Source organism: Salvelinus namaycush, chromosome 16 (genome assembly GCF_016432855.1).
Source record: "Salvelinus namaycush isolate Seneca chromosome 16, SaNama_1.0, whole genome shotgun sequence".
NCBI classification, from domain to species: Eukaryota; Metazoa; Chordata; class Actinopteri; order Salmoniformes; family Salmonidae; genus Salvelinus; species Salvelinus namaycush.
Genome location: NC_052322.1, coordinates 2,215,855 through 2,360,033, shown reverse-complemented (window position 1 = coordinate 2,360,033; position 144,179 = coordinate 2,215,855). Strand labels below are relative to the sequence as shown.

The following is a 144,179-nucleotide window of genomic DNA, read 5'->3' as shown; positions in this document are numbered from 1 at the left end:
TTCTGTTTCTGTTCATTTGACCTATTGATCCGTTCGTGTGTCAAGCTGTCAGTTCCACGTGTAGGATTTCCATGATGGTTGTTTTGCTGTGATGAATTAAGAGTCTAGGAGTATCACATGCTAATCTGTCCAACGTGTACTGATCCCACGGTCTACCATTGTCGAGGTTCCTTTTAATGACTAGCTATTGCTGTCGTCACAACAAAAATAATGCACTATTTTCCGTAACAGGTTGAACAGATACTGCAGGTAACAGTATAGCAGTTTGCCATATTATTGTTCCATTTGACATCATGCTACAGGTCATTTCACCAAGCTTCCCAATTCGAAGCCTATGCAGCTGAGGCATTGTATGGAGCTATAGCAGTGCTCGATTACAAAGCCTGCATGCATTTCAGCTTGGCGGTCATTTTTCGGACTAATTTCTCTGACAATAATTTGTGGCTTTGTTCAGGCTGGTTGGCTGTGTCGGGGGGTACAGGGAGGGACACATTTGTTCCAGCCCTAACCCAGAGTACTCTCAGTATGCATATACACTCAAAAAAACTGCTAATTAAAAGCAACCCAATTTGGGTTATTTGCTAACCCAGCGCTCTGTAAATATTGGACAAAACACACCCTCTGTCATTTTGACCCAGCCAGTTGGGTTGCGTGAATCATTTGGATAATTTAACCCTTAGTTAGGTCATTTTTACTCTCATGCTGGGTTGACCTAGCAGCTGGGACATTTTGAATGTAATCCTTTGGTTATTTTCAGGAGGTGTGGTGTATTAGGGCCGTGGCTTTCAGATAGATCTTATTGGCCACCTGTGAGGGTAAATGTTATTCATGTTCATCACGTTAAGTCTACAGGATTTTTTCTGCAAAGAAAAGTCTTGGACGGGCCGAGCCCAAACAGTAACAATACAGAAAAGTTTTTCCATCCTGCAAATTTTATATATCAAATGTTATTTGTCACATGTGTCGAATACAACTGTTGTAGACGTTACCGTGAAATTCTTACTTAAAAGTTATTAACCAACAATGCAGTTCAAGAAATAGAGTTAAGGAAATATTACTAAATAAACTAGAGTAGAATTTTTTATAAAAGTAACAGAATAAAATAACAATAACAAGGGTATTTACAGGGGGCAAATAGTTTGGATGGCCATTTGATTAATTGTTCAGCAGTCTTATGGCTTGGGGGTAGAAGCTGTTAAGGAGCCTTTTGGACCTAGACTTGGCGCTCCAGTACCGCTTGCCGTGCGGTTGCAGAGAGAACAGTCTGTTGGAAAAGCATTCCAGGTGAAACTGGTTGAGAGAATGCCAACAGTGTGCAAAGCTGTCATCAAGGCAAAGGGTGGCTACTTCATATCTAAAATATGAAATATATTTTGATTTGTTTAACACTTTTTTGGTTACTACATGATTCCATATGTGTTATTTCATTGTTTTGGTGTCGTTACTATTACTCTACAATATAGAAATAGTAAAAATAAAGAAAAACCCTTGATTGAGTAGATGTCCAAACTTTTGACTTGCACTGTATATATGTAATTTGCTGGATGGTAAAACTTTTTGGTGTAAAAGTAACCTTTTACTACAATGGGCTAAATCAGGATCACACAGTGTTTCTTGGTAGTCTTAAAACAAATCTACTTTGAAACAAAAGTATACAACTCACCCACATGGTTATGGGCTTAAAACAAGAAGAAACCTGTACCATGTCAGACATAGAGTTGAAATGTATTCATTTTTTTGTTTGCATCCCAATATTACACATTATATACATCACAGAAGATGGAAATATAACAAAACCGTTTGACATAGCAACAGTATTTTCAACAGGTTTTTTAAATAATGTTTATGAATTATGAAATTATGAAAGATATTTCACATTCCACCCATGAGGCCACCAGAGGATGATTTGGTCATTTGACTGCAGGAAATGTCTACATGACTAAAACCAGATAGAAAGCATGTTGAAAGATAATGGACCTATATCTTTTTAAAATTAGATAACCTTTTGAGAACTAAATCACAAAAGCTAGACAGTCAGGGAGAATCAAAAATGATGCATTCAGGAGTAACTCCATTGATTTTCTTATCATGTTTGAGCATAATATCACAGCATAAGCCATGGCAAAATGCGTAGAATTGCAGAAAATCAGCTTTAAAGAATAACTTTACATATTTTTCATCGAACACCAGATGTTTTAGGCTTAGTTATAGTGAAACACATCAATTCTGGTCTTCATTTTGACCGTTTGTTTCAAAAGGGATATTTTGGTCTTTTAGTGGTAAATCTAGCTGTTTTTACTCCTAGTGGTTCACTCTACCATTGAAATCATTATATAGAGTCCTCTACGTCATCTCAAGGGAAGGGTTCAGTATGAAATATGCTGCTTTCAAAATGTGCTGTGCTGTCACCTCAAGACTTATTATAAAAGCCTTATTTGACAATGGTCTTGCTAAGTGGAATGGTGCCAATATATTTTGCATGATGCTTCCTTGACTAGACTACTGATATTACACAAATATCAAAAGGCAGTAATTGTGCTTTCAAGAGAACTGGGAACTCTTAAAAAAATGACTTCATGTGATCTCCAAGTCGAAAAGTCGGAGCTCTACAAAGATGCCAAAGTTTCCGACTTGGAATTCAAAGTTGCGTGACCGTTAAAAATATTTTTTCCCAGTCAGAGCTAGTTTTTTTCCCCGAGTTCCCAGTTGTCTTGAACGCACTGAAGTTGGAAATCTGAGATTTCCGATTTCCCAGTTGTTTTGAAGGCGGCATCAGGCACATTTCTGCATATGCCCAAATTCTACTTTTTGCTTACCGTTTTCACAAAGAAGAAAAAAACATGAAGGCTATGAAGATTATACAATTATATTTGTAGATACATCCATCGTAACAAGAAATATATGACACTGGTGATCATGTCAAATCGTTGTATTTTCTCCCTACCCGCTATGACTGATTGGTGGTGCAGTCCGCTATAATAGTTGGCTCATAGTTCGATGGTTGTGAATTCTAATCACACATGGTGGAGATGTCTTTTTCCCCAAATCCTTTATTTACAACATTCATCCCATTCCCACACACTTTTAATTCTGAAAAGTGAAAGCATACCTGGGAGAGGGGTCGGCCTGGGGATAGTTGGAGGTTTTTATTAAGTAACCAAAACCAATCTATTGGAAAAAGAGCTGTTACCTGCGGGCCTGTGTACCGACATCCATGTTTTACAGCTAGTTTCCTGCATTTCTACACATTTTGCCATAGAGTGGAGAGATGTTTGCAGTTTTAAATATGGTATCTGAGTGAGACTGACTAACCAAATTAAATGGGGATCCCCCCAGGCTGGTAATTCGACCATGATAACAAGTCTTATACAGCTGGTCAGTAAACAAATTTTGCAATCAAAAAATTGGATGCTGACATGGGCTAAGTGACTGATAAAACAAGAAAAATGCACGAGAAAGGCTGATGCACAACAACATTTCGAAATTGCACCTTGTGGGGGCTAAAAATAACTATCTGAAGAAAAAAAAAGTCTGTAACATTAGGTATAACATGACCAAAATGAGAGGGTTGTACACCAGCTTGACGCTAAATTTTACACAAATTTTACAACATACACCATCTGTTTACATTTTGACCATATGATTGAGTTCAGGTACAAGACAAATGTGCAGTTTTTGTTTTGCTATTAATTTAAATAGATTACATTCTCATCTGCATATATTTTTCTTGAATATTTATGAAACGTGTTGAAATTTGACCAAATAGGCAGGGTAAACTGTTTCCAAAAGCATCCCTTTATTTGCTTTTACAGAACCTTCAGAAAGTATTCACACCCCTTGACTTTTTCCACATTTTGTTGTATTACAGCCTGAATTTAAAATGGATGAATTTAGAAATGTAAAATGAAAAGCTGAAATGTCTTGAGTCAATAAGTATTCAACCCCTTAGTCATGGCAAACCTAAATAAATTCAAGAGTAAACGTGCTTAACAAGTCACACTAAGTTGCATGGACTCACTCTGTGTGCAATAATAGTGTTTAACATGACTTTTCAATGACTACCTCATCTCTGTATCCCACACATACAATTATTTGTAAGGTCCCTCAGTCGAGCAGTGAATTTCAAACACAGATTCAACTACAAAGACCAGGGAAGTTTTACAATACCTCGCAAAGAAAGGCACTGTCATGCCCTGACCATAGAAAGCCTGTTATTCTCTATGTTGGTTAGGTCGGGGTGTGACTAGGGTGGGTCATCTAGGTGTCTATGTTGGCCTGTTATGGTTCCCAATCAGAGGCAGCTGTTTATCGTTGTCTCTGATTGGGGATCATATCTAGGCAGCCATTTCCCATTTGTGCTTTGTGGGATCTTGTGTTTGTGTAGCTGCCTGTGAGCAGCCCAGAACGTCACGTTTCGTTTGTGCTTGTTAGTGTTGTTTGGTGAGTTTCGATTAATTAAAATATGTGGAACACAATGCTCGCTGCGCCTTGGTCCAATCATTTCGACGAGCGTGACAGGCACCTACTGGTAGACGGGTAAAAAATAAGCAGACATTGAATATCCATTTGAGCATGGTAAAGTTATTAATTACACTTTGGATGGTGTATCAATACACCCAGTCACTACAAAGATACAGGCGTTGTTCCTAACTCAGTTGCCGGAGAGGAAGGAAACCACTTAGGGATTTTACCAATGGTGACAGAGATTAATGACTGTGATAGGAGAAAACTGAAGATGGATCAACAACATTGTAGTTACTCCACAATACTAACCTAATTGACAGAGTGAAAAGAAGGAAGCCTGTACAGAATAAAACATGTTCCAAAACATGCGTCCGGTTTGCAATAAGCCACTAAAGTAATACTGCAAAAAAACGTGTGGCAAAGCAATGAACTTTTAGTCATGAATACAAACTGTTAGGTTTGAGGCAAAACCAATACAACACATTACTGAGTACCATTCTCCATATTTTCAAGCATAATGCCCGGCGTCATCATGTTATGTATGCTTGTAATCATTAAGGACTGGGGGAGTTTTTCAGGATAAAAAGAAATGGAATAGAGATAAGCACAGGCAAAATCTTAAATAAAAACCTGGCTCAGTCTGCTTTCCAACAGACACTGCGAGATGAATTCACGTTTTAGCAGGACAATAACCTACAGCACTTTTTTTACCAACAAGACAGTGAATGTTCGTGAGTGGCCGAGTTACAGTTTTGACTTAAATCTACTTGAAAATCTATGGCAAGACCTGAAAATGGTTGTCTAGCAATGATCAGCAACCAATTTGACAGAGCTTGAAGAATTTTGAATATAATAATGGGCAAATGTTGAACCATCCAGGTGTGCAAAGCGCTTAGAGACTTACCCAGAAAGACTCACAGCTGGAATCATTGCCAAAGGTGTTTCTACAAAGTATTGACTCAGGGGTGTGAATGCTTATGTAAATTAGATATTTATGCATATAATTTTCAAACAATTAGCAAAAATGATTAACTCAATTTCATATTCAGGCTGTAACACAACAAAATAAGTCAAGGCGGTATGAATACTTTCTGAAATTACTGTACATACACTACACGGCCAAAAGTATGTGGAAACCTGCTCGTCGAAAATCTAATTCAAAGATCATGGACATTAACAGACTTTAACAGTCTTCACTCTGCTGGAAAGGCTTTTCACTAGATGTCGGAACATTACTGAGCATTAGTGAGGTTGGGGACTGATGATGGGCGATTAGACCTGGCTCGCAGTCACCATTCCAATTCATCCCAAAGGTGTTCGATGGAGTTGATGTCAGGGCTCTGTGCAGGCCAGTCAAGGTCTTCCACACCGATCTCAACAAACCGTTTCTGTATGGACTTCGCTTTGTGCACGGGGGCATTGTCATACTGAAACAGGAAAGGGCCTTCCCCAAACTGTTGCCACAAAGTTGGAAGCAGAGTATCATCTAGACTGTCATTGTATACTGTAGCGTTAAGATTTCCCTTCACTAGAACTAAGGGACCTACAGTAGCCCGAACCATGAACAACAGCCCAGCCCATTATTCCTCCTCCACCAAACTTTAGTTGGCACTGTGCATTCGGGCAGGTAGCATTCTCCTGGCATTCGCCAAACCCAGATTTGTCCGTCGAACTGCCAGATGGTGAAGCGTGATTCATCACTCCAGAGAACGCACTTCCACTGCTCCAGAGTCCATTGGTGGTGAGCTTCACACCACTCCAGCCGACGCTTGGCATTGCGCATGGTGATCTTAGGCTACTCGGCCATGGAAACCAATCTCATGAAGCTCCCGACGAACAGTTATTGTGCTGATGTTGCTTCCAGAGGCTGTTTGGAACTCAGTAGTGAGTGTTGCAACGGAGGACAGGCAATTTTTACGCGTTGCCCCCTTCAGCACTCGCCGGTTCTGTTCTGTAAGCTTGTGTGGCCTACCACTTCGCTGCTGAGCCATTGTTCCTCCTAGACATTTCCACTTCACAATAACAGCACTTAAAACTGACCAGGGCAGCTCTAGCAGGGCATAAATGTGACCAACTGACTTGTTGGAAAGGTGGCATCTTATGACGGTACCACGTTGAAAGTCACTGAGCTCTGCAGTGAGGCAAATTTTACTCCCAATGTTTGTCTACGGAGAATGTATGGCTGTGTGCTTGATTTTACACACCTGTCAGCAACAGGTGTGGCTGAAATAGCCGAAGCCACTTATTTTAAGTGGTGTCCACATACTTAAGTATTTACACTACCAGTCAAAAGTTTGGACACACCTACTCATTCCAGGGTTTTTCTTTCGTTTTGCACGCTCTTGGCATTCTCTCAATGCAATGCTGCTGGAGGAATGCTTTTCCAACAGTCTTGAAGGATTCCCACATATGCTGAGCACTTGTTGGCTGCTTTTCCTTCACTCTGTGGACCAACTCATCCCAAACAATCTCAATTGGTTTGAGGTCAGGTGATTGTGGAGGCTATGTCATCTGATGCAGCACCATCACTCTCCTTCTTGGTCAAATAGCCCTTACACAGCCTGGAAGTGTGTTTTGGGTCATTGTTCTGTTGATAAACAAATAATAGTCCCACTAAACGCAAACCAGATGGGATGGCGTATCGCTGCAGAATGCTGTAGTAGACATGTTGGTTAAGTGTGCCTTGAATTCTAAATATATCACTGACATTGTCAACAGCAAAGCACCTTCACACCTCTTCCTCCATGCTTCACGGTGGGAACCACACATGCTGAGATCATCCATTCACCTACTCTGCGTCTCACAGACACGGCGGTAGGAACCGAAAATCTCAAATTTGGACTCATCAGACCAAAGGACAGATTTCCACTGGTCTAATGTCCATTGCTCCTTTTCTTGGCCTAAGCAAGTGTCTTCTTCTTATTGATGTCCTTTAGTAGTGGTTACTTTGCAGCAATTCGACCATGAAGGCCTGATTCATGCAGTCTCCTCTAAACAGTTGATGTTGAGATGTGTCTGTCACTACTCTGGATGGTTCTGACCTAGAACATGTGAACAACTACAAATACCTAGGTGTCTGGTTAGACTGTAAACTCTCCTTCCAGACTTACATTAAGCATCTCCAATCCAAAATGAAATCTAGAATCAGCTTCCTATTTTGCAACAAAGCCTCCTTCACTCATGCTGCCAAACATACCCTCATAAAACTGACTATCTTACCGATCCTTGACTTCGGCAATATCATTTACAAAATAGCCCCCAAAACTCTACTCAACAAATTGTTTGCAGTCTATCACAGTGCCATCCGTTTTGTCACCAAAGCCCCATATACTACCCACCACTGCGACCTGTTTGCTCTCGTTGGCAGGCCCTCACTACATATCCGTCACCAAACCCACTGGCTCCAGGTCATCTATAAGTCTTTGCTAGGTAAAGCCCCGCCTTATCTCAGCTCACTGGTCACCATAGCAACATCCACCTGTAGCATGCGCTCCAGCAGGTATATTGCACTGGTCATCCCCAAAGCCAACTCCTCCTTTGGCCGCCTATCCTTCCAGTTCTCTGCTGCCAATGACTGGAACGAATTGCAAAAATCTCTGAAGCTGGAGTCTTATATCTCCCTCTCTAACTTTAATCAAATCAAAATCAAATGTATTTATATAGCCCTTCTTACATCAGCTGATATCTCAAAGTGCTGTACAGAAACCCAGCCTAAAACCCCAAACAGCAAGCAATGCAGGTGTAGAAGCACGGTGGCTAGGAAAAACTCTCTAGAAAGGCAAAAACCTAGGAAGAAACCTAGAGAGGAACCAGGCTATGAGGGGTGGCCAGTCCTCTTCTGGCTGTGCCGGGTGGAGATTATAACAGAGCATGGCCAAGATGTTCATAAATGACCAGCATGGTCAAATAATCACAGTAGTTGTCGAGGGTGCAGCAAGTCAGCACCTCAGGAGTAAATGTCAGTTGGCTTTTCATAGCCGATCATTAAGAGTATCTCTACCGCTCCTGCGGTCTCTAGAGAGTTGAAAACAGCAGGTCTGGGACAGGTAGCACGTCCGGTGAACAGGTCAGGGTTCCATAGCCGCAGGCAGAACAGTTGAAACTGGAGCAGCAGCACGGCCAGGTGGACTGGGGACAGCAAGGAGTCATCATGCCAGGTAGTCCTGAGGCATGGTCCTAGGGCTCAGGTCCTCCGAGAGAGAGAAAGAAAGAGAGAAAGAGAGAATTAGAGAGAGCATACTTAAATTCACACAGGACACCGGATAAGACAGGAGAAGTACTCCAGATATAACAGACTGACCCTAGCCCCCCAACACATAAACTACTGCAGCATAAATACTGGAGGCTGAGACAGGAGGGGTCAGGAGACACTGACAAAGCATCAGCTGACTAAGCATCAGCTGTCAGAGCAGCTTACCGATCACTGTACCTGTACACAGCCAATCTGTAAATAGCACACCCAACTACCTCATCCCCATATTATTACTTACCCTCTTGGTCTTTTGCACCCCAGTATCTCTACTTGCATCATCATCTGCACATCTATCACTCCAGTATTAATGCTAAATTGTAACTATTTTGCCTCTATGGCCTATTTATTGCCTTCCTCCCTACTCTTCTACATTTGCACACACTGTACATAGATTTTTCTATTTTTCTTTTCTATTGTAATATTGACTATACGTTTGTTTGTGTAACTCTGTGTTGTTGTTTTTGTCGCACTGCTTTGCTTTTTCTTGGCCAGGTCGCAGTTGTAAATGAGAACTTGTTCTCAACTGGCCTACCTGGTTAAATAAAGGTGAGAAAAATACGATTTTTTTTTTTAACTCTGTGAAGCATTTATTTGGGCTGCAATCTGAAGTTCTGTTAACTCTAATGCACTTATCCTCTGCAGCAGAGGTAACTCTGGGTCTTCCTTTCCTGTGACGGTCCTCATGAGAACCAGTTTCCTCATAGTGCTTGATGTTTTTTGTGACTGCACTTGAAGAAACTTTCAAAGTTCTGGTCTTAATCTAATGATGGACTTTCGTTTCTCTTTGCTTATCTGAGCTGTTTTTGCCATAATATGGACTTGGTGTTTTACCAAATAGAGCTATCTTCTGTATATGACCCCTACCTTGTCACAACACAACTGATTTGCTCAAACGCATTAAGAAGGAAAAAAATTCCACAAATGAACTTTAACAAGGCACACCTGTTAAATGAATTGCATTCCAGGTGACTACCTCATGAAGCTGGTTGAGAGAATGCCAAGAGTGTGCAAAGCTGTCAAGGCAAAGGGTGACTACTTTGAAGAATCTCAAATATAAAATATATTTTGATATGTTTAACACTTTTTTTTGTTACTAAATGCTTCCATATGTGTTATTTCATAATTTTGATGTCTTCACTATTATTCTACAATGTAGAAAATAGTAAAAAAATAAAGAAAAAGCCTTGAATGAGTAGGTGTGTCCAAACTTTGGACTGGTTCTGTATAGTGTATGTGAATTTGCTCAGTGTTTGAGTTCAGAGTGTCAGAGGCTGAGATGTTGAGACAAGTTTGCTCTGAGCCTGTGGTCAGGAATTGTATGCTTTCTTGAACGTGCCCCATCAAATGTGTTTTGCTGACTGATTAGGCCTATGCAACAAGCTATTAGTCCCTGTCATGTTTTAGATAATATGAGTGTGTTTGAATGTTTCTCTTTTTGTTATAGTTTAACGATCTAAGAATAAAATATATGTATATATATATTCAGACATCATTATTTTATTCCCTATCTTATGAAAATGATCCCATTGCATTTTTACATTGTGAAAATAACCAAAAAGCACATCTCCGACAATGGATTAAAGTTTAGGCTCAATAAAGGTTGGGTGAATCTTGGCACTGGATAAAAGGGCAAAACGTATCCTTGAGACGTAGCCCCTTATTAAAGCAGGCTCTGCAGCAGTTACCGGTTAGCAACAGTGAACCTTTACCTGTACTTGAACCTTGACCTTTACCTTGTAGAGTGAAACGTCACCTTGTAGTCTGCATAGGTCTACTGACTCAAACTGTTATATGTAGGTCAATATCTAATGATAGAATTAGTACACGCATGTAAACATCACTGTCACGTTGCGCTCCTTTAGTTCCTTTTTTTCTTCACACTTGCTGCGAAAGATGCCAGAGGGATGTTCTGGGCTATTTTATTGTTCCTGATACCATCATGTGGACCCCATAATTAATAGAATAACAAAAATATAAGTACATCTATAGAAAACTGTAAGTGGTTGTGCGCCATTCAAAAACTAGGCCTTACATATGCGATTAAGTTTCACCTTGTTGTGAAAGAAAGGCTTTGCTAGTACTTAAAGTTGCTTTCACTTTAACTGGCGCCACGGTGAGAATTACAGACACTGACATTAAAATAGCTGTCAAACTGCTGCGATTAGGAAACTGTTTTGCCTCGGGGGCAGTTCATTCACCAGGATCAGATATTTATATCGTTCATTCGATTGAGTTAGAATTGGCCGTTCTGATGGGAATTTGATTCTTTATAATACACCAAGTAAGGCCCATAGGGTAGACCTATCTGGATAAGATTTCCATTAGTGAATATTAGTTATAACGTTTATTATTGAGGGTTAATTATGACCTCGTATTGATTTATAATAGTGTAAAATACTGGATGGTTGAAAACACATGTGCCTATCTAGATTATTGTGTTAGTTAAATTAAGATCATGAATGCACCTGCCATGTTTTCCATGTCTATGTGCTTTTTAAATAGCCCATGGCTGAGGTTTATCATTTGACCGTCAAAAAGTGTTTCATTCAATGAAGTCTATACATTGAATATGCCAATATTTGGTCAATTTCCATTGTAGGCATGTTGTCAACGTAACAAACAAATAGCTTATCTATCTGCATCTACTCAAATGAGAGTGAAATAGAAATAGCCTTAGGCCTAATACTACTCGTGTTTGGTATCTGATCCTTTGGATTTAGCGGGGCTAGAAGCCTATTGGCACCAAGTGACCGCTCAAACCCCAAACCACTGCTTGTCTATTATGAATGCTTCTAAAATGTTGTGCTGTTTTGGTAACATCATCTAAATCAATCATACAAAGGATGGCCAATTTCGCAAACTTTTAGACCACCTAATTGATTTGCTTAGATTTTTATTTCAAACAACGTTTTAATAAAAATATACGATTAATCAATGTTATTTCCACTTTGAGTCAATGGAACGAAACTTTTACTGCAAAAATAGTTATAAATAACATTAGGCTGTATTTAAATGATTGAGTAATGTCATTCTGGACTTTCTGTTTCAAAATAAGTGATTTATTATGTTACGTAAATCGAGCGGCGCACTGTGCGCAAATGATTGTTTATCAAATCGTTTGAGTGACATTACATTAGTGGCTGAAGGAGTGCATTCACGAAACATATGTTAATGAACTTAACGAGTCTTTCGTGCAGGCTCGAGTGACAGCGTAGGTATTCGAGACCAATCAGAGCGCACGCTGATGGAAGGCAGTGGGGTTTTGAGGCACACCGCGTCTACATGAGTGTCTGGAGGATATTGTGAGGTTTACGAATGATGTAAAGAAGGATTTACTTTTATGTAGTTCTTTTTTTCTGCCTTTCACAGATCCCTGGATGTACATTTTCTTCGTTTGGAATACCTTTTTTTTATACAGGCAATGTTATTGACTTGATGGTGGATCCAGTTCAACTTTTCCTCGTTCTCCGACATTGCTCAATGCATCCCTTTTTAGACCGACGGTTTTATGGACTTCTGTATTAGCTAATGATGTCTATAGGTTTCATGCCTGATAGTTTGAATTCTTCAGGTCCCTCGAAATCGACCTTTTTCGAGTTTGGGCACGGGCACCCTGCGCACCAGCAGCATTCCCAAGGACACTCTCACATCTACCCCGTTAATGGCTTACAATCTGCCGGACACTCTCAACACGGTAGTCCCTTCTCCCCCAGCGCGTCCTCCTATGGCCGCTCCCTGGGCTACGCCTACCCCAGAGCGGTGAACACTCATCACCCGAGTGCCTACATGCCCTACCAGCACAACAATCACAGTTTGGCGCACTCCAGATTAGATGAGACAGGTACGTGTAATATCAATATCTGTTTGTTCCTCACAGCTCTTGGCCTATCATACCACCATACCATTTTTAAATCAATCAAATGCGTCGTCTACAATGAAAGTGTGCAATGTGCAAATTGAGCGGTAAAAGGAGTGCGGATTGTATTAAAATGTAGACATATTGCAATTGCAGGCTACATATTATCAGATGTAGGCAATATTATCAGACAGTTCTTTGTAGGCTATGGTAGGCCTATACCTCAGATGTACATGCATTATAGTTGTCAGTCTGTACATATTTGTTGTTTACAAAAATGACAAAAATTGTCCTAATCACATTTGGGTTTAAAGGCAATACATTCAACAGCAATTTACAGTCAGTGCTACGGTAATCAAAATGTTTTCCTACTTTAAATGCATGTCAGGCATTTTGGGGTTATCTTTACTACTCATGTTCCGTAATGAACACAAATGGTGTCATTAATTTTATTAACCATCATTTTCTGTGGGTTAGCCCGATTATGCATGAGTACCTCAAACAGTCGTTTACTCCCATTATTAGTCAAGATTAACAAAGCAATTCCAGAAAATAAGAACCATTTCATCCATGCACAGCACTATAGTTGTGTCTATTTATTGTTCAACTGTGGCATTTTCGTAGGAGATAGCCTGACATGTGGGCATGCAGTCTGAATTCCAGGCCGTGAATTTCAAGTAGCCTCGGCATAGGCCTATGTTGATACGAACTCTTACATAGATACTAGGCCTTCTCGTGAATTTGTTTGGTAGATTATAGACAATGGGTTTTGCTTACATTTGAAATGGACTATATCAGACTATACTATATAAACAACAAAATTCAGAGTCCCTGGGATATAAATATCTGTCTTCCTCACTTGAGTCCTCATTATATGTTTGAAACAGCCTAGGATCTAATTTTATGATAATACGAGTTGCCTATCCAAGTTCAAGTATACGATAACAACTCTCATGTAGACCTAAATCGTATCTTCTGCCCTGATGTAAAGTGGAAAGTTGTAAATCAAAGTGAATGTAGGCTACACCAGATTAGGCTACTGTTCAGCGCAGTTTGACTGAAATGATCTCTTCTATCCACAGACCATGAGAAGTCTACAGTGATTGAGAACGGGGAAATTCGTTTGAATGGTAAAGGAAAGAAAATACGCAAACCACGGACCATCTACTCCAGTCTTCAGCTACAGGCGCTCCAACATAGGTTTCAGCAGACCCAGTACCTGGCTTTACCCGAACGCGCGGATTTGGCGGCTAAATTAGGGCTGACCCAAACACAGGTGGGCTAAATTAAACTTGACATAATAGCCATCAACAGTAGGAAATGTGATTTTAAAACTATCTTATATCAGTAGACTAATTACCAAATTATAATAAATTATTTGTGCAGTGTTGTATTTCTAGGTCATCCTTATGTTCAGGCCTAAGAAACCAAATAGTTTATAACAATTAAAGTGGAGTGCAGACAAGTTAGATAGGTACAAAACACCTCATTAATCGTTTTAAATACACATTGTATTTATTTCACTTTTTCCCTATTAATTTTAATCTTGGAATATCAAATTAGGTCAAATTTGCTTCAAATAAAATTAAAGATCCAAAGGCCTCACATACCTTAATTCTACTGCAAGACTGGACTATTTGAATTTGTGCACAGATCAAATTACTAGCCTTCGTGATAGAAGTGACAGATAATTAAATATTATGCAATGCTGTCTACTAGCATTATGACACATTTTTTCAAAAAATGTTGACATGAAACCCTTGAATCTGTCTCACACGGGTTAAGATTTGAAAATGTCACACCAATACTGCCACAAGTTCATGTTTGTGTTTGATTGAAGAAAAACACAACACAACCTTCCCCTTTAGTTGTATGGAGAGGGTTTACATAGATCACAGATCTGTGGGTAACATTGTGGCTTTCTGCACTGCTCAAGACCAAATGAAAAGGCTAATTGAGAGCTTAGTTAAGTCAATTTCTTAATGCACCTTTATTCTTAATCTTAAATTACCATTGCGGCTGAAACCTTCTCACAGAGAGCTCTCTGTGACTTAAAGCAAACATAGCTCAATTGCGATATTGCAAGTACAAGTAGGCTTAACAGAGTAACAGGAAGACAGAAATACATGCTGCCACTCTAAACTTTAGGCCTGTGTGTTGTCTTTATAAACATCGGTGTCTAATTACCAACAATCTTTTGGTCGAAGTCATGTTAAAGCACAGTTATACATGACCGCAGAAATGGGCATTGAGCAGTACAATGTCGGCTGTCGGCACACACACGCAGAGTTTACAGATTGTAACTGGGGGAAAAAAATAGGACAAGCTGTCATGTTGATGATCTATTTTCAAAGTCATTGTTGGCATTATTCATTTATGTCAGGTAAAATTCCGAAATCTAAGGGTGAAATAGAGATCGTGGCAACCATTTCCTTTGGACCTGTAAAGATAATGAAAGGCGAATAAACAGGTGGCGAGCATAACGTTTGGGTCTCACATCTCACCATGCACATCTGTCTTTTATGGGATACATTTTCAAGCCTTTAAAACATTGTTTTGCTCCATATATTTTAGTTATATTGTACAGGCAACACTTCTATTCAATGTCTAAAATCAATAACGTGAATATGTTTTTAAATGACAGGCAATCCTAGGTTGATTGAGTTAAATTGTCATTCAAAACACTCCCTGGCCAAATCTCTGACCCACACCATCCTGTCTGGGTCTGATTTGATTTGGCTTTGTGTCTTGTTGCTATATATCAGAATGGTTTGACTTTGTCCACCTCGGGCTCTGTGGCTTTTATTGAATATTTTATACAGTCGTAAAATCGATCAGAATAGCATCTTGTTCTCCCTCCTTGTTTCCAGTGTTATATTCAAGCTCGCTGGGGCTATTTTATTTGACTATATTTTTAGCATGGGATTGTTGTCAGACTCATCTATCGTTGGCCTCATAAAATGTTGAACAATAGGGGAGCTAGCATTTAATGAACTAGTGAAGTGTCGCTCATCCATTTTGCTGAATTGCAATAAGCCTAATGGTTCTGGATCCATGCACTACCTGGCAACGTTGAAGAAATGTGTTAAAATTATAAGAAGTTTAAGAACGAATGCCATTTTCTGGGCTATTTTCCTTTTTAAACGTATAAAATCGTTCCAATTTTCAATGTAATTTCGAAATGATCAAATGTGAATATGACAAGCCATTACGAGTTTGCAAGCCATGACGAACGTAAATCATTTCTATTGTGTGGAAGATAATTGTTTAATGATTGTTGTGGTGGTGGTGGTGGAGAGAGGGACGTCATAGCATAAGCTGAAATGTGCGGCTTTCCCCTCATATTTTCACTTTCTAAACATCTATTTTATCTTTTTAGATTAAAATATGGTTTCAAAACAAGCGCTCGAAATATAAGAAGATAATGAAGCATGGCAGCGGGCCAGAGGGGGAACATCTCCACAGTACGTCATCTATTTCTCCGTGTTCACCCGGGATGCCTCAACTTTGGGACGTGTCAATGGCAAACAAAGGGACCCCTATGCACCCCAACAATTACATGAACAATTTTGGTCACTGGTACCCAAACCATCTCCAGGATCCTATGTCCAGACCTCAAATGATGTGAGCGGACCAACTCAACACACTGCACGGTGCTGTAAAACTCACCCGGCCATTTCTAACTTTTCAAGGGCCTTAAGGCTATATCTGCATACCCCACACTCGAACACGTCTCATCTAGCCTATCAAGTTTGATTTACGTGTTAAATGTCAATTGTCTTTTTTTCTTTCATTGCAATGTAGCCTATGTTTTTGGATGACGATTTTTATGTATGGTTAGCCTATTTCTTGTGTCCCCTTTACGCACTGTTCTTAATTTTTGGAACGGCTTTGGTGAGAATTGTGCTGTCAGGTGGCAACATGCTTATGGTTTGATTCCAGCAAGGTACATGCACCTGAATATGTGTGTCAATTGGTTATGACCGTATTATTAATGTGATTAACAGTAGTGTCCCAGGCAGTCCACGTTTGGAAAGCCTCGTCACAGCAAATATGAATCTATTGTGCAAATACATGTCAGAATTGTTTGATATACACTGATGGATCTCAGCGTCTATTATTGTGAAGGTGTCAATAGTTATTGATCATTTTAAAGTGCTTTGTTTGATATACAGTGTATTCAGAAAGTATTCACATCCTTTTACCTTTTTCCACATTTTGTTGTGTTACAGCCTGGATTTACAATGGATTAAATTGGGATTGTGTGTCACTGGCCTACACACAATGTCTCATCGTGTCAAAAGTGGATTTTTGTTTGTAGAAAAATGTTGAAGGTGAATTAAACATTTAAAGCTGAAATGTCTTGAGTCAATAACTATTCAACTAATTTGTTATGGCAAGCCTAAATAAGTCCAGGAATAAAATGTGCTTAACAAGTTGCATAGTAAGTTGCAGGGACTCATTCCGTGTTGAAATAATAGTGGTGAACATGATTTTTGAAAAACTACCCCATCTCTGTACAACACACATACAAATATCTGTAAGGTCCCTTTAATCGAGTAGTGAATTTCAAGCACAGATTCAACATCAAAGGCCAAAGAAATTATTCAATGCCTCGCAAAGATTGAATAACTTTGCCTATTGGTAGATGGGTAAAACATAAATAATCAGACGCTAAATATCCCATTGAGCATGTTGACGTTATTAATTAGACTTTGGATGGTGTATCAATACACCCAGTCACTACAAAGATACAGGCGTCCTTCCTAACTCAGTTGCCGGAGAGGAAGGAAACCGCTCAGGGATTTCACCATGAGGCCAATGGTGACTTTAAAACCTCTTAAAGATCCAACCCTTTTTTTCAAATTTCCCCTAAAATGACATCCAAATCTAACTGCCTGTAGCTCAGGACCTGAAGCAAGGATTTGCATATTTGAAGTTTGTGTAAATGTGAAATGAATGTAGGAGAATATAACACATTAGATCTGGTAAAAAATAATACAAAGAAAAAAACAATGTTTTATTCCCGCCCAGGTGCAATTTAGACTTTGGCCACTAGACAGCAGAAGTGTATGTTCAAAGCTTTAGATTGATCCAATGAACCATGCATATCTATTCAACATGTCGTATCAAGACTGGCCAAATGTGCCTAATTGGTTTATTCATACATTTTCCAGTTCATAGTTGTGCACTCTCCTCAAGCAATAGCATGGTATTCTTTCACTGTAATAGCTACTGTAAATTGGACAGTGCAGTTAGATTAACAAGAATTTAAGCTTTCTGCCCATATCAGATATGTCTATGTCCTGGGAATTGTTTTTGTTTCTTACAACCTCATGCTAATCACATTAGCCTACATTAGCTCAACTGTTCCGAGGGGGGACACCGATCCTGTAGAGGTTTAAATCAGTTACAAAGTTTAATGGCTGTGATAGGAGAAAACTGAAGATGGATCAATAACATTGTAGTTACTCCACAATACTAACCTAAATGACTCAGTGAAAAGAAGGATGCTTGTACAGAATAAAAATGTTCCAAAACACTGCATCCTGTTTGCAATGAGGCACTAAAGTAAAACTGCAACAAAGAAATTAACTTTATGTCCTGAGTACCTCTCTTCATATTTTCAAGCATGGTGGTGGTTGCATCATGTTATGGGTATGCTTGTCATCAGCAAGGACTAGGATGTTTTTTTTATATATATAAAATGAAATGGAATAGAGCTAAGCATAGGCACACTGGGAGACAAATTGACCTTTCAGAGGGTCAATAAACTAAAAGACAAGGCCAAATATACACTGGAGATGTTTATCAAAACAACATTGAATGTTCCTGAGTGGCCTAGTTACGGTTTTGACTTAAATCATCTTGAAAATCTATGGAAAGACTTGAAAATGGCTGTCTAGCAATGATCAACAGCCAACTTACTGACTCAGTGGGTGTGAATACTTAGGCCTATGTGAATTAGATATTTCTGTGTTTCATTTTCAATACACATTTCTAAAAACCTGTTTTCACTTTGTCATTACGGGATATTGTGTGTAGATGGGTGGGAATGTTTTATTTGATCCACTTAGAATTCTGGCTGTAACACAGCAAAATGTGGAATAAATTAAGGGGTATGTATACTTTCTGCATGGTGAAAATATGATAATTACAAACCTGTATGAAAATGCAATTTAATCAAATGCATGAGTAGACCTATAATCACTTATTGAAATTAAAATAAATCAACCGCAAGCCAATGTGGGGTAATACTGTCATTAATAGTTAATCCTAATATTTTCAAAAGATCCCTTTTGCCGTGACATTGTATTCGCAATGCCGTGACCCGGATTCGAACCGGGGTTGCTGCGGCCACAACGCAGAGTACTAACCACTATACGATCACGGCGAGCTACCAGGGCTGCGGGTATTCTGCGGGGGATTCTGGCCAATTAACTGGAGCCTGCAATGACGTTTATAGGCATGCAAATATCTTCAGCTGTTCGAGTCCAATTTTGAAATGATTCTGTCTTGATATTCTATTGTCTTCATAGTAGCACATCTATCTTAACGCTATAGTATAGTCTACCATCCTATATGCTATATATAGGCCTACCATTGAAGCATTCTTCTAGAGCGATTGAAATGTATTTTAAAGACCTTTGACAGTGAGTGATAGTTCGATTTCCAAACAATTCATATTCAGGTGAGGTCTATGATTACGCGCGTGGGTAGACCTATGATAGGTCTGAGCTTCTTCCAGAATAGTTAAGCCTACAATATTGGAACCCATCATTGTTCAGAATATTGCATTATGTTAGATATTTATTTGATTGACATTATGAATATGACAAGATCCCGGGCTATTGGTATTAAATCTGACTTGCAAAAAAACGTATATCAACAGTTGGAATCTACACTCTTTGAAAAAAAGAATCAAAAAGGATTCTATTGCTTGCTTCATATATTATGGCACCCCTAAAGGTTCTATATAGAACCCTTTGTAGGGTTATTTGATCAGAACCCCCAGGGGTTCTTCTTCACTGAACCAAAATTGGTTCTATATAGAACCCTTGAGATCCATGTAGGGTTCTATATGGGACCAATTTAGGTCATGTATAGAACCTTAAGGGGTGCCATAAATGAAGCAAGCATATAACCTTTTTGGTTCTATCCAGAACCTTTTTTTTCTAAGGGTGTATAAGAAAAAACAATCAGAGATCATGGTGGAAAAAGTACTCAATTGTCATACTCGAGTAAAAGTAAAGATACCTTGACATAAAATGACTCAAGTCAAAGTGAAAGTCACCCAGTAAAATACTACTTGAGTAAAAGTAAACAAGTATTTGGTTTTAAATATACTTAAGTATCAAAAGTAAATGGAATTGCTAAATGTACTTAAGTATCAAGTAAAAGTATAAATCATTTAATGTTCCTTAAGCAAACCAGACGGCACAATTTTCTTGTTTTTTTTATTGACGGATAGCCAGGGGCACACTCGAACACTCAGACATAATTTACAAACGAAGCATTTGTGTTTAGTGAGTCCGCAAGATCAGAGGCAGGAGATGACCAGGGGTCTTCTCTTGACAAGAGGGTGAATTAGACCATTTTCATGTCAAAATGTAACGAGTATACTTTTGGGTGTCAAGGGTCAAGGGAAAATGTATGGAGTAAAAAGTACATCATTTTCTTTAGGAATGTAGTGAAGTAAAAGTAAAAGTTGTCAAAAATATAAATTGTAAAGTACAGATACCCAAAAAAACAACGTACGTTGTACTTTAAAGTATTTTTACTTAAGTACATGACACCACTGTCAAATATTCGTTTTGAAACATCATACATTCATATTTGTGTTGCTTATTGGTGTACAGAGTATGCTTGTTTTGCTTGCACGGAATTTCAAATGCGAGCTATCCCCTCTCGATAGGCCTACAACTATGGAGGTCAAAGCCTTAGCTCGGCCTACTCTCAGAACATCTGGACGAGCGAGAAATCGTCGGTGCTTCGTTGAATGGGTCCACCTATTAAGGTCATTTCGACAGTGTTTGTTGAATAAAGCTTTTATTCGCGCGGGATAAACCTAGTCAAAGTCTACAAAATATCCCTCCTCATTAAGTGGTAGAAAGAACGAATGTCCATGAGAAGATACATAGTTATACTGGGGGGGACATGGAACATTTGCCACCATTTGCACGAGACAGGTGTTCGACTATACCAGCAGGGCAGTGCTAACATGTCACATTATATGTTTTTTTAATCGATTATGAATAGCCATTACATAGTTACCGATAAATAAAGTTTTTCCAATAAGGAGTGGACATTTTCGTGTAGCAGCCTTTGAGAAAACAGACAATTAAAGCATGCTCATTCAATTGCAGTGGACGAGGAATATTTTACTGCATATTTTTGTTTTCAACGTGGAATTATAAGAGCACACTTTCTGTTTTGCATGTTGCAAGGTATGTATAAGGAAGTAGGTTTTCCTAAATCTTTCCCACACTTTTTTGCGTTGTTTTCCTTTTTCATGACATGAGTAGAAGGGAGCGAGCGGTTATTGCCAAAATTCTTTCGGTATTTCCCCCCCTCTCCCTCTCTTTAAGTAAATCCAGGAATAAAACTGCCTGTTGTCATAATAAAATGATAAATGTGTGCATTATTCGATCACGAAGCAGTTTCTGATTAATAGTACTTCCAACTGATTTGCACATTCTTGCGTTTAAACTGTTTAAACATCCTGAAAAAGCTATTTGTATTACTTTAGACAGTATCCATTGGAGCGAGCTGATGTTAATTCAGTATGGTGCAAGTTGCGCTGTAGTGAGCTTGCTTAATGACATCGAATGCATGCGTTTTAGAAGAAAAAAAAACTGTATTTTTTTTATTTTTCACACAGCCTCTTGCTTTCAGTGTCTTGGCAAAAAAGTATCAGTTATGTAAAATCCATTATGGACATATGCATTTTCGCCATAAGGAATTCGTTTTGGACTTTACTTGTAGCCTAACTATCATATAAATATAATTTTACTTGAATTAACAATTACATTCAGAGTTGTTTTTGTTATAAATCATTTTAAGAATATCATATGCTGGTTGTATTTGAGCGTTTTTGTTTTCTCTGCACAACATTTAGAAGTTGTTCCTTTTCAGGTTTAAAAATGCTAACTCCCGTTCGTATAAGCTAGTAGCCTAGCTAGCATACAGAAATCGGTGGTAGTAGTCAAAGTCGTTTTTAACTGCAATGCAGTTGATTAATGGCGATGACATGAACGTGTAGGCTTTTGGGTTTGACATCCATACAAATATTAGGCTCATTTTGCTGGGCGGCAATGAAGAGATTTGGGATCATTCCCGGATGGCATCTTACACCCACGCGTTTCCATGGCATTTCCATCGTTTGGGTCGAGTTCCATTGACCTCTTTACCACATCTATGGTAACATAAACACATATTAAAACATTACACGAATCTCTCTCTGCCTTGCTGTTGATCCCCCATAAACCCATACCACCACTGCCTCAGCGATTGTCATAGACATACTGTGCAGACTTATCTTTAACAGGGGTCTCCCGAGGCCATAAACTAGAAAGAGGGGAAAAGAGCCTTATGATTAATAAGGCTGCAGCAAGATAAAGACATACCACCTGCAGCAAGATAAAGATAAATATTGTTTTTAATATTTACATGTCCTCACCCCTGCTTTATTTCTTTATACACTGAACAAACATATAAACAGTAAAGTGTTGGTCCCATGTTTCAAAGCTGAAATATAAAATCCCATACATTTTCCATGCACACTTAGAGCTTATTTCTCTCAGATTTTGTGCACAAATTTGTTTACATCCCTGTTAGTGAGCCTTTCTCCTTTGCCAAGATAATTAATCCACCTGACAGGTGTGACATATCAAGAAACTGATTAAACAGCATGATCATTACACAGGTTCACCTTGTGCTGGGACAATAAAAGGCCACTCTAAAATGAGCAGTTTTGTCACACAACACAATACCACAGATGTCTCAAGTTTTGAGGGTGTGTGCAATTGGCATGCTGACTGCAGGAATGTCCACCAGAGCTGTTGCCAGAGAATTGAATGCTAATTTATCTACCATGAGCTGCCTCAAATGTCATTTTAGAGAATTTGGCAGTACGTCCAATCGGCCTCACAACCACAGACCACGCGTAACCACGCCAACCCAAAGTGAGCAATCGGTGGAGAAGGGCCTTGGTCAGGGAGGTTACCAAGAACCCGATGGTCACACTGACAGAGTTCCGGAGGTCCTCTGTGGAGATAGGAGAACCTTCCAGAAGGACAACCATCTCTGCAGCACTCCACCAATCAGGCCTTTATGGTAGAGTGGCCAGACGGAAGCCACTCCTCAGTAAAAGGCACATGACAGCCCGCTTGGAGTTAGCCAAAAGGCACCTAAAGGACTCTGAAACTATGAGAAATAAGATTCTGTGGTCTGATGAAACTAAGACTAACTCTTTTGCCTGAATGCCAAGCATCACGTCTGGAGGAAACCTGGCACCATCCCTACGGTGAAGCATAGTGGTGGCAGCATCATGCTGTGGGGATGTTGTTCATCAGCAGGGACTGGGAGACTAGTAAGGATCGAGGGAAAGATGAACGGAGCAAAGTACAGAGATCCTTGATGAAAACCTGTTTCTGAGCGCTCAGAACCTCAGACTGGGGTGAAGGTTCACCTTTCAACATGACAACGACCCTAAGCACATAGCCAAGACAATGCAGGCGTGGCTTCGGGACAAGTCTCTGAATGTCCTTGAGTGGCCCAGCCAGAGCCCAGACTTGAACCTGATCGAACATCTCTGGAGAGACCTGAAAATAGCTGTTTAGCAACACTCCCCATCCAACCTGACAGAGCTTGAGAGGATTTGCAGAGAAGAATGGGAGAAACTCCCCAAATACAGGTGTGCCAAGCTTGTAACATCATACCAAGAAGACTTGAGGCTGTAATCGCTGCCAAATGTGCTTTAACAAAGTACTGAGTAAAGGGTCCGAATAGTTATGTAAATCTGATATTTCTGGCTTTAAAAAAAAATACATTTGCAAAAATGTAAAAAAAACAGTTTTTCCTTTGTCATTATGGGGTATTGTGTGTAGATTGATGAGGGGGGGAAAACTATTTCATCCATTTTAGAATAAGGCTGTAATGTAACAAAATATGGAAAAAGTCAAGGGTTCTGAATACTTTCCGAATGCACTGTAGTTGCTGAATGAAGTGACAAGGCATCTTATATGCAATTTCACATCTCAAGATTAGAATAATGGGTAATCAAGTTAGACAGACAGAGTCTGGCCTTTTAAACAGGGCAATCAGGAAGATTCAAGGGAAACTCAAAAGACCGTTCCTGTGAGAGACAGAGTAGGCTGCAGAAGGGGAAGGGAGAGTGCAAGATGGGTTATGATATGGATACAATCAATTCTAATGGATAATGCTATGGAGGCTTGCTTTGTTTATGAGCGTCAGAGGTGTCTGATGGATTTTAATCGCAGGATAGCAATGAGAGGGAAATGGGGATGTTATTGCAGTAAATCCCAGTTCCTTCGGTGGTGGGCGAATAGCAAAGCTGCTCTATGGGGATTATTGTTATTAGCTTGAGTGATCTGACATCTAGTATAATTGTGTGCAATGTCCCGTTTGGATAGAATTCCACAGTTTCATTTGAGGGAATGATTGACTCCTAGGCACAATGCTAGGGATTAGAACTAAAACACACACACCGAGATAGAGAGAGAAACAGAGGCAGACTTCAACCGGCTTTGCACACAGCAAAAAGTAAAAAATATGATGACACTCCCATCAATGTGTATGCTGGCAGCCTACCAAGTAAATTCCACGATCACGCATTATTAAATCCACCAGCAGTCAGAATCCGACTGGCTTGAGTACCACCAACCTCCATAGCCCTGAGGTCAACTGGGGTTCACGAGTCCACAGCTGTCAAGAATGCCTTTCTCATTTAAGTTAATTTACATTTGTAGCAAAATGGCTCTGGTGAGTGATTCCAATGCAAGGGGGAGGCATGAGGCTTTGAATACGCGTGGGACAGCTGCAAACAGTCTTTCCATGGCTACATTTGCCATCCTGATTACATGTCAACCCCCAGTTCAACCCATACCCCAGAACCCCCGAGACCTCTGTGACACCATGCTGTTGACTGTTACTGTGCTAGGGAAGGAGAACAGTGCAGGATCCTTGGCACAATCTCTATTTAGGGCTGTTCTGAAGTGTTGTCATGCTGTATCACATTCAAGTTCAACAGTTCACGACCAGCCAGGGCACTTACACTTGCTAAAGTCTGGAGATTATAAAGAGACCTTTGTAACCTCTACAGCCCACACACACCAGCCCAGAGCCCTATAGCCACCAGGTGCATTTGTCTTCAGCAGAAATAGATCCCCTGGTGACATATAAGCAGCTAGCCATGACCACGGGCCACCCACGGTGAGGGAGGCACAGAGGGAAGGTCATATGTGTATATCTGAGCTGTCAAAGATTGCAGAGATATGTATAGGTTGTGTCATGTCATTTTGGATAATGAGACTTACAGTAAAAATCTAAAGTAAATTCATGTTACTGTAATTACAAGCAAATATAGACAGTGATGCTATAGGCCTTTAATGGATGTTAGCCTATATCAATATGACTTAAGTGCTGTATGTGGCATAACTGGTTTGGAAAGTGAACAGTCTTAAGGTCAAGTGTATGTTGCATGGTGAACACAGTTGACTTTCTTTGAATAGTAATCTGTTGTGGGGGTTTAATTCCAAAATGCAATAGTTAAATACAGACACTGCTCAAAAAAATAAAGGGAACACTTAAACAACACAATGTAACTCCAAGTCAATCACACTTCTGTGAAATCAAACTGTCCACTTAGGAAGCAACACTGATTGACAATAAATTTCACATGCTGTTGTGCAAATGGAATAGACAAAAGGTGGAAATTATAGGCAATTAGCAAGACACCCCCAATAAAGGAGTGGTTCTGCAGGTGGTGACCACAGACCACTTCTCAGTTCCTATGCTTCCTGGCTGATGTTTTGGTCACTTTTGAATGCTGGCGGTGCTTTCACTCTAGTGGTAGCATGAGACAGAGTCTACAACCCACACAAGTGGCTCAGGTAGTGCAGCTCATCCAGGATGGCACATCAATGCTAGCTGTGGCAAGAAGGTTTGCTGTGTCTGTCAGCGTAGTGTCCAGAGCATGGAGGCGCTACCAGGAGACAGGCCAGTACATCAGGAGACGTGGAGGAGGCCATAGGAGGGCAACAACCCAGCAGCAGGACCGCTACCTCCGCCTTTGTGCAAGGAGGAGCACTGCCAGAGCCCTGCAAAATGACCTCCAGCAGGCCACCATCGAAGAGGAGCAAATATGATGAGAACTACATTGATTTGTGGAGTCGCTAGTGCGCGATGAGACAAGGATATCCCTGCCGGCCAAACTCTCCCTAACCCGGACGACGCTGGGCCAATTGTGCGTCGCCCCATGGACCTCCCGGTCACGGCCGGCTGTGACAGAGCCTGGGCTCGAACCCAGAGTCTCTGATGGAACAGCTAGCACTGCGATGCAGTGCCTTAGACCACTGCGCCACCCAGGAGGCCTATGGCTGGGACAATTCTGGGGGAAAGGCCAAAAAAACTATACAGACAATGACTTCATCAAACAACACTGTTTCACGACGCGTCAGTGACATGGCAGGAGATGTTTTGAAACAATTACTTCTTCGCATGCAGGCCAGTGAATTCTATGCGTTACAGCTGGATGAGTCAACAGATGTGGCGGGCCTGGCACAGCTCCTGGTATATATCCATTATGTTTATGGGGGTCAATTAAGGAAGACATCCTCTTCTGCAAACCACTGGAAACCAGGACAACAGGAGAGGAAATTTTTAAAGTACTGGACAGCTTTGTGACATCAAATGGACTTTGGTGGTCAAGATGTGTTGGTATCTGTACTGATGCCGCAAAAGCCATGACGGGGAGACAAAGTGGAGTGGTAACGCGTACAAGCAGTTGCTCCCGACGCCACTTGGGTACACTGCAGCATCCACCGAGAGGCTCTTGCTGCCAAGGCAATGCCTGACAGCTTGAAAGACATTTTTGACACTACAGTGAATATGGTTACCTTTATTAAAGCAAGGCCCCTGAACTCTCGTCTATTTTCTGGACTATGCAATGATATGTGTAGCGACCATGCAACGCTTTTACAACATACAGAAGTGCGCTGGTTATCAATGGGCAAAAATTGAGAGACAAGCTTAAAGTTTTCTTTACTGACCATCATTTTCACTTGTCTGACAGCTTGCATGATGACGAGTTTCTCACACGACTGGCCTATCTGGGTGATGCTTTTTCTCACCTGAATGATCTGAATCTAGGATCACAGGGACTCTCCGCAATTACATTCAATGTGCGGGACAAAATTGAAGCTCTTCTTGGTCTGCATTAACAAGGACAACACACAGGTCTGTCCATCATTGTATGATTTTTTTGTGTGCAAATGAACTCAAGCTTACGGACAATGTCAAATGTTATATAGCTAGCGAATCACCTGAGTGTGTTGGGTGCGCAATTACACAGGTACTTTCCCGAAATGGATGACACAAACAACTGGATCCCTTTCATGCCCTGCCTCCAGTCCACTTACCGATATCTGAACAAGAGAGACTCATTGAAATTGCAACAAGCGGTTCTGTGAATATTGATTTTAATAAATCTTCTTCGGGATAGAGTCCTTTTTTCTCATTTTCCGCATGACTGACATGCCCAAAGTAAACTGCCTGTTGCTCAGGGCCTGAAGCCAGGATATGCATATAATTGGTACCATTGGAAAGAAAACACTTAGTAGTTTGTAGAAATGTTAAAATAATGTAGGAGACTATAACACAATAGATATGGTAGGAGAAAATTCAAAGAAAAACCAACCAGATATTTTTGTTTTTTGAGAGCCCATGCTGTTACAATGGAAAGTATAGGGGCATTCTGAAATCTAGCTCTCAGGGTGCAGTCCTATGGCTTCCACTGGGTGTCAGCACTCTATGTTCAAGGTTTCAGGCTTGTTTTTTATGGACTCCTCTTTAAATCTGCGTATTCCTCCAAAGCTCAGCTGTCCTGAGTATGCACAACTCTGCCAGGACCTAGGATCAAGACAGACAATTAAGTGTTTTAGTACTATATCTCTTGACACAATGATGAAAATAATCATGGCCTCTAAACCTTCAAGCTGCATACTGGACCCTATTCCAACTAAACTACTGAAAGAGCTGCTTCCTGTGCTTGGCCCTCCTATGTTGAACATAATAAACGGCTCTCTATCCACTGGATGTGTACCAAACTCACTAAAAGTCGCAATAATAAAGCCTCTAGAAAAAGCCAAACCTTGACCCAGAAATTATACAAAACTATCGGCCTATATCGAATCTTCCATTCCTCTCAATAAAAATAAAAAAAGCTGTTGCACATCAACTCACTGCCTTCCTGAAGACAAACAACGTATACAAAATGCTTCAGTCTGGTTTTAGACCCCATCATAGCACTGAGACTGCACTTGTGAAGGTAGTAAATGACCTTTTAATGGCGTCAGACCGAGGCTCTGCATCTGTCCTCGTGCTCCTAGACCTTAGTGCTGCCTTTGATACCATCGATCACCACATTCTTTTGGAGAGATTGGAAACCCAAATTGGTCTACACGGACAAGTTCTGGCCTGGTTTAGATCTTATCTGTTGGAAAGATATCAGCTTGTCTCTGTGAATGGTTTGTCCTCTGACAAATCAACTGTACATTTCGGTGTTCCTCAAGGTTCCGTTTTAGGACCACTACTGTTTTCACTATATATTTTACCTCTTGGGGATGTCATTCGAAAACATAATGTTAACTTTCACTGCTATGCGGATGACACACAGCTGTACATTTCAATGAAACATGGTGAAGCCTCAAAATTGCCCTCGCTAGAAGCCTGTGTTTCAGACATAAGGAAGTGGATGGCTGCAAACTTTCTACTTTTAAACTCGGACAAAACAGAGATGCTTGTTCTAGGTCCCAAGAAACAAAGAGATCTTCTGTTGAATCTGACAATTAATCTTGATGGTTGTAAAGTCGTCTCAAATAAAATTGAAGGACCTCGGCGTTACTCTGGACCCTGAACTCTCTTTTGACGAACATATCAAGACTGTTTCAAGACAGCTTTTTTCCATCTACGTAACATTGCAAAAATCAGAAACTTTCTGTCCAAAAATGATGCAGAAAAATGTATCCATGCTTTTGTTACTTCTAGGTTAGACTACTGCAATGCTCTACTTTCCGGCTACCCGGGTAAAGCACTAAATAAACTTCAGTTAGTGTTAAATACAGCTGCTAGAATACTGACTAGAACAATTTTTTAAAATCATATCACTCAAGTGCTAGCCTCCCTACACTGGCTTCCTGTTAAGGCTAGGGCTGATTTCAAGGTTTTACTGCTAACCTACAAAGCATTACATGGGCTTGCTCCTACCTATCTTTCCGATTTGGTCCTGCCGTACATACCTACACGTACGCTACGGTCACAAGACGCAGGCCTCCTAATTGTCCCTAGAATTTCTAAGCAAACAGCTGGAGGCAGGGCTTTCTCCTATAGAGCTCCATTTTTATGGAATGGTCTGCCTACCTATGTGAGAGACGCAGACTCGGTCTCAACTTTTAAGACTTTACTGAAGACTCATCTATTCAGTGGGTCATATGATTGAGTGTAGTCTGGCCCAGGAGTGTGAAGGTGAACGGAAAGGCTCTGGAGCAACGAACCGCCCTTGCTGTCTCTGCCTGGCCGGTTCCCCTCACTCCACTGGGATTCTCTGCCTCTAACCCTATTACAGGGGCTGAGTCACTGGCTTACTGGTGCTCTTTCATGCCATCCCTAGGAGGGGTGCGACACTTGAGTGGGTTGAGTCACTGACGTGATCTTCCTGTCTGGGTTGGCGCCCCCCCCTTGGGTTGTGCCGTGGCGGAGATCTTTGTGGGCTATACTCGGCCTTGTCTCAGGATGGTAAGTTGGTGGTTGAAGATATCCCTCTAGTGGTGTGGGGGCTGTGCTTTGGCAAAGTGGGTGGGATATATCCTTCCTGTTTGGCCCTGTCCGGGGGTATCATCGGTGTCTCCTGACCCCTCCTGTTTAAGCCTCCAGGATTTATGTTGCAGTAGTTTATGTGTTGGGGGGTTAGGGTCAGTCTGTTATATCTGGAGTACTTCTCCTGTCTTATCCGGTGTCCTGTGTGAATTTAAGTATGCTCTCTCTAAATCTCTCTTTCTCTCTTTCTTTCTCTCTCTCGGAGGAGCTGAGCCCTAGGACCTTGCCTCAGGACTACCTGGCATGATGACTCCTTGCTGTCCCCAGTCCACCTGGCCATGCTGCTGCTCCAGTTTCAACTGTTCTGCCTGCGGCTATGGAACCCTGACCTGTTCACCGGACGTGCTACCTGTCCCAGACCTGCTGTTTTCAACTCTCTAGAGACAGCAGGAGCGGTAGAGATACTCTTAATGATGGGCTATGAAAACCCAACTGACATTTACTCCTGAGGTGCTGACTTGCTGCACCCTCGACAACTACTGTGATTATTATTATTTGACCATGCTGGTCATTTATGAACATTTGAACATCTTGGCCATGTTCTGTTATAATCTCCACCCGGCACAGCCAGAAGAGGACTGGCCACCCCTCATAGCCTGATTCCTCTCTAGGTTTCTTCCTAGGTTTTTGCCTTTCTAGGGAGTTATTCCTTGCCACCGTGCTTCTACACCTGCATTGCTTGCTGTTTGGGGTTTTAGGCTGGGTTTCTGTACAGCACTTTGAGATATCAGCTGATATAAGAAGGGCTATATAAATAAATTTGATTTGATTTGTTTCTTCCAAAACGAATAAGAATAATGAGTTTTAGTACTGGGGCACACCCTTGGAAATTTGTGTATGTGCGCGCGATGAAGACAAGACGCACCTGCAAATATCGGTTTCCTATTGAACATACTTCTTTCCGAATTAAATATTATAGTTTGATTACATTTGAGAGTATCTGAGGAGTCAATAAAAACATATTTTGAGTTGTTTTAACAAATTTTAGCGGTAGATTTTTGGATTCCTTTCTCTGCATGTTGAACGAGTTGATTACTCAAATCGATGGCGCCAACTAAACTGACTTTTTGGGATATAAAGAAGGACAAATCAGAGGAAGATTATCAAAAAGTAAGTGAATATTCAATTGCTATTTGTGAATTTATGAAACCTGTGCTGGTGGAAAAATATTTTTGATGTGTGGGCCGTCCTCAAACAATCGCAAGGCATGCTTTCGCTGTAATGGATACTGTAAATCGGACAGTGCAGTTAGATTAACAAGAATTTAAGCTTTCAACCGATATAAGACACTTGTATGTACCTAAATGTTTAATATTCATAATTTTTATGATTATTTATTTGAATTGCGCGCCCTCCAGTTTCACCGGAAGTTGTCCCGCTAGTGGGACGCCTAGCCTTAAAGAGATTTCATAAGCCACTGCCAGATTTCTGGATTGGGCTCAGAGTATCCTGCTTGGAAAATCGTGCTGTTAAGACACTGATGCCCTTTGCAACCACGTACCTATGTGAAAATGGATTCTCGGCCCTCACTAGCATGAAAACTAAATACAGGCACAGAATGTGTGTGGGAAAATATTTAAGACTGAGATTCTCTCCAATACAACCCAACATTGCAGAGTTATGTGCATCCTTTCAAGCATACCATTCTCATTAACCTGTGGTGAGTTATTCACAATTTTCGATTAACAAATAAGGTTTTATATGTAAGATGGTTATATAAAGAGCAAAATTATTGATTATTATTATTTGTGCCCTCGTCCTATAAGAGCTCTTTGTCACTTCCCAAGAGCCGGATTGTGACAAACGCACATCACCAGATTAGTGACCAGAAAGCCCTTGTTTAATTTTCTCGGGTTTTGGCTGGCAAAACAGAGTAGCCTTCCTATGTTAATATTATCCATATAAAGTAGACTAACCATTTAGCAGTCTGCTACAGATGCATCTTTGCCACAGCAATACCCGGGGCCTAATTTACAACCGCTGCATAAACTTAAAATCAGACCTGTCCTCTTAACTGTGCACGTGTGAACGAGCATTATAACTCCTCCTGAAAAACACTCATACTTGTACCTTTTATGGTGACAATAACGCCCTTATTTGCTGATGTATAGTTTGGAAGTATTGGAATTAGGCCAAGACAGTAGGCTATCTAAAGGAAATAGCAATGTCGAATTTGATGACATGTCTTTGGAGGTGTTGGCAGAATGTTTTCTTTTGCAGTGACATCTGACCGTTTCTGAAAGACTAAAACAATTGCAAATTGTTGTGGACCTGTACACAGATCGTTTGAATGTAATAATGTTTTGCATTCTCTTTTTCCCTAATTTAAATATGCTAATTCTGATTTTTTTTTTTTATCTACAGTAGGCCTACTTACTTACAGTGGTAGCCTACACTCTTCAACTCAAACTGTTTTTTGTTTTTTTAAACGCGCACCCTTTCGAATGCGTAGAGCAAAAACTTGAAATGATAATAACCTAACTAACAGTCCCAGTTAAATGAGAGATGCGCATGGTAATTTGGTGTATGGCTACTATGGGAATATAAACTCATGGCCAGAAAAGGAGAGGAATTTATTCCGCAATGGTTATGATACAATACCGTTCAAAGGTTTGGGGTGACTTATAAATGTCCTTGTTTTTCGTGAAAACATGCATGAAATTAGTTGCAAAATTATTAGGAAATATAGTCAAGATGTTGACAAGGTTATAAATAGTAATTGTGTACTTCAAACTTTGCTTTCGTCAAAGAATCCTCCACTTGCAGCAATTACAGCCTTGCAGACGTTTGGCATTCTAGTTGTCATTTTGATGAGGTCATCTGAAGAGATTTCACCTCATGCTTCCTGAAGCACCTCCCACAAATTGGATTGGCTTGATGAGCACTTCTTACGTACCATACGGTCAAGCTGCTCCCACAACAGCTCAATAGGGTTGAGATCCGGTGACTATGCTGGCCACTCCATTATAGACAGAATACCAGCTGACTGCTTCTTCCTTAAATAGTTCTTGCATAGTTTGGAGCTGTGCTCTGGCTCATTGTCCTGTTGTAGGAGGAAATTGGCTCCAATTATGCGCTGTCCACAGGATATGGCATGGCATTGCAAAATGGAGTGATAGCCTTCCTTCTTCAAGATACTTTTTACCCTGTACAAATCTCCCACTTTACTACCACCAAAGCACCCCCAGACCATCACATTGCCTCCACCATGCTTGACAGATGGCATCAAGCACTCCAGCATCTTTTAGTTTTTTCTGCGTCTCATGAATGTTCTTCGTTGTGATCCAAACACCTCAAACTTAGATTTGTCTGTCCATAACACCTTTTTCCAATCTTCCTCTGTCCAGTGTCTGTGTTCTTTTGCCCATCTTAAATATTTATTTTTATTGGCCAGTCTGAGATATGGCTTTTTCTTTGCAACTCCGCCTAGAAGGTCAGCATCCCGGAGTCGCCTCTTCACTGTTGACGTTGAGACTGGTGTTTTGCAGGTATTATTTAATGAAGCTGCCAGTTGAGGACTTGTGAGGTGTCTGTTTCTCAAACTAGACACTAATTTACTTGTCCTCTTGTTCAGTTGTGCACCAGGGCCTCCCACTCTTTGTATTCTTGTTAGAACCAGTTTGCGCTGTTCTGTGAAGGAAGTAGTTCGAGATCTTCCGTTTCTTGGCAATTTCTCGCTTGGAATAGCCGTCATTTCTCAGAAAAAGAATAGACTGACTAGTTTCAGAAGAAAGTTATTTGTTTCTGGCCATTTTGAGCCTGTAATCGAACCCACAAATGCTGATGCTCCAGATACTCAACTAGTCTAAAGAAGGCCAGTTTTATTGCTTCTTTAATCAGGACAACAGTTTTTCAGCTATGCTAACATAGTTGCAAAAGTTTTTTCTAAGGATCACTTAGCTTTTTAAAATGATAGACTTGGATTAGCTAACACAACGTGCCATTGGAACACAGGAGTGTGTAAGGACCAACGCCGTGGATGAGAAACAGGTACTTGGAGTCAACATTTAATAAGGAACAGACATGAAACAACACAGGCACAGTGTCAGCACATGGGCAAAACAACAGCATACGACAATCAATGCAGCAGCGGGGAACAGAGATGGGGAACTGAAAAATATAGGGGAGGTAATAAACAGGGGATTGAGACCAGGTGAGTCCAATAATATGCTGATGCGCGTGACGGGGAAAGGCAGGTGTGCGTAATGATGGGGAGCCTGGCGCCTTCGAGCGCCAGGGAGGGGGAGCGGGAGCAGGCGTGACAGAGTGATGGTTGCTGAATAATGGGCCTCTGTACGCCTATGTAGATATTCCATTAAAAATCATCCGTTTCCAATAGTCATTTACAATATTATCAATGTCTACACGGTATTTCTGATCAATTTGATGTTATTTTAATGGACAACAAAAGGTGCTTTTCTTTCAAAAACAAGAACATTTCTAAGTGACCCCAAACTTTTTGAACGGTAGTGTATATTATGTTCATAGATTAAATATTGCCTACGCTAGAAATCACATTACAGTACTCAGACGTAGCCTACATACGTCAATGGAAAAGGTGAACCGTCTGTTCTACCGTAGGATCGGATCGCATAGAGCAAAATAGACTACTTGAAAGACCTTACCTATTTACTACTGTGTAGTGGGTCCAATTAAATGAGAGATGGGACGAATGGTAGTCTATCCAAACCTGTTGTAGGCCTATAGGCTATTTTGTGAGTAGCCTATGAAACCATCACAGTCAGAAAAGGTGAGGAATTTATTCTGCAATGATCATGGACATGAAATAAATAGTAGGAAATATATTCCTATTTCAAATGATTTTAGAATTCAAAAGAATGTACTAATGGCAAATGATTGCACCTTGTTATTACATTTAGCTAGACCTACCTGTTTTTGTGTTGTTGTTATGAATAAGAGTGTCATCATATATTCCTAATTTGCAAAAGGCTACTAGGACACTTTTTATGCCTTGCAATGCAAGACTTTAACCACTAGAAACTGTGAGTACGCATGGTCTAGAAACTGTGAGTACGCATGGTCTAGAAACTGTGAGTACGCATGGTCTAGAAACTGTGAGTACGCATGGTCTAGAAACTGTGAGTACGCATGGTCTAGAAACTGTGAGTACGCATGGTCTAGAAACTGTGAGTACGCATGGTCTAGAAACTGTGAGTACGCATGGTCTAGAAACTGTGAGTACGCATGGTCTAGAAACTGTGAGTACGCATGGTCTAGAAACTGTGAGTATGCATGGTCTAGAAACTGTGAGTATGCATGGTCTAGAAACTGTGAGTACGCATGGTCTAGAAACTGTGAGTACGCATGGTCTAGAAACTGTGAGTACGCATGGTCTAGAAACTGTGAGTACGCATGGTCTAGAAACTGTGAGTACGCATGGTCTAGAAACTGTGAGTACGCATGGTCTAGAAACTGTGAGTACGCATGGTCTAGAAACTGTGAGTACGCATGGTCTAGAAACTGTGAGTATGCATGGTCTAGAAACTGTGAGTATGCATGGTCTAGAAACTGTGAGTATGCATGGTCTAGAAACTGTGAGTATGCATGGTCTAGAAACTGTGAGTATGCATGGTCTAAGCAGTATAAGCACTTCCCCACTTTAAGTTCAGTTTTTATAAATGCCAACTTTTGCGTGAAAATTGGTTCACGCATGTTTTGGGGCATATTTTGTTAATTTGCAAAGTTTAGAAATGAGGACCCTGGTGATTTCATTGATAATTTACATATTTTGGGTGGGTTATATAGGCCTACGTCAGTGGTGGTACTGGCTATATGTCTACAACATGGCTGTAACATCGCACCACCTTCAATACTTATGGGATGAAGATGTAACATACTCTGGCGAATTAATTGCGATATTTGTGAGGAAGAAAAAGGCTACAGACAGAGCGTATGCTTTCCATCCGGTCCTGCAACCTCCGCTGCACAGGCCCACAGGTAGGCCATAGGATCCTGCTTGCTCTGAACTCCAAGGTGACAATGTGACATCATATCCCTAGTTGATATTGACTGCTAACATTAATGACTTTCAGCTCAAAATCCAGGTGTAAAACGCAGTTTATTTTTCTGTATCTTGCGTTTTGTAGATGCTTGATCGTTTATTGCTGTCAGGATAGGCTGCGTTCGCGCAGCGATTCTGCTCGGGTGTTCGCCCTCTGCGCGCGTGCATGTGCGTGCATAGGGGCCGCAAGCTCAAAAAGTGTGAAAACCACTGAGCTAATAACCAGATTGCTGATTTGATGTACAGTTATAGGATCAGATGCAGCGCAAACATCAAATTGTAGGGAGACAGGATTACCATAATAATAAATATGCAGCTTCAATTCTGGTGATCAAGAATATGAACCGTTTACTTTGCAAGCTCACCAGCAATTGGGCAAAACCCTAACCCTAACACAGGCCTACCGGTCTTTTGGTATGTTAAAATTGCTTGAAATTACTCATTTAATTATGAAGCTTGAATTTTGAATTTGTTATTAAAATGAATTATTACATAATCAAAATGTGTTGTAGACAAAATAATGAAAAAGGCTGTGTCTGGTAGCCTCTATAAATAGACAAAGATTTGTATTTGAAGAAGTCATTGCCTGTAGCCTATATATTTGTTTTACTTGACTTGAGACTTGACTTGAAAAAACTTGTGACTCGACTCGACTTGCTCTTAGAATGCACGACTTGGACTTGACTCAAGACTAGACCGGTTGTAAATTGGACTTGGACCCTATGACTTGCTCTATTCTTTCTTGTAATCTGGCAACATAATACTAATAAAATCAATAGACTCAAGCATGTCTGTTTGCCTTTCGCATCCTATGGCCTCTTTGCACGCAGCCCTAAAAAACAAACCTGGACCGATTATGACTGTATCAACCTTCAGGGAGGCAGGCAAGCTGTCACACAGACCGATGTAACCCTTTCCTGGTGTTGGCCATTTGGTGCAACACTCAGCATTGAAGAAAACAGTTATTCAAATGAAACATTTACGAGATAGTATCAACACATCTAAAATACACGTAGAATTAAGCTGCCACATTTGTTCTATTTGTCTCCTGTCGACTGGACAAGCCAAATACAGAGGAAACAATGCATATATGTGATGAATTAAAAGTGAGTAAAAACGTTGAAAAAAATGGACAAGTGAAAAACAATATTCAATTGATATCTTTATTTGTTTTGACAGAAAGACAATAGAAACATACTAATTGCAACAATAATATAAAAAGGTTTGCAGCACCACAGTGCAGTACTTCCATTCGAAACAAATATGATCTTAGTGGTTCTGATTTCTATTAACACCTATGTACAGCCTTCGACATTTTGTAGGCTACAAATCGATATAAATTATGACCTGAGTTTCTGACGTGCGCACTGCAAACCCATAACCATGATATGGCTCAACTGCACCGTTTTTTTCATGATTGAGTTTTGGATCTTGTTAAAATATGATTTTGCATAGTCATTTACAAAAAGAAAAATAGAAATACAATGGAAGTGATAAATAATTTAAAACCACGCCAGACTTCCTTTAAATAGGCTACAAGTGATTCGACATCTCTTATGTGCTTGTGAATTTGAGACTGAGTTTTGAAATATTCCCATGGTAGGTAGCCTACAGTAAAAATGGTTTACCCAACGTTTCAGGGAAATACCTACTGCGCTCAACATTATCCAAAATAACCAAGGTTTCACCTTTGTCAGGTCTACGTCCAAAACTTTTAGAGCTCTATAAAGTTCCGTTGATTTGAAAGCGCCTCGTGATAAAACTCTATAGTCTTTGTTAATAAGCAGCCCCAACGCTTTGCTGTGGTACTACAGGGTGGTGCACTGCGCCCGGGTGCTGTAGATGCGACCCCTGTTGGTACCAGTGGTTGCTATAATCCTCCAGGTAGGGGGGCGACGAGCTGAGGGGTGGCTGCGGGATTTGGGGCCTGCTGGGCGGGGTAGTGAGAGAGTTATTGTCCCAGACCGTCGGGGATGGCGGGGAGTTGCACGCCATGGAGTCGCTGGCGTTTGGGCTGTGGTCGAGGGGAACCTCTCCGTTCTTGTAGAGCTTCTTGAATTTGGACCTCCGGTTTTGGAACCAAATCTTGACCTGTTAGGGAAAAGATGAACGTTGTTAGTCTAAATGTCATGTCAAAAGAGGAAAATATAATTTTCAACAAAACATCTGCATTTTAAATAGTCAATTAATCATGGTGGCTTACATCAGTAGGCCTCGGTCTAAATATAAAGCTAGGCCTATAGGCCTACATTATAAGGACATCTAGCCAAGAGCACACATTAAAAAAAAATGTGTACACAAATGTGGCCAATATTCAAATGCAATATAATAACCAATTATTTTTGACAATACAAACATTTGTCAATGGAAAATAGCCTATAGGCTTCCGATGATTAATTTGGCGAGGTATGCCAGATATGAGACATTTCACTATTTGAGGACAACCTACAGAAGTCAAAGCAAGTTGTTATGAGTTAAGGGTGACTGCACTTACAATATGTGTAATCGTCATGATAGTTACCTGTGTCTGCGTCAGTCCCATTTGAGCAGCAAGTTCGGCTCTCTCGGGGAGGGCGAGGTACTGCGCTTTCTGAAAACGTCTCTGCAACGCTGCTAGTTGGTAGCTGGAGTAAATTGTTCTCGGCTTGCGGATTTTCTTTGGTTTTCCATTCACCATACGAACTTCAGGCTCGGGTTCTTCTTTCACTGTAAAGAAAGAAGCAACAATTGTTTCATTAGTTCTCAGTATCAGTTATGAAAAACATTTAAACAATGCCAAAACAATGTAATAATAATAATGATAATAAGTCATCATCATGATAAACTTCATGTTATTTTGTGTTAATTAATATATCATTACTATAATCTTTATTACATTGTTATAGGCTAGTTGAAGTTGCAATAGCAATGTTTTCATGAGTGGTGCAACGCTCAAATAAATGGAAAAAAGTCTTGATCGTGCTCAACCTGCAATAATATCCTCAATAATCGGTCAGTGTTTTGTATAATAACCCTACATATCTGCCCAGTGATTCGCAGACAGTTGCTATCAGTGCAATTACTAACCATAATCGTTTTACGACTACCTGTTAATAGCGGTCTATTCTTCATCAAAAGCCATCAATTAGCAGCATGGTTCCAACTTCCGTATTGTAGTTTTACTAGTAACTTGTAATAAATCCCACCTTTACAAAATACTAATTTAACAATTTAAATGAATGTCTGAAACCCAAATATGACTTTTCACCCGTACAATGTTTTTGCTATCTCTGCTATCTCATTCTATTTCTGTCAGCTGTAATAGTCAACCAGTATAGATTACACCAATGCAAATGCTTCTCAATTGAGCGGGCCTATATAACATAAAACTACCCAAGACACTACCCTAATGTTTTTCCAGAGTATGCATGCATTCTTCTCTCTCTCTTTTACGCATACAACGAAACAGGCAAAATATAACACAGGAATAATTAAAATACGTTGAAGTATTTACCTGAGCTTTGAGGTGAAGCCTGCAGATGATCTCTGTTGTAATGTCCATATTGTCTGTAGGAATTTGTGTAAGGGTATTCAGACTTGGTGGGATAAACTCCTGCACCACCCATTCCATTCAGGTTAAATTGGTGATGGTAGGCATTCATTTGTTGCCCGTAGGTTTGACTCTGGTAATATTCGTGATGGCTGTGAGCCGTCTGTCCGCTGTAGTAGCCCATGTCCGTGACTGAGGACTCCGGGAGAGTCGGAGAGTCCTTGGAGCTCGGGTGGCAACTCATAGATCCGGGGAGATCGGTCAAAATGCTCGCTACCTTCTTCTCATAAGTCTGTCCGCTCATCATGGGTCGCAGCCCTCCAAAGAAAATAAAGTCCACGATAATTCGTAAACACAGGACGTTTGTGCAATAGTGTTCAAAGAAATCGCAGTGAATAGATGTAGTCAGTCGTGCCCTGAACGCTAGTCCTTGGAGAGCAAGTCCTTCTCAAACTCTCCTAGCTGTAGTAACTCGATTGTGGCACCAATCTACACCAGTGAAACGGAATTATAGAGTGCTGGGATGGATGCTGCGTTCTCATTGGCTCCAGTCAATCCTTTTTTATCTCTCCCTCTTGCCCTCAAGGCGAAATGGTGGCGCTCAATAAATCCTACCCTTGGACTAAATTGCCAAAACACACATGTCTTTTGGCGCTTCAGGTTTGTCTTTTCAACCTGGACCCAGGGGTAGATGTAACATAGCAAATGTAAATCCACAACACTCCAATTAGTATGATTTGTTACCTTTCATATGTTAGCTATGTGGCTAATGTTAGCTAGGCTAGGGGTTGGGGTTAGGAGTTAGGTTAAAGAGTGAAGGTTAGTGTTAGGTGAAGGATATGCTAACATGCTAAATAGTTGAAAAGTCGCTCAAAAGTAGTAAGTAGTTGCATGCTAAGATGTTAATTAGCTCAAATTCAAAAATTGTCCCTGATGAGATTTGAACACGCAACCTTTTGGATGTCAGATCTTTGAGTTACATGCCCACCCATACTTTTGTTTTTGCCTTAAGTAACCTATTGTCATATGTAACCTTACCAAACGTAACATATCATACTAATTTGAATGTCCTGGATTTACGTTGACTATTTTATGTCTAGTCTATGAGACCAGGCTGGTCTTTTAAAGACAATTTAGAGTTATTTAGCTGTTGACAGCATCACTCAAAAGCATATAACTACAAACAAACGTTGCATGGATTCTCTGTGCTTTGTTTGAAAATGGAGCTGAGTACTGACACTCTTACGGCCTACTACTTATCCCACTGTAGCCAGAACGTCTGTCTCATTCCTTGTCCTTATTCTTGAGAAGAGTTAAGGCTACTTATTCAAAGCCGCCAAACTGTGCCCTTAGCCTATTCATTCTAATTCATCAACATTCAGAAGTGTCCTAGGACAGTGAGCTTGGGGTGAAAGAGATCGAAATGATAAGAAAACCATTCCACTGAATGCCTTTGGGGTGAATTATTTTTTTTTGTGTGTGTGTGTGTGTGTGTGTGTGTGTGTGTGTGTGTGTGTGTGTGTGTGTGTGTGTGTTTGTGTGTGTGTGTGTGTGTGTTTTCCTAAATCTATTTAAAACAAACAAACAAAAACTGTCAGGCCTACTGTAATTGTCATGCTTAATGAAAGGAGTGCTCATTGATTCGGTCTCAAAGTAGGTGTATGAAGTACAACACTACATCCAGGTTCTGTAGAGTTTCTTTTTTGGTGATATTGTCATCATCCATGGTCATTATGTGAAGGCTATAGGCTACCCCAAGGTGTTAGTAATTTTGAAAAGCAATTATATTTTATGCCATTTTTTTTTATATAACAAAAAACACAGAGTGCATGTTCACTTCTGCTCTTGCAAGTCATATAAGAGTGAAAGGTATAGAAAAGGTCTTATTTTTTGTTTGTTAATTATTATATATATATATATATTTTTTACATAAAGTTACACTGCTCCGTAGTGTTTGGTTTTATGATTGTGGTAAAAGTTGAGGTGCTGACATAAAAACACTTATTTTACCAGACTATAGTGACACCATTCACCTCGATGCATTAATACTCCTTTCGGTGTTACTCACATAAGATATGTAAAAAAAATATATATATGTTACTCAGGCAGTCCAGTCCAAGCCGAACATTTTCCTCGAATGAATTCCTCCAAGTACAGTATTATATTGCATTTTCAGTACAACACATTGAACCACACCAGTTAAAGAATGAGGTTATACTACCCCCTTGTGGTGTATTCGTGGAAGGTTCAGCAGTAGTTGTAAACTGTAGTAACTGGGGGAGTAATTCATTCGTTTATAAAGCGACATCTGGGAAACTCGTCACCAGAGAAGTATACATTGTGTAACTTGACTTTGACTTCGTTAATTCTTGCTCACCATTTACAGAAAAATGTATATGAAATAAAAAAAATGGCATAAAAAAAAATAACTAAAAAAAACACAATACATGGTATGAATAGAATACAGGACACTTAGACACATATACCAGGACATTCTTCTCATGATGGAAAAAGGAATTGTTAAAAATGTATTGTTAAAAGAGATCCCATTATAAACATTCAAATGATAGAGTTATTGTACCGTCTGACAGCAGTAGAGCGACGTTTCTCAGGCGGTTCGTATGGCCAGGATTACACAACAGTTTGTGGCTGTTTCTCAGGCGGTACATACGGCCAGGATTACACAACAGTTTGTGGCTGTTTCTCAGGCGGTACGTACGGCCAGGATTACACAACAGTTTGTGGCTGTTTCTCAGGCGGTACGTACGGCCAGGATTACACAACAGTTTGTGGCTGTTTCTCAGGCGGTTCGTACGGTTAGGATTACACAACAGTTTGTGGCTGTTTCTCAGGCGGTACATACGGCCAGGATTACACAACAGTTTGTGGCTGTTTCTCAGGCGGTTCGTACGGTTAGGATTACACAACAGTTTGTGGCTGTTTCTCAGGCGGTACGTACGGCCAGGATTACACAACAGTTTGTGGCTGTTTCTCAGGCGGTACGTACGGCCAGGATTACACAACAGTTTGTGGCTGTTTCTCAGGCGGTACGTACGGCCAGGATTACACAACAGTTTGTGGCTGTTTCTCAGGCGGTACGTACGGCCAGGATTACACAACAGTTTGTGGCTGTTTCTCAGGCGGTACGTACGGCCAGGATTACACAACAGTTTGTGGCTGTTTCTCAGGCGGTACGTACGGCCAGGATTACACAACAGTTTGTGGCTGTTTCTCAGGCGGTACGTACGGCCAGGATTACACAACAGTTTGTGGCTGTTTCTCAGGCGGTACGTACGGCCAGGATTACACAACAGTTTGTGGCTGTTTCTCAGGCGGTACGTACGGCCAGGATTACACAACAGTTTGTGGCTGTTTCTCAGGCGGTACGTACGGCCAGGATTACACAACAGTTTGTGGCTGTTTCTCAGGAGCCTAGTGGTGCAATCACCTTTTTTGTAGGGAGCAGGTTGTGCAGTGGGTGTTCAAGAGTGTGTCTGTCCTTCACCAGATGCATTACAGCCTGCTCTCACCTTGACTTTCGGATGTGTGACTGCAATTTTGCAATAGAATGACACCACATACTTTATTGGGGTGAAGGAAATGAATATATTTGTCCATTATGAGAAGTAGGCCTAAAGATAATTACTTCTTAAGTCCTCTTCGTCCCACAGCTTGTGCCCCATGAGAGACCCATCTCTTCCAGCTCAGCCACCTGTCTGTCGCCATGTTGCTTTTGGCCTGCCTTGCTTGCGCTTTCCAATTGGTGTCAATCTGGGCCCAGTTTTTCAAACTTTTCTGACTGGATTTCTGCAATCAGATTGCATTAAGGCCTAGATTCAATCAGTGTTGCAGACGATGAACACTAGAGCGCGATTTAAGTTGAAAGGTTATGTTCCTGCGTTCGCAGAAACTGCATTCACGGTAATTGCCGCACATGTCGGCTCAATCGTAAATTACCTTCACATTCAAATCAAGCTATAAAACGTGGATCTTCCGCGATACGGATTGAATCTAGCCCTAAATGTTACAACTGGGTATTTATTAACTGAAACATTTGATTCTGATCCTCTGGATAGGGATCGGATTTGGTAATCCAATCTGACCTGTACAGCTTTTTTAATCGCTTTGGTACTTTTTTCACAAGTATAGTGCTGAATTTTCTGAACTCTTAGCACGAAACTCAAAACTGGTAACACTTGCAACACATATATAGTCTTACATTCAATACCTTTCATTGTGAATTCATTTTGTTTGCAAACATCTTTCACCACACAACCACTGATCCAAAATATAAGTTTACTGTGAAATATAATAAGTACTTTGGTTTAAACACAACAAAATTACATCTTCTCAATTTAGTTATTTTAACAAAAAGTTAATCCAATAGCAAAACAAAACTGTTTTCACATTAGGCATTACATGTGCATAACCCATTAAAGAGCTAAAGAGTAGAGCATTGTAGTAGTCTAATCTTGAAGTGACAAAAGCATGGATTAGGTTTTTAGCAATGTTACGAAGACAGAAAGAAGCTGCTCTTGAAATATTTTTCATATGTTAGTCAAAAGAGAGATCAGGGTCCAGAGGAACGCCGAGGTCCTTCAGTTTTAATTGAGACGACTGTACAACCGTCGAGATTATTTGTCAGATCAAATAGCAGATATCTTTGTTTTTTGGGACCTAGAACGAGCCTCTCTGTTTTGTCCGAATTTAAAAGTAAACAATTTGCCGACATCCACCTCCTTATGTCTGAAACTCAGACATCCAGGGTAAGTGATTTTGAGGCTTCATCATGTTTCATTGAAGTTGCAATCGAAAGGTTGCAAGATCGAATCCCCAAGCTGACAAGGTAAAAATCTGCCGTTCTGCCCCTTAACAAGGCAGTTGATCCACTGTTCCTAGGCCGTCATTGAAAATAAGAATTTGTTCTTAACTGACTTGCCTAGTTAAATAAAGGTACTTTTTTTTTTAAATGCACAGCTGTGAAAAGTTGACATTGTGTTTCCGAATGACATCCCCAAGAGGAATAATATATAGTGAAAACAATAGTGGTTCTAAAACAGAACCTTGAGGAACACTGAAATGTACCATTTATTTTTCAGAGGACAAACCATCCAGGGTCCAGTAGGCAGCTGGAAGGTTTAGAGGCCATTCTTCTTTTAGTGAATGTCTCGAGAGATACAGGATTAAAAAACTAGACTGTATCCATTGATCCGAGGTCCTGGCAGTTCTGTGCAGACTCAGGACAACTGAGTTTTGGAGAAATATGCATATTCAAAAGAGGAGTCCATAATTTGCTTTCTAATGATCATGATCTTTTCGTCGAAGAAGTTCATGAATTCATCTCTGCTGAAGTGAATGCCATCCTCACGTGGGGAATGGTACCTTTTTGTGCATTCATTTTGTTTGTAGACATCTTTCACCACACAACCACACTGTTTTCACATTAGGCAGTACACTTGCACTACCCATTAGAATTGACTGAACATCAAATTCCCATCCCATGTGTGATCAAATGTGACATCATTGAATTTAAAAAACAACAACATTTATTTAATCTTTATTTAACTAGGCAAGTCAGTTAAGAACAAATTCTTATTTACCATGACGGCCTACACACAAAATGTGCTTAGAGTTTGAAGACATATTTCACAATGTAATCAAATGAAAGAAACATGTTTAGCAGGCATTAGTTCGCATCAAGCCTGTCTTGAGCATTTGGCCATAGGTTCTCGTCAAAATCGCAGCAAATATCCTCATTGTTCATACAGCTGGGGAAAAACCTTTCGGCATGGCAAATCCAACCTGACAGTTCTGAATTGAAATCATTGCATGCCTTGTCCTTGGCCTGAAGGAGGGTGGTACGCTCATGGGGATGGCAATTATACACATTTCATCTGTATTGTAATCGTGTATTGTATTTTACAGTATTGCAGTGTACTTATGTATTGTAGAGTTAATCTACGTGGCTCAGTTAATAAGCGCATGGCACTAGCAACACCAGAGTTCTGGGTTTGATTCCCACTGGGGTCACACAATAAAATGTATGGGCTGTTGTCACTTTGGATAAAAGTATCTGCTACATAAATGGCATATATAACAGCATTGTAGTACTGTATTGGCTTATGCAATTTTAGTATAAGCAAAAAGACCCCAGAAACTTCATTTTGTATACATGTTTACTGTATAGGGGATGCATTTCTTTCTTAATGGACTTTCTGGATTATTTGCATATTGTATCGATATTATACTTGTGCACTGTAGTAGCAGTAGAACAATGCATTTCACTGCACCTGCTGCAACATCTGCTAGAGTTGTGAAAATGTACCACATGCTTGTGAAAATGGCACCAAAGTAATAAAAAAAACTGCAAACAGGATTAAATGTTGTTTTTCAATATTTCAGAACTCAATGGAACTGATTACCATAGTTTTGATGCCGCAAGTCAGGATAATCTTGATCCCACTGGAAGGGTGGATTCAGGGGGTTATACTGTATCACTAACCCGAGAAATGTCAATGTAACTAAGATGGGGAGGTTTAAAAAACATTGTGTTATATTGACTGCAGTGTAGGTATGGGGTCAGTTATTATATTGAGAAGTGTCAAATAAAAGTATGTAATAACTTATAAGTGATATTCAGTCTATTTTTTATCTTAGTTTTAATTCATGTAGTTTACTCATCTTTGTTAATCTCTGACAGTGTAGACGTAGTAACATGACCTGTCCAGTAGATGGCAAGCTGTAGGCCTATTCAAAGCTCTGAAAATCCAGACTGTGATCTTGATATTGTAATATCTGGATCAGAATGATCCTATCTGATCCTTTATCGAAAACCTGTCGCATAATAATCAGAATGTATCGCACACCCAAGCCTAGTCAGAATCTACAGCACACCAAATAAAGTGAAGGTACCGGAGGCAAAATGCAAAACTGGAGAAACAGGAAAAAGTATCTGTACACTTCCAGTCACATGCAATGAGATTACAGAACAACACTGTAGTGATATAGACCATCCAACAGGTGGCGTACACGTCACATTATTTTGCTTTACATACCCCTCTCGCATGCACATGCACACACTCACACAATGACGTCAAGGGCCTCAGCTACCCGAGCCATGGCGTGTTCACCTGCTATCATCTAGAAGGCGGCGACAGTACAGGTGCATCAAATCTGGGACCGAGAGACTGAAAAACAGCTTCTATTTCCAGGCCATCCGACTGTTAAATAGTCACCACTAGCTGGCCTCGCCCAGTACCCTGCCCTGAACCTTAGTCACTGTTACCAGCCGACTACCACCTGGTACTCAGACTGTTGCCCTATGTACATAGTCATTGAACACTGGTCACTATCACTACTGGTCACTACCGGTGCATCAATCTAATTAACATGATTAAAAATCTGTCAGTTTAAGCTAGAGATATGTTTTTTTGCATAGTCTCAATCCATCTGCACTCAATCCAGGACAGACACTTCAAAACCATATTCCTCATTATTTATTTTTTGCAATTTATGAATGTGATATTTAATCTGTTTCTATGGACTATAGCAGTAAAGGCCAAATTCTATTATTTTATATAATATATATATGTATATATAAATAATTTAATACAGGGGTCCTAAAATTCAAAATCAAATAGCTTAATGACATGACCATCTTAAAACAATTCCATATTTTAGCTTAGTAACCCCCCCCCCCCCCCCCCCCCCACTACTGTTTCACTTACTATACATACAAAAGTTTGTGGACACCCCTTCAAATGAGTGGATTCGGCAATGTCAGCCACACTCGTTGCTGACAGATGTATAAAATCGAGCACACAGCCATGCAATCTCCATAGACAAACATTGGCAGTAGAACGGCCTTACTGAAGAGGTCAGTGACTTTCAATGTGCTGCTAAGTATTCAAAATGTAACGAGTACTTTTTGGGGCCAGGAAAAATGTATGGAGCAAAAAGTACATTATTTTCTTTAGGAATGTACTGGAGTAAAAGTACAAGTTGTCAAAAAATATTCATAGTAAAGTAAAGTACAGACACCCCCCCCCCCCCCCCCCAAAAAAATACTTAAGTAGTACTTTAAAGTATTTTTACTTAAGTACTTTACACCACCACTGGTGCATAATTTAGAACAACTCCGAGGCCCAGCACCTGCTCTTCCAAATGTGCATGTTTGGCTCTTATGCTGTCTGTAAAACAAGGAAAAACTAAGGTAATACATGAATGTGCTCAAAAGACATCATGGGAAACAACATGGGAAACAACATTGACAACAGGATTGTATACATGCATGGGTAGTAAAATGAATTAGACCGTAACTTGAGCTAACAGTAATGCATCATTTTTAGTCAGTGCAGATTAAGGTTAAATCTTGTACATTCTTCTGCTCATGCATTTGACTTCTGCCTCTCAGACGTGTCATTTTGCAAACAGCACAACAAAAAATGATTAAAATGTGGAGCTCACCACCATGCTAGAAATGAACCAACCCCGACAATAAAAGGATCTTTTATCTTTTGTCAACGTACTGTATACCAATTACACAATTCTAGCAATAGATGGGTGTATTATTCCACACAATAACAGCCATACCGTTGTTTTCCAACCAGCAGTTAAGTTGTGGTATTGCTTCAACAGAAGGTCATACATTAGATGGCGTGTGACGGTAAGTAGCCATGTGCGAACCACGTTGCACGAGCCATAATGGCCCGTAAAGCAGGAGCATAGTATTTACCTCAGCATTCACTAACTTTTGCCATCTTCTCTGATACTATAGGTCCACACTCTCAATAACCCCAAAGAGTGTTCTGCCATTTTGTCAAGCTGCCCTCAGTTCTGAAACAAAATCATTGGGAAAAGTTAATATTATCAAAAGGTGTTGCAAACATTATTCATGAACAGAGTACCTCATGCCACACCATAGAAATACAATTAATAGAACGGAATAGAAGTCTCCATTCAAGTCAATGATGGCATAATGGGTGGACTGTACAGTCCGTTTGTAACTCCAATCACCACTTGTAGCTGTATAGTCCGTTTGTTTGTGTTGTTGGTCTTGGCTAGCTAAATGTTACGGTTGGTAGCTAGCTAGCTAGCACTCACTACCAGCATCGTCATGAAAACGGGCATGAGGGAAGCCCTACAATATTATGTTTTTCTAAGTAATGACAATACTAGGGAGCGGGCAATGTTGAAAAGTAATCTTCAGACATGTTGTACTTTTCTTAAATGTAGTTTTGTAATTGACTAAAACAAGAAAACAAGAAAATTATGTTTGAAAAAAGGTTAAGTTTTTGCTGTGAGCAAATGGGGTAACCTAGGTAACCACAGGTTGTTTCCCCCACAGGCGGGCAGGGCCGTGTGACGTTATATCCAATACCGACTGGGTCTACTCCAAGTGTACTGATAGGAGCAGAGCAGAAAGTAAAAGCTAGGTAGAAAATATACAGGTTAAGACAACGTCGTCACAAATCTGGGACCAGCGCCGTTGCTAACTAGCATAGCTGGCCCCATTGTTGCAAAGAGTTATGGGATATTAGAATCCCGTTGTCTTAACCTTTGTCATCTTCAACCTAGGGTGAGTTCGTAAATTCACTCTAGCTATCTACTACGATTTCAGAGCACTGTCGTCTGTGTGCCAGAGCGCAGAATCAGCGCTCACTGAAAGAGCATGAAGTTCACTAACCCTCTTAGTGGAGGTAATAGCCAACAGGAATGCCACCTTCATAGATAGGTGCTTCAAAGACGCTAACCCCAGGGGCTCGATGCATACGTCTAACTCCCTTCATGAACTTGGAGAGCAATGGGTGGCCACCCATGGGTCCCTCGGGCCATCATCATGGCATGCCAAAATTGTGGCCAAGTACACTATCAAAGTAGATGCCGTACAGCCCGCAATAAGCAGTGATTGTAAAAAGTGTAAAACCATTTGTACATCTCACGACTCGTGGGCAACATTATGACCCTCACACCAAGTACAGAATATGCCCCACCGCATTTGATATGACAAGTTGGTGGAGGAAGCCCTGGTGTTCTGCAACGTGTTCACCAAATTGTCCTGAAGTCCTAGCCCATTTACGCCTCTCAGGGGCCAAGCCCAAAGCTGGATGCCACAGCGTCCCCCGAGCCTGAGAGAGCAGGTCGTGTCTCAGCAGCAAGCTGCCATGGGGTCCCAAAGAGGAGGGACAACAGGAGGCTGAACCATGGTCATCTCGGCCAGTATGGGGCTATCAGGAGCAGCCTGATAGCCCCTGATAGTCCGTGGAGGTGATAGTCCGTGGAGGTGCCATGATCTCAGTCCCCCCGGTGATTGATATACATGTTGTCTGATCTGACCAGGACATGCCTTCCCCTTCAAGTAGGGCAGGAACTGTTGGAGTGCCAGGCGAACCGCCCTGAGCTCAAGCACTTAAAAAAAAAAACAACGGCGACCTGGCCAAGATAAAGCAAAGCAGTGCGACACAAAAAACAACACAGAGTTACACATGGAAAAAACAAGCGTACAGTCAATAACACAATAGGAAAAAATAAGAAAGTCTATATACAGTGTGTGCAAATGGCGTGAGGAGGTAAGGCAATAAATAGGCCATAGTAGCGAAGCAATTACAATTTTGCAAATTAACACTGGAGTGATAGATGAGCAGATGATGATGTGCAAGTAGAAATAATGGTGTGCAAAAAAGCAGAAAAGTAAATTAAAACATTATGGGGATGAGGTAGGTAGATTGGGTGGCCTATTTACAGATGGGCTATGTACAGCTGCAGCAATCGGTTAGCTGCTCAGATAGCTGATGTTTAAAGTTAGTGAGGGAAATATAAGTCTCCAGCTTCAGCGATTTTTTTCAATTCATTCCAGTCATTGGCAGCAGAGAACTGGAAGGAAAGGCGGCCAAAGGGGGTGTTGGCTTTGGGGATGACCAGTGAGATATACCTGTTGGAGTGCGTGCTACGGGTGGGTGTTGTTATCGTGACCAGTGAGCTGAGATAAGGCGGAGCTTTACCTAGCATAGACTTATAGATGACCTGGAGCCAGAGGGTCTGGCGACGAATATGTAGCGAGGGCCAGCCGACTAGAGCATACATGTCGCAGTGGTGGGTGGTATAAGGGCTTTGGTGACAAAACGGATGGCACTGTGATAGACTGCATCCAGTTTGTGAGTAGAGTGTTGGAAGCTATTTTGACATTGCCGAAGTCGAGGATTGGTAGGATAGTCAGTTTTACGAGGGTATGTTTGGCGGCGTGAGTGAAGGAGGCTTTGTTGTGAAATAGGAAGCCGAATCTAGATTTCATTTTGGATTGGAGATGATTAATATGAGTCTGGAAGGAGAGTTTAGAGTCTAGCTAGACACCTAGGTAATTGTAGTTGTCCACATACTCTAAGTCAGAACCGTCCAGAGTAGTGATACTAGTCGGGTGGGCGGGTGCGGGCAGTGAACTGTTGAAGAGCAGGCATTTGGTTTTACTAGCATTTAAGAGCAGTTGGAGGCCACGGAATGAGTGTTGTATGGCATTGAAGCTCTTTTTGGAGGTTAGTTAACACAGTGTCCAAAGAAGGGCCTGATGTATACAGAAGGGTGTCATCTGCGTAGAGGTGGATCAGGGAATCACCCGCAGCAAGAGCGACATCGTTGAAATATACAGAGAAAAGAGTCGGCCCGAGAATTTAACCCTGTGGCACCCCCATAGAGACTGCCAGAGGTCCGGACAACAGGCCCTCCGATTTGACACACTGAACTCTGTCCGTGAAGTTGTTGGTGAACCAGGCGAGGCAGTCATTTGAGTAACCAAGGCTGTTGAGTCTGCCGATAAGAATACGGTGATTGACGGAGTCAAAAGCCTTGGCCAGAACAATGAAGACGGCTGCACAGTACTGTCTTTTATCGATGGCGGTTATGATATCGTTTAGTACCTTGAGCGTGGCTGAGGTGCACCCGTGACCAGCTCGGAAACCGGATTGCACAGCGGAGAAGGTACGGTGGGATTCGAAATGGTCAGTGATCTGTTTATTAACTTGGCTTTCTAAGACTTTAGAAAGGCAGGGCAGGATGGATATAGGTCTATAACAGTTTGGGTCTAGAGTGTCATCCCCTTTGAAGAGGGGGATGACCGCGGCAGCTTTCCAATCTTTAGGGATCTCGGACGATACGAAAGCGAGTTGAACCGACTGGTAATAGGGGTTGCAACAATGGCTGCGGATCATTTTAGAATGAGAGGGTCGAGATTGTCTAGTCCAGCTCATTTGTACGGGTACGGGTCCAGGTTTTGCAGCTCTTTCAGAACATCTGCTATCTGGATTTGGGTGAAGGAGAAGCTAGGGAGGCTTGGGCAAGTAGCTGCGGGGGGTGTCGAAGCTGTTGGCCAGGGTTGGGGTAGCCGGGTGACAATGTGCTCTCCCTTCCATTAGACATTTTGTCTGCGGGAACTCGCAAATTTTTCCCTAGGTCCACTCGTCCAAGTGCCGATGCATTTGTGGCATGATGTGAACAGTACAAACTTGTGTCACTATCAAAGTCTAATGGTTTTAAATGACTGTTTTCTATTGTCTGGAAACTCACTTGTAGAATTCGCTTGCAGTAGGTCTCTTAAAAAAGAGAAGCCGTGCAATGTTATTAAACAGAGGTGCCTAGCTATTCTTCTTTTGTTGATATCAGGTAACGTGCAACCTAACCCTGGCCCTGATATGCATTGTCTCCAAACCCCTTCTGATTTTAAATCTAGTTCTGGTTTTGGTATTTTTCAATTAAATGTGTTGTCAAAAATTGATGGGGTTAAGATTTGGGCTAAATCAACTGATGCTGATTTAATTATGTTTTCTGAAACCTGGCTCAGCAAGTCTGTTCTTGATAAGGATATTTGTATGAATGGTTAGTTACAATGTGTGTCACACTGATCGAGTGGGGGTGTGGCTATATATGTAAAGACTATATTCCTTGTAAGTGTGGCAAAGTCTGAAACTATTTATAAACAGTTGGAATTTCTTGCTTTGAATCTTGAGGTTTAAAAGGGTCTCTCTATAACTGTGATTGGCTGTTATAGACCCCCCTCTCTGCTCTCTGTGATGCATTTTCTTCTCTGATGCACCTTATGTCTAAACTTCTTTACAGTGAAATGATCTGGATTGGTGATCTCAACTGGTGTTGGTTAAAGCCAGCGTCTGATGTTTTTTAAAATGTTTTGTAATTCTATGAATCTTACCCAGTTGATTAACTCACCCACCTGCCCAAATCTCAAATGTCCAGAGAAATCTACCCTGATTGATTTGATATTGACAAATGTTCCACGGTTGGTGTTTTTTGTAATGATTTAAGTGACCATTGTGCTGATGTTGCTGTTAGAAATTCTAAGGTTACCAAGACAAACCCACGCTTTATTCGTAAGAGAAATTTGAAGAGTTTTAATGAGCAGGCTTTCTTTCATGATTTGTTTTGATTTTATTTTGACTGGAGCAAGATTGAGCTTATTCCTGATGTGGAAACTGCCTGGAAATTCTTTAATTATGTTTTTTTCCAGTTAAAGGATGGGATAATCCATGGTTTTCTTCTGAGCTGTCTTGTATAATTCACGAACGTAATCTAGCCTGTGCTAAAGCAAGGAAATCATGTTCTGATGCTGATTGGCTTCTTTTTAGGCAGTTACGAAACAATTGTCCTTCTCTTCTCAAGAAGGCCAAGTCAGAATATTTTATGTCTGTTACCACTGATAACCTGAATGACCCAAGAAAGTCTTGGAAGGCTATTAAGTCTACAATACCGTTCAAAAGTTTGGGGTCACTTAGAAATGTCCTTGTTTTCCTTTAAAACATACATGAAATTAGTTGCAAAATGAATAGGAAATATAGTAAAGACGTTGACAAGGTTGTAAATAATGTTTTTTTTTTTGTTTGTTTTTTAAAAATTTTATCCCCTTTTCTCCCCAATTTTCATGGTATCCAATCGCTAGTAATTACTATCTTGTCTCATCGCTACAACTCCCGTACGGGCTCGGGAGAGACGAAGGTCGAAAGCCATGCGTCCTCCGAAGCACAACCCAACCAAGCCGCACTGCTTCTTTAACACAGCGCGCCTCCAACCCGGAACCCAGCCGCACCAATGTGTCGGAGGAAACACCGTGCACCTGGCCCCCTTGGTTAGCGCGCACTGCGCCCGGCCCGCCACAGGAGTCACTGGAGCGCGATGAGACAAGGATATCCCTACCGGCCAAACCCTCCCTAACCCGGACGACGCTAGCCCAATTGTGCGTCGCCCCACGGACCTCCCGGTCGCGGCCGGCTGCGACAGAGCCTGGGCGCGAACCCAGAGACTCTGGTGGCGCAGTTAGCACTGCGATGCAGTGCCCTAGACCACTGCGCCACCCGGGAGGCCAAATAATGATTTTTAATTGAAATAATAATTATGTTGTTGCTTTCGTCAAAGAATCCTCCATTTGCAGCAATTACAGCCTTGCAGACCTTTGGCATTCTAGTTGTCAATTTGTTGAGGTCATCTGAAGAGATTTCACCTCATGCTTCCTGAAGCACCTCCCACAAGTTGGATTGGCTTGATGGGCACTTCTTAAGTACCATACGGTCAAGCTGCTCTCACAACAGCTCAATAGGGTTGAGATCCAATGACTGTGTTGGCCACTCCATTATAGACAGAATACCAGCTGACTGCTTCTTCCCTAAATAGTTATTGCATAGTTTAGAGCTTTGGGTCATTGTCCTGTTGTAGGAGGAAATTGGCTCCAATTAAGCGCTGTCCACAGGGTATGGAATGGCATTGTAAAATGGAGTGATAACCTTCCTTCTTCAAGATCCCACTTTACCCCAACCAAAGCACCATCAGACCATCACATTGCCTCCACCATGCTTGATAGATGGCGTCAAGCACTCCTCCGGCATCTTTAAATTTTTTCTGCGTCTCGCGAATGTTCTTCTTTGTGATCCGAACACCTCAAACTTAGATTTGTCTGTCCATAACACTTTTTTACAGTCTTCGTCTGTCTGTCCAGTGTCTGTGTTATTTTGCCCATCTTAATCTTTTCTTTTTATTGGACAGTCTGAGATATGGCTTTTTCTTTGCAACTCTGCTTAGAAGGCCAGCATTCCGGAGTAGCCTCTTCACTGTTGACGTCGAGACAGGTGTTTTGCGGGTACTATTTAATGAAGCTGCCAGTGGAGGACTTGTGAGGCGTCTGTTTCTCGCCTATGTAGATATTCCATAAAAAATCAGCCGTGTCCACATACGATAGTCATTTACAACATTAACAATGTCTACACTGTATTTCTCAATTTTATGTTATTTTAATGGACAAAAAATGTGCTTTTCTTTCAAAAACAAGGATATTTCTAGGTGACCCCCAAACTTTTGAACGGTAGTGTATGTCTGGTAACATTCATGTTAATGAATTACCGTCATGTGTATTGAAGGACCCTGTTGCTGCATATGACAAAACTGAAATGCTAAATTGTTGCAATGAGCACTTTGTAGGCTGTTTGATTCAGTGTCCTTTGTCTCTGTAAAACCCTGTGTGGATGAATCAGTGAGAGCTGGTCAAACATTTAGCTTTTTGCCATTCTCAGTGCAGGAGGTACATAAAGCCCTGAAATGCGTATAACAGAGAAAGCCTGCAGGTCCTGATCATCTTGATCCCTATTTTTTAAATCTGGCAGTTGATTTCATAGCTGAACTACGTACATATCTGTTCAATCTAACCCTGGAATGTAATGAAATCCCAAAGATCTGGAAATCAGCATTTGTCCTACCACTTTTAAAAGGGGGAGATCCAACTCTTTAAAATAATTATAGGCCAATCTCAAAGCTGTCACCCCTGGCGGAAAATACTTGAAACCCTTGTTAGAGAACAGCTAAAATCATTTGTTATATACTAACTCTATTTTATCACTGTACCAATCGGGTTTCAGGAAGAAGCATAGCACAATTACAGCAGCCATGAAGGTTTTAAATGATATCACTGAAGCCCTTGAAAAAAAAACAGCACTGGGTCTCACTTTTTATTGATCTCGCTAAGGTTTTTGATACAGTTGATCATGCTATACCGAGGTAGAGATTGTCGAGCGTAGGTCTTTCGGCTCATGCAGTTGCATGGTTTGCTAATTATCTGTCTGATAGAACTCAGTGCACTCAATTTGATGGGCTTATGTCTGTTAAATTGTCTGTCTGTAATGGTGTGCCCCAGGGCTCTATACTTGGTCCCATCTCATTCAGTATTTATATAAATAATTTAGACAAAAATATGCAAAATGCGCAACTTCACTTTTATGCTGATGATATTGTTATTTATTGTTGTGCCTCGTCTCTCACAAAAGCTTTCCAGATTTGCAAACGGCTTTTTATACTGTTCAACGTACCTTGTGTCAATTAAAGCTTATCCTCAATGCTGACAAAACTCAACTAATGGTGTTTTCTAAAGCAAAAAAATAGACCTCTGAACCTTTCACCTATTACTACCTGTCAGGGCAATGAGATTGAGGCTGTAACCTCATATAAATATATTGGAATTTTAAATGATGATGGCTCTCTTTTAAATTGCATATTCAACAACTTACAAAAGAATGTAAGCTGAAGTTGGGATTTTATTTTATGAATAAGGCCTGTTTTTCTTTTGAAGCCAGAAGGAGGCTTGTATCAGCTACATTTATGCCTATAGTAGACTACGGTGAAATTTTATATATGAACGCTTCCATTAAGTGTTTGAGATCAATTTACCCCCTTTACCATGGAGCATTGAGATGTATTTTAAACTGCAAAACCCTTACGCACCACTGCACTTTGAATACCAGGGTTGGCTGGCCTTCTTTAGTCACTCGTAGGCTCAGTCACTGGTATACTTGTATTTACAAAGCCATTTTGGCTTTACTACCATTTTATTTGGGCATTTTTATTGTTCAGAAATGTGGTGGGTACTCTCTTCGTTCGCTGGACTTTATTCTGCTAACTGTTCCAAATAACCTAACTGAATTTGGTAAAAGGGCTTTTATGTACTCTGCACCATCGGCTTGGAAGGCCTTACAAAATACTTTTAAACTGGAAGAACTTGTCCTGATTTGGGTTTTTAAATCATTGATGAAGGATTTTGAGGCTGATTTCTTGAAATGTCAATGTTTTTAATTTGCTGTTTAATGACTTCGTTATACTCCTGTGATTTCTACGGTTTTTACTAGATTACTTGTCGTTTTTCATGTTGCCTGTCTGTAATTGTGTAATGACTTCCATGAATTTGAAACGAAAGCTTGACCTGGGCCTGGGGATCAGACTCCAGAGCCCTTTTATTCAGAGTTGTGTGAATGAGGTGGTCGACATTTGTCGTGGTAATTTCCTGTATTACTAAATGAGGAGAGTTTACAAACCACACACAAGTCAGAGTTATATTTTAAACTCCATCTTTAATTATATGAGCTTCACCATAGCCCTTTGACTCTCAGATCAATTCAGTGTCTATAAATGAATTCTCTGAGAGTGCTAACAAAAAATACTTAGTGTCTTTTATAGCCAAGATACACCCCTCTCAACTTACATGACGAACCACAGATCTTAGGAACTTCACCAAGGGCCTTTTACTTTAGAGAGGAGTATCCCATAGCCAGATAGCATTAGCTATAAATTATTGTTCAGTTTGCTCTCTAAGACGAGGTTCTAATCTCGTTCTTGGTACTTCTTAGTACCAAAACATTACCTCATCCAATGGCATATATCAATTGTAAATTCTAGATACTCCCATCTCAAATACACCCCCTCTTCTCCCCACTCCTGGAGAAGCTCACTAAGGGGAGTGAACCTCTAGGTCATATACTATGAAAGATAAGTTCAACATCAGAGGGGTAATACAATGGTTCCAGACACTGCCATACTCCTCCCCCCCAATGGGAAAATGAGGGAGTGACTGGAGTACAGACATAGTGGAGCCCTTCACATGGTTTCACAGATATATTCACCTATGAAGACAATGTTCAAAGCTGACTTCTCCCTTTCTGATATTCTGCATATTACCAGACATGTAAAAGAAAAGCCTGACCTCTCCCCTCTCTGGGCCCCAAGTGACTTTTCCCTAGAGGAGAAAGGAAAATGCAACTGCCAACAGTATAGTCCAAAAGAAGACATTCCAATGACAAGTATAAAGTAAATAAAACATCTTATTTATCTATGTTACCTAACTAATTCTGATTCAGCTACGACACTTTCAACACTTATCAGTTGGTTTGTGCAGGCTGAAGTATTGTGCTTTCGTATGCTATCAGAAACTTTAACATTTGTAACAATCATGGCAACATGCATTTGTTGCTACGCCTCTGTAATTACAGACTGCAATTACCACCAGCTACATGTTGTTAGTACAGTGTAACTATGAATTAATACAATTTAATTACGATACTTGTTACAGTGTACTTACATACTGTATGTAATAACATTGTAATAAGGACCCCTTAAAATGAAGCATTGGCATCTCTTCTCTATGTCTCCTACAGTTTGACCATAACAGTCTGTTTCTCCTACACTCTCAGCAATGGGAACAAAGGTTTCAAGAAAAACATAAGTGTCATTCCTTTTCTAATACATCCTCACACAGTATATACACCTGGCCTGTACTTATTTCTGGCTGTACATCTAACTACTTTTGTCTTTCCTCCCTGTGTAGCGGTGAAGTACACAGTGGAAGCTGACATGGATCGCCGGAACCCTCGAGTTCACTTCCTGGTCAATAAGCATGACACCTACACAGGCCTCCTCAACATGCCATCTCCCAAGACCGAGTGTCAGGTGCTGGAGCTCAGAGTAGAGGTAAAATACTGTACACACAGACACGCATATGACTGATCACACAGGACAGACACACACACACACACACACGCACACATATGACTGATCACACAGGAACACACACTCATCTATGTCATCTTGTCACGTTCTGACATTAGTTCCTTTTTTATGTCTTTATTTTAGTTGGTCAGGGCGTGAGTTGGGGTGGGCATTCTATGTTGTTTTTCTATGTTTTGTTCTAGTCGTTATATTTCTATGTGTTTGGCCTAGTATGGTTCTCAATCAGAGGCAGGTGTCGATCGTTGTCTCTGATTGAGAATCATACTTAGGTAGCCTGTTTTCCCACTATGGGTTGTGGGTAGTTATTTTCTGTTTAGTGTTTTTGTTTGCACCTTACAGAACTGTTCGTTTGTTGAGTATTCATTCTTTATTAAATTTATTATGAATACGTACCACGCTGCACTTTGGTCCTCTTCTCCTTCCACCAACGACAACCGTTACACATCTTCTCCAGGAATATGTGAGGGACAAACTGGAGCCGGTGGTTTTCTCCCTGAATGTGTCCCTGGATGAACAGAAAGTCAGGAAAGCCCTGCAGAACCTGGACTCCTACCCTGTATTGAGCCACAAACAGAAAATGAGTGAGAGGAAGGCGGTATGTTACTGATTTAGGAATAACCTGATTCCAGTGAGTACGTAGTGATGAGTGTGATGTTTTTTCAAACTCTTTCTTCCCGTTTTTTTGCAGATCAACTTTCAGAAGGAATGTGGCTCAGACAACAAGTGCACCAGTAACCTGCAGCTAACAGCTAAGTTTGCTAACGAGAGACTGAAGCCTTACCCCAGGTATGTGGAAAACACAGAAGAAGATGTTATTCATGTGGTATCGGGCAGATCGTCCGTCTGAATACATTGAAAGTCGATGTTACTCTAAGAACTGCATGTTGTAATTCAATCAATCTAAAATGGATCAAGCCTCAACTCTATCAAATCATGTAGGTCCCCACCAAAAATTGGTTTGGACCCCAGTGCTTCAGATTCACACGATTTCCCTCTGGCGCAATATTTTGTCCATGGTCCCTTATACATGAACTGTGATGTTCTGTGTGCATACAGCCAGGGGAACCACCCATTGCGGCAGTACGGCAATAATGTGAAGAAGATGATGCTACTAGTGGAGGTAACTAACCTGCCTGGCCCTGGGAAGGTAGCTGAGGACGCCCACCAAGCCATGCTCAACATCTCCATCCCCTCCACTCTCAGATACTCTAGCGTGCGTTCCCAGGTACATCCACCAGAGAGTGACAAAGGGTTAGGTGAAGTCTGACTATTGACAGGTCCATTGACTTTAATTGCTCTGTCAACTATGTTCTGTACATACAGGTAATAGTGTCATAATGCCAACTGATATTTACTCGTGAGCTGTTGAACTGTTGCACCCTCTATAATCACTGTGGTTATTACTAGACCCTGCTGGTCATCTAAGAAAGTTTGAACGTCTTGAAGAACGATCTGGCATAAATGGCTATGTGCTCTTTTAATCTCCAGAAGAGGACTGGCCACCCCTCGGAGCCTGGTTCCTCTCTAGGTTTCTTCCTAGGTACCTGCCTTTCTGGGGAGTTTGTCCTGGCCACTGTGCTTCTGCATCTGCATTGCTTGTCCTTTGGGGTTTTAGGCTGGGTATCAGAATAGCACTCTGTAACAACTGCTGATGTGAAAAGGACTTTATAAAATACATTTGATTGACTATGTGTATTTATTTGTAGGATCCTGATGTAAAATGTAGTGCCGAGAAGACTGTTATCTGTGAGCTGGGGAGTCCACCGAGGAGCAATGAGATGGTAAGGCCATACTCTTTTAACCCATAGAGATTATACAGTACACCACATCATTGGTTTTACCCTACTGTAATGTTGCCTTGTGATAGTTCAAGTCTCACGACCCCTCCCATGGTTTGCAGGTCTCTCTGCAGCTCATCTTTGAAACATCCGGAATCAACCTGAACACCTGTTGTCTACGTAAGCAACAGGAGATAGTTGTCGTCACTCTACATTCTCATATCATTATCTCATATTTACAGCAGTCAGTCTTTATGTCCGAGGGGGATATATGAATATAATTGGGTAAATAAACTAACCAAATAAACCCTGTTGTTTCTCCAGGTTGAGTGAGCAGAATGACCTGTACACTGTGGTCCTGCTGATAGAGAACTTCATCCAGACTTCCTTTTCCATGTAAGTGTAACTTCAGGCACACACACCACGTTGTCCTAATGCAAGGCCAAGAGCCTGTTTCACAATCTAACTTCCATTGTCATCCCCCTTCTTCTTGTTCTTCCATCCATCCTTCCTTCCTCTCCCCCCCCCCCTCCTCTAAACAGAGACAAGCCTCTGGTCCAGACCTACTTCAGCGGGAAGGTGATGGGGGAGTCAGCTATGAACACCACCAGTGACGTGGGCAGTCTGGTGGAATAGATCTTCAAGGTGAGACACCAGCACTTAGCTAACGTCAGCTATGTTGTGGGCTAGTGAGTGATGCTTCCCTTTAAGTCTGAGCTGTAATTGTAGGCTGAACAGTTTTGCGAAGTAATATGTTCTGGACAGATTGTCAGTTGTCTGGAATTGTGTGGGCGAGCTAGGTGTAGCTAGGTGTAGCTAGGTGTTGGCAGAAAAAAATGATAATGTGCGGTTAATATTACTATAAACACCACACTGCTTCTTCTTGTGACGTTGTGGGGGAAGAGACGCCAAATAAACTGGATCACATTACAGAACATTTAGATATAAATGATTTATGTAGAATAGACATGCTTTGTAGTCACACAGAATGAGGAATCCCGTAAGCTCTGTATACATTGTCATTTTTATATCGATATCTGTTCTGTTGCCATGTGTTTTTCCTGTGGTGGCTGTGATACCACCGTTCTACCACCAGGTGTCAGTGGAGGGAGAGCCTCTGGGTGCGCTGGGGACCCCTGGCCATGGAGTTTGAGTTGCCCCACGAGGTGACCAATGGGAAGTGGCTTCTCTACCTGACTGAGATCGTTACCAAAGGGACAACTGAGACACACTGTGTCCCTCCAGGGGACATCGTCAATCTGCTCAACCTCACGGTGAGTTACCAGAGGCCACAGAAACAGGTTTTAAATGCTAATTTCTAGTGACTTCTGAGAAAAGGACACAGACAAATCTTAACATACAAAGGTGCACATTTACAAGGCTAAGGGGGCCTTGCAGAGGGGCACTTACTCTGGTACAGTCCAATCAGTCTTTGGGCCATGGCCATTCATACTGTACTGAATACCAGTCTGACTGTTAATGTGGATATATTCAACTAAACAACCATTTTGTACTCTTTCTTTGCCCCTGCCAGGTTGTTACTAATGCTGCTCTATATAAAGTATGGTTTTAAACATAATGTCATATTTTCAACTTATAATACAGTTATTATACTGTAATAATAACCATCAACATGCACCGTTCAAAACTGTTTACATTTTTTTTTAAAGGTCAAACTGAAATGAATCAGTCTCCACTCCACAATTATCAAAAATAAAATATCATCATGGCTGACTCTCTCCTGCATTAAGTTCACACATGCAATACACCCTCGAGACTTAATCTGTTATCACTTAATCAGAGATCATTTATGATCATTCAGTCTATGAACTATGAGCTTGGAGAGGCACTTCTCACTATCTTACCTGTTGGTTTGTAGCCTCTCTCTCTCAAACGGTCTGTCCATGGGTATCATCAAGTCTGCCTCTCTCCTCCAGAGAAGCCCCTCACGCGGCACACGGAACGGGTCGGCTGTGGGCGGGATCGCCGAGGCTTTCCAAACAGACAAGCGATGGGCAGAGCGGGGATTATATAGCTCAGTGGGTTTGTGTTGGGCTTGTTGTTGACAGAAATGCCATGAATTGAACTGACATGATTCTTTAGAATCAGAGGCATGTTAGTTATGTCCGTCCTCCAGCTGAACAGGGCACTAGAACCAAAGATTATGGATAAACTGACAAGATAGCTAGCAATTTTTTTGCCATATTAGCATTGACATGACATCTGTCAAAACACCTCAAAACAAGACATGGTATCAATAACAAGATGAAATGAGCTGAAACGAGACACGATTCCCCAAATGGCAATTTCTTGTCATTTTTGCAAGCAATTTGGCCATCCAGAATCACAACAATATGCTGACTTCTGCCCCAAGGAAATGCACACGACATTTTCGTGAGATGCCAGCTAACCCATATATAGAAATGCATTTATTAATGTCTACAGTCATTTTTGACACATTTATTTTTATAACAGACACCTTAATGCATACTTTTAGATTATATTATGTGAGCTAAACATAACAATAAAAGGGCTTCAAAGCCTCTCAATGGCCAATACATAGCATCAGCAATCCAGGGTTTATATACACCATTGTTATAGAACAGCGTGTTGACTTTTTGATTACACTTACCAAATTGTACAAACATACAGTGCATTCGGGAAGTATTCAGACCCCTTGACTTTTTCCACATTTTGCTACTTTACAGCCTTATTCTAAAAAGGATCAAAATATTTCCCCTCATCAATCTACACACAATACCCCATAATGACAAAGCGAAAACAGGTTCTAAGACATTTTTGTGTGCTTAGTGTTGCTGTCCTGTTGGAAGGTGAACCTTCACCCCAGTCTGAGGTCCTGAGCGCTCTGGAGCAGGTTTTCATCAAGGATCTCTCTGTACTTTGCTCCATACATCTTTCCCTCGATCCTGACTAGTCTCCCAGTCCCGTCTCCAAGTCTACCATAAAGGCCTGATTGGTGGTGCTGCAGAGATGGTTGTCCTTCTGGAAGGTTATTCCTTCTCCACAGAAGAACTTTGGTGCTCTGTCAGAGTGACCATCGGATTCTTGGTCACCTCCCTGACCAAGGCCCTTCTCCCCCGTTTGCTCAGTTTGGCCGGGCGGCCAGCTCTAGGAAGAGTCTTGGTGGTTATAAACTTCTTCCATTTATGAATGATGGAGGCCACTGTGTTCTTGGAGACCTTCAATGCTGCAGACATTTTTTGATACCCTTCCCCAGATCTGTGCCTCGACACAATCCTGTCTCGGAGCTCTACGGACAATTCCTTCGACCTTATGACTTGGTTTTTGCTCTGACATGCAATGTCAACTGTGGGACCTTATGTAGACAGTTATGTGCCTTTCCAAATCATGTCCAATCAATTGAATTTACCACAGGTGGTCTCCAATCAAGTTGATGATCAATGGAAACAGGATGCACCTGAACTCAGTTCAAGTCTCATAGCAAAGGGTCTGAATACTTATGTCAATAAGGTATTTCAATTTTTATTTGAAATACACTTGCAAAAATGTCTAAAGACCTGTTTTCGCTTTGTCATTATGAGGTATCGTGTGTAGATTGCGGAGGATTTTTTTATTTATTTAATTCCTTTTAGAATAAGGCCGTAATGTAACAAAATGTGGGGAAAAGGAAGGCGTCTGAATACTTTCCGAATGCACTGTAGAGTGCAATGACTGTACATTTTGGGGAAAAGGCGTGCTGACTGCTCATTATTCACGATGCATGCTACGTTGTGTCGAGGCGTGGTGGAATGAGAACGTACCTCAACCAATGGAAACAGCCACCCCCGCCCCATTCTGTGTGCCACGGCAAGGGGTCCTTACCTCTTTATGAAGTTAACACATGCAATACACCCTCTAGACTTAAGGTGTTATCATTTCATCAGAGATCATATATGATAACTCAGATTCACACTATGACAGATCATCAGCCTATGAACTCTATGGGCTTGGAGAGGCACTTCTCAATCTCTTACCTGTTGATTTGTGTCCTCTCTCTCTCTCCCTCTCTCTCTCCCTCTCTGCCTGTCTGACACAGCAAAAAAATGACTAAACTAACAAATCTACATGTAAAGCTACTAGCCGGGAGAAAGCTTATGGTTGCTCACGTTCGTTCACATATCAAAGTTAATTCACATTCATAAACTTTTTACTTAAACATACTTTGTTGTCGCCAACAACAATTACTTTCCCCAGTGCGGTGAGTAATTATGGTGGTGCTACTTTTTTCCCTCACTCACACACTGCCTCGCTGCTTGTAACAACCAAGAGTGAGAACAAAGCAGTCAGTGGGGGCGGAGGAAGGGACACGTTCCAGCAGCGGAGGCCTTTTCAAAATATAAAGGTCCCTCAACTAATCTGTTTTTATTTTATTTATTGGGGGGGCTTCTAACATAATCTGTGTTTACACCCACAGTTAATCACCAATATTTGGAATAAGGAATACTATTTGGAACAAAACACCCAATGAAACCAGACTTGGACCTGACTCACAAGTCTAAAACAGGCTAAATATAATTATGTCTGCACAAAGATAGACTGAAAAGGTCAATGGTATTTTGGGAAGATATGCAGGAGTTGTCTTCATTTCCACACCAGTAATTATGTAATGCAGTGTGGTTCTTCCCCTCCACCTCCTCTCCTTTTTGTCTCTTCCTCTAATCACCTTTTCTCCCTTATTCCCCCTCTCTTCCTCTCCTGTCTGTCTCTCTCTCTCTCTCCCCAGTTGTCCGAGAACAGGAGCAAGCGTCCCAAACGAGGGGTGGAGGTTGAACAACCTCATACCACCGAGCCGCAGGCAGCCATTACCGTGCTGACGCGTCGTAAAGAACCCTATCTACTGGCGAGGACAGGAGATTAGAATAATTAACCACGAGTCCATGATCTATTCATTCTGATACTGAATATAACATAATATCTAGACAGGTGTATGGTCAATTAGAGGCCATAGACACAACGTGTCTCTCACTCTCCTGATGAATGCCTTTACTCTCTCTCTTCTTCAATCTGTTTTTTACTCTATGGGAAAATGTATTTCTTTGACTGACCTACATGGTCTATTTTTGTCTAATTCCTTAGTTTAGCCTCCAGATTTTGTGATTGTTACATTTTTTAAAAATAAACAATTCTAAAATCAACACTATTTGAATATGGCTTTCCCTACTGTGTTGTCTGTCTTCCCAACAGCTTGGCTTCTTCAAGCGGGCCATCTACTACCAGATTATGCCAAAGTACTATGGAGTGAAAATCCGTAAAGAGGAGCGCTACCAGTTCAACATTGGCTTCCAGACGGAGGATGCAGGCAAAAAGTACTGGATCACCAACTGGACAGAGATGCAACGTTACTACTACTGAAGCCCTTACCTTTGACCCTGAACTCTCGACTAGTCTCAGGAGTGTGGTGATGGAAGGACAAAAGGGTTTTTGTGATGTCACACAACTCGGAGGTCACAGCACATGGACTGATTGATTCTGGAACCTTCCTCTCCACCGTCTCCATAGATTTCATCAAAATATTTTGGTTATTTTTTGTGCAATGCGCCAAATATGATTCAGAAATCACAATGTTTCAATTATTTTGATGAAAGGAGTGTTGTACATTGTAGGTGGGGTGTGTTAAAAAATCCCAGTTTGGTTGTAAACACAGGCTAATTTGATCTACTGTATATTTGCAGGGTTAAAAGTTGAAGTTTGACGTTTAAAGACCCTGTTATTTGCAGTTGATCTTGGTTGGACAGAAAACACATTATACGAGTAGAGAAAGAAGTGGTATGGAATGGCAGTGCATAGTTTAGGTGACCCTGCTCGCCCTATCTATCCTCTGTATATCTACTTCTCACTATGACCGCTAAGCACTCCAGAAGGGAGACATAGAATAGCCTAGTAGTTGCTTGTTGTTATGCTCGATATCTTTTGAACTAGATCATATTTGGTGGCGGGACGGGATGGTTGGAGTGCACTTAAATTCTGAATGGCTGACAGAAGACGAGCACGTCACTAAATGATCATTTATTTCACTGGACTGTGTGGTTACGACAGTAGAGCTCCGTTGCTGTTGGTCTAGTTGTAATCATATAGAGGGAGTCGTGACACTGTACTAAGTGTATACTGCAGGTCTGTAACCTGCATGAGATTACTGTACGTGACAGCAATATCGGCAGGCTAGAGACAACCTACAGAGCGTGATTGATGGGATTTTAGATTTTCATTTTCTCGTAGTAAGTAGTAAACCCTACGGCTCTATCCAATCTTTATCGCTGAAGCGCTACAGATTGCGAGATGGTAATGTTCGATTGAACATATGCAGCGTTTACCGTGAATGCAGTCTCGGCTAACGTGGGAACATTGCCTTTACATTTCAATCACGCTGTAGCGCTGAACTTCCACGATACGGATTTGAATAGAGCCCTAGTGTGCAAATGACTGCATTTCTCCTGAATCATTTACGTTGTCACATTTTACTTGTGTGTTTTCTTTCGTCGTTCTTTACTGCGCTTCATGTTAGGTAGGCAGCAGAGCAAATCTAATTTGCAGTTCTCAGTCAAAAGAGAGTAGATATTGTTACGTCCAAAATGGCACCCTATTCCCTACATACAGCAGTGCACTACTTTTGACCAGGGCCAGGTTTCCCGATAGCGATGGACCTTGGGCTTACAAGTGCTTTAAAAAATGCATTGTTCCTACAAACAGATGCAGCATGCGATTCCCAAAACACCACGCGGAAAGGACGTTAGGTAAGTGCGTCGTTGGATCACGTGTCGATACTGACAGGATTGAAAGAAAGGCAGCACTGCTCTCATATCAGCTTTCTCCATTAAAATATTACCTTTAACATTCCACAATACTGACGACAGATATTATAGAGCGATATTATCACGTTATGGCTGCAAATATTTAGGTAGCTTATTCTAGGCTCATGCTTACCCTATCATAATGCACTAAATCACATATGTGGCGCATCATTGCACACGTTGTCACACATCATGAAATACACTATATATACAAAAGTACAGTATGTGGACACCCCTTCAAATGAGTGGATTCGGCTATTTCAGCCACGTGTATAAAACCGAGCTCACCGCCATGCAATCTCCATAGACAAACATTGGCAGTAGAATGGCCTTACTGAAGAGCTCAGTGAATTTCAATTTGGCACCGTCATAGGATGCTACCTTTCCAACAAGTCAGTTCGTCAAAATTTCTGCCCTGCTAGAGCTGCCCCGGTGAACGGTAAGTGATGTTATTGAGAAGTGGAAACATCTAGGAGCAACAACGGCTCAGCCGTGAAGTGGTAGGCCACACAAGCTCACAGAACGGGACTGCCGAGTGCTGAAGCGCGTAGCGTCTGTCCTCGGTTGCAACACTCACTAACGAGTTCCAAACCACCTCTGGAAGCAACATCAACACAAGAACTGTACGTCGGGAGCTTCACGAAATGGGCTTCAATGGCCGAGCAGCTGCACACAAACCTAAGATCTCCATGTGCAATGCCAAGCGTCTGCTGGAGTGGTGTAAAGCTTGCCACCATTGGATTCTGGAGCAGTGGAAATCAAGCTTTACCATCTGGCAGTCCGACAGACGAATCTGGGTTTGGTGGATGCCAGGAGAATGCTACCTGACCCAATGCACAGTGCAAACTGTAAAGTTTGGTGGAGGAAGAATAATGGTCTAGGGCTGTTTTTCATGGTTCGGGCTAGGCCCTTTAGTTCCATTGTAGGGAAATCTTAACACTACAGCATACAATGACATTCTAGATGATTCTTAATTGGAACGCCGACTGCGAGCCAGGCTTAATTGCCCTAATCAGTAATGCTCTTGTGGCTGAATGGAAGCAAGTCCCAGCATCAATGTTTCAACATCTAGTGGAAAACCTTCCCAGAAGAGTGGAGGCTGTTATAGCAGCAAAGGAGGGATCAACTCCATATTAATGCCCATGATTTTGGAATGAAATGTTCGACGAGCAGGTGTCCACATACTTTTGGTCATTTACTGTATATTGAGGCAAAAATTTGACAGTGTAGCCTACAATTAGCAAAATATAACATGACATGTATTTAAATGTACAAACCCTGTTTAGCCTATAGGCCTACTGAATGTATCTTTTAATGCAGTCATCTCGGTTCATTTGAAACATGTTTTTATGCTTTGCTTGTTCGTAACAATTGCAAAGACATTGACAATTTTATAATTGTAGTCAGCTTCGTTCCGAAGTTATTGGCTGTCACAGCTTGATTCTATGTTTAGCGGAGATCTTCTGTGTATAAAGTGATGCGGAAAAGGCAAAGAAAGCTACAAATCTAACGACGCACTTTGAAAGCATATCTGTTTGTTCACATCTATTCAATCAGATCCGCCTAAGCCAACATCTGCATAGCGGTTCTTTTTGTGGTGTCGAGGTGGAACTGTGTTGGAGCTGTCAATTCCACAAGCTGCTCCTGGCATTGTACCTAAAGTGGACATTAACATTGTCTAATTAAGAGAAATCCCATGCAGCCTTGTTCACCAGTTCGAACACTGGAACGTGAGATGTTGTTTCGTGACGATGATCAAGAGCAGCTGCTCACTGATTTGAAGGTTCCAAAGCAGTTACACCTCCAAAACATCAGCTATGCGCGTATAGGCTATCGCCGGTTAACGCTTGATCTGATTGATAACGAGCGTTTTCAAGTGCAACTTTACTGAAGATGGAAACAGCTTGGAGATTTATCGATGCACCTACGAAGGTTCTAACGATGAACTTGGCCTTAAAATGCTTTTGGGAAACTCTATGAGCCCTGGTCAAAAAAAATGCAATACATAGGGAATAGGGTGCCATTTGGTATTCATCCAGACAGTTGGGTAACCACTCCAGTAGCCGTCACCTGAGACACCAGAGGTATTTTGCTGAGAGATTCTTTATCCAGTCATCTGTGGTCATTGCTACAGAGGTTCAATTGACTCACACAGTGGCTGGGGAGGAAGGGGGGTGTAATAGTGTATGGTGGTCATTTTATATTGTGCTGTTTCGATGTACTGTAATTAAATAGTTTTTTTTTTTTTAAATAACCCCTTATTACTACCCCTTATTTGATTGAATATATTACTCATTATTACCTGCAATATTGAACACATGAATATGTTATTGGTTGTTTTAATCCATCTTATCTTGCCACACAGAACATCATTGGCCAATGAATACAGAGCAAATGGACATTTCTCTCTTTATTCTAGAAAGACAAAGTATTCACTGATCAAATCAAATATTACAAAAACAATGTATACACAATTAAAGACTTTACAAACAATTACTTGAAACATTTGTTCCCCAGGCTCAGCATTTAAAATTGTACAAATAAATTACAAAACTGTTAGCTTCTTTGTTCTTTGCATAGTCAAAATAATTTTGACTCCAAATTTATACAATAAATATACAAGACATCAAATTTAGGGGAGAAGCAGAACAAAATAATAAATGAACCAATCAGGATGCACGGTACAAACAAACACCGATGATGACACTGCTGTTGCCAGGTGAAGGGGATCTTCCAATAAGGTTAGTAAGTGTGAACTCACTTCAGCTCCAGCTCAGATGAGGACAGATTTCTCCGTTTTGATTTCTTGTACTTGTAGCCCAGGAGGATGGTGGCCACTAGAAGCACCAGACCCAGGACCAGTAGGACCCACTGGCCTGCTGCAGCTCCTGCACCGTCCAGACTCATCCCAAGGAAGTCCACTTTACCCTCGTCTGGGGCTGGGGGGGACGTTTCTGAGCTGTCACCTGGGAACACACACACACAGAGGTGAGGGATGCAAATCAGGTTGTGGCATCATACCCCCATCAATAGCCTTCGCTAGAAAAGACTCACTCTTATCCTACGTGACTTTTCAAGATTGCTCGTGTCGAAACTCAGAACAACTTATTTAATGCATCTTTAGAAAGGAAAGAGTATCTTTTTCGTATCCTTTCCTCCATTTAAATGTTGTACAGTCAGTGGGTCTGAGAACATAGGTCTCTCAATTTTGTGCTCCCCCTCTTTTCTAACCCCATTCTATTTTCTCCTCTATCATGTTCTCTTCCTCCGTTTTTTCCACATCCCAGTGTATTGCTCTCCATTGTTCTCTCCACCTATTGGATTTCTCTCATTTGAGTCCTGTCTCCCCTCTATCTAATCTCGAACTCCTCCTTTCAGCAGGAACTCATCAGCACATGAAGGACTGGAGGGATTGATTTCATTGCTAGGCGCCTCAAACCACTAAAATCAATGCTTAAGCTCTGACAACAGTTGTTTCTCTGCAAAGGCATTGGTTTCAAGTTTACATTGGAATTTTGGTAGCTCTGATGCATTGGGGAAAAAACATACAGTGCCAGTCAAAAGTTTGGACACCTACGCATTCAAGGTTTTTTTCTTTATTTTTAGATGTAGAAAATAGTGAAGACATCAAAGCTATGATATACCACATATGGAATCATGTAGTAACCAGAAAAGTGTTAAACAAATCAAAATATATTTTATATTTGAGATTCTTCAAAGTAGCCACCCTTTGCCTTGATGACAGCTTTGTACACTCTTGGCATTCTCTCAACCAGCTTCATGAGGTAGTCACCTGGAATGAATTTCAATTAACAGGTGTGCCTTGTAAAAAGTTCATTTGTGGCATTGCTTTCCTTCTTAAAACTTCTTGTCAATAGGGGGGCGCTGTTTTCACTTTGGAAAAAATCGTACCCAAATGAAACGGCCTCGTACTCTTTTCTAGATCATACAATATGCATATTATTATTACTATTGGATAGAAAACACTCAGAAGTTTCTAAAACTGTTTGAATTATGTCTGTGAGTAAAACAGAACTCATTTTGCAGCAAACTTCCATGCAGTAAGTGAAAAATCTGAAAACGAGGCTCTGTTTCAGGGCCTGCCTATTCAATTGCCTTATATTTATCGATATGCATGCACTTCATACGCCTTCCACTAGATGTCAACAGGCAGTGGAAGGTGGAATGGGGTGTCTAGCTTGATCTGAGGCCGAACAAGAGCTTTTGGAGTGGCAGGTCAGGAATTTTCTTTGTCTACCAAGGCGCGCCGCGGAGCTCGACATTGGGTTCTGAAAAGCGTTACGTATACACGGCGAATATCTCCGGCTCTGATTTTATTTGATACATGTGATAATAACATCATAAAGTAGGTTTTTTCAGCCGAGTTTTATCAGTTTATTCAACGTTTATTGGGACTTTTGGAATTTTCCGTTCTTTGCGCCAAGAGTTGATGGGCATGTTCGCGCCACATGGCTAGCCAAGGTTGCTAATTCGACAGAAGAAATGGACATTCTAAAACCAAACAACGATTTATTCTGGACCAAGGACTCCTTGTACAACATTCTGATGGAAGCTCAACAAAAGTAAGAAAACATTTATGATGTTATTTCGTATTTCTGTGTAAAATGTTGAGTCCTATTCTCCGCCGTTTTGGTGAGCGCTGTCTCGCAATAACGCAAGCTGTATGTTATGGTAAAGTAATTTTTTTAAATCTAACACAGCGGTTGCATTAAGAACCAGTGTATCTTTCATTTGCCATACAACAAGTATTTTTATGTAAAGTTTATGATGAGTTCTTTGGTCAGATTAGGTGAGTGTCCAAAATATCTCCGGAGATTCTGGTGAATCGATGCTACGTATTCACAATGTATAATCAGGATTTGTAGCTCTAAATATGCACATTTTCGAACAAAACATAAGTGTATTGTATAACATGATGTTATAAGACTGTCATCTGATGAATTTGTTCAAGGTTAGTGATTAATTTTATATCTTTTGCTGGTTTTTGCGAAAGCTACCTTTTGCTGTGAATAAATGCGTTTGTGTGTTTGGCTATTGTGGTTAGCTAATATAATTCTATATTGTGTTTTTGCTGTAAAACACTTAAAAAAATCGGAAATATTGGCTGGATTCACAAGATGTTTATCTTTAATTTGCTGTACACCATGTATTTTTCATAAATGTTTTATGATGAGTATTTAGGTATTTCACGTTGCTCTCTGTAATTATTCTGGCTGCTTTGGTGATATTTTTGATGGTAGCTGCAATGTAAAACTATGATTTATACCTCAAATATGCAAATTTTCGAACAAAACATAAATGTATTGTATAATATGTTATAAGACTGTCATCTGATGAAGTTGTTTCTTGGTTAGTGACTCATTTTATCTCTATTGTGTCGGTTTTGTGAAAGCTACCTATGCAGTAGAAACATGGTGAAAATATGCGGTTGTGTGTTTGGCTATTGTGGTTAGCTAATAGAAATACATATTGTGTTTTCGCTGTAAAACATTTTAAAAATCGGAAATGATGGCTGGATTCACAAGATGTTTATCTTTCATTTGCTGTATTGGACTTGTGATTTCATGAAAATTATATTATATGATATCCCTGTCCCGTTAGGCTAGGCTATGCTAGTCAGTTTTTTTGATGAGGAAGATCCCGGATCCGGGATGGGTATCACTGAAAGGTTAATGCATTTGAGCCAATCCGTTGTGTTGTGACAAGGTAAGGGTGGCATACAGAAGATAGCCCTATTTGGTAAAAGACCAAGTCCATAATATGGCAAGAACAGCTCAAATAAGCAAAGAGAAATGACAGACCATCATTACTTTAAGACATGAAGGTCAGTCAATCAGGAAAATGTCAATAACTTTAAAAGTTTCTTCAAGTGCAGTCACAAAAACCATCAAGTGCTATGATGAAACTGGCTCTCATGAGGACCGCCACAGGAAAGGAAGACCCAGAGTTACCTCTGCTGCAGAGGATAAGTTCATTCGAGTTAACTGCACCGCAGATTGCAGCCCAAATAAATGCTTTACAGAGTTCAAGTAACAGACACATCTCAACATCAACTGTTCAGAGGAGACTACGTGAATCAGGCCTTTATAGTCGAATTGCTTGAAAGAAACCACTACGAAAGGACACCAATAAGAGGAAGAGAATTGCTTGGGTCAAGGAACACAAGCAATGGACATTAGACCAGTGAAAATCTGTCTTTGTGAGATGCGTAGTAGGGGAATGGATGATCTCCGCAGGTGTGGTTCCCACCGTGAAGCATGGAGGAGGTGGTGTGATGGTGTGGGAGTGCTTTGCTGGTGACACTGTCGGTGATTTATTTACGCTTAAGCAGCATGGCTACCACAGCATTCTGCAGCGATACGCCATCCCATCTGGTTTGTGCTTAGTGGGACTATAATTTGTTTTTCAACAGGACAATGACCCAACACACCTCCAGGCTGTGTAAGGGCTATTTGACCAAGAAGGACAGTGATGGTGCTGCATCAGATGACCTGGCCTCAACAATCACCCGACGTCAACCCAATTGAGATGGTTTGGGATGAGTTGGACTGCAGAGTGAAGGAAAAGCAGCCAACAAGTGCTCAGCATATGTGGGAACTCCTTCAAGACTGTTGGAAAAGCATTCCAGGTGAAGCTGGTTGAGAAAATGCCAAGAGTGTGCAAAGCCGTCATCAAGACAAAGGGTGGCTACTTTGAAGAATCTAAAATATATTTTGATTTGTTTAACACTTTTTTTGGTTACTACATGATTCCATACAGTAGGTGTTATTTCATAGTTTTGATGTCTTCAATATTATTCTACAATGTAGAAAATCGTAAAAATAAAATATAACCCCTGAATGAGTAGGTGTGTCCAAACTGTTGACTGGTACTGTATGTATATATATCTCTTCATTATAATTCACATAATAATTCACATTTCCTGTTGCTGCAGGATTATTTTCCTTCTGTAACAAAAAGGCTCAAATGAAGATCCTACATCTGTAATGTCAATATTGAGCTTTAGGGCTAGATTCTATCAGATCTGCATAGCATTCCTAGATGCCATTCCAGACTCCCTCCACCTACCCAAGGATTTAGGAGTACAAAAATCAGTTAACTACCTAACTGATGATCTAAACGGAACTTTGCGTAATACCCTAGATGCAGACGGACCGCTAAAAACAAAAGCAGCTGTCACAATAAACTAGCTCCCAGGTATACAGAAAATTCCCGAGCCCTGAAACAAGCTCCCAGAAAATTGGAACGGGAATAGCACTCCACCAAATTGGAAGTCTTACGAATAGCTTGGAAAGACAGTACCGCGCAATATCATAAAGCCATCACTGCTTCTCGATCAGCCTACTCTTCCAACCTGATTACGGAGAATGAAAACAATCAACATTTATTTTTGATACTGTCGCAAAGCTAACTAAAAAAACAGCACTCAACAAGTGAGGATGGCCTTCACTTCAGCAGTGATGAAATCATGAATTTCTTTGACGAAAGATCATGATCATTAGAAAACAAATTACAGTCTCCTCTTTCAAAATGCATTTTTCTCCAAACCTCAGTTGTCCTACTGGACCATATTCGAACTAAACTACAGAAAGAGCTACTTCCTGTGCTTGGCCCTCCTATGTTGAAAATAATAAATGCCTTCCTATCTTCCGGATGTGTATCAAACTCACTAAAAGTGGTAGTAATAAAGCCTCTCCTGAAAAAGTGAAACCTTTGACCTTGGTAATGTTAAAAACTATCAGCCTATATCGAATTTCCCACTAGACGTTGGAACATTATTGCGTTCTCCTGGCATCCGCCAAACCCAGATTCGTCCATCGGACTGTCAGATGGTGAAGCGTGATTCATCACTCCAGAGAACGCATTTTCACTGCTCCAGGGTCCAATGCAGCGAGCTTTACACCACTCCAGCTGACGCTTGGCACTGCGGTGATCTTAGGTTTGTGTGCGGCTGCTCGGCCATGGAAACTGATTTCATAAAGCTCCCGACAAACAGTTATTGTGCTGACGTTGCTTCCAGAGGCAGTTTGGAACTCGGTATTGAGTGTTGCAACCTGAGGACAGATGAACTGACTTGTTGGAAAGGTGGCATCATATGATGGTGCCACGTTGAAAGTCACTGAGCTCTTCAGTAAGGCTATTCTACTGCCAATGTTTGTCTATGAAGCTTGCATGGCTGTGTGCTTTATTTTATACACCTATCAGCAATGGGTGTGGCTGAAATAGCCAAATCCACTAATTTTAAGGGGTGTCCACATACTTTTGTAGATACAGTTAATTCGGAAAGTATTCAGACCCCTTGACTTTTTCCACATTTTGTTACGTTACAGCCTTATTCTAAAATGGATTAAACTGTTTTTTTCCTCATCAATCTACACCCAACACCCCATAATGACATTGAATAATATTTCAGTTTTTAAACATTTCTAAAAACCTATTTTTCCGGACCCTTTACTAGGTACTTTGTTGAAGCACATTTAGCAGTATTTACAGCATCGAGTCTTCTTGGGAATGACACTACAAGCTTGGCACACCTGTATTCGGGTAGTTTCTCCCATTATTCTCTGCAGATCCTCTCAAGCTCTGTCAGGTTGGATAGGGAGCGTCGGTGCACAGCTATTCTCAGGTCTCTCCAGAGATGTTAGATCGGGTTCAGGTCCGGGCTCTGGCTGGGCCACTCAAGGACATTGAGACTTGGCCCGATGCCACTCCTGTGTTGTTTTGGCTGTGTGCGTAGGGTCGTTGTCCTGTTAGAAAGTTAACCGTTGCCCCAGTCTAAGGTCTTGAGCACTCTGGAGCAGGTTTTCATCAACGATCTCTCTTTACTTTGCCCCGTTCATCTTTGCCTCAATCCTGACTAGTCTCCCAGTCCCTGCCACCGAAAAACATCAAAACAGCATGATGCTGCTGCCACCATATCGTAGGGATGGTTTCCTCCAGACGTGACGCTTGGCATTCAGGCCAAATGGTTCAATCATGGTTTCATAAGACCAGAGAATCTTGTCTCTCATGATCTGAAAGTCTTTACTGTAGGTGCCTTTTGGCAACCTCCAAGCTGGCTGTCATGTGCCTTTTAATGAGGAGTGGCTTCCGTCTGGCCACTCTACCATAAAGGCCTGATTGGTGGAGTGCTGCAGAGGTGGTTGTGCTTCTGGAAGGTTCTCCCATCTCCACAGAGGAACTCTGGAGCTCTGTCAGAGTGACCATCGGGTTCTTGGTCACCTACCTGACCAAGGCCCTTCTCCCCCGATTGCTCAGTTTGGCTGGGCGGCCAGCTCTAGGAAGAGTCTTGGTAGTTCCAAACTTCTTCCATTTAAGAATGATGGAGATCACTGTGTTCTTGGGATCTTCAATGCTGCAGACATTTTTTGGTACCCTTCCCCAGATCTGTGCCTCGACACAATCCTGTCTCGGAGCTCTACGGACAATTCATTCGACCTCATGGCTTGGTTTTTGCTCTGACATGCACTGTCAACTGTGGGACCTTATACAGACAGGTGTGCGCCTTTCCAAACCATGTCCAATCAATTGAATTTACCACAGGTGGACTCCAATCAAGTTGTAGAAACATCTCAAGGATCATCAATGGAAACAGGATGCACCTGAGCTCAATTTTGAGTCTCATAGCAAAGGGTCTGAAAACTTATGTAAATAAGGTATCTGTTTTCGCTTCTTCATTATGGGGGATTTTTTGTTATTTAATCAATTTTAGAATAAGGCTGTAACGTAACAAAATGTGGTAAAAGTCAAAGGGTCTGAATACTTTCTGAAGGCACTATTTCCATTGATTATCATTGAGATGTTTCTACAACTTGATTGGTGTCCACCTGTATCAGTTTGTCTCTGTGGATGGTTTGTCCTCTGACAAATCAATGGTAAGTTTCGATGTTCCTCAAGGCTCCGTTTTAGGACCACTATTGTTTTCACTATATATGCTACCTCTTGGTGATGTCATTCGGAAACACATTGTCAACTTTCACTGCTATACAGATGACATACAGCTATACATTTCGATGAAACATGATGAAGCCCCAAAATTACCTACCCTGGAAGTCTGTGTTTCAGACATAAGTGTATGGCAGCAATTTTTTAAACGTTTAAACTCGGGCAAAACAGAGACAGACCTAGTTCTAGGTCCAAAAAAACAAAGAGACGATCATATCAAAAATATTTCAAGAACAGATTTTTTTCATCTTTGTAACATTGCGAAAATCTTTAACTTTTTGTTAAAAAAATTGGCAGAAAAGCTAATCCATGCTTTTGTCACTTCAAGATAAGCCTACTGCAATGTTCTATTCTCCGGCTACCGGGATAAGGCTAATGCTAAATACATCTGTTAGAATGTTGACTAGAACCCCCAAATTCAATCATATTACTCCAGTGCTAGCCTCTCTACACCGGCTTCCTGTTAAGGCTAGGGCTGATTTCAAGGTTTTACTGCTAACCTACAAAACATTACATGGACTTGCTTTTACTGATCTCTCCGATTTGGTCCTGCCGTACATACCTACACGTACGCTACCTACACTGTGTAGGTCAAAACACGCAGTTCTCCTTATTGTTCCTAGAATTTCTAAGCTGGAGGCAGGGCTATCTCCTATAGCGCTCACTTTTTATGAAATTGTCTGCCGATCCATGTGGGAGGCGCACACTCAGTCTCAACCTTTAAGTCTTTACTGAAGACGTATCTCTTTAGTAGGTCCTATGATTGAGTATAGTCTGGCACAGGTGGTATGGGGGCTGTGTTTTGGCCAATCGTGGGTGGGGTTATATCCTGCCTGATTGGCCATGTCTGGGGGTGTCGTCGGATGGGACCATGATATCCCTTGACCACTCCCCTGTATATATGCTGTAATAGTCTGTGTGCCGGGGGGCTAGGATCAGTCTGTCCTAGGGTCAGTCTGTCCTATCTGGTGTATTTCTCCTGTCTTATCTGATGTCCTGTGTGATATTAAGTATGCTGCCTCTAATTCTCTCATCTCTCTCTCTCCCCTCCCAGAGGACCTGAGCCCTAGGAACATGCCTCAAGACTACCTGGCCTGACGACTCCTGGCTGTTCCTGTCGTGCTGTCCACCTGGTCGTGCTGCTGATTCAGTTTCTGCTGTTCTGCCTGCGGCTATGGAATCCTTACCTGTTCACCGGATCTCCTACCTTATCCCGGACCTGCTATTTCGACCCTATCTCTCTCTCTACCTCACATGTTGTCTTAACCTCTGAATGCTCAGTTATGAAAAGCCAACTGACATTTATTCCTGAGGTGCTGACCTGTTGAACCCTCTATAACCACCGTAATTATTGTTTGACCCGGCTAGTCACCTATGAACATCTTGAAGAACGATCTAGCCTTAATGGCCATGTACTCTTATAATCGCCACCGGCACAGCCAGAAGAGGACTGGCCACCCCTCAGAGCCTGGTTCCTCTCTAGGTTTCTTCCTGGGTTCCTGCCTTTCTAGGGAGTTTTTCCCGAGCCACCGTTCTTCTACATCTGCATTGCTTGGTCTTTGGGGTTTTAGGCTGGGTTTCTGTATAAGCACTTTGTGACATCTGCTGATGTAAATACATGTGATTGATTGACAGCAGTTGTTTTGTCTGTGTCCAAGGTGAAACTACATTAGAGCTGTCAAATCCACAAGCACAATCTACACCTCGATTAGGCTGATAGAAAATAACACAATTATTTTGTTAAATGAGATTCAATTTGAGCGTCATTATTTTCATGTAGACTACACTACACACAAGGGTGTGGCTTTGTGCAAATGATCACAAGAACACCGATTTGACAGCTCCAACGCAGTTACACCTCAGACATGCCAAAACATCAGTTATGCGGGTGTCTGAATCCTGACCCATAATGTTGTAATTAAGTGCAATTGCCATCAATGAATGAAGTTCAATAGTTGAAGATAGCGTTTAAAGCCAGCTATCAGACTTACTTGGTGGTTTCCAGTCGTATTCAGGCCAGCCTCTGACCTCATTGTTCTTGTTGTTCTCTGCTTCCAGCCAGTCAGTGAGAGGTTTAAAGTACTCTACCAGTGGCTTGGCAGACATGATGGGCTTTCCAGTGATCATGGCCATCGTTTCAGGCCAGGGCTTACTGAAACCCACTTTCATCACGTCACTGCAAAACACAAGGAATGGATAAAACAGATGAAACAAGTCCAAGAGTCTATCAGAAAGGCTGTCTCTTTTACTATAGTCTCACAAATACGTTTCAGACAACAATTCTACATACCTGAACGATAACTTCAAAACGACATCGTTTATCACATTAAAATATGGACAGTGCTGTCACGGTGATGGAATGCTACTTGTATGCGGGTGTACAGTACTGACCCTAGAAGTTTCCCTGCCTCTTTGGAGCGGTAGATATCACAATCGTGGAGAGGGCCTACATGCCCGGCGGCGTTACACAGAGCCTGATGGAACTGGAACTGTATGATGAAGCTCACAAAGTACCTGATAGGAAGACACACAGTCACATGACGTTCCCACTGCATCTCACATACAAAACAATATGTTTCATGAACGAATGTAATTTAATGCAATGTAGGCCTACATGTGTTTTATGAGCAAGAAAGAGAAGTGATCTAATTGAAGTTAGGTAACTTAACGTTGAACATTTGGCTCACTATTGTTTTCAGCATGTACATTGCACCACTGATTTCATCTCCAGTAATAAATGTGGCAGACACCATGGCAGACACCGTACCTGACATAGGGCACATTAGCAGGGATGTGGAACTTTGCACCTGGGTCAAAGTCCTGCTCAGTGCGGGCCACAGGTGGACACAAGCCCTGGTACTTCATTCTGGAAGGGACAGACACAGTACAAAGAAACGATTCAGTCTTTCTTTTAGATAGATGAGATATGGAGGATGGAGGTTATTCACTTAAAGTAATAGTCTTTACCTCATATTCCACCATTCCTTGTTGTACTCCTCCTCAGAGATGCGTCCGTCAAACACTTTCCACCTCCACTGGTCCATCAGGTAGCCGAAGGGCAGGAAGGCAATTTTGTCCAGGGCGATGCTCATGAGGTAATTGATCGTACTCTCTATGGAAATGAACAGACACATTCACGTTTAGAGTGGCATAGCACATTCACAGTGCAATCACAGCATATAGCTAGTTAATTTATGTTCACCACACAGATTGCTTTAAAATATATTTTGTTGATGCTCTGTCTGCAGCTATGCTGTCATCACATAACCATTTTTTCCCGGTTGGAAGAAGGTCTTAGTAGTGAATTGAAAATGTATCTTGCAAAAATTGCTCCTTTATTTTCCTCATATTTATGACAGGGAAAAAAGCAGGGCAGAGTCAAAACGATTAATAAGAGCTCACCTGCGTTGTCCTCCACCACATCCAGTAAACCAATCTCCTTTAGATGCTTGGGAGTCGCGACAGACAGGGCCAGCACATCACCGATGGCCTCGTGGAAACCTGGATTGGCGCCTTCACGGAAGGAGATGGGCTGGTCCTTGTACTGAAGGAAGTACTGCACATGACCCATCTCATGGTGAACGGTGATGAGGTCATCCATGGTTATCACGGTGCACTGTTTGATCCTGGAAATTAAGCATATGAACTCGTCATTTTAATGGCCAAAAAGGGCAGTCATCTTTGTTTTTCATGGGGAACGCAAACACATCTTGAAAGTTGAAAGGGTTAGAATACAACGACAACGGGTGGGGGTACCTCAAGTGAAACTCGAATCTGCAATCCTGTACATGTGAGTCCCAACAGCATACACCAAGAGTTCCAAAGCTCTTTGTAAAGTTTCTGGTGTTTTACTGTACTAAGAAAGCTACAGACTCTACATCCCTCCAAATTACCTGAAGTCTTTGCGGTTGTAGAAGTCCCAGGCGGAGGCATGACACACCACATTGCGTCCATCCTTGGGTTTCTCCAGCATGGACTTGGCCCAGAACTCTGGAGGCATGGGCAGCAGCCCCAGAGAAGTGAAGAAGTTGTCTGACTCTTGGAACATCCTGGTGGCATTCCAGCCCTGTGGGGAAAGTTGGGAAAACCCAATAAGGTTTTCCTGGTCAGGTCACATGGAAACTCAATAATATCCCACCGTTAAACAGAAAAACTGGTAGTTGTCAAATTTGTTACCTTGGCTATCATGGCTGGTGTGGCGTCTACTTGTGTGGCATCGGGGTAGGGAATGGCCAAGTCCATGATGCCAGACCAGGTCTGCGCCCACATGTTACCTGATAGGACGAGAGAAACATGGCTGTGCTGTTTTATCCATAACTAAACAAATGTTAAAGGTATTAGCTATCTTTCAGCCTTGCACCCCTGACAGAGCTCAAAACAGTGGGATTTAGATTCAGAGCCAGCGCAATCCCTAGCCTGGTGGACCTGTCACAATCAATGTCATTCTCAAGGAACATCCACAAAACAACAGCAGAATATCAATGTGCAATGGTCATACATAAAAAGAGTTTTGGCCTTAGTGCTGGAATCCATGCTGGATTCCGACTCTTGGTCTCACCTAGAAGATGGGCAGGGATGGGCCCTCTCACGTTGATGTGTTTGCCCCCATACTTTTTGTAGAGAGACCTGCGCACGTAGGCGTGCACGTTGAGATAGAGGGGCTCCAGCTCCTTCCACAGATGCTCCAGGTCCTCTTCGAAGGTGGGGGTCTCGTACAGGGAGCGCCAGAAGGCCCCGTTATCAGAGTGTCCTATGAACAGACAGCATTAGAGTGAAGGAGAGTTCAGTGCCAGAATAGAACATAAGTAGACTGCGGAGGCCGACAAGGCTGCCCCCTATTGCTTATTTTTTTCATATTAGTACTTGAAACCCTTCCTGAACTAATTAGAAAACCTACCAACTGCCAGCCTCTGTAGAAATGTCTTTGGGTCTGTTATTTTGAAGACCTTACCATTAAGAGTGGCAGCTTTGTTGGCCAGTTGAACATATCTCTTGTAGTCCTGTCGCAGTTCTCTGCCAGAGGCGTTTCTCCAGCCCTGCCAGGCGAACAACAGCTCATTATAGTCTCTGGACTCAGCCATAATCTGCTGGAGGTCTGAAACAAGACACAAACCAGAGAAAGAGTCAAGACCAGAACTCTCGAGACTCAAAACAAGATCAGACCCAACCGTTTGAGACCCAGAACAAGTGTATAAAGACCATGATGAGATCAAGACCCAATAATGTGAAATAAACAAGACCCAGACCAACCGTTTAAAAAAGTTTGTGTATCTTGACCACATGACCACAGTAAAGAAAAACTGAGACAAACCTCTTTGAAGTTTCATATTTGTCTGGTTTTGCTGAGTTAGTTGCCACCTCTTTTGTCAAATGTTATCTAGATAAGTTGTGATATATACTGTATATATATTTTTATATATATATCTTGGATGTAAAACAAATATCACATGGACTAATAATACTAACCAGTTAGAAAAATGGACAATAGATGGACCTTTTAATTAGGTAAGTGTTTTGGTGCCCTGAACCAGGCATAGGATTGAGCAAGGTTATTGTGGGATCTTACCTGGGTCCAGTGGATGGCAAGTCCCATTAGCTCTGCACACCTGAGCCACACTGTACTTGGTCTCCATGTTCGCCAGCAGATTGTTGTACTAATAAAAAAGCAATCAACAGCATAAGAACTTGCAACTGCCCTAAAAAAAATGTATAGTCCTACATACCTGTTAAATAGCTGTAGAATAATTGAATTAACGATGGAGGTTAATGTACTGTGTGATTTTTTCCCTTGATTTAGTCAGTGAACAGGGGATCATTTCGAAGGTATTGGGTCAATAAAAACACACAACCCATTCCTACCTCTTTCAGTTCCTCGTCGGGAAGTCCTGCTCTTTCGATGTCACTGAGTTTCTTCAGGATACGCTTCACAGAACCATCCTGAAAGTCTGTGGTGTCATATTTGCGGGCCTCTTTTCCGTAGGTCAGTGTGTGGACAGACATGTCCAAGTTCTTTTGCAGCTGGAGACAGAACACACTCACTCGTCACAACGGTCCATTGATTTGTCCAAGTGCAAGAAATGGGTCAGAAAAGCTGCAGGATGTGCAGTAGGATCTAGTGTGTTAATGCTGGGCTGGACCAAAAGCCTGCTCATCCTGTACCTCCTCCAAACCCTGGTTCATGAATACTAAGAGTAGTTTTTGAGCTGTGGGTTAGTTGTGTGAAAGCCAATTGCCAATGTGTACAGTATGAGCGAGGGCGATGCTCCATTAAGACACCAGACCCAACTCTTACCATGTGCTGCTTGTTCTCCTCATTGATGTCAGTGTTGTAGGCCCATGATGCTTCAGTGTAGGCATTCCAGACCCCCTCCGCAGTGCTGTTGTACTCTTCCAGGAACTTCTTAGCCTGCACCTCATCTGCAATCTTGTCTAGGTAAAGAGAAAGGTACAGGTACATTTAAGCTACATGGCTATGTGACTGTGGCCTGTTTCTAACTTAAGATCTGAGGGTATAGCTTGAATTTGTATGCAAGTTCATCTTCCAGTGACATCCATGCATGATTTAAGAGAGAAGTGAATTTGTTTGAAGAATCTTTTATTGATTTTCAGCATGAGGTTTCAATTTAGTTTGCAACAATGAGAGTTCTAAATGTAACGTCCAAACAATGGAAAAAAAATACCCACCACCAGTAACAAACATTATTATCATTATCAAGTTCATTGATAATAACTATTACAACAATCACAATAATAATTGCACTGCCTACAATTTCATCCACATTTAAGTGGAATCAATCAACAACAAAAATAGATGAATCACCAACAATGAAGTGTTCATATTAGAATTATAGATAGATGGTATAGAGAGTTTGTAACACAGTTCTTAGTCAGAAAATGAAAATGAAATAAAAAATAACAAACAAAATAAATACACAAATAAATGAATTAGAATAAATAGTAAAAAAAAAAAAAGAATCGAACAAAACAAAAGGTTATAGATTAAGATTTTCCTCAATTTGTCCTACAATCGTATAAACTGAATTTGATATTTTCCTGTTTGAATCTTTGTACTGTGTGTATATATGTTTTTTTTTCTGACAAATAAAATGAATCAATCAATCAAGTGGGGAAAAAACATTGATCCATCTGCCAAAAGTAGGAGGGGCAGACTTCATCCAATGCAAAGTAACCATGTTGAAAAGCTAATTATAGTGCACTTGTCATCAGTTATATCATCAATAACCAGATAAATCACATTGAAAGATGATCATTTTCCTCCACCAATTTAAAGGTTGACTTTTGGAATTCCACATGTTTTATTTGATGGAAAATCCTCCTCCTCCTTGGGTTAAACCTGTTTACTGGCTCACCAATATCCTCGGGGTAGCCCTCTGGTACGGGTGGAACCCAGTTAAAGTCTGGCCAGCCCAGGGTCTCATTCATTGCTGCATTCTGTTCCTCCAGCCATGTGATGATGGGACCAAAGTATTCCATCAGGGCACTGGCATCCATCTTGTTTGTTCCGACGGCTTCCTGGAGCACCTGTGTCCAGGGCTTTGATTCTCCGGATTTAAGGACCGTCCTTTCAAATTCAACAGAGGGAAATGTGGGAAATGTGTTAAGCCTCATTTACTAATGTAGCTTTGTATGATTTAGCTTCAGCAAGTCTAGGGACAATGTTTTATGACTGATTCAGTTAGGGGGGGACTACATCTTAGGGTCATTTGAGATTAAATATATTTTGTGTCTCATCTCTTAACTTGATCAGGTAACAACATTGTTTATATGGCTGTAATGAATGTTCTAAGAGAGGCAATAACAAAACACATACTCTAAAATCTTTCCCGCCTCCTTGGACTGGTAGATGTCACATGTGTGCAGGGGTCCACTCTGATTGGCTGCCTGACATAGCTTCTTGTGGAACTGGAACTGCAGAATGAAGCTCACAAAGTATCTGCGGGAGACCAAAAACAACATCTTGAATCAATCATCCCAGCGAACCACAATTGGTTTGTTTGCATAAAACATTCGCCTGATATTGCAAGAACGTTCCCAGAACACATTCAGTCTGTTCTTTAAAAGGTTCCCAAAATGTTTCATTAGGTTGTGGGAATAGTCGTATGGAATCATTGTGGGGATATCACAAAATATGAACTGTCCAGATGATTATACAATATTTATTTTGGGGTGCAAAAAAACATTCTTTAAAAGTTCACATTTTAGTGAATGTTAGGAGAACATTCCAAGGATATTTCATTTAAAACATGACATTTATTTTGTTAAAAAAAAATTCGTTATCAAAAACGTTATTTCAATATTTTTGGGAGGCTATCATCCTAATGTTAGATGAAACCCAAACTATAACTTAATGTGAATCTTAGCTAATGTTCTGGGAATGTTTGAGGGTTGATGGCATTTGAGGATTGATTTTGTATTAATGAATTGAATGAATTTGTAATATTTATATTCCCTCAGTGGTCTTTATTCCTGAAGTGTATGTGCATAATAATCATCAATAAAACTATACCTGTATGTGGATATGAGGAAAGAAGTGAGTGAGATGGTTTGAAAAAGAATCCTACCTGATGTATGGGGTGTTTCCTGGAATGTGGTATTTTGCTCCAGCATCCATGTGCTCCTCTGTGCGTTTGGTGGGAGGACAGATACCCTGGTATTTTGTCCTTGAAAAGTGAACAAGGGAAGACAAAATGACAATGTTTTTTTGAAAAACATATTCCCATTGTATAAAATGTACTATTATCTTGGACATAAACAATTTCCCTCCACAAACTTTCGTCATGTTAAATCTTTTCTTGGCACTTACCTGAGGTGCCACCAGTCTGCGTTGTAGCGCTCTGGGGGGGTGCGCCCACTAAACACACTCCACCTCCACTGGTCAATGAGATAGCCGAAGGGAAGAAAGGCCATCTTCTCCAGAGCCATCTTCAGCAGGTAGTTGATGTCGCTCTCTACAATGAACAAGCCAATTAAATCACACAAAAAATAATAACCACCACAATAACTAAGTAACTAAGTAACTTACTCACTAAGTAAGTAATTAAGCAAGCAAGCAAGTAGGTAACTTACGTACTAACTTACTTTCTTACTTAAGCTACTATTTTCATACTACTTACTCATTTACTTTCTTACTTCCTTTACTCAGCTACTTAGTTAGTTACTTACTTGGCAACACTGTACCTACTAACTTACTAACCACAAAAAATCTAATTGTTTTGTAACAGTGTGCCATAGATATATTTCTGCGTACCGTTGTCATTGGTTGCATTGGGCAATAGGCCGATGCTGGCCAGATGCTTAGGCGTGGACACAGAGAGGGACATGACGTCACCAATTGCCTCATGGAAACCTGGGTTAGCCCCGCGGCGGAAGCTATAAGGCAGTTCCTTGTACTGCAAGTAGTATTCAACATGGCCCATCTCGTGGTGCACTGTGAAAAGCTGCTGCATGTTCACTGTGGTGCACTGTTTGATCCTGAATGTGAGGAAACATCACATATGAAGACATTTCATCTTCATAGCATCGGGTAACTGAAGCCTCTCTTTTCTCGACTCCAGAGTTCATTTCCATAACCCCATGTCCACTTGCTCACCTGAAGTCCTTTCTATTGTAGAAGTCCCAGGCAGATGCGTGGCACACCACCTCCCGATTTTCTGGCTTCTCCAACATAGACTTGTCCCAGAACTCTTGGGGCATTTTGATGAGGCCCAGGGAGGTGAAGAACTCCTCAGCCACCCGGAACATATGAGTAGCATTCCAGTTCTAGGAGGAGGAAATCATTGTGTTTCAGGTATATACAGCCAAGCTTAACAGACTTTCAGTGGATGAATTTTGAGTTGGTACAAATTATTTCAACTAGGCTAGACAAGAGTTTGGGATTTTATTTTTAACAAACACAGAGAGAGTTTTAGATATTGTTTTTGGATATATTGCCATTTCTTAACTTTCAACTATTTCCCACCCAGTGATCTATATGTAAACTGAGCTGATAACCAATTCTCCAATTTCACCAGCTTACTTGGGCCATCATTTCATCTGTCACGTCCACATTGGGTTTGCTGGAGAAGGGGATCATCATGCCATAGATGTTGTTCCAGGTTTGCGCCCACATGTTTCCTGAAGAAATGAAGCACACGCCACTTAGCATTAGCCAGAGGCTTAATAAATCTACTGGCAGAGCCTCCCTATTCACAAACACTGTGAGCAATGGCTATAGCTAGCACCTGATGTTTCCTGACTACGTGACTTGACCAGGAAACCGCAGGGCCTGTTCTAACCTACATTATGTGTCTGATAGTAACGTCTATAAGTAGGGCCCAGGTCAGGGCCAAGTGGTCAGGAAAAACTCAGGGCCCTACCTAAAGTTAATGCTAAACTTTGATGGAGTGAGATTAAGTTGACAAAAGAGCTGATAAAATAGTGAATGAAAATGTTGCATTGGCTATAAGTTCAAAAAGAAATTCAAAGGTCAACTCACCTAGCAGATGAGCAGGGATAGGTCCTTTAAGATTGATGTATTTCGGGCCGTAGTGGTTGTAGAGCTTGCGGCGCACAAAGGCGTGAAGATTCTGGTAAAGCGGCTGTATCTGTTTGTAAATAGCCTCCAGGTCATTCTCGAAAGTCTGTGACTCGTACCACGAACGCCAGTATTCTCCCGTGTCATCAAAACCTAGCGAGAACACAACCACGTTTATCAACAATTACCTTTCACCTCTTGTCTACCTCTCCTCTGTCTCCCTCACTACAACCATGGACCAAACTTACAATGCCTATGAAGTGTGCTAGAAATAGTGACATTCACAATGACACAGTTGTGGGGTTTAACCATATGTCAGGTCAACGTGATATTTTTACCATCGGCTTTATAGGCCTTGTTGCTAAGCTCCACAAACTTTGGATACTCTGCCTTGAGTGGCACACCCGATGCATTGTGCCAACCCTCCCAAGCGTACAGCAGTGTCTTGTAGCTCCGTGAGTTGGCCATGATCTCTGTCAGCTCTGTGGAGGCAAAGTCAAAGAGACCCTCAGTTACAGAACACAGAAACTCCCTACACAGGGGACTTCTGGATTTCCAAACGGCGCCAACGGAAAGAGAACAATGGTAGTTTTAACTTTTCTTAAACAATGAGGTGTAGAAGTGTTTAGATGACTTCATGCTCTCCTCTCAGTGGGAGAGGTGCCTAAAATATACATTCGCTAAGAGATTGGCCTTGAGGTATGATGATGCGACGGAGGCAGATAGTGGCCTAAAAACAACATATATATTTTTTACAGGTTGGGTATAGGAAGTGACGGTAAGGAAAGAGGGAAGTTGAAGGCCACTGAACAAAGTGAGTTTGGGTAATCCAACGGCTGGCGTTGTTTTGTGATGAGTGACCCTGGACCACCCAATGTTAACTTTAGTAGATTGTAAAATGAGGAATCGTCTGGGGGAAGTGGACTCTAAATAGAGTGTACACACATTCACAGAAACCATTTCCATGATCTAGATTGAAATGTAGACTGAATTTGCATGATATGTCTAATGTTGTACTGTAACACACAGTATTTGTTACAGTAGAGGCAGGGTTTCCCAAACTCTGTCCTGCCCCCCCCCCCCCCCACCCCCCACCCATGGGTGCACATTTTGTGTTTTGCACTAGCACTATGCAGCTGATTCAAATCATCAAAGCTTGATGGTGAGTTGGTTATTTGAATCAGCTGTGTAGTGCTAGGGCAAAAAAACTAAACATGCACCCAGGGGGGCCCCCGGGACCAAGTTTGGGAAACCCTACACTAGGGTGTCAAAATGTACACAGAGTAGCAGGCCTGTAAGAACATGTTGTTGTTTGATTTCCATCCGTTACACTGCATGACATTGGGAAATGACTTACAGTAAGTGCAAAAAATGATTGCGTGGGCGTATTACTGAATCACTCATGTTTTTTGCCCAACACGATAGTTCACATTCGTTTTTTGGGGAGCACAGCTCACAAACCACAGGCTAGGGTTTAAACCAACACTTAGGTAATTGGGAATGACTGATGAAGTCAGCGTGCTCTACACTGTAGTAATGACCAGTAGTAGGCCATTTCAATGTTCCTAAATGGTTTAAATTGAACCACTTCCCCCAGAGACCTCTTCAAAGTAATTACCCTCATCCTTTTCCTAACTTGTTATTCCTTCCTCCCTTAAACGTTCCCTCTTTTTTTTTACAATAAGCATAATATTGCAATTATAACTGTAATTACACGAAGACAGCCACTCACCTGGCTCAAGAGACCAGCATTCATCTGGCTTTGGACACACTTTGGCAGTAGAGTATATTTCAGACATCTTGCTTAGTATGACGTTGTACTGGGAGATAAGGAGATAAGGAGATTGTGAAAAGACAAAATGGCTCTCTGAATCCATTCGGACCTTGCCGATGCTCTCCTACAACAGCTGAACTTAACATATTATGTTTTATAACCTCTGCTACACACATGTTGACATTTCAGTGTCACATTGACACACAACATCTAATTCCGAGTCTGACTCAAAGCTTGTAATAGCTCTCCTCTAAAAAGATGTAAACAACATGAGACTGACCTCATGTCTTTCTCCTGCAGGTAAGTTAGCCGCTCCCAGAATGTTGATCTTCTTGATACGCCTCTGCAGAGAATCATTAAAGGTGGCCACCAGTATATCAGAGAAGGTTTCTTTGGCCTTCTTTCCCCAGGCTTCTGTGAAGGCCTGCTTTAACCCATCAGATTCCACCTGTAACCACAGACAGGTGATGGGGGTTTACTATAGTGTAGCAACCCAACGGCCCTCACGTAACAGCATCCTGTATCTTGAGTAGTCACGGTCCAAGTTGGAAGAGTAGAACGCACAGGTACCGTTGACATCCAACCATTTGGGAAATTGATGATGCTGTATATTTTGTTCAGAAAGCTATGAATAGCCATTACAAAACAACTTCCCAGAAACAAGGAATCCACTAACTGTACAGTCTCCCTTTCTATATCATGGCCACTCACACAATTTCCGACTGTATTTGTCTTATTCCCTACTTCTGGTCTAGTGTCGTAAGACTAATTGCATTGCACTAAATCCCAAGCAAAGGCCCACAGCATATTGAATATTCATGGGGATCATGACAGTTAGCTGTGGGCCAGAAGGCCCTCTTTGTGACAACAGTCAGAGCTCAGGGGTTGAGTGGGAGTACAAAGACTAGAGAACCCTGGCCCACCGGATCAAAAAGTTCCTTATGCATCTTATTAAGGAGTGGAGACGACTACTTAACTAGGGAAGTGGCAGCATCACTCACAGTTCAAGGACAACACACAGGCATTATACTGTTCTCTTGCTCTCACTACGTAGGCAGTACATACACTCATAATATGAGACGTGAGACCTGTCCTTGACGTCGTCCTGGAAGGCCACTGTAGAGTAGAATACAGTCAATTCAACATTGTGCTGTGCTGTATGATAACGCTGATACATGAGGGGTGCTGGAACACAGGGCCACTCAAGGCATCACACACATAGCACATAACATGTTATCCTGTCCATTATGACACTGACTGAAGCTCAATACAGATACGTCAAAGGGTTGAGAGGCTTCAGCCAAACCGCCTCGGTTCACCTTAGTGACTACTTCTGACAGTTTACGTGTTTTACCTGCCAAGAACAGATGCTGCCAAGAACTAGACTATTACAAACATATTAGATGGTGTTGTTTTGTTATCGGTTAAGAGTGTTTTTACAGTAGAGAGAACGCCTCACCAGCGACACGGGGTGTACTGTATGATAACAAAGACAGATGACACACGGCCAACAGGGAGAATGATAACCTCAAGAGGACACACAGTCACACACCCATGTGTGCTACAATGTGGACCGAGTGTGAATATGCCACAAGCTACAGTCGTTTTGGGTTTCCCTATACTGTAGTATCATGTTTGGGGAGAACACAAAGTGACTCCTTTTCCTCCTGGGTGTTTGTTCCTAGACTGGGTAGACTGGCCCCTTGCAAACTGTCCCTTTGTGTACTTTTGTGCACTCTCCATAAATTTGAATTTAACCCATTTGGGTACTGTTGTTTTTGCCGCGCTGTTAAAAACTCTAATTGAAAACCTACTAGTTCCCCAGCTGCCTTTCTTGTTTGTGATTTCCTACAGGGAATGTCCGGCGCACTCTGTCTACGTCCACCGTATTAGGGGTTGAAGGTTCTCCAACAGGACCTCCAGTCCATTAGTTGCGTTATTTGTATCTTAACCACAGAAGCATAGAGTCACTGTCAGGAGGACACTGGAGCTCGTCTGTCACAGCCCAGGACATAGACATCCTGCCAGGGCTGACAAGACAGTAGCTTCTGTTACGTGATGTTGTCATTGAGGTCCAGCTTACCCACTGCGTCTCTACCGCCACTGATTAACAGATGGAAAACTGGTAACGTTGTTGAGGCATTAACTCTGACCTCTCTCCCACTCTCTCCCTCTCTTAAACTCGTTGTTTGCTGCCACACACACTCAATCATATCATCAGATTGAACTCTTCTCTCTTTTTCTTTTTCTATAGGATAATAAAGATAAGGTGAAAAGCTGTTGACTACCCCACCTCTCTCTCGCTCTTTCTCTGTATATTTCTCCCTCTCCCCCTTTCTCTCTCTCTCTCTCAAGGCTGTTGAAAGTGTTCACTCACTTATGAAAGATTGACTGTAATTCAGAGGCCCTGACTGTAGTATAGTGTCATTAACCAAAGGGCCCAAGGATCACTCTTGTTGAGCTCATCAAGAGAAAGTTAATTTGTAAAAAGGCGAATGGGGAGGGAAAGATATCCTGTAACGAGTTAGTCAAATGTTCCTACCCAATTAGAACATTGGAATTCTGAAAAATTAGGAATCTCAGTCAAATTCAAATGGTACTCTCATTGTTTGGCTAAATAAAGTACTGTGGATCTTCGCTTCATATTTTTTCAGATTTTCTGAGGAGAACAAATGCTTCATTCAATTGTGCTCTATGAAAGTTAAGTGAAAGAAGACGCTTTGAAAACACCACTCCGTGGATTTGGACCTGCTTTGACAGCCCTGGGTGCACACGTTTCATGTACTTTTTGGATAGTTGATATTCCGTCCGCATTTCAAAGTAACTGATGCCCACAACCAGTGGTGCTCTTTGAGCATTACATTTTTTTTAGAGCCTACTTGATATTAACCCTCCGGACTGATCTGACTGCTGTTTGATCCTTTGCTCTCCTCGGCCTGAGCTCATTTGAACTGAGATTAAATAACTTGACCGCAAGGTTATCATAGATGTGTGTGTGTGTGTGTGTGTGTGTGTGTACACATAGAGGTGCAAGGGGAATACATCTAGTCTAATTCAATTGCTTACCATGCTTTACCATGGTACAGTTTAACAGCACATTTTTGCTTCAGATTTTCGCCTAATCCACTACGACAGGACTGAGACAAAGATGAACTCAGTGACGTAGGAATCCCCAGGCCCAGCCCAAGTTGAATGGAATGTTGGTGTTAACTTTACAGTACATCCCCACCAGTCAATAGGCCTTTCTCTCGCACGATGGGGGGTCATGCTAATTCATTGTCACAGCCTGCGGGGAGGAGACTCGCAGAGAGACCAGGAAGGCTACCCTCTGTCTGCCAGATCTTATAGAACACCAAAACCCCTGATTCCCTTTGATCCAATATTTGATGCGTGGGGAATAATAGCGGTCATAACTGGCGGAGACGCTCGATGCCTGGTGCGCGCATGTGTGTGTGTATGTGCGCACATGCGCGTTTGTGCATGTGTGTGTGTGCACTTGCATGCATGCGTGTTTGTGCATGTGTGCGTATGTGTGTGTGTTTGTTTCTCTCTCAGAGCGACAGATTACTGCCTCACACCTCCACAGTTTCATTGATCCTTCCAACTGCCTGGATCACTTTACTTTTTCACATTTTTTCACAGTCTCTAGCCAACACGGTTCCCCAGCCCATTCGATTATGCAAATGTATCCTGATAGCATATGGTGAGACGGGAGAAGCAGTAGAAGAGAAGCAGGTGGCACTAGCATGCAAATGTCTCATTACTCCACTCTGAAAAGTCCCATTTAAACCACACTACGGTGTCTTTAACGTGTGTACTAGGAAGTCCATGTTATGCATCAACCTGTGAAATTGCACTTTCCTCAAATACCAGTACAATGCTTGGAAAATAATCAGGCATTTGAACTTATGGGCATCTAACAAAACAACAACCCCCATTCTACCCTCTCCACACACACCCCACACCCCTCGGGCTTCATTCAAGACTCGGAGACGCTCAAACCACATGTGTGTGGGTTCTTTTGATGATTTTCAGAAAACATACAAGCTGAGTTGGCAGAAAATGGGAGGAACTGAGCATATCATTTTGGATGAGGATGAATAGGGTTGGTTGTAAAGCCATGCGGGGCTCAACCCAACAAACATCCCTCTATGGGTGCTGTTGTCATACAAGGAACCAGTCTAGCCTTGACAAACACAACTGAGTAAGACTTTTCAGTAACCACCTCCTTATTTATGCATTCATAAAGCCTCTATAACAGCTATGCAACATTCACAAAGCCTTCATGAATGCATACATGAGTAATAATGTTACCCACAACTCTAACTGGTACATAATGGTTCGCACTGGACTGAAGAGGCTAACAACTAACTAATCCAACTACTGTCAACCTTTCATTGAAACACCTCTGTGTGCTGTGTGCAGAGTGGGGAAGGGGGGGCCGGGGGGAGGAGTCCTACCTTTTTGTTGGAGTTGTGGGCCGTAATGTTGGTCTGGTATGTCCAGCTGGCCTCTTGGTTTTGGTAGGTGACAAGCTCGGCGGTGGTATTGTAGGCAGTGACAAAGCTTTCAGCCCCGTCCGCTGTGGCAGGGTATTCCGCTGGCACCCACTCGGGTGGCAGGACAAGTTGACAGAGTCCCAAGAGTGGCAGTACCAGCACCACCGCTGCCCAAAGCATTCTGGCCCAAGAGTAGTCTCTCCAATAAAGTCAAGGAAATAAAGTGGAGAAGGAAGGAGGAGAAGGTGCCTAAAAATGAACTTGTTGCAGTGAGAGGAGAGTAGAGTAACACCTTCCCTGGTTTTTTCTCATCCCAGTCTCCCTCCTGCTTCTCTTCTCCTACAGCCACTGTCTGTTCCTCGAATGCTGAGCCGCCACAGCCAGCTCCTTTTAAGTAGCTAGCAGTCTAACCCAGCCCACACTTTTCTGCAGCCTTCCCCTTTCCACTTCACAGCACTGCCTGCCGCACACTTACTAACAGTATCTCTTTCTCTTTTTTTCCTCTCCCTTTCCACCCCCCTCTTTTCTTCTTTCCTCTCACGCCCTTCTTTACCTGTCTCTCTCTTTCTTTAATTAACAGTATCTCTTTCTCTTTTTTAACCGCCCCTTTACCTACCAATAGTAATGATTGGAATCGCAGGCACTCGCTCTTTTGCCCAAAGCCAAAGCATGTAGAGGGAGAGAGGGAAGAGAAGGGGGAAGATACAGAGAGAGTGAGAGAGAGAATAAGAGAGTGGGAGAGGAGGTGGGGAGAGAGAAACAGGAAGAGAGAGATACAAAGTGAGAGAATGAGAGGAGGGGAAGATATGAGTAGATGTTAAGGGGGTGAAACAGAGATACAATATGGGAGACAGGGGATTCTATGTACACACTTATAGGGCCCCCTGACTTCCCAGCTCTCTCATCTTATAGCTACTGTATGAGAGCATCAGTGTTATTTCTCTCAAAAGAGAAAAAGATAACAGAGGGGAAGGTTTTTGCTGCTGCTCCATTTTCAGAGTAATATCATCATACTACCTAGCTGTGGGCAAAACAATAATACTGCACAGTACAAGCATTTTCTTCACTACTTAATTGGTTTACAAGGGCATAGTAACAAGTCACTAAATGTTACTCTCAATTGTTTTCATGGGAAGCTGTTTTTGCTTTCTTTGACTGTGGCTAGGATCACACAATCTCCTGTCTCAATCTGTGATTAAATTCGACATGTATTGAGACTCAAAACAGAATTTGGAAGGAAAGCTTGTCATTTTCATCTTATTCAAGGTTTAATACTGGCTTTTTTGTTTCCCTCATCAAAGCCTGTAGATAGAACAATAGCCAGCGATTAAATTGAATGTGTTTTTTTGGTTCTTGAAAAATACCTACTTTAATGAGTAAAAACGGATATAAACTGTGTAGAAATTACAACAGTAACAAAATTACCCTGCTAACAATCACTAAAACGATAAGTGAGACCGTCAGGGAGCATTGAAAACACTACAGGTATGAGTGCTTGGATGAGCGAACAAGGAGCTAGCAATAGTCCAAACTGCACAATGGCTCAGAACTGTATTAGAGGAGGGTACTCTAAAAGCACATTCTCACAGTGATGTTACAACAGCTACTCTACAGCACAACAAAGCTGAGACAGCACAGCAGTCAGGTCCTCAACAAAAATAGAGGATGAGGGAGGAGGAGAGTGTGAAAAGGCAGAGGCAGGGGATTTTCATTCTGTCTTTATCACCATATTCTGGATAGTTGTCTGTCATCCAGACTGTAGTACAGCAAGCTAAACTCTCTGTCACTTGCTGTTGCACGGCAACTGACAATGAGGGGGGAGGGGGCTGGCCAACATGAGAGAACCTAGTTCAGCTTCTCTGGTATGGGGGAAATCAGAGGGAGAAAGAACACATTATTACACAATCAGAATAAAACTGGGGTAGACCTATTCATAGGAAAAATAGCCTAGATCTGGAGTCTGCAAGTGCCCAACATGTGGGAATATTGAAAATGTGCTGGCGTATAGGGACTTGGCATAATCATTGATGTAAGCTATGTCATCCCAATGACATTTTCCATAGAAGACCATTTCCAGAGAATGGGTTTTTGACTGGGTCTCTTCTGTACAGATGACCAATTTTATGGGTTATTCAGAGGTGGTGTGAATCATACCGTTGTGACTATAACTACTGTTCCCTGAAGGAGGGAAATTAGGTACAACACAGCTATGGGGACTTTGTGCTCTAGTGCCCTCTACTGAAGAACATTAGATGAACACCGTGCCTCACTGGAAACCCCACCTTCCACAGGTGATAAACCCGAGGCATGGATTCCTTAAATCTGGTACCGCTCTTCACCGATGCTCAGAAGTGGGCGGGGCGGAGCCAAACAGGTGTTGTGCCTTGTTTCCCTCCTTACAGGAACAAAAATTATAGTCCTCCCAACATACCGGGCACATTCCCAGAACATTAGCTAAGATTCCCATTAAGTTCTACAGTAGTTAGGGATTTATCTCACATTATGATGATAACATTCCAAAAATATTCAAAGAATGTTTTTGATAACAAAATCTTCATACTGTAGTTAATTTTTTTATTAAATATCCTTGGAATCTTCTCCTAACATTCACTAAAATATTGTGAACAACATCTGTAACGACCCCCACAGAACATTCCCCAAAAGTTATCTTTAGGTATCCAGGTAATGTAATAACAAAAATTGTAACCGAAATTGTTTATGTGAAAGTTCCCAGAACATTTGTTAGGTTGCGGCAAATGTTCTCATAACACAAAAATGATCCAGTCATGCTGATGATTATACGACGTTTGTATAAAACATTCCCCCGATGTTTCAAGAACATTCCCGGAAAACATTTTGTCTGTTGTTTAAAAGTTTCCAACTTGTTTCTTTAGGTTGTGGGAACAGTCTGGTGGGAATATTGTGGGGACTTCACAAAAGATATGTTCCCAAAACACAAAATACTGTCCAGTTGTGCACATGATTATACAAGGTTTCTTTTAGTGTGCAAAAAACATTCACCTAATGTGACAAGAATGTTCCCAGAAAACATTTTGTCTGTTCTTTAAAGGTTACCAGAATGTTTCATTAGGTTGTGGGAACAGTCTGGTGGGAACATTGTGGGGATATCACAAAAGATGTGTTCCCAAAACACACAAAAAATAATCAAAATTTCCAAATAAGTCCGTTTATTTTTATTTTTATTTATTTATTTTTAATTTTATCTCCTTTTCTCCCCAATTTTCGTGGTATCCAATCGCTAGTAATTACTATCTTGTCTCATCGCTACAACTCCCGTACGGGCTCGGGAGAGACGAAGGTCGAAAGCCACGCGTCCTCCGAAGCACAACCCAACCAAGCCGCACTGCTTCTTAACACAGCGCGCCTCCAACCCGGAAGCCAGCCGCACCACTGTGTCGGAGGAAACACCGTGCACCTGGCCCCCTTGGTTAGCGCGCACTGCGCCCGGCCCGCCACAGGAGTCGCTGGAGCGCGATGAGACAAGGATATCCCTACCGGCCAAACCCTCCCTAACCCGGACGACGCTAGCCCAATTGTGCATCGCCCCACGGACCTCCCGGTCGCGGCCGGCTGCGACAGAGCCTGGGCGCGAACCCAGAGACTCTGGTGGCGCAGCTAGCACTGCGATGCAGTGCCCTAGACCACTGCGCCACCCGGGAGTAAATAAGTCCGTTTTTACGACGTTCATAGTATATTTGCTTTAGATTTAACATAATATTGTATTGGTGTTCATACATTGTATCTAGTTTTGGAGATTCTCAGAACATTTCTAGAACATTTACAAAATGTTATATTTAAGTTTGACCTAATATTCCCAGCATGCAAATTTGTAGCTCCTTAAGCGTAAGAAAGCAGATTGGAATGCGTCTCCATTATTTCCATCCAGATTTAATGGCAATTTGCATTTGGGGACTGTATTGTAGGCCCACTACAAGGTGACATAGAGACAAATGGCATTTTAATTTCATAGGACATTTGAACAGCATTTAATCATACAAACGTTGGTCAAAACATATACAGCGTAGGTTCAATGGTTGTAAAGATGGGGAGAGGTCTGTCTGTAATAAAGAGATTCTCGGCTTTTTTGACACCGCACTCCACAAAGCAAGTCCTGCTGGCTCTAGTTTTACCTTATGTTGTTTATTGACCAGCCCAGTGTACAGTTGAAGTCGGAAGTTTACAAAGACCTTAGCCAAATACATTTAAACTCAGTTTTTCACAATTCCTGACATTTAATCCGAGTAAAAATTCCCTGTCGTAGGTCAGTTAGGATCACCACTTTATTTGAAGAATTTGAAATGTCAGAATAATAATGGAGAGAATTATTTATTTCAGCTTTTATTTCTTTCATCACATTCCCAGAGGGTCAGAAGTTTACATACACCCAATTAGTATTTAGTAGCATTGCATTTAAATTGTTGAACTTGTGTCAAACGTTTCGGGTAGCCTTCCACAAGCTTCCCACAATAAATTGGGTGAATTTTGGCCCATTCCTCCTGACAGAGCTGGTGTAACTGAGTCAGGTTTGTAGGCCTCCTTGCTCGGACACGCTTTTTCAGTTCTGCCCACACATTTTCTACAGGACTGAGGTCAGGGCATTGTGATGGCCACTCCAATACGTTGACTTTGTTGTCCTTAAGCCATTTTGACACAACTTTGGAGGTACGCTTGGGGTCATTGTCCATTTGGAAGATCCATTTGCGACCAAGTTTTAACTTCCTGACTGATGTCTTGAGATGTTGCTTCAATATATCCACATAATTTTCCTACCTCATGATGCCATCTATTTTGTGAAGTGCACCAGTCCCTCCTGCAGCAAAGCACCCCCACAACATGATGCTGCCACCCTCGTGCTTCACGGTTAGGATGGTGTTCTTTCTACTTTTAAACTCGGACAAAACAGAGATGCTTGTACTAGGTCCCAAGAAACAAAGAGATATTCTGTTAAATCTGACAATTAATCTTGATGGTTGTAAAGTTGTCTCAAATAAAACTGTGAAGGACCTCGGCGTTACTCTGGACCCTGATCTCTCTTTTGACGAACATATCAAGACTGTTTCAAGGACAGCTTTTTTCCATCTACGTAACATTGCAAAAATCAGAAATTTTCTGTCAAAAAATGATGCAGAAAAATTAATCCATGCTTTTGTTACTTCTAGGTTAGACTACTGCAATGCTCTACTTTCCGGCTACCAGGATAAAGCACAAAATAAACTTCAGTTAGTGCTAAATACGGCTGCTAGAATCCTGACTAGAACCAAGAAATTTGATCATATTACTCCAGTGCTAGCTTCCCTACACTGGCTTCCTGTTAACCTGTTGAGGACAGAGGGCGCTGTTTTCACTTTGGGGGAAAATCGTGCCCAATTTAAATGGCCTCGTACTCAATTCTTGCTCGTACAATATGCATATTATTATTACTATTGGATAGAAAACACTCTCTAGTTTCTAAAACCGTTTGAATTATATCTGTGAGTAAAACAGAACTCATTTGGCAGCAAACTTCCTGACCAGGAAGTGGAAAGTCTGAAAACGATGCTCTGTTTTAGGGCCTGCCTATAAATGGGCATGATACGTATTAGTATACATGCACGTCATACACCTTCCACTAGATGTCAAGAGGCAGTGAGAGAAGAAATTGAGTGTTTATCTTGGTCTGAGGTCGAATATAAGCTCTTGGCATGACGTGACCCCAGAATTCCTCTGTCCAGGAAGCGCAGAGGTCACCGGTAATGGCTTCCGAAAAGCAATGTTATATCTCCGGCTTTGATTTTATTTGATAAATGTGATCATATCATCGTAAAGTATGTTTTTTCAATATAGTTTCATCAGATTATTGAAATATTTTCAGGAGTTTAGGCGTCTTGCGTTCTCTGGGTATGGTGAAGATGGAGAGCTACGCGCCACTTGGCTAGTTAGCTTGCTAATTCGAGAGGGAAGAAGGCTGTTTTAAAACCAAACAACGATTGTTCTGGACAAAGGACAACCTTGTACAACATTCTGATGGAAGATCACCAAAAGTAGGACCCATTTTATGATGATATTTCATATATCTGTCGGAATATGTTGACAATTATTTTGCGCCCAGATTTGGGCTCTCTCTCGTTATAACGTAAGCTGGATGTGGTAATGAAGTTATTTTTAGAATTCTAACACGGCGATTTCATTAAGAACTAATGTATCTATCATTTCCTATACAACATGTATTTTTTAGTAATGTTTATGAATAGTTATTTGGTCAGAATATGTGGGTGTCAGAAAAATATCCGGACGTTGTGGGAAAAAGATGCTACTTTAGCACAATGTATAACCACTGATTTCAGCTCTAAATATGCACATTTTCGAACAAAACATAAGTGTATGTATAACCTGATGTTATAGGACTGTCATCTGATGAAGCTTATCAAGGTTAGTCAAAAATTATATATCTTTTGCTGGTTTATTCGCTATGCTAACGTGCCTATTGCTATCGCTAACGTGCCTTGATGAATGAATGCGGTAGTGTGGTAGGCTATTGTAGTAAGCTAATATAATGCTATATTGTGTTTTCGCTGTAAAACACTTTAAAAAAAATCGGAAATATTGGCTGGATTCACAAGATGTTTGTCTTTAATTTGCTGTACACCATCGATTTTTCAGAAATGTTTTATGATGAGTATTTAGGTATTTGACGTTGGTGTCTGTAATTACTCTGGCTGCTTCGGTCCTATTTGTGACGGTAGCTGTGATGGTAGCTGCAATGTAAAACTGATTTATACCTCAAATATGCACCTTTTTCGAACAAAACATAGATTTATTGTATAACATGTTATAAGACTGTCATCTGATGAAGTTGTTTCTTGGTTAGTTTGGTTGGTTCTTGGTTAGTTAGGTTGGCTTTGTGCTTGCTACCTGTGCTGTGAAAAATGTCTGTCCTTGGTGGTGAGCTAACATAAATATATGTGGTGTTTTCGCTGTAAAACATTTTAAAAATCGGACATGTTGACTGGATTCACAAGATGTGTATCTTTCATTTGCTGTATTGGACTTGTTAATGTGTGAAAGTTAAATATTTCAATATTTCGCGCTCTGCCTTTTCAGTGGAATGTGGGAGGAGTTCCGCTAGCGGAACGCCAGAGCCAGACAGGTTAAGGCAAGGGCTGAAGTTTTACTGTTAACCTATAAAGCGTTACATGGGCTTGCTCCTACCTATCTTTCCGAGTTGGTCCTGCCGTACATACCTACACGTACGCTACGGTCACAAGACGCAGGCCTCCTAATTGTCCCTAGAATTTCTAAGCAAACAGCTGGAGGCAGGGCTTTCTCCTATAGATCTCCATTTTTATGGAATAGTCTGCCTACCCATGTGAGAGACGCAGACTCGGTCTCAACCTTTAAGTCTTTACTGAAGACTCATCTCTTCAGTAGGTCATATGATTGAGTGTAGTCTGGCCCAGGAGTGTGAAGGTGAACGGAAAGGCTCTGGAGCAACGAACCGCCCTTGCTGTCTCTGCCTGGCCGGTTCCCCTCTCTCCACTGGGATTCTCTGCCTCTAACCCTATTACAGGGGCTGAGTCACTGGCTTACTGGTCCTCTTTCATGCCGTCCCTAGGAGGGGTGCGTCACTTGAGTGGGTTGAGTTACTGACGTGATCTTCCTGTCTGGGTTGGCGCCCCCCCTTGGTTTGTGCTGTGGTGGAGATCTTTGTGGGCTATACTCGGCCTTGTCTCAGGATGGTAAGTTGGTGGTTGAAGATATCCCTCTAGTGGTGTGGGGGCTGTGCTTTGGCAAAGTGGGTGGGGTTATATCCTTCCTGTTTGGCCCTGTCCGGGGGTATCATCGGATGGGGCCACAGTGTCTCCTGACCCCTCCTGTCTCAGCCTCCAGTATTTATGCTGCAGTAGTTTATGTGTCGGGGGGCTAGGGTCAGTTGGTTATATCTGGAGTACTTCTCCTGTCTTATCCGGTGTCCTTAACTTCTTGCGACTACAGGGGGTGCTGTTCCGAATTAGCATTTTGTCGTCTCCAAATTAAACTGCCTAGTACTCAATTCTTGCTCGTACAATATGCATATTATTAATTCTATTGGAAAGAAAACACTTTCTAGTTTCATACAAAGTTGGAATGATGTCTGTGGGTGACCCAGAACTCTTTCTACAGCGAAATCCATGACAGACAGTGAAAGGTCTGAGAGCGAAGCTCTGGTTTCAGATCAGTTTTTAAGGTCTCTGTCTATCCTATGGAACGACACGAACTGCACCCGCCTTCCCCTGGATGTCAGTAACCAATGAGAAGTGGAATGGGCCTTCTCCGTAGCTCTCAGAGGTTATAAAAGACCAAGGAGTGAGAGTAGCCCCCCTTTCGACGCTCGCCCTTACGCAGGAAGGGACCTCCGGACGCCATTTTCACAGGCTCGGTTATCAACTTGAAATGTATCCGTCTGTAATTTAATTCGATATAGGACTTAGAAACATCATAAGGTAGTTAATTTAAACCGTTTTATAGGAAATTATATCCGTTTAGTGCGATTTTGAGGAATTTCTTTGTTGTGCACTCTGAAACTTTGGACACGTTTTGGGGTCCCGTTCGATCGTTAGTGGATATTTCGAAGGACAGAGGACATCTATCGACCAAAAGACGTTTATAACATAGAAAGGATACATTGCCCAAGAATATGATGGAAGAACAGCTCATAGTAAGCAATATTTAATATGATAAATTGTTGTTCTGTCGAAATATTTTAAACGCATATTTCGCCATTTTGTTTGGTGTAGCTTCACTTGGCGAACCCTGTATTGAAAAGTAAGGATAATTTTACAAATGTAAATCAGCGGTTGCATTAAGAACTAATTTGTCTTTCGATTCCTGTCAACCCTGTATTTTTTAGTCAAGTATATGATTAGCTTTCAATTAAACTAGATCACTCTGATAGATGACGTCAGACATATTGAGGCTTGATTTCCTAGTATTTTTATTGTGTAACCACGGTTTTGTATGGCTAAATATGCACCTTTTCGAACAAACTGTATATGTATGTTGTAAAATGATGTTACAGGAGTGTCATCGGAAGAATTCTGAGAAGGTTAGTGAAAAAATTAATATCTTTTGGCGATGTTGACGTTATAGCGCTCTTTGGCTGGAATCGATGCTCTGGTAACGTTTGCACATGTAGTATGCTAACTTATCGATTTATTGTGTTTTCGCTGAAAAACGCTTAGAAAATCTGAAATATGGTCTGAAATCACAAGAACTGGGTCTTTCCATTGCTATGCTTTGTCTATTTTTATGAAATGTTTTATGATGAGTAAATTGGTCATACACGTTGCTCTATCTAGTAATTCTAGTCGATTTGTGATGGTCGGTGCAATTGTAAACTGTGATTTCTACCTGAAATATGCACTTTTTTCTAACAAAAACTATCCTATACCATGAATATGTTATCAGACTGTCATCTGATGGTTTTTTTTATAGGTTATTGGCTATCAATATCTTAGTTGAGCCGAATTGGTGATAGCACCTGAAGGAGTAAGAAACTGATGGAGTTAGAATAGTGGTGTATTTTGCTAACGTGTTTAGCTAATAGATTTACATATTTTGTCTTCCCTGTAAAACATTTTAAAAATCTGAAATGGTGGCTTTATTCACAAGATCTGTATCTTTCATCTGGTGTCTTGGACTTGTGATTTAATGATATTTAGATGCTACTATCTACTTGTGAAGCTATGCTAGCTATGCTAATCAGTGTGTGGGGGGTGGGGGGTGATCCCGGATACGGGGTTGAGGTTCGGTAAAGGTTAAGTATGCTCTCTCTAATTCTCTCCTCTCTTTCTTTCTCTCTCTCGGAGGACCTGAGCCCTAGGACCATGCGTCAGGACTACCGGGCATGATGACTCCTTGCTGTCCCCAGTCCACCTGGCCTTGCTGCTGTTCCAGTTTCAACTGTTCTGCCTGCGGCTATGTAACCCTGACCTGTCCACCGGACGTGCTACCTGTCCCAGACCTGCTGTTTTCAACTCTCTAGAGACCGCAGGAGCGGTAGAGATACTCTGATCGGCTATGAAAAGCCAACTGACATTTACTCCTGATTATTATTTGACCATGCTGGTCATTTATGAACATTTGAACATCTTGGCCATGTTCTGTTATAATCTCCACCCGGCACAGCCAGAAGAGGACTGGCCACCCCTCATAGCCTGGTTCCTCTCTAGGTTTCTTCCTGGGTTCCTGCCTTTCTAGGGAGTTTTTCCTAGCCGCCGTGCTTCTACACCTGCATTGCTTGCTGTTTGGGGTTTTAGGCTGGGTTTCTGTACAGCACTTCGAGATATTAGCTGATGTACGAAGGGCTATATAAAATAAACTTGATTTGATTTGATCTTCGGCTTGCAAGCCTCCCCCTTTTTCCTCCCAACATAAAGATGGTCATATGCGCCAAACAGTTCTATTTTTGTTTCATCAGACCAGAGGACATTTCTCCAAAAAGTATGATCTTTGTCCCAATGTGCAGTAGCAAACCGTAGTCAGGCTTTTTTATGGCGGTTTTGGAGCAGTGGCTTCTTCCTTGCTATGCGGCCTTTCAGGTTATGTCGATATAGGACTTGTTTTACTGTGGATGTAGATACTTTTGTACCCGTTTCCTCCAGCATCTTTACAAGGTCCTTTGCTGTTGTTCTAGGATTGATTTGCACTTTTCGCACCAAAGTACGTTAATCTCTCGGAGCGTTATGACGGCTGAGTGGTCCCATGGGGTTTATACTTGCGTACTATTGTTTGTACAGATGAACGTGGTACCTTCAGGCATTTGGAAATTGCTCCCAAGAATGAACCAGACTTGTGGAGGTCTACAATTGTTTTTCTGAGGTCTTGGCTGATTTCTTTTGATTTTCCCATGATGTCAAGCAAAGAGACACTGAATTTGAAGGTAGGCCTTGAAATACATCCACAGGTACACCTCCAATTGACTCAAATTATGTCAATTAGCCTATCAGAAGCTTCTAAAGCCATGACATAATTTTCTGGAATTTTCCAAGCTGTTTAAAGGCACAGTCAACTTAGTGTATGTAAACTTCTGACCCACTGGAATTGTGATACAGTGAATTCTAAGTAAAATAATCTGTCTGTAAACAATTGTTGGAAAAATTACTTGTGTCATGCACAAAGTAGATGCCCTTATCGACTTGCCAAAACTCTAGTTTGTTAACAAGAAATTTGTGGAGTGGTTGTAAAACGAGTTTTAATGACTCCAACCTAACTGTATGTAAACTTCCGACTTCAACTGTATGTGAGCGGAGCATAGCGGAGCTGGAGAGGAGCTTGCCCAGTTTGCCTGGAGTGCAAAGCGAGATTCCCAAAGGCTGGAGTATTGGCCTTCTCGCCCGCTCCAATAGCACTCCAGTAGTGCTCACTTCACGAGCTCAGGGCATGCTCGGCCCAGCATGCATTTGTAGTCTACTTGTGTGCTGCTATAGCACCTTGCTTTATTTTTATTTATTTTTTATTGAACCTTTATTTAACTAAGCAAGTCAGTTAAGAACAAACTCTTATTTACAATGACGGCCTACCAAAAGGCCTCCTGCGGGGATTGGGGCTGGGATTAAAAATACAAATAAATAAAATAAAAATATAGGATAAAACACTCACAGCGACAAGAGAGACTACACAACACAAAATAAAGAGAGACCTAAGATGACAACATAGCATGGCAGTAGCACATGACAACACCGCATGGTAGCAACACAACATGACAACAACATGGTAGCAACACAACATGGCGGCAGCACAATATGGTAGCAAAACAAAACAGGGTACAAACATTGTTGGGCACAGACAACAGCAAAAAGTGCAAGAAGGTAGAGACAACAATACATCACGCAAAGCAGCCACAAATGTCAGTAAGAGTGTCCATGAGTCTTTGAATGAAGAGATTAAGATAAAACTGACCAGTTTGAGTGTTTGTTGCAGCTCGTTCCAGCCACTAGCTGCCACGAACTGAAAAGACGAGTGACCCAGGGATGTGTGTGCTTTGGGGACATTTTACAAAATATGACTGGCAGAACGGGTGTTGTATGTGGCGGATGAGGGGTGCAGTAGATATCTCAGACAGGGGGGAGTCATGCCTAAGAGGGTTTTTATAAATAAGCATCAACCAGTGGGTCTTGCGACGGGTATACGGAGATGACCAGTTTACAGAAGAGTATATAGTGCAGTGATGTGTCCTATAAGGAGCATTGGTGGCAAATCTGATGGACGAATGGTAAAGAACATCTAGCCGCTCGAGAGCACCCTTACCTGCCAATCTATAAAATATGTCTCCATAATCTAGCATGGGTAGGATGGTCATCTGAATCAGGGTTAGTTTGGCAGCTGGGGTGAAAGACGAGCGATTACGATAGAGGAAACCAAGTCTATATTTAACTTTAGCCTGCAGTTTTGATATGTGCTGAGAGGACAGTGTACCGTCTAGCCATACTCCCAAGTACTTGTATGAGGTGACTACCTTAAGCTCTAAACCCTCAGAGGTAGTAATCACACCTGTGGGGAGAGGGGCATTCTTCTTACCAAACCACATGATCTTTATTTTGGAGGTATTCAGATCAAAGTTAAGGTCAGAGAAAGTTTGTTGGACACTAAGAAATCTTTGTTGTAGAGCGTTTAACACAATCCGGGGAGGGGCCAGCTGAGTATGTCTGCATCATCTGCATATAAATGGATGAGAAAGCTTCCTACTGCCTGAGCTATGTTGTTGATATGAATTGAGAAGAGCGTGGGGCCTTGGATCGAGCCTTGGGGTACACCCTTGGTGACAGGCAGTGGCCGAGACAGCAGATGTTCTGACTTTATACACTGCAGTCTTTGAGAGAGGTAGTTAGCAAACCAGGCCAAAGACCCCTCAGAGACACCAATACTCCTTAGCCGGCCCAAAAGAATGGAATGGTCTACCGTATCAAAAGCTTTGGCCACATCAATAAAAATAGCAACACAACATTGCTTAGAATCAAGGGCAATGGTGGCATCATTGAGGACCTTTAAGGTTGTAGTGACACATCCATAACCTGAGAGAAAACCAGATAGCATACCAGAGAGAATACTATAGACATCAAGAAAGCCAGTCAGTTGATTATTGACAAGTTTTTCCAACACTTTTGATAAACTGGGCAAAATAGAAATAGGCATTTAACAGGTAGAATCAGCTTGATCTCCCCCTTTAAATAAAGGACTAACCGTGTGGAACGCTTGTCGTCTGGAGGAGAAGAAGAGGACCAAGGTGCAGCGTAGTAAGTGTTCATATTCTTTAATCCAATACGCAACACTAAACAAAACAACAAAACGAACAGTCCTGAAATGTGAAACAAACACTAACACAGGAAACAATCACCCACAACACACAATGGAAAACAGGCTACCTAAATATGGCTCCCAATCAGAGACAACGATAAACAGCTGCTTCTGATTGGGAACCACACCAGGCCAAACACATAGAAAAACAACAACCTAGAAAAAAGAACATAGACTGCCCACTCTAACTCACGCCCTGACCAAACTAAAATAGAGACACAAAAACGGAACTACGGTCAGGACGTGACACCGTGGCTGTCTTTCAAGCAATGGGAACCTTCACAGAGAGGAGAGACAGGTTAAAAAGCTGTATTTTTCTACCTATAGAAAAATAAAAAAACAACTCTGCATTTCTGCCCAGCCTGACAAGAGTAGCCAAAAGGGTGTTGAGCATCCCAAGTGGCTCTGCAAGTGTGGAGAGGATATTCTCTACTGCTGGCCGGCTCTCCAGGCACCATCGCATGAGCTTGAAGCCACTTGTGCTAAAAATGAATTCAAAGGCACCAATGAGTCATTTTTCATTTAATTTGTATTTAGTTCTAAGTCACAGCCTATATGCGCTATTTATAGACTATGATGATTTACTACAATAAAATGCTATTTAAATGCTGGGTGCTTTATGTCCTTACCAGCCTATTTTGTCGCACTTGCAAAAGCTTCACAATGTATTTCTTTGTAGGCTATAGTCTTGAAATAATATAGCCTAAACAATTCATTTTTGTTCCTTCTTAGGCTCCCTGTCTGGCTCCTGGCCTATTTAGAGTGTTTATATGCTGTTTAATATGACATGTAGCCTATTTGAAATGAAGTTACATTCTTCTTACATTCACCTTTTCATGTTTATTCAAATACTGTTCATTCAAATCATAGGGTTTGGTTTCAATACTTCAAAACCAAATGGTAGGTCCAAGGTAGTCACAAAAATAGATGGGTGTTGGTTAAATTGTGATTTTAATGAATGAAGCGAATTTTGAGCTGCATTTTTTCCCCCCTGTGAATGCGGAGTGTTTTTTAGCAGAGCGGTTGGACAGGATGTGGAGCACTGCGCTCCATGAGCGATGCGCGGGTTGATGAGCGGGATTTCCAACCGCTCAATTCCACTCACAATCTCTGGTCCAGTCATATGGTCAAGTGCTGCAAAGAAAGACCTATTTAATCTGCACCTGGTTCAGAACAGAGCAGCACGCCTTGCTCGTCATTGTAATTAGAGAGCTAATATCAATACTATGCATGCCAGTCTCTCTCGTCTGAGAGTTGAGGAGAGACTGACTCATCTCTTCTTTTCTTATAAGAAACATTAACGTGATGGAAATTCCAAATTGTTTGCATAGTCAACTTACACACAGCACTACACACTCTTACCTCACCAGAAATGCCACCAGGGGTCTTTTCACAGTCCCCAGGTCCAGAACAAATTCAAGGAAATGTACGGTATTATACAGAGCCATGAGTGCATGGAACTCCCTTTCATCTTACACACTGTTGGTGATGTATTTATAATTTAACCTCTACTTCCTCAGAAACCCGGGTCCGGGAGCACCCCCACCAGTAAAAAAGCTGACTAGCATAGCCTAGCATAGCGTCACAAGTAAATAGTAGCATCTAAATATCATTAAATCACAAGTCCAAGACACCAGATGAAAGATACACATCTTGGTAATCAAGCCATCATTTCTGATTTTTAAAATGTTTTACAGGGAAGACACAATATGTAAATCTATTAGCTAACCACGTTAGCAAAAGACACCATTTTTCTTACTCCACCATTTTTAACTCCATCAGTAGCTATCACCAATTCGACCAAATAAATATATAAATAGCCACTAACCAAGAAAAAACTTCATCAGATGACAGTCTGATAACATATTTATTGTATAGCATATGTTTTGTTAGAAAAATGTGCATATTTCAGGTATAAATCATAGTTTACCATTGCAGCCACCATTACAACTCTCCCCAAAGCGACTAGAATAACTACAGAGAGCAACGTGTATTACCTAATTACTCATCATAAAACATTTCTTAAAAATACACAGCGTACAGCAATTGAAAGACACAGATCTTGTGAATCCAGACCATATTTCAGATTTTCATAGTGTTTTACAGCGAAAACACAATATAGCGTTATATTAGCTTAGCACAGTAGCAAACCAAACAACAGTATTGATTCCAGCCAAACATAGCGATAACGTATTCACCACCAAAATATATTAATTTTCACTAACCTTCTCAGAATTCTTCAGATGACAGTCCTGTAACATCATATTACACAATGCATATAGAGTTTGTTCGAAAATGTGCATATTTAGCGGCACAAATCGTGCTTATACAATGAGAAAAGTTGCCAAGCTGCCCAGAAAATGTCGGGCGCCATCTTGGAGAGTCACCTAGTCTAATCAATAAATAATCATAAACTTGACTAAAAAATACAGGGTGGACAGCAATTGAAAGACAAATTAGTTCTTAATGCAATCGCTGAATTACATTTTTAAAATTAACCTTACTGCGCAATACAGGGTGCAATACAGGGTGCGATAACGCAATGCTACACGGCAAATAATGGCGTCTTATGCATTTTACTTTTTCAACAGAACAACGAATTATCAGCATAAATAGTTCTTACTATTAGCTGAACTCCCATCAGAATCTTGGGAAAGGTGTCCTTTGTCAAAAAGAATCGTTGATAGGTTGGAGAACGTCGTCTTCAGAGTTGCAATTAGCAGTAAACATTAGCACGAAAGAGAGAAATACCCAAGTTCCTACAGCGCCAAGGAAATAAATACCCGAAAATCGCAATATACTGACATAAACTGATATAATTCGGTTCAAAATAACAAGATTATGATGTCTTTAAAGCCTATATCGAATAAAAACAGAGCCGGATATATATAGGAGCTAAAACCAGAGCTTCTAAAACGACTTGCCAAGACCCTCTCTGCGTCAGCGCGAGGATCCAAAAGGGTGGACACCTCGATTCCAATCAATTTATAGACTTTCTGAACTGCGTAGAAACTCCATTTCAAGTCTCCCTATTCGCTAACAACCAGGGGAAGGCATATGCAGTGCATCTCAACCAATAGAGGACAGGCAAATTAATACACAGGTCTGAGAACAGTTTTGGAAAAATCTGCATTCTGAACTCCACATAGGGAAATTGCTCTAAGTCCAGTTCTGTTTCACTTACAGACATAATTCAAACGGTTTTAGAAACTAGAGAGTGTTTTCTATCCAATAGTAATAATAATATGCATATTGTACGAGCAAGAATTGAGTACGAGGCAGTTTAATTTGGGTAGACCAAGAAAAAAATAGTGCTAACAGTTCCCCTATTGACAAGAAGTTTTAAGGCACACTTAACCAGCATGGCTACCACAGCATTCTGCAGCGATACGCCATCCCATCTTGTTCGCGCTTCGTGGGACTATCATTTGTTTTTCAACAGGACAATGACCCAACACACCTCCAGGCTGTGTAAGGGCTATTTTACCAAGAAGGAGAGTGATGGAGTGCTGCATCAGATCAGACAATCATCCGACCTAAACCCAATTTAGATAGTTTGGGATGAGTTGGACCGCAGAGTGAAGGAAAAGCAGCCAACAAGTGCTCAGCATATGTGGGAACTCATTCAAGCCTGTTGGAAAAGCATTCCAGGTGAAGCTTAATAAATAAACGAACATGGAACAAAACAAGAAACACGGGTAGCGTATAGACATGAAACACTGGAACAGAAACAATAACACCTGAGAAAAGAACCAAGGGGAGTGATACAGATATACAGTAGGGGAGGTAATCAAGAAAGTGATGGAGTCCAGGTGAGTGTCATGAGGCGCAGGTGCGCGTAAAGATGGTGGCGGGTGTGCGTAATGATTAGACAACTGGTGACCATGAGCGCCAGAGAGGAGGAGCGGGAGTAGATATGACAGTTTACTAACGTTAGATAGCGTTACTGTAGCTACACTGTACATCTTGTTAACCATGCTAACATATTACTGTAGCCTAATACACTGATCTTACCTGCTAGATATTCCAATCGATGATGATTATCAATGAAAACAGGAAACAACAAAAAATTGTAGATAAAATTGTAGAAAGATAACATTTTTCCATGGTCCTCTTCTAGCGTTTAAAGGTCCCGCCATAGCTCTATCCTCATTGGTCAATTCTTGGTTACTTCTTGGATGCACTGGCGTCTCGGATTGTTTGGTTGAGTGCAATTCTTGGTTACTTCTTGGTTGCAGATGGCGAAATTATTGGTTGTCGCAACCATTTTCTTTTTTCAGTATATGGCCAAACAGGTATTCCATGCTTCCATTTAAGCTTTTATAGACACAACTAACCCAGGGATATACTGGTAACTGGGTTATTCACCATCACTTCAACCATCCTCTTAACATGCTGCTTACGTCTGGGCCCAAGACTATGAATGCTAATCTAGGATCATCCAGAAGCGGTGCTCCTAGTGGCCGGGGACATAGATGCAGGCAAACTTATATCAGTTTTACTTCATTTCTACCAGCACGTCACAGGTGCAACTAGAGGAGAAAAAAAACTCTGGACCACCTTTACTCCACACACAGAGATGAATACAAAGCTCTCCCTCACCCTCCATTTGGCAAATCTGACCATAATTCTATCCTCTTGATTCCTGTACCACCTCAGTCACCGGCTTCATCAATAAGTGCATCAACGACGTCATCCCCACAGTGAGCGTACGTACATTTCCCAACCAGAAGCCATGGATTACAGGCAACATCCACACCGAGCTAAAGGCTAGAGCTGCCGCTTTCAAAGAGTGGGACACTAATCCGGAAGCTTATAAGAAATCCCGCTATGCCCTCAGACGAATCATCAAACAGGAAAAGTGTCAACACGGGACTAAGATTGAACCTTACTACACCGACTCTGACACTCGTCGGATGTGGCAGGGCTTGAAAACTATTGCGGACCCCAAAGGGAAACCCAGCCGTGAGTTACCCAGCGACACGAGCCTACCAGACAAGCTAAATGCCTTTTATGCTAGTTTTGTGCTGTTCCGGATGACTGTGTGATCACGCTCTCCGTAGCCAATGTGAGCAAGACCTTTAAACAGGTCAACATTCACAATTCGCATTCTGCCCCAACAGATCCACATATGCCAGAATCTCAATCACACTCCAAGCTACCCTTTCCCACCTGGACAAAAAGAACACCTCTGTGAGAATGCTGTTCATCATCCTGGACACTCAGCGTTCAACACCATAGTGCCAACAAAGCTCATCACTAAGCCAAGGACCCTGTGACTAAACACCTCCCTCTGCAACTGGATCCTGGACTTCCTGACTGGCCGCCCCCCATGTGGTAAGGGTAGGCAACAACCCATCTGCCACGCTGATCCTCAACACTGGAGCCCCTCAGGGGTGCATGCTTAATCCCCTCCTGTGCTCCCTGTTCACCCACAACTGCGTGGCCAAGCACAACTCCAACACCATCATTAAGTTTGCTGATGACACAACAGTGGTAGGCCTGATCACCGACAACGATGAGACAGCCTATAGGAAGGAGGTCAGAGACCTGGCAGTGTGGTGCCAGGACAGCAACCTCTCTCTCAATTTGAGCAAGACAAAGGAGCTAATTGTGGACTATAGGAAAAGGAGGGCCAAACAGGCCCCCCATTAACATCGACGGGACTGAAAAGGAGCGGGTCAAGAGTTTCAAGTTATTTGGTGTCCACATCACAAACAAACTATCATAGTCCAAATACACAAATACAGGTGTGAAGAGGGCACAACAGCACCTTTTCCCCCTCAGGAGACTGAAAATATTTGTCATCCCCAGATCCTCAAAAAGTTCTACAGCTGCACCATCGACAGCCTCCTGACCGGTTGTATCATCGCCTGGTATGGCAGCTGCTCGGCATCTGACTGTAAGGTGCTACAGAGGGTAGTGCGTATGGCCTTGTACGTCACTGGGGCCAAGCTTCCTGACATCCAGGACTTATATACTAGGCGGTGTCAGAGGAAGGCCCAAAGAGCTGTCAAAGACTCCAGTCACCCCAAGTCATAGACTGTTCTCTCTGCTACCGCACGGCAAGCTGTACCAGAGCGACCAAAGTCTAGGACCAAAAGGCCCCTTAACAGCTTCTATCCCCAAGCCATATATAGACTGCTGAACAACTAAACTAATCCAATGGTCACCCGGACTATTTACATAGACATTCAGTTTTTACACTGCTGCTACTCGCTCTTTATTATCACTTTACAAATGACATAGACTAACCTGTACCCCCGCACATTGACTTGGTCCTGGTACCCCCTATATATAGCCTCGTTATTGTTATGGAAATTGATTGTGTTACTTTTTGATTGATATAAAAAAAAAGTACTTTAGTTTATTTACTAAATATTTTATTAACTCTATTTCTTGAACTGCATTGTTGGTTAAGGGCTTGTAAGTAAGCATTTCACGGTAAGGTCTACACCTGTTGTATTCGGCGAATGTGACAAATACAATCTGATTTGGTTAAAAAGTATGGCTAAAAAGGCAAAAAAAATCCTGAATTCCTGAATGACCATACTACCATTGCTACAGTGCCTTCAAAAAGTATTCACACCCCTTGACTTTTTCCACATATTTTTATTATATTCAATTTTTTACAAATTAATAAAAAAATGAAAGCTGAAATGTATTGACTCAATAACTATTCAACCCCTTTGTAATGCCAAGCCTAAATAAGTTGCATGGACTCTGTGTGCAATACTAGGGTTTAACGTGATTTTTTGAATGACTACCTCATCTCTGTACCCCACACATTCAGTTATCTGTAAGGTCCCTCAGTTGAGCAGTGAATATCAATCAGTGAATATCAGTTTTTCCAATGCCTTGCAAAAGAAGAGCACCTTTTGGTATTGGTATTGGTATTTCCAATTTTACACTATGAATGGTGTATCAAAACACCCAGTCACTACAAAGATACAGGCGTCCTTCCTAACTCAGTTGCCGGAGAGGTAGGAAACCGCTCAGGGATTTCACCATGAAGCCAATAGTGACTTTAAAATATTTACAGAGTTGAATGAATACAGTGAATGTTCCTGAGTGGCTGAGTTAAAGATTTGAAAAAAAAAACTTCTTGGAAATCTATGACTATGAAGTCCTGAAAATTGAAGTTAAAAGAGGGGATGCTGGCCGGGATGCTGGCCTTCTAGGCAGAGTTGCAAAGAAAAAGCCATATCTCAGACTGGCAAATAAAAATAAAAAGATTAAGATGGGCAAAAGAACACAGACACTGGACAGAGGAACTCTAACTAGAAGACCAGCATCCCGGAGTCGCCTCTTCACTGTTGATGTTGAGACTGGTGTTTTGCGGGGTATTATTTAATGAAGCTGCCAGTTGAAGACTTGTGAGGCGTCTGTTTCTCAAACTAGACACTCTAATGTACTTGTCCTCTTGCTCAGTTGTGCACCGGGGCCTCCCACTCCTCTTTCTATTCTGGTTAGGGCCAGTTTGCGCTGTTCTGTGAAGGGACTAGTACACGGCATTGTACCAGATCTTCAGTTTCTTTGCAATTTCTCGCATGGAATAGCCTTCATTTCTTAGTACAAGAATAGACTGGCAAGTTTTAGAAGAAAGTTATTTCTTTCTAGCCATTTTGAGCCTGTAATCAAACCCACAGATGCTGATGCTCCAGATACTCAACTAGTCTAAAGAAGGCCAGTTTTATTGCTTCTTTTAACAGAACAACAATTTTCAGCTGTGCTAACATAATTGCAAAAGGGTTTTCTAATGATCAATTAGCCTTTTAAAATTATAAACTTGGATTAGCTAACACAACGTGCCATTGGAACACAAGAGTGATGGTTGCTGATAATGGGCCTCTGTACGCTACAATAGTAATTTACAACATTAACAATGTCTACAATGTACTTCTGATCAATTGTATGTTATTTTAATGGACAATTAAAAACAAGGACATTTCAAAGTGACCCCAAACTTCTGAATGGTAGTGCACATGAAAAAGGGCATCAGGTCCATGTGAGAGAATTCACTTAGACTGCAGAAGACCGCAAGCAAATGTTTTTGGTTGTTATGGATGCTTATGCTAGATTGGCAGAAATTGTACACATGCAGAGTACTACTTCAGCTAAAACTGTTGAGGTACTCAGAAATCTACCCCAGGAAGTAGTCACAGATAATTGCCCACTCCTGTGAAATGAAATCATTCTTAAAATTGAACCGTATAAAGCATACCATGTCACCTGCATATCACCCAGCTTCAAATGGGTTAGCTGAAAGGCTAGTACAACATCTTAAGAAGTCGCTAGCTAAGAACAGAGCAATAGGTGGTATGACGTTACTGCATTGTGTTACTAACTTCCTATGGCTACCTAAACACACCACATACTAGTACACGGAAAACGCCAGCAGAGCTGTTCTTAAAGAGACAGGTTCGTACACAACTGTCCCTGGTCAAATCACAGTTCTTGCCGAGTGTATAGGTTGAGGGGGTCACAAATCAACAGTGACAAACTACAGTAGGTCAGATCCTCCTCTGTTGATCAAGAGTACCGAGATGAGATCCTCAGAGCCCTTGTGAGACCATATGCTGACACATGCACATTTGTGGCCTGCTGGAGGTCATTTTGCAGGGCTCTGGCAGTGCTCCTCCTTGCACAAAGGCGGAGGTAGCGGTCCTGCTGCTGGGTTGTTGCCCTCCTATGGCCTCCTCCACGTCTCCTGATGTACTGGCCTGTCTCCTGGTAGCGCCTCCATGCTCTGGACACTACGCTGACAGACACAGCAAACCTTCTTGCCACAGCTCGCATTGATGTGCCATCCTGGATGAGCTGCACTACCTGAGCCACTTGTGTGGGTTGTAGACTCCGTCTCATGCTACCACTAGAGTGAGAGCACCGCCAGCATTCAAAAGTGACCAAAACATCAGCCAGGAAGCATAGGAACTGAGAAGTGGTCTGTGGTCACCACCTGCAGAATCACTCCTTTATTGGGGGTGTCTTGCTAATTGCCTATAATTTCCACCTTTTGTCTATTCCATTTGCACAACAGCATGTGAAATTTATTGTCAATCAGTGTTGCTTCCTAAGTGGACAGTTTGATTTCACAGAAGTGTGATTGACTTGGAGTTACATTGTGTTGTTTAATTGTTCCCTTTATTTTTTTGAGCAGTGTATTTAGTCAGCCACCAATTGTGCAAGTTCTCCCACTTAAAAATATGAGAGAGGCCTGTAATTTTCATCATAGGTACACTTCAACTATGACAGACAAAATGAGAAAAAAAAATCCAGAAAATCACATTGTAGGATTTTTAATGAATTTATTTGCAAATTATGGTGGAAAATAAGTATCAACTGTGGGAGCAATTATTAGGCAATTATTAGGAAATGGAAGACATACAAGACCACTGATAATCTCCCTCGGTCTGGGGCTCCACGCAAGATCCCACCCCGTGGGGTCAAAATGATCACAAGAACGGTGAGCAAAAATCCCAGAACCACACGGGGGGACCTAGTGAATGACCTGCAGAGAGCTGGGACCAAAGTAAAAAAGCCTACCATCAGTAACACACTACGCCGCCAGGGACTCAAATCCTGCAGTGCCAGACATTTCCCCTGCTTAAGCCAGTACATGTCCAGGCCCGTCTGAAGTTTGCTAGAGAGCATTTGGATGATCCAGAAGAAGATTGGGAGAATGTCATATGGTCAGATGAAAGCAAAATAGAACTTTTTGGTAAAAACTCAACTCGTCGTGTTTGGAGGACAAAGAATGCTGAGTTGCATCCAAAGAACACCATACCTACTGTGATGCTTTGGGGCTGTTTTTCTGCAAAGGGACCAGGACGACTGATCCGTGTAAAGGACAGAATGAATGGGGCCATGTATCGTGAGATTATGAGTGAAAACCTCCTTCCATCAGCAAGGGCATTGAAGATGAAACGTGGCTGGGTCTTTCAGCATGACAATGATCCCAAACACACCGCCCGGGCAACGAAGGAGTGGCTTCGTAAGAAGCATTTCAAGGTCCTGGAGTGGCCTAGCCAGTCTCCAGATCTCAACCCCATAGAAAATCTTTGGAGGTAGTTGAAAGTCCGTGTTGCCCAGCAACAGCCCCAAAACATCACTGCTCTAGAGGAGATCTGCATGGAGGAATGGGCCAAAATACCAGCAACAGTGTGTGAAAACCTTGTGGAGACTTACAGAAAACGTTTGACCTCTGTCATTGCCAACAAAGGGTATATAACAAAGTATTGAGATATACTTTTGTTATTGACCAAATACTTATTTTCCACCATAATTTGCAAATAAATTCATTAAAAATCCTACAATGTGATTTTCTGGATTTTTTTTTCTCATTTTGTCTGTCATAGTTGAAGTGTACCTATGATGAAAATTACAGGCCTCTCTCATCTTTTTAAGTGGGAGAACTTGCACAATTGGTGGCTGACTAAATACTTTTTTCCCCCACTGTATATAGGTATAGGTATAGATGTTACCGCTGAACTAGAAGGTTTTGAGACTAAAACGTAATTTTTTTTTCAGATGAAATGTTTTATTACCAAGGACCATTTTTCTGATTTTGAATTTGAATTGTCATTTGCCCGACAGTATAATGCGGATCTTCAGTGCTACGGATTAAACATATTAAGTATGTTTTTGTAACAGCCGGCGTCGGAATGAGACCAAAGCGCAACGTGGAAAGTGTTCATGATTTAACGTTCAAAAAACACTCAAACAAAATGACAAAAGATGAAAATGAAAGCGCACAGTTCTATCAGGAAAAACCACTAAACAGAAAACAACATCCCACAAAACCCAAACGGAAAACGACAACTTATATATGATCCCCAATCAGAGACAACGATAGACAGCTAGCTGCCTCTGATTGGGAACCACACTAACATAGAAATAAGGAAACTAGAATGCCCACCCTAGTCACACCCTGACCTACCCAAAATAGAGAATTAAATTAAATTAAATTATTTACAAACACTATATATTTCACGTAATAAATCTGAATATCCTGGAATAACTGTTGGCTCTCTGGCTGACTGTGACTGTTAGTAACTTGTCATTGTCAAACAATTAATTTACTTAAATGTGCAATATGCAGAAATCGCTCTGCCATTTCCTGGTTGCAAAAATTCTAATAGTTTGCCTAATTTCAGTTTGTGACAAAACAAGCAGTGATTGTGTAGAGAATCATTGTATCATCTAAACCACTGTGAAATATATTTTCCATGACCCCCCAAAATATTTTATTTTCAGCTGTTTGAAGCTGGTGTCCAAAACTGAAAATAAAAGGTGCAAAACGAAACTTAATAACGGAAAGTATTGAAATAGCGCACATAGAACAGATCTACCACTTCTTAGACTTGCTATTAATGAGAATGACAGATCTATAACTCAGATTTCTATGTGAATTAGATCGGGTCGCCCAAAATGTTACGTATTGCAGATTTAAATAAACTATAGAAACTATTAAACGATGACAGGTGTTTTAGTTACCTTGACAAACCGTCTCGAACGTCCACTCCACTGAGGTTGCAGAACATGCAACCCCTGGAGATAGTGAATGTTTGAACAAGTAATGGTACAGAAGTGTGGGAGATTCCTCAGGTGATTGGATGAGTCACCACAGTAAACAGACTGGATGGAGAGGGATTCCGAATAAGAAGCTTTAATTAACTCATTCACCTGGCAACGATAGACAACTGTTGTCAATAAACTGTCTGTCACTTCCTGTTTTAATAAAGCTTCAAAAACATTGCTTATTTCACACAATTCAAGTGTGTATGAAAGCACAAAGATTAGCTTGACAGAATACAATATACACTACATGCTTTGAGAAAGTAATTTTATTTTGAGATGTTTCATTTTCACAAACATAAAAAATAACATAACAATTGGATAATACTGCTAGGAAACATAATTTCGAAACTTGGAGAGAACCTACGTTTTCATATTTTCCCATAAAAGACTTGACAAAAGGAAGATTTCAACAACCTAAATGACTTCACTAATCAAGAACAGAATCACTTTCTTTCACTTGTGGTAACTCAAATCTGCTCATATTAGTCGAGTGAATGAGGTCAATAGGGAACGATAGCATTGAAACGATTGTTCCTATGTTGCGCCTCGAACAATGAATGATTACTAATGCAGTTTCAGATTGAGATCATGTGTCCTTGAGTGGGCCAAGTTTACACCTAAGCCGTGGCATGCCATTTACATGTAAGAATGTACCCACTAGGCACACACTGGTTGGTTCAATGTTTCCACGTCATTTCAAGAAAATTAAGTTGAACCAACGTGGCATAGACATTGAATTGACGTCTGTGCCCGGTGGGTAGTTACTCCCCTTTCCGCTGCTGTGAGATACCTACTGTAGATCTAGCTTGAGGTACAACTCCCAACCACAGATCTAGGATCAGATTAAACTACCCTCAAACTTCACCTTAACCATTAGGTGGACAAATTATCTGACCCTGTGTCAGTAGTTAGGGAAGACTTTTATCCGTAAATCTGCTGTCTCAATATCCCAGTGTTCTCTAACAAATGTATATGACGATTTACAGTTCAAGGTGATGGCGTTGTTCAAAGTCTGTGAAAAGCCTGATAACGTAAGCACCTCGGACTACTCTACACCTGGCGAATTGATTCTTATCATTCGGCCAAGGTCTTTGAATCCAAAACCTTGTCCTATTCACCACTTAACTGTTGCCTCCCCTCTCCATCCTGATAACAAGGTATGTTGATGACTGTCTGATTGTACTTGCTCATTGCCATAACCAGAGGTTACCCTATCTTTTACAGGCCTTTGCTCCATACTTTTTTTTATTGCAAATTAACTTTTGTAACACATTTTGGTTCATTTGTGACCATAAAGTACAGATGTGATTGATGCGAAAAGATAAAGTAAGACAAAAGCAGACACATTTGTTTAGATCAATTGATGTGCTTGTTTCAATCACGTTACGTAAACTTAGATCTAGGGCAGGATCAAATATTAGGTTTCTAGTTCAACCTCAAGCAGGTTTTGACTTAACAACCTCAATCAGGGTTACTATAGGTCAATGTCACATGACGACATTGGTCTGAAGATGCTCTTTCTGTCTGGTCAGAGTAGCTGGAGGATCTCAGCAAGGATACACATCATCACAGATATCTCATCTGCGCTTACTTTCAACTCCAGGTGTGCGCACGCACGCACGCACACACGCACGCACACGGTCTCCATACTGCTTCTGAAGTGTTTGGGCTCTTGATGCGTCTTTGGGGAATAGCAGAAGATGACTAGGTTACTCACTGAGGGAGGATCTTAGTTGACCTCACTGCTCACTGGGCTTTGGTCTTGATGGTCTCCTTCTACATACGGATGAGACACAAGGTGTGATATAATTGGAGCATGCCGCGTGATGGAGTAGTCCGGTGAGCATGTGCATCATTCAGAAAACAAGGGCTGAACTTTGTGGTAACCTGTTCATACAGTACAACACATTAATGCTCTCAGCTCAATGTCACATGTAAAATACAGTGGAAGCATGTCTCAAGCAATATTTGTGTCAGATGATATTCTGCTTTAAGAATGTAAGTTATTCCTTCTCTCTCCAACCTACCCTAAGTGGAAAACCTCCACATCCCAAGCTGATCAACAATAACAAGTTCCATTTGACTAAACGGTGGGAAAAGGAAACCTTGAGGTCTTGAGCGATCAGTGCTGTAAATGTGAGGCTGATAAACCATCAGACATGGATCTCAGGTCAATGTTACCTGGGAACAAAAAAGTTTCCTGGGACTATAGCGTCAGTCAGCGAGCTCACCATGAGTCGTTAATCATGGAACATACACCCCCGCCCTTCTTCAGGTGCACAATTGAGAGCAACCTGTCGGGCTGTATCACCGCCTGGTACGGCAACAGCACCGCCCACAACCGCAGGGCTCACCAGAGGGTGGTGCGGTCTGCACAACGCATCACCGGGGGCAAACTACCTGCCTTCCAGGACACCTACGGCAACCTATGTCACAGGAAGGCCAAAAAAGATAATCAAGCACAATAACTACCTGTTCACCCCGCTTCCATCCAGAAGGTGAGGTCAGTACAGGTGCATCAAAGCTGGGACAGCGATTGAAAAACAGCTTCTATCTCAAGGCCATCAGATTGTTAAACAGCCACCACTAGCACAGAGAGGTGGCTGCCTACCTACAGACTTGATATCATTTGGCCACTTTAATAAATGGAACACTAGTCACTTTAATAATGCCACTTTAAGAATGTGTACATATCTCACATTACTCATCTCATATGTATATACTGTATACTGTATCCTTCACTATCTATTCTTTCCTATCTAATGCATCTTAGCCACTCTGTCACTGCTCATCCATATATTTTATACTTATATATTCTCATCCCTTTCCTTTACTAGATTGTGTGTATTAGGTTTTGTTGGGGAATTTTTTAGATATTAGGTTTTGTTGTGGAATTGTTAAATATGACCTGTTAGATACTGTTGCACTGTCGGATCTAGAAGCATAAACATTTTGCTACACTAGCAATAACATCTGCTAACCATGTGTATGTGACTAATAAATTTGATTTAGTATCTGTCTATTACTGTCTATGCAAGGCAACCCCAGTCAACCCTTCCTCCAGATTCTAGTACTATAATTAAATTGAGAAGCTGCAATGGAACTCTGTGAAGTGTGGCGAACCCAAGATATCCCTGAGCATCCAATCACCACAGATAAAAGAGGCATATACTATAGGGTGTGTGTGTGTGTGTGTGTGTGTGTGTGTGTGTGTGTGTGTGTGTGTGTGTGTGTGTGTGTGTGTGTGTGTGTGTGTGTGTGTGTGTGTGTGTGTGTGTGTGTGTGTGTGTGTGTGTGTGTGTGTGTGTGGTTGGCAAATACGAACCATATCACACAATGACATGACACACTTGCAACTGTGTTTCCCAACCCTGGTCCTTGAGTACCCCCCCAACAGTACACATTTATATTGTAACCCTGGACAAGCACACCTGATTCAACTTGTCAGCTAATCATCAAGCCTTCAATGAGTTGAATGAGGTGTGTATGTCAAGAGCTACAACGAAACTGCATACTGTTGGGGGTACTCGAGGACCAGGGTTGGGAAACACTGACATACAACGTTTACACTCCGTTCTGCCAACGACATCTTAGAAAACATCCAAATACAGTACCATCAGTGTCTTTCGAAATGTTATAGTATAGTAGTATAACTTCAATACTGATACTGTGATAAATTCCTTACCAAACGTTTCAGGCTCCCCTGCCCTCATAAGAATAACAAAACTGATATATAAACAGTTGTGATTCCCATCAAATGAGGTCATTTGTATCAAATGGCTAGATGAACATGTGAGTTCCACACTGTGCCTCTGTTACAACAACAAGCCTATAAAACAGCACTTACAGCAGTGCACCATACTGTTAGTGCTGAGGTGGATATTTTGAAGGGTTTGGTTTCTCCATGGGGGGGGGGGGGGAAATGAGTAAATAATATGCTTTCTATCGTGAGAAAGTTTCATCTCTTGAGAATATTCTGTGATGCACATTGTTTGCATTTAAGGTTAAGCCTATAATGAGTATAGACAGTGTGTAGTATTTTACCCTAGCCTCTTGGCTACAGAAGAAGCACATGCACGGGGATACTTTTATGAAACGAATTCGGGAGAAAAATCATTGGTTACGGTTTATCGGTTATGGCGTTACTCAACATAGCAACGTCTGGGTATTATTCCACTTAACTCTTGCCTCGATATAAGCCTCGTGATTTTTTCCCAAATCAAATGTGAAACCGCACCTTATTCACAAGCCAAAAAAAGTTACTTTCCATAACACACGGAACTACTGTATGCAATCTTTCGTAAACATAACAGCTAGAGAATGCTTCATAGCAGAGTAATCATAATTATGCATTCTCTATGCTACATCAGTGTGGTCTCTCCTATAGTATACGAGTGCAGTCTCCACAGGGCATGATGAGTGTGGACTGTCCTCGGCATAACAACAAGGGCTTGGTATTAAAATGATGAATCATTCATCACAACATTAATTCTTATAAATGTATAATTTCAGTGCATGAGTTATTATAGATGTAGCTAGTGTTATTGTGTTGTAAAAAGCTACTCGCTCTGTAGGTATTCATTACCAGGCGTATTAAATTGAGCAGAACAACAAACACTAGCGATGAAATAAGGGACGTGAATACATGTCAGACTAGAGGGAACGGTTAGTGCTGCACAAGAACACTTTATTAGGAAGAAAACAGAGGAGTTTTCTTCTTCAAATGAATGAATCCTCAGGGAGATACTGCACAGTATGCAGCAAAGTATACTTTTCCTGCTTAATGTTGAATAAGGTAAGGACCCTTACACTTATGTTAATCTTTCTATCTACCTCTCAATAGATTGTCAGAGAGGAACTAAAGCATATGAAAGGTCGTACGCGACCCAATTGTAATGATCTTTGAACAAATGTAGGAGACTTCATTATTACTGTGCGCAGATTTTCTCAGCTACAATACGTTTCAATGAGCTAAACAATTCCAATTGAATCTATAGTCCATTCCATTAGCCCCTAGATGTACTGTACATGAAGGAATACACATTCAAGCACCATCTGTTTGGCAGAAAAGACACTTAAATCAATAATGTTTGTGACGGCGTGATAGTCAGAAATAAATAAATAATAATCAAATGCTCTATTCCAAAAAGAAAAACCATTTCAGGTGACCTTTGACCTCTAACTGCTCTGGATTCTGAATGGCCTGAATAGCCTGTGTGGAACAAGGCAGTATAAGCAGCACAAGAACGCACATAAAGATATAAAAATTGCATAGCAGTAGTCCTTATCAGAGGCTAACAGGACACAAAGATCATGTTTACTAGGTAATATGAGCCATAAAATATGATTAACCATGGCTGAAGACAGAATTACACAATCCCATAGTAATTTTCAGTCATAAAACAAAAGGTAGATCAACCGTGGGTAAGTCAATGAGACACGAGGTTACCTTCAAAGGTCATGTAAGATACTGTAGCTACCCCTATACAATATCTGACAGTGAAAGAACTCTAGATAGCCTGACTGAAGCTTGTTTGACTGTTTTATATATGAACATTTATTTTGATGGAATATAAAATTGACCCAGGCACAAAAGACAGCCGGTAATTTTATCTTCATATTGAACTAAACTAACTGTATAACACAAGGGCACTAAGAAGTTGTATTTTCGTAAGGCCTAGGAGGTTTATGTTATTTTCTCTTTGCTTTTTAAATTGAGGCTAATAACTTCAAGGGACAGATACTCCCTTCCCCTAAGTATAGGAGAATGTGCATTATGTTAGGTTGTGGGTAACGACCCCCATGTACAATCATACTTTTTTGGCCAAGACTTGTAATTGTATGAGTGTTGCGATTTATTTTCATTAGTTTTGTGAGGCTACAAAATACATTTTTCTGATATGAAAGGCCTTGGAGTGAGATTAATATTATTAGTATTTATTTATGTTATATGGGGATAGCTACCCCCTTTCCTTTGGATAATGTATATAACGCTGTTTGTGTCTCCTCCTGCGCTGTCCCCCTGCTGAGTCAAAGAGTGTGCCCCACATAGCACGGTTAGATCTATGACAGTCTTTTGGCCAGTTAAACTGACACTTTTTCATTTCATATGTCAATTATTAGACAAAAGGTATCTTGTTGTCCGAGACGTATAACTGTATTATTATATCATTTTAATTGTATCATTTTTTTGTGTAGGCGTTGCCAAGTGCAACATGGACTCACGCTCTGAGCAACTCTAGGGGTCCAAGCTCCTCTAGGGAGACAGGTTGGGATAGGGATTAGGGACTTTTTGGGGGTAATTGTATTTTGTTGAATTGTTTTTGTGGGAGGGGTGTTGGAGGACAACTGGAGGACGACTTAGAGTTAGTATGGATCAGTGGCAATTTTAGCATGTAAATCTTGGTGGAGCAAACTCCAAAAACTATTTTTAGATGCATGCCAGAAAAGCCACTACACAACACTAAACAATGCATTAATTGCACTATAACGGTGACAAACGGTGCCCAGGGTTAAGTTGGATAACTGTTAGGGCCTACATAAAGCTGTCCCAACAGCAGAGATTTCTCTTCAGCACCATTGAGTAAATCCTTACCACCACTACACCTGGTAATCAGCGGAGCCTTGTCTGGCAGCAAAATAGTTCATTCAGCCTCCCTTACTGCCTTTAAAACAAACATAGCTGATATGGCTGACTTGCTTAAACAAATGTGGTTTCTAATGACACTTTAGATGTACAAACTATGGCATCAGGGGACGACAAGCGATAAGAGGCAATCCGTAATTTCGATTAAGACATTAATGAGCGAGCTAGGATGGACGTACATTAGTCAATATAACTATTTGTTCAGGACTCTGGAAATTTACAGCAACAGAAATCAGAACATGGGCCACTCTTACAGTATTTTCCCTGTACACCAAGTCAGAACCGTAGCCTAAATTATGAGGGGAAAGGGACCAAATTATTAGGGTGAGGCACATGGGGTACTAATAGCTTACTACACAACATACACTTTGTATTGTTTTCTTAGCTACAGTATACATATCTCCCTGGCATATTACAACATTTATGCAACAGCACGCAAGACATTTTTGGACTCACCTTTTTGTTCTGTGCTCACTTGAACAGGAAGGTGGCGGAGTGGTCCTTCTTGTGGGCAAATTTTGTCATCAAAGTCTGGCATTCTCTGGATTGATGGTACTTTCAAGACAAATGGGAACTCCCCCCTCCCCCCAAAAAACAAAACATGGTCGAATCATGATGTCAGTGATCTTCAGATCAGAGCTCTAGAAACAGGCCAGAGTCCCCGACTTGGAATTCCGAGTTGGATGACCGTACAAAACGTATTTTCCCAGCCAGATCTCATTTTTGCAAATGCCAAGCATGTGTAAAGCTGTTTTTTTATTTTTTTATTTCACCTTTACTTAATCAGGTAGGCTAGTTGAGAACAAGTTCTCATTTGCAACTGCGACCTGGCCAAGATATAGCAAAGCAGTGTGACACAGACAACAACACAGAGTTACACATGGAGTAAACAATAAACAAGCCAATAACACAATAAACAAGTCAATGACACAGTAAAAAAAAGAAAGTCTATATACAGTGTGTGCAAAAGGCATGAGGAGTGAATAATTACAATTTAGCAGATTAACACTGGAGTGATAAATGAGCAGATGATGATGTGCAAGTAGAGATACTGGTGTGCAAAAGAGCAGAAAAGTAAATAAAATAAAAACAGTATGGGGATGAGGTAGGTAGATTGGGTGGGCTATTTACAGATGGACTATGTACAGCTGCAGCGATCGGTTAGCTGCTCAGATAGTTGATGTTTAAAGTTGGTGAGGGAAATAAAAGTCTCCAACTTCAGCGATTTTGTCACGACTTCTACCGAAGTCGAAGCCTCTCCTTGTTTCGGGCGGTGCTCGGCGCTCGACGTCACCGGTCTTCTAGCCAATCATTGATCCATTTTTCATTTTCCATTGGTCTTGTCTTCCTACACACCTGGTTTCAATCCCATTCATTACCTGTTGTGTATTTAACCCTCTGTTTCCCCTCATGTCTTTGTCAGAGATTGTTTGTTATTCAGATTTCGTGTTGTTTGTATTGGTGTGCGACGGGTCCTCGTACCCACTTTGTTATATTTTTATTCATAGTTTTGGAGTTATGTTTTGTTTACAGTCATTAAACAACTCCATTTCATTAAGTTTGATTCTCCTGCGCCTGACTTCCCTGCCATCTATACACACGACTGACAGATTTTTGCAATTCGTTCCAGTCACTGGCAGCAGAGAACTGGAAGGAAAGGCGGCCAAATGAGGTGTTGGCTTTGGGGATGATCAGTGAGATATACCTGCTGGAACGTGTGCTACGGGTGGGCGTTATCGTGACCAGTGAACTGAGATAAGGCAGAGTTTTACCTAGCATAGACTTATAGATGACCTGGAGCCAGTGGGTCTGGTGAGGAGTATGTAGCGAGGGCCAGCCGACTAGAGCATACAGGTCGCAGTGGTGGGTGGCATAAGGTGATTTGGTAACAAAACTGATGACACTGTGATAGACTGCATCCAGTTTGCTGAGTAGAGTGTTGGAAGCTATTTTGTAGATGACATTGCCGAAGTCGAGGATTGGTAGGATAGTCAGTTTTACTAGGGTAAGTTTGGCGGCATGAGTGAAGGAGGCTTTGTTGCGAAATAGAAAGCCAATTCTAGATTTGATTTTGGATTGGAGATGTTTAATATGAGTCTGGAAGGAGAGTTTACAGTCTAGCCAGACACCTAGGTATTTATAGTTGTCCACATATTCTAGGTCGGAACCGTCCAGAGTGGTGATGCTAGTCGGGCGGGCGGGTGCGGGCAGCGAACGGTTGAAAAGCATGCATTTGGTTTTACTAGCGTTTAAGAGCAGTTGGAGGCCACGGAATGAGTGTTGTATGGCATTGAAGCTCGTTTGGAGGTTAGTTAGCACAGTGTCCAAGGAAGGGGCAGAAGTATACAGAATGGTGTCGTCTGCGTAGAGGTGGATCAGGGAATCGCCCGCAGCAAGAGCGACATCAGTGATATATACAGAGAAAAGAGTCGGCCCGAGAATTGAACCCTGTGGTACCCCCATAGAGACTGCCAGAGGTCCGGACAACATGCCCTCCGATTTGAGACACTGAACTCTGTCTGCAAAGTTGTTGGTGAACCAGGCGAGGCTGTCATTTGAAAAACGAAGGCTATTGAGTCTACCGATGAGAATACGGTGATTGACAGAGTCGAAAGCCTTGGCCAGGTCGATGAAGACGGCTGCACAGTACTGTCTTTTATCGATGGCGGTTATGATATCGTTTAGTACCTTGAGCGTGGCTGAGGTGCACCCGTGACCGGCTCGGAAGCCGGATTGCACAGCGGAGAAGGTACGGTGGGATTCGAAATGGTCAATGATCTGTTTATTAACTTGGCTTTCGAAGACTTTAGATAGGCAGGGCAGGATGGATTGGGTCTAGGGTGTCACCCCCTTTGAGGAGGGGGAAGACCGCGGCAGCTTTCCAATCTTTAGGAATCTCAGACGATACGAAAGAGAGGTTGAACAGGCTGGTAATAGGGGTTGCAACAATGGCGGCAGATAGTTTTAGAAAGAGAGGGTCCAGATTGTCTAGCCCAGCTGATTTGTACGGGTCCAGGTTTTGGTTTTCTTTCAAAACATCTGCTGTCTGGATTTGGGTGAAGGAGAAGCTGGGGAGGCTTGGGCGAGTAGCTGCGGGGGAGGCGGAGCTGTTGGCTAGGGTTGGAGTAGCCAGGAGGAAGGCATGGCCAGCCGTTGAGAAATGCTTATTGAAATTTTCGATTATCGTGGATTTATCAGTGGTGACCGTGTTACCTAGCCTCAGTCCAGTGGGCAGCTGGGAGGAGGTGTTCTTATTCTCCATGGACTTTACAGTGTCCCAAAACTTTTTGGAGTTAGAGCTACAGGATGCAAATTTCTGCTTGAAAAAGCTAGCCTTTGCTTTCCTGACTGACTGTGTGTATTGGATCCTGACTTACATGAACAGTTGCATATCGTGGGGACTATTCAATGCTATTGTAGTCCGCCACAGAATGTTTTTGTGCTGGTCAAGGGCAGTCAGGTCTGGAGTGAACCAAGGGCTATATCTGTTCTTAGTTCTGCATTTTTTGAACGGGGCATGCTTATCTAAGATGGTGAGGAAGTTACTTTTAAAGAATGACCAGGCATCCTCGACTGACGGGATGAGGTCAATATCCTTCCAGGATACCCGGGCCAGGTCGATTAGAAAGGCCTGCTCGCAGAAGTGTTTTAGGGAGCGTTTGACAGTGATGAGGGGTGGTCGTTTGACCGCGGACCCATAGCGGATACAGTAAATGAGGCAGTGATCGCTGAGATCTTGATTGAAAACAGCGGAGGTGTATTTGGAAGGCAAGTTGGTCAGGATAATGTCTATGAGGGTGCCCATGTTTACGGATTTAGGGTTGTACCTGGTGGGTTCCTTAATGATTTGTGTGAGATTGAGGGCATCTAGCTTAGATTGTAGGACTGCCGGGGTGTTAAGCATATCCCAGTTTAGGTCCAGGGCACAGGGCACAGCTGGGAGCGGAGGGGGGTCGATAGCAGGCGGCAACAGTGCGAGACTTATTTCTGGAGAGGTTAATTTTTAAAATGAGAAGTTCAAACTCTTTGGGTATAGACCTGGAAAGTATGACAGAACTTTGCAGGCTATCTCTGCAGTAGATTGCAACTCCTCCCCCTTTGGCAGTTCTATCTTGACGGAAAATGTTGTAGCTGGGTATGGAAATCTCCAAATTGTTGGTGGCCTTCCTAAGCCAGGATTCAGACACGGCAAGGACATCAGGGTTGGCGGAGTGTGCTAAAGCAGTGAGTAAAGCAAACTTAGGGAGGAGGCTTCTGACGTTGACATGCATGAAACCAAGGCTTTTTCTATCACAGAAGTCAACAAATGAGAGTGCCTGGGGACACGCAGGGCCTGGGTTTACCTCCACATCACCCGATGAACAGAGGAGGAGTAGGATGAGGGTACGGCTAAAGGTTATCAAAACTGGTCGCCTAGAGCGTTGGGGACAAAGAATAAAAGGAGCAGATTTCTGGGCGTGGTAGAATAGATTCAGGGCATAATGTGCAGACAGGGGTATGATGGGGTGCGGGTACAGTGGAGGTAAGCCCAGGCACTGAGTGATGATAAGAGAGGTTGTATCTCTGGATAAGCTGGTTATAATGGGGGAGGTCACCGCATGAGTGGGAGGTGGGACAAAGGAGGTATCAGAGGTAAAATGAGTGGAACTAGGGGCTCCATTGTGAACTAAAACAATGATAACTAACCTAAACAACAGTATACAAGGCATATTGACATATGAGAGAGACATACAGCGAGGCATAAAGTAATCACAGGTGTTGATTGGGAGAACTAACTAAGACAACAACGGGTGAGAAAACAACAGCTAATCAGCTAACACAACAACAGGTAAAATGGCGATGAATGGGCAGAGAAGGTCGGTTAACTACACACAGAGCCTGAGTTCGCGGCTGGGGCCGACAGATAAACAAAAACAAAAAATAAACAGAATGGAGTACCGTGATTAATGGACAGTCCAGCGAGCATCAGCTATGTAGCCAAGTGATCATAGGGTCCAGGGGGCAGCAATAGAAGGAACAGGGAAGCCGTGGAGTAGTCGTTACTACGCTAGCACGTGGGCGACGCAGCGTTTAAAGTTAGTAGCCCGGGGCTAGTAGAAGCGTCTGCTCCGACGTCCGACGGAGTCCGGTTGAAGGCACAGCGGATGGAGTATTCGTCGGCAGACCAGTCGTGGTGGTGCGGCGGGGCGCCGTGTCGACTAAGGATCCAAGCCAGATGGCGAAAGAGGTATTGTAGTTGTAGTAATTTACAGACAGTTAGCAGGCCGATGCTAACACGCTAACAGTTAGTAGGCCGGGGCTAAACAAGCTAGCAGTTAGCAGACCAGGTTAGCAAGCAAGCAGTTAGCAGGGGCTAGCAGTTAGCAGACCGGGGCAGGCAAGCTAGCAGTTAGTAGACCGGGGCTAGCAAGTTAGCCTTTGGGGGACGTCACGATGGGGGTAAGTCTGTTTTTGCCTCTTCGTGCGGTGACGTCGATAGACCAGTCGTGGAGTTAGTAGGGTTCCAAGTAGCTCTAGGTAGCTAGCAGGCCTAGCAGGTTAGCAGAATGGGCCTTCAGCCGGCGTCGCGCCTGAGGGGCCTGTTGGAATCCTCGGGCAGATTATGTCGGTATTCCAGTCGTAAAGGATCGGTGGGGTTCCTTTGTCAAGGCAAAGGGTGGCTACTTTGCAATGTTCTGTGAAGGGAGTAGTACACAGCATTGTACGAGATCTTCAATTTCTTGGCAATTTCTTGAATGGAATAGCCTTCATTTCTCAGAACAAGAATAGACTGACGAGTTTCAGAATAAAATAATTTGTTTCTGGCCATTTTGAGCCGAACCCACAAATGCTAACGCTCCAGATACTAAACTAGTCTAAAGGCCAGTTTTATTGCTTCTTCAAACAGAACAACAGTTTTTAGCTGTGCTAACATAATTGCAAAAGGGTTTTCTAATGATCAATTAGCCTTTTAAAATTATAAACTTGGATTAGCTAACAAAACGTGCCATTGGAACACAGGAATGATGGTTGCTGATAATGGGTCTCTGTATGCCTAAGTAGATATTCCACAAAAAATCTGCCGTTTCCAGCTACAATAGTCATTTACAACATTAACAATGTCTATACAATGTCTAACAATTTTATGCTATTTTAATGGACAAAAAATGTGCTTTTCTTTCAAAAACAAGGACATTTCTAAGTGACCCCAAACTTTTGAATGGTAGTGTGTATATATATTTTTTGATACTGTAGCTACCCCTATACAATATCTGACAGCGAAAGTACTCTATAGAAAGACCCAGAGGAGAACCAATCAGTAAAAAAGGACATCCCTTTCATTATCGATGCACTGTGCCGACAACATCTAAATAGCCTTTCCAGACTCTGAAGTCAGGAGGACTTTGAGTTAGGTGTTAAAGGCAGGCCACTCTATAGAGATAATAGGGCTGCTTTTACACAGGCAGCCTAATTCCGATTGCAGCCAAAAGGATCGGATAGAGAAATAAAAAAATCTTGTGGCGATTGAGACGTTGACAATTTTTTATTTTACAATCAAACTATCAATTTCAAGGTAATTCAAGTTGAAGAATTTGGTCCAACAAAAGCTTTGTTCCAATCTCATGTATGCATCGCCATATCTCAGAGGAAACAGCTATGACTTTACATTTTTGAAAGGGACAAGACTCCTTACTGCACGATTGTCCATAAACGTTCAAAATGGCTTTCAGTTCATTATCAGGTATTATTTATTGGCTTATTGATAAGTAATCATAGCAGTGTCAGAACATTATCATGGGCATTGATACCCAGCAGCACTTATTGACTGACCTCACTTAATGTGGCTCAAAGGCCGTATAGTCTTTACAATCTCCGCTGCTGGCTTGTTTGTTACACAGGAAATAATGGAGAATCATTAGAGCAGAGTTAATATTATTCTACTCTAAAATGAACTCTGCAGAGTGAACTTAAAACTCGGTTGTGTAAAAGAACCCCAGTGTTGTTGTTAATTACCAGAGTTGAGCATGATTCTGACATTTTTCACTCTGTGTAGAGTAAAACACTCAAAACCACACCATTCATTATCATATTCTCCAGCATACTCTATTGCAGTTCGATTTATTTGAATTGTTTGTTTCAATATCTGTGTTCTTGCATGTGCATTGATTGATAAATTAATCGCATGCAACACAAAGATAAATAACATACATTTTTCTAAACTAATCCAATCTGTTAAATGGACTTATTGCACCCGTTACTGAAATGATTGTTCTATTTTAGATGGTTTAGGTAGTCTCATTTCTTTATCTTTCTAACCCTGGCAGTCATTCTGAATGCAGGTTGTGGGTGAAAAGATTTTCCAATTGTTGGATATCCCCACTCTGGCTGGATTCCAATAGGAATTAAACATCAAGCCAGAATAATGTGACTTGCAGGCCTAATGTGGCCTGCAAACCAGGAGTTTCAGGTCACTGTATTACAATAGTATTTTTCTGTGTTTACCCTGATCCGAGTCAATTTAACCCTGATCAGAGTCAATTTATTTAGTATTATGAGTCAGAGTAAATATGTAATGACACTGGTAGAACTAAAAATTACTCTAAACAATGAACTCTAGAATAGTGGGACAACACTGCAGAGAGTTAATAAAAGTAATGTTGTGCAGGGTGAAACGCAATGACTCAGAGTTAAATATCAACACTGAATTGAGCAAATACAACTCTGAAAAAGAACTCTGTTGCCAGAATACATTTAGCTTGTTTTAGACAGAGTAATGTTATCTGCACAGTCATTGTACTGTGTGGGAGCCTATCTATGGATCATGGCAAGGAAGGTACAACGCAGAAAATAGACAGGAGGAAGCACACTTTATGGATGCACACGTTCTTTAAAATGTAAAAACATGAATTTGACATCATCATTTCATGCCATTATGGAGATAGGGTATGGACTTAGATACAGTATACACTCTTCAGTTGTCCCCATAGGAGAAACCTTTTGGGTTCCAGGTCGAACCCTTTTGGGTTCCAGATCGAACCGTCAGTAGAAAGGGTTCTAACTGGAACCAAAACGGTTTTTCAAAGGGTTATCATATGGGGACAACCGAATAACCCTTTAAGGCTCTAGATAGCACCTATTGTTCTAAGAGTGTAGAGAGCGTTATCCATATAGCACAGACAGACAGACAGACAGACAGACAGACAGACAGACAGACAGACAGACAGACAGACAGACAGACAGACAGACAGACAGACAGACAGACAGACAGACACAAGCCCATGAGAATGGACCTATATGAACCGTTGATGCCTTTAGAAAATGCATTATATAAGGCTGACCTCTAGTGGAGGTTCAGTAGGGTATCGCGTCATCCATGTATTTACAGTGAGCTCCAAAAGTATTGGCACGGTGACACATTTTTTGTTGTTTTGGCTCTGTACTCCAGAACTTTGGATTTGAAATTATACAATGACTATGAGGTTAAAGTGCAGACTATCAGCACAATACCCACACCCCCCCCCACAAATGCTAACCTACCCTGTTACTGTTATGGTGAGAGGTTAGCATGGTTTGGGGGTATGATACAGTATATGTGCGTCTAACTTTCTCACTCATTATTCACGATTCATTCAGGACTATCCGTAATTATGGTAGCATCCACATTAATATAGAACTGTTAATAAAAATGACTCCAAAATTACATTATTTACAATGAATTTCTATTGGGCCCAAAATAATCTGAAACGCAAGCAAAACAAACAGCAAATGTATCCAACAAGTTTGTAGAGTCACAAGCATTGCGTGCTAGGAATGTTGGACCAAATACTACACTTTTGATTACTTTAATACACATACAGTGGCAAGAAAAAGTACCTGCCTTACTCTGATTTGGATTACGACCCTTTTCTTGCCCCAACTACTCTTTTGCCTGCCCTTTGTACTATAAGAAACTCTGAGACTCGTACTATTCACCTCCTGTGTCTGCATCTGGGTCTTAGCCTGAGTCATGATAGTACAAACTGGCAACAGAAAACGCAGGTATAAATACACAGGAGATAATGGGGACAAACGGGAGACACCTGGTGGGGGGTGGAGACAAGCACAAGATGGGTGAAACAAATCAGGGTGTGACACATATACTATCACTATGGACATACATTATATTGTACTACTCTGTACCATTCTGGAAGAGAGCAATTGTCAGAGTGGTACAGTATACTGCTCTGTGCTCAGTGTGCACCGTATAACAATTTTATGATTTCCCTTCATGTTTAAGCAGGAGGGCATTGTTTGTATGAGAAAAAAGAAACAAGTAAAGATACCATACTGTACTGTTTCACAAGTTACTTCATGAGACTACTGTACAGCATGGGACTTTTGTTCAATAGAAGTACAGTATCTTTGGTTGGGAATACACTAATGTGCGTCCCAAATTGCACCCTAGTCTCACTGTAGGTAATAGGGTGCCATTTGGTGACCCAAACTAAGTGTTGTAATACCTGTGCTGTTTCCCAGGCTGTAGATCCATCAGGAGAAAGTAGCTCGGAGAGAGACTTCACCACAGTAACAAAGTTGGCTTGCACCAAATTAATGAGCCCTCCCAAAGCTGGCCGGGAGCCCGGGGGCCGCTACACCAGACAATACATTTTCCCTTGTGGAGAAATGTATCCCATTAGACTTAGCATTGAGGTTTGTTAAAGTAATATGTTATTGATTTGACAATGCCAGCAGCACATAAACAAGACACTCTCTCTATGAATAATTTATAGCAGTCTACATCATTGACATCACTGACAAGTCTCTGGCATTATTAGCACTAGCGCTTATTAGCACTTACTTACTTTGTCTGTAATTCAATGCCGCCATAGCAATGTTATTCGGCCATCTTCTTGTGTCAGCTATCTATCTAGATGCTGACTTTAGAGCAATAATATGGTTGTGATGTTTTCCTAATTTATTGTCTTCCCCCTGCTCAATGAGCTGCAGCCTCGGAAGAGAACAGAGAGCGTGCAGAGTACATGGAGCTGTGGCCCGGTGGAGTGTCCCGTTGCTCCTGCTACCCAGCCTGGGGAACCCTCCTCTGCCAGCATCAATAATGGTCTCTACAGGTAAGCACAGCACTAGTTGGAGTAGTGATGGGGTACGACCAGTTATTGTACTGTAGTTAAACGAATCATAATGCCCGTATTACCAGTAACAGATGGACATTAGTCTACATTGTCTCAAGATGGGACATACTGTACATTTAAATGAGGGATTCTGAAAAAAAACATCACAATTTATCTATAAAATATCAATTGAATTATCAGCAACTATCACTCCTGTGTTCCAATGGCACGTTGTGTTAGCTAATCCAAGTTTATCATTTTAAAGGGCGATTTGATCATTAGAATACCCTTTTGCAATTATGTTAGCACAGATGAAAACTTTTGATTTAAGAAGCAATAAAAATGGCCTTCTTTAGACTAGTTGAGTATCTGGAGCATCAGCATTTGTGGGTTCGATTACAGGCTCAAAATGGCCAGAAACAAAGAACTTTCTTCTGAAACACGTCAGTCTATTCTTGTTCTGAGAAATTAAGGCTATTCCATGCGAGAAATTGCCAAGAAATTGAAGATCTCGTACAACGCTGTGTACTACTCCCTTCACAGAACAGCACAAACTCTAACCAGAATAGAAAGAGGAGTGGGAGGCCCCGGTGCACAACTGAGCAAGAGGACATGCGTGTCTAGTTTGAGAAACAAACACCTCACAAGTTCTCAACTGGCAGCTTCATTAAATAGTACCCGCCATACACCAGTCTCAACATCAACAGTGAAGAGATGCTGGGATGCTGGCCTTCTAGGCAGAGATTAGCTAACACAACGTGCCATTGGAACACAGGAGTGATGGTTGCTGATAATGGGTCTCTGTATGCCTATGTAGATATTCCATTAAAAATCTGCCGTTTCCAGCTACAATAGTCATTTACAACATTAACAATGTCTACACTACATTTCTGATCAATTTTATGTTATTTTAATGGACAAAAAATATGCTTTTCTTTCAAAATCAAGGACATTTCTAAGTGACCCCAAACTTTGGAACGGTAGTGTATGTATGCATGTATGTATGTATGTCGCGAATTCACATACAAAGTCAAACGCACACCATCAAAGGGAGTGAGACCAACTCGGACTCTGTCAAGTCACTCAGTCAGAACAGAAAAGCAGAAAGGTAGTGGCGAAAAAATTTGAGACCAAAAAAAGGGCTCTTGAGGCCGAAGCTGCAAAGTTTGTGAAATTAACTGACTTTTTTGCTAATAGTTCGGGTACTGCTTGTCCGAGTGCTGTGTCTGTGTCTGTGAGAGAAAACAGAGAAAGACACACTCACGCACACTGACACACTGCTGCCAGTTAGGCCTAATACTTTGGCTGTATATTGTATGAAATACATTTCATACCTACTATAGTGGAATCATTACGGAAGGGAGGATTCGGGGGAACATTTAGACGCTAGGATACTTACATTATAGCCTAACAAGTCGTTAGATTGTCTTTTATAACACATAGGTAAGGCAATAGCCATCTACTAAACATTTATACAGTGCTTTTTATTAAACACAAGTCATCATGTATTACAATAAAGGTCAATTCGGGGACTGTCTGTGTATTTGAATAATTTTATCAATGTTTATTCGCTTCTGAATCAGTCTCTTCAGCCCAGCAAGTGGGTTTATGACCTGTAGTAATGAGAAACTCTGGTGTCGGATTACATTACATCGCCACCACCACTGAAGGCTGGAAAGTCCCCCCTATCTCCAGCTCACTTCATTCGCTAAAAGGCCCATCACTTCTTATCAGAAAGATACGCGTACGCGCATGTCACTGTCAAACGAACCACAGCAGTAGAAATCTATGCGCGTCCACATAAACTAGTCCCTGCATCGTTCTATGACAAACACAGAAGGTTGTATATTGAATTCAATAGAAAAAAACAGAGATAGGCAGAGAGAGAGAGACTGTCAGCTCCTTAATGTAGCCATTGGCTGTATTATACGGCCAAAACATTAAGGAACTGGCAGTCTCTTGCTCTCTTTCTCTCTCTCTCTCTGTTTTCTTCTATATAATTATATGTAGTGTAATATTTGAACACTTAGCTACATGGGCAGGGGGGAACACATGACATGCACTTATTTGAACATGTATTTAAGCTGTTATAAGGTATACAGAAGAGAACAAGGAGAATGTGGACTAGTTGCTAAAATGCCAAGGCTGAATTTTTGTCCCAGTCTGCCCCTGCCTCAGAATGCTATTTTCTGTATTCTCCACATAGAGAGAGACCAATCACAACAACAGACTATGATGGACACTGACAGTTGGTTACTTGGTTCAATAAAGTAAGTCTTTATTTTTCTGTTTCATTCTGTTTGTGATCTGCACCACCATCAAAAGGTACACACTTAATTCATTTAACTTAATAGTCAGATGTGGATGTACTGGATACTACACATCACGTCAGTATGTGAGCAATAACATGAGGTTGTAAATATTTTAAAGACAATATCCTAATGTAAAAGTATAAAATATGATGAATTTGGTGTACTATTTATAGGGCTAGGTTAAAACTATTATTTTGATCTCACGGATGGTCAGTCCTTGCATCCATAGCTATGTCTATGAATTTGAGAGTGGTTACATTTTTTCCAGCCCCATTCAGCTGTTGACCAAAACAGTGCCGGGGTGTTCGCGTTGGTGTTGTTAGATCTGCAAATTCCCCCTTTAAGTTAGTCTGCCCCATTTCTTTTTGTTGTTGTTATATCTGCATGATTTTCTACCAAAGCATTTCAACAGACCTCACACAAGACTAAAATAGTTTCTGTAATTAGAAAATACTCTCTTTTTTTTACCCCCCAAAAATAACTAATGTAGTGTCACTAAAGCACTGAGTTACACGATCTCATTCAAAAGAGCACATTAACCGTTTTGACCTGCCCAACTTCACCTGGCAACAGAGAGATAAAAATTAAAATAATTATATAATAATATAGTAGATCGGCCAACCGGGAAAAAGTGTATGAAAAAATATTTCTTGTTAAAAGCCGTCATCTGGGGGCCTAACCGAGTGGCGCAGTGGTCTAAGGCACTGCATTGCAGTTCTAGCTGTGCCACTAGAGATTCTGGGTTCGAGTCAGGCTCTGTCGCAGCCGGCCGCAAACGGGAGACCCATGGGGTGGTGCACAATTGGCCCAGCGTCGTCCGGGTTAGGGGAGGGTTTGGCCGGCAGGGATGTCCTTGTCCCATCGCGCACTAGCGACTCTTGTGGCGGGCCGGTCGGAGTGCACGCTGACACGGTTGCCAGGTGTACGGTGTTTCCTCCGACACGTTGGTGCGGCTGGCTTCCGGGTTAAGTGGGCGTTGTGTCAAGAAGCAGTGCGGCTTGGATGGGTTGTGTTTCGGAGGACGCACGGCTCGCGACCTTCGCCTCTCCTGAGTCTGTATGGGAGTTGGAGCGATGAGACAAGACTGTAACTACCAATTGGATACCATGAAAAAGGGGCTAAATACATTAAATTAAACACAAGTTGTCCATCCTTGGCCTCTGTATAACCAACATTGATAATAAACTAAATAAATAAGTTAATCAAAACAAATGTTCTTCCCACGAAACAGTCGGACACTATAAGTGATAGTTCACATTTAAGAACTTTTGAAAACGAAGTGTGAACAGTAATCAAACAAGTACACATTATATAAAACATTTCTTAGGGGACTAAATTAATACTTTCTGATTGTGGCCTATGCTACAAAGATCACGAACTGAATATTTCCAACATCTCACACAATAAACCATTTTTTTTTTTTTTTTTTTACATATTTGATAAAAACATGGCAACAAAGAACAAAGAAATGAAAGCTGACAGTAAAATACTCCATTCTCGGAGTAAGAAAATAGAGCTGTGCTGCAACCAGGTAAATTCAACAGAAGGATGCATTGTTGATTGCTGTGTGAATGTCTTTGCGTGTGTGCCTATGCATTCATGCATGCATTCGTGTATATTTATCTCAGATCATGTATTGCTATTGCTATGCCTTCTTATTTTTTCAACAAAGAACATTAATAATGATAAGTACAGTAAGATCAACAGTTGTCAATTATTTACAATTGTATGATCATATGACCAAATATACAGAATTTCATATAAAGAATAGTGACAGTTGGTACCTTTTTTGTATTCTTTAAATCTGCCGTAACATGAAACACTGAATGTAAACATTGCAGTCCATAGTTTTTGTAAGATTTGGTAAGGCCCCAATTTGTTTTATAAATAAAAAATATTTGGTAAGGTAAAAATGTTCAGTGAACTCCTGGTAGTATAACAATGTTCATTATACTCCAAGACCTCCAGCACAGTATTTGCTAAATATATAAGCCTACTTCAACCTATATAATATACTGTCACTCGTATCACTCACACGCTACGCACCGTACCTCAAAACACCTCTAACGCCTCCACAACAAATACCAATATATATTTTGTTAACATATTTTTTATATAAATTAGGCTTATAATTTTTACAGAAATTACAGTTCGACATCATGTCTGTGGAGGAACTATAATTTGTGCAGCAGTCTACCATGAGGCAAACCCCTTGCACTGGAGCATCTGAATTGGCCCTTTACAACAGGCCTCCAACCAATACCCCATGAAAGTGATGCGTTCCTATGTCATACGTCCGTATCCATGTCCCTGGGCCCGGTTTCCCAAAAGCATCTTGAAGGAGAATTTCATTATTTAGGAACCTAATCTGTAAATTTGTGATGTACTGTAAATGGCATGCTATAGAAGGGTCCAGGTTTTGAGAAACTTACACTAGCAGCGATTGGCTTTCTGAGTTCCAGGACGTCCAAAGAACACCAAAACACGTATTTTAACAAATGGCAAAGCTCTTAGTATCGTGATGCAGGTCTTTAGAATCTTTACAGACGACATTGCGGATAAAGATCAGAATGACACAATGTTATAATCCATTTTGTGGTGTGGGGCAATGACCATAGGGTGTGTGGGGACCAAGTTAAAGAAAATAAATAAAACAACTTTTTAAAATCAATAATATACATATTAACAACTGCAACAGTGATGAATGTGGGGGAAGAGTAAAAGTCAGTTGGGGGGATGGGGGGAAAATGTCCATACAGGGAGAAGCATGTAAGGTAAATAACCGTTGAGGGGGTGTGGGGGGGAAATGTCCATAGGGGGTGTAGCGGGATGTCCAGGACCCAGTTACATACGGAGGAGTTCAGACCCATGGCCGTGAGCTTTGAAATGAGCTTATAGGGCACTATGGTATTGAACGAGCTGTAGTCGATGAACAGCGTCCTCACATGTGCATTGCTTTTGTCCAGGTGGATAAGGGAAGTGTGCAGTACAATGGCGATTGCGTTGTCTGTGAATCTGTCAGGGCGGTAGGTGAACTGGAGAGCGTCAAGTGTGTTGGGGAGGGAGGTGATATGGTCTATGACTAGCCTCTCGAAGCACTTCATGATGACGGAAGTGAGTGCTGCTGGTCGGTAGTCATTCAGTTCAGTTACTTTCCCTTTCTTGGGCGATAGATGATAGTGGACATCTTGAAGCAGGTGGGTATAGCGGCCTGAGCTAGGGAGAGATTGACAATGTCAGAGAACACAACAGCCAGCTGGTCTGCACATGCTCTGAGGGCTCGGCTAGGGATGCCATCTGCCATACATCCTCGGTGGAGACTGTGAGTGTGTAGCCCACGTTGTCATCGTGGGCTCTCCTGGGAAGCTCAGGGTCATTGTGCTCAAAACGTGAGAAAAAGGTGTTTAGCACCTCCGGTAGGGTGGCATTGGTGACCTGACACACATGCCTTGTGTCTGACCCGCTGAATTGCTCCTCCACTTTGTCCCTATACTTGTGTTTTGCCATCTTGATCGATCTGAGTAGGTCTTATTTGTACTGTTCAACCAAACTATTGTCCCTGGTAACCTTGCCCTGTTTATAAGCAGCATCGCTCTCTTTCAGAATTCCTACAAGGCTGCTATCAATCCACGGTTTTTGATTCAGGAACGTTTTGAAAGACACTATTGGTATCACGTCATCTATGCATTTTCTTATGAATCCGGTGACTGAGTCGGCGTATTCATTGATTTTGAACATATTCCAGTCCATGTGATCAAAACAGTCTTGGAGCGTGAATTCTGATTGGTCCAACTCTGTACAGACCTGTCCACCGGAACTTCCTTCTTAAGTTTTTGTTTGTAGGCGGAGAGAAGCAAGATGGAGTCATGGTCGGATTTGCCGAAAGGAGGACGGGAGAGGGCCTTATACCCGTGTCGAACGGTGTGTAGCAGTGGTCAAGAGTAGAATTTCCATGAAATAGACAGTCGATGTGTTGGTAATAATTTGGGTGCACAGCTCTCAAATTACTTTTGTTAACTTCTCTAGGGTAGGGGGCAGCATTTTCACGTTTGGATGAAAAACATACCCAAATTCAACTGCCAGTTACTCATCGCCAGGAGATAAGATATGCATATTATTAGTAGATTTGGATAGAAAACACTCTGAAGTTTATAAAACTGTTTGAATCATGTCTGTGAGTATAACAGAACTTATTTAGCAGGCAAAACCCCGAGGACAAACCATTCAGATTTCTTTTTTTTTGTTGAGGTCACCGTCTTTTCAATGAGCTTTCATTGGGACACCAGATTTCTAAGCAACTTGCTTGCAGTTCCTACGGCTTCCACTTGATGTCAACAGTCGTGAGAAATAGGTTGAGGTTATTCCTTTGTGTAATGAAGAAATACGGCCATCTTGAAGTCGAGGCACTCCTGGTGTCCTAGACATGCGTTTCAATCAAACAGAAGGCATGCTACATATCGTTTTAATCCTGTATTGAACACATATCATCCCGTCTTCAATTTTATCGATTATTAATGTTAAAAAATACCTAAAGTTGTATTACATAAGTAGTTTGACATTTTTTGGCAAAGTTTAAAGGTAACCTTTGATATATTTTGTCGTCATGTTTGAGCAAGTTGGAACCGGTGTTTTTCTGGATGAAACGCGCCAAATAAATGGACATTTTGGACATATATCGACGGAATTAATCGAACAAAAGGACCATTTGTGATGTTTATGGGACATATTGGAGTGCCAACAACAGAAGCTCGTCAAAGGTAAGGCATGAATTATATTTTTATTCTGCGTTTTGTGTCGCTCCTGCAGGGTTGAAATGTTTCCTCTCTTTTGTTTACAATGGTGCTATGCTCAGATAATAGCATCGTATGCTTTCGCTGAAAAGCCTATTTGAATTCTGACATGTTGGCTGGATTCACAACCAGTGTAGCTTTAATTTGATATCTTTCATGTGTGATTTAATGAAAGTTTGATTTTATAGTCATTTTCAGTCATTCATTTTAATGTGGCGCTATGCATTTTCTCAGGCTTTTTGCCAAGTGATACAGTAGCGTCTTGCCTAAACTCAGATTTTTGGATATAAATATGAACTTTACCGAACATAAAATACATGTATTGTGTAACATGAAGTCCTATGAGTGTCATCTGATGAAGATTATCAAAGGTTAGTGATTAATTTTATCTCTATTTCTGCTTTTTGTTAATGCTCTCTTTAGCTGGAAACATGGCTGTCTTTTTCTGTGACTTGGCTCATAACTTACATAATCGTTTGGTGTGCTTTCGTCGTAAAACCTTTTTTGAAATCGGACACTTTGGCTAGATTTACAACAAGTGAAGCTTTAAAATGGTGTAAAATACTTGTATGTTTGAGGAATTTAAATTATGGGATTTCTGTTGTTTTGAATATGGCGCCCTGCAGTATCACTGGCTGTTGATGAGGTGAGACGCTAACGTCCCACCTACCCTAGAGAGGTTAAACTCCACCGCAACAATGAACGTTGCCTCCGGGAATGCGGTCTCCAGTTTGTTCAGGGTCCAATGAAGATCTTTGAGATCCTTTTTGGTGTTGGCTTGGGATGGGATGTACACAATCATGGCGATAATCCCTGAGAACTCTCTCGGTAGCTAAAAAGGCCGACATTTGATGGCCAATTATTCCAAGTAGGGGGAACAGAAGCTCACAAGTTCATGTACGTTTCCTCCATCGCACCATGTGCTGTTGGTCATACAGCAGAGCACCTTTGCTCTTGCCAGAGAGAGCCCAACATTGGCGAGTAATATGCTCGGTAATGGAGGACGGGATGCACAGCGTCTTAATCTCAATAAGATCCCGCCACGTCTGCCTCTCCGTTGGCATCTTCGCTTCCTACTCTCAGGTAGGGAGGTCGGGTGGACGGTGAGTACCGAGTGATTCATATTCTAATAGTTCTACCCGGGTGTATGTAGTAATGCATGAAGTAAAATGATTATGAAAATTTGAAAAAAAACAGTAGAAAACACACACAAAAAAAGTAGAAACCTGCAATGTTTTATCAGAGCTCGAGGCGAGGCGCCCTCGGTCGGTGCTATCTTAACCACACACGCGTACAGAGAGCTCCGCTAAACATAGAATTAAGATGTTTATCTGTCTCTCTGTGACCACCGATAACTTCAGAACGAAGTTGACTACAAATACAAAGTTGGCAATGTCTTTGCAATTGTTACAAACAAGCAAATGACAAACAACGCTTCAAATGAACACTAAGATGACTGCATTAAAATAGAAATAATATAGGCTACATAGGCCTATATGCAGTATTTCAATCATATTGAAATACATTTTATGTTCAATCAGTTATATTTTGCTCATGTTAGGCTAAGCTCATTTTGGCCTCACTATTTGTCATTATGTGTAGCAACATGATGTGCCATATTTTGTGCATTATTATTGGATAAGCGTTAGAATAAGCAGCCTCGATATTTGCTGCCATATTTGGAAATATCTAAACTGATCCGAGAGCAGCACTGCCTTTCTTTCGACCCTATCAGTATCGACACATGCTCCAACGACGCATTTAGCAAACATTCTCTCTGCGTGGTGTTTTGGGAAACGCATGTTACATATTCGGCCGTTGTAGGAACGATAAAAATGTTTAAAACACTCGTAAGCCTAAGTTACATCACTATTGGGAAACCGGGCCCAGGTCTTTTGAATGGTAATGAAGACTATATCATCAAATTCAGGAAAACAAGGTAATTTAAGATATATATGATATAACATCATCTAAAAATATTTGACGCTCAAGAAGTAAGACACACGGCAGAAAGGTA

At 41.5% G+C, this 144,179-nt stretch overlaps 3 protein-coding genes, 1 non-coding gene and 1 pseudogene across 4 annotated transcripts; 2 read left to right on the top strand and 3 right to left on the bottom strand.

Moving 5' to 3' along the window:
* Positions 1-12,244: 12,244 nt before the first annotated feature.
* Positions 12,245-16,200, top strand: LOC120060578 (homeobox protein Dlx4b-like). Its single transcript, XM_039009950.1, has 3 exons — positions 12,245-12,557; positions 13,655-13,848; positions 15,952-16,200. Exons 1-3 carry the CDS (start codon positions 12,245-12,247, stop codon positions 16,198-16,200), a joined length of 756 nt encoding a protein of 251 aa, XP_038865878.1.
* Positions 16,201-18,894: 2,694 nt separating this feature from the next.
* trnah-gug lies at positions 18,895-18,966 on the bottom strand. Its single transcript has one exon. It is a non-coding gene; the product is annotated as a tRNA-His (tRNA).
* An 18,519-nt stretch (positions 18,967-37,485) lies between these two features.
* Positions 37,486-39,545, bottom strand: LOC120060577 (homeobox protein Dlx3b-like). The gene is made up of 3 exons (XM_039009949.1): positions 39,203-39,545; positions 38,231-38,415; positions 37,486-37,800 (listed from the first exon to the last, which is right to left on the bottom strand). The coding sequence occupies exons 1-3, from the start codon at positions 39,543-39,545 to the stop codon at positions 37,486-37,488; spliced, it is 843 nt and encodes a 280-aa protein (XP_038865877.1).
* A 9,457-nt stretch (positions 39,546-49,002) lies between these two features.
* LOC120060852 lies at positions 49,003-65,205 on the top strand (annotated as a pseudogene).
* A 4,193-nt stretch (positions 65,206-69,398) lies between these two features.
* LOC120060851 (angiotensin-converting enzyme-like) lies at positions 69,399-93,486 on the bottom strand. The gene is made up of 25 exons (XM_039010265.1): positions 93,376-93,486; positions 89,196-89,363; positions 88,874-88,961; positions 87,480-87,623; positions 87,103-87,294; positions 86,644-86,741; positions 86,218-86,387; positions 85,876-86,099; positions 85,432-85,576; positions 85,190-85,288; positions 84,439-84,561; positions 83,978-84,189; positions 82,900-83,036; positions 82,467-82,625; positions 82,174-82,261; positions 81,559-81,702; positions 81,166-81,357; positions 80,784-80,881; positions 80,501-80,673; positions 80,010-80,233; positions 79,575-79,719; positions 79,375-79,473; positions 78,999-79,121; positions 78,599-78,783; positions 69,399-69,607 (listed from the first exon to the last, which is right to left on the bottom strand). The coding sequence occupies exons 3-25, from the start codon at positions 88,938-88,940 to the stop codon at positions 69,399-69,401; spliced, it is 3,450 nt and encodes a 1,149-aa protein (XP_038866193.1). The 5' UTR covers positions 88,941-88,961; positions 89,196-89,363; positions 93,376-93,486.
* Between the last annotated feature and the right edge of the window lie 50,693 nt (positions 93,487-144,179).

Coding starts and splice junctions, on each gene's coding strand:
- LOC120060851 (XM_039010265.1), bottom strand. CDS start 88,940: ATGTCTGAAATATACTCTACTGCCAAAGTGTGTCCAAAGCCAGATGAA. Junction 82,262..82,466: donor CCGACGAGGAACTGAAAGAG/GTAGGAATGGGT, acceptor CTTTTTTATTAG/TACAACAATCTGCTGGCGAA. Junction 81,703..82,173: donor TTGCCATCCACTGGACCCAG/GTAAGATCCCAC, acceptor GTCTTGTTTCAG/ACCTCCAGCAGATTATGGCT.
- LOC120060578 (XM_039009950.1), top strand. CDS start 12,245: ATGATGTCTATAGGTTTCATGCCTGATAGTTTGAATTCTTCAGGTCCC. Junction 12,558..13,654: donor CTCCAGATTAGATGAGACAG/GTACGTGTAATA, acceptor TTCTATCCACAG/ACCATGAGAAGTCTACAGTG. Junction 13,849..15,951: donor TAGGGCTGACCCAAACACAG/GTGGGCTAAATT, acceptor TTATCTTTTTAG/ATTAAAATATGGTTTCAAAA.
- LOC120060577 (XM_039009949.1), bottom strand. CDS start 39,545: ATGATGAGCGGACAGACTTATGAGAAGAAGGTAGCGAGCATTTTGACC. Junction 38,416..39,202: donor GGCTTCACCTCAAAGCTCAG/GTAAATACTTCA, acceptor CTTTCTTTACAG/TGAAAGAAGAACCCGAGCCT. Junction 37,801..38,230: donor TGGGACTGACGCAGACACAG/GTAACTATCATG, acceptor TTTCCCTAACAG/GTCAAGATTTGGTTCCAAAA.